The sequence below is a fragment of the Desmodus rotundus genome, chromosome 3, assembly GCF_022682495.2.
Source record: "Desmodus rotundus isolate HL8 chromosome 3, HLdesRot8A.1, whole genome shotgun sequence".
Taxonomy (NCBI): domain Eukaryota; kingdom Metazoa; phylum Chordata; class Mammalia; order Chiroptera; family Phyllostomidae; genus Desmodus; species Desmodus rotundus.
In genome coordinates this window covers 174,162,685-174,306,863 of record NC_071389.1, presented here as the reverse complement: position 1 = coordinate 174,306,863, position 144,179 = coordinate 174,162,685, and the positions used below count along the sequence as shown (strand labels likewise).

General features: G+C 37.6%; 1 protein-coding gene across 1 annotated transcript; it reads right to left on the bottom strand.

Moving 5' to 3' along the window:
* Positions 1–32,881: 32,881 nt before the first annotated feature.
* Positions 32,882–113,704, bottom strand: SLC15A5 (solute carrier family 15 member 5). Its single transcript, XM_024575480.2, is given in 11 exon segments — positions 32,882–33,029; positions 37,664–37,772; positions 62,205–62,336; positions 69,722–69,910; positions 78,159–78,345; positions 84,474–84,562; positions 84,565–84,687; positions 95,914–96,083; positions 107,152–107,374; positions 113,345–113,632; positions 113,635–113,704. Coding segments are annotated over 11 exon segments (1,728 nt in total).
* Between the last annotated feature and the right edge of the window lie 30,475 nt (positions 113,705–144,179).

The window sequence follows — 144,179 nt, the reverse complement described above, 5'->3', positions numbered from 1 at the left end:
GGAAGCCAGAGACCCCGGGGGAGACCACACCAGTGATCCCAATCGGAGGTGAAGACAGAGGTCTCTCTGGAGATGGGCAGACTAGAGAGGATGGAAAGTGTTGTGACTTGTGACTAGCACAGACCCAAGCAGTTGTACAGAAGGGACAGGGTTCTAGGTCTGACTAACAACAAGGTAAGCTTGCTCCAAGGCCATGAATGGTCCCAGCAGGTGCCACTCAGGCGCCTGAATCTTGGTGATGGTATTCTGACAATATTTGGAGCTCCACTGAATAGGAGGTAAGGAACTGGATGAGTTTATTGATGAAGGGCTAGCATGTTGTAAAAATATGTACAAACAGAAGCAATTGAACTGAGGTGGGCATATAGGCGCGGGCTGGATGACAGATGCTAATCATGATGCTATTACTGTTACTGCTGCCGCCACCAGCGCCAGTAACTTTACGATGACAATTTACCAAGCATTCTCCATCATCCCTGTTAATACTGATTGAACATTTATAAAGCACGTGTTTTTGTTTTATTCTTTAGGTAGAAGCACACATCCAGAGACATCAAGTGTCCAGGCCATATTGATTCAGCTCCCATACACCCAAGTCCCCTGCTCTTCCACACAAGAGGCCTGCCTCTTTACATGAGGGTGCCCGGGGGTAGGCTGCCGTGCAGGATTGACTTGGGCAACAGAAACTGCCACAAGATGCCCTGAATTGTATTTTACACAGGTGTGTTTTCTTCCTTATGAACCTTGAGAGAAGTAAATATACAGAAAGAAAAAGAAAAAGAAAAAAACAAAAGAAAGAAGTAAACATGATCTTTCCCCCCCTTTTTATTCCATGTGGCTCCAGGGGCAGTTTTCGTACCTAGATAGATGGGATAAATAAATTTTAGCAATTATTAATATCATAATAATACCTATTAAAAGTTTGCTTTTCAGTCGCATAACTTATTTGGGAATGGTTGGCCAATCCTTCCCTCTGTGACAGATACGCAGGTGTCACTAGTGAGCCATTTCTTTTCAGTGGTGTATCCCCCAGCCAGCACATCATGGCAAGTCCGGGGCAGGCAGGGAAATCCCTGAGCGTGGCTCTGTGCTGACTTATTGCCCATGACTCCGATCCTCTTTTCTATAAACATAGCACATGGCACACTTACTCTGAAATACCTTACTCCATTGTTTTCCTTGCTTGCTTCTCTATTCTTCAAACTTAGTATTTCAAAACTAAATGTTCAACATATTAAAGAAAGGAGAGACAGAAGAGAAAACGTAATAGGTAGAATGAAGTAGAATAGGTAAAGAAAAACAAATTAAATAAATGTTGGACTTTACATTACTTGCACCCAAAATTAATTTGTGTGTCTCATCTTTAATGTCTAGACTATACATTTATTCATAGAATGGAAGCTTAGGTGTGAACAGAATGTGTTAGCAACATCCATTTTTGTTGTTTATAAATCTGATAATATAGGATCTGTTTGGCTGTTGTTGTCATGCCAGGCTCTTTCTTTCCTGGCCTGATCTTTTTAGAAACCAGGCAGCAAGGGCTTTGAATGAAGGCCAGATAAAACTGACCATGCTGAGACTGATGACCGCAAAAAAGCCTTACTCAGTAGTTCTCCACCAGCAGGCTATAACAGAAATACTTTGGGAGCTTTTCAAGCTACCCAGGTCTACTAATCCTCTCTCCAGTGAGATACCAGAATGTCTGGTAGGGTGACATGTGTGATTTGAAAGAGCATTCTCTTTGGTTCAAGTCCCTCTGTCTATTTTTGCTCTGTCAGTTGCTGGCCAAGTGGTGAAGAACATGGTCTTTGGATTCAGCCACTTCCAGATTCAAATCTTGGTTTAGCCACTTGCTATCTCTGTGACCTTGGATGAACTACATAATCTTTCTGATCACCTTTCTTTCATTTTAAAAGTGTAGTTAATAATTCCAGAAATACTTAGAGGAAATTTGCTGAAATATGTGCAAGACCTATACAGTGGGAATCAAAAGAACAAATAGAGAAATTAAAGAAGAACTACATAAAGGGAAGGATATATTGTATCCATAGACTGGAAAATTTAATACAGTTAAGAATAATTCTTTACAAATTGATATACAAAGTCAACCTAATGTCAATAAAAAATATTAGTGTGAGTATGATGTTTATAGAAAATGATGACTTGATTCTAAACTTATAAGGAGGGGCAAAGGATCTGGAAGAGACAAAACAATTTTGAAAAAGAGAAAGAAGATGAAGAATTTATGCCACCTGATTTCAAGACTTAATATAAAACTATCATAATCAGCACAGTGTGAAATTGGCATAATGACAGGCATATAGATTAATGGAACAGAATAGATGGACACATTGTCAATCGATTCACAGAAAAGGTGCTAGGGTAATTTAGTGGGGGAAGGATAGTCCTTTTAATGAACTTAAAAAACACTGAATTACTGTAAGGGAGGAAAATGAGTGTCTATCCTTACTTCACAAAATATACTAAAATCAACTGGATCTGGATCATAGATATAAAGATGTGATAAAACTCTAGAACACCTAGAAGAAAATATAGAAAAAAGATTTTTTAACATTGGAATAGACAGATTTTGTAAACTATAAAAATAAACAAGAAAAAAGTTGATAAATTGGGTTACATCAAAGTTAAAAGCTTCTGTTCTTCAAAATACACCATTGAGTAAATGAAAAGGAAAGCAACAAATTGAGGAAAAGTATTTGCAATGTCTAACAAAGAAGCAGAATTCAGAATAGATCAAATGTTTTCACAACTTTCTAAGAGACAGAACACCCTCCAAAATAAGCAAAAGATTTGAACAGAAGATGTGCCATGGTTAGTAAATACACGAGATGTTGAGCATCATTAGTTATTAGGGAAATTAAAAGAGAAAACAAAATGAATACTACTTCACATGCACTTGAATGGTTACAAATAAAAGACTGATCATACCTAGTGTTGGTGAGGACATGGAACAAGGAAAGAAAGGGAAATTTTTTATTATGCTTATGAGAATGTAAAATAGTACAATCACTTTGGAAAACAGTTTGACAGTTTCTTATAAAGTTAAATATATACTTACCATATGCTCAACAGTTCTTCTTCTAGACATAGCCAAGAAAAATACAACCTATGTCCCATAAAAGATATGTACAAAAATGCTCATAACAATCTTTTTTTTGGTAATGGCCCTAAACTGGAAACAACTCAAATATCTGTCCACAGGTGATGAATAAACAAATTGTGTTATAGCCAAACACTGGGATAGTACTCAGCAATAAGAAGGAATGAACTACTGACACAGTAATATTGATTAATCTCCAAATAGATTACTGAGGAAAAAACAGACAAAAAAGAGTATGTACTATATACTTTTACTTAAGTGAAATTCTGGTATAGGAAAAGTAATTATGTGGCAGAAATTAAATCAGTGGTTGCCTGGATGGGAAAAAGGTGTAGGGTTACTTAAAAGTGGTTCAAGGGAATATTTTTAAATGTCTTGCATCTTTATTTAGATGGTGGTTACCTGATGTATTCATTTACCAAAACTCGTCAAACTTGACATGAATGCATATTATTGCTTAAAATTACACTTCAATATAGTTGACTTTAGAAATTCTGCCTCCTGAGGCTTCTGGTCAAGATAGAGGCTTAGGTAGCCACACTTCACCTCATTGCAAAACTGTAAGAAGGAACACAATTAACTTAAAAACAAAAACACCCAGACCTGTCAGAAAATCACCCAGAAAAACACCCAGAACTGTGCAGTATTCCGAAAACTGAGGATTTGAAGAAGAAGCTATATTCATCCAGATGGGTAGGAGGGGCTGGGATGGAGAGTCAGGGCAGGGAGGATGTAGTGTGGCTGTGGCAAGTTGGAGGGAGGAAGGCGGCAGCAGCCAGTGGAACTGGTGGTTCCACATTCACGTGTGGTGGGTAAAAATTAGGGGGACACCTTGTGAGCAAGCAAACACAGCCCCAGGACAGACTGCGCAGCCTAGGGTTCCAGTACTGGGAAAAAAATAAAGCCTCATAACCTCTGGCTATAAACCCAGTGGGAGTTGAGGCAGTGGAAGAAACTATCAGTATCTCAGGGGAGGCCAGAAGATATGAAAACCCACCCACTCTGGGATCCAGAACCAGGACAGCAGCTGGTGGGGCACCAGTTGCATATGGGAAGTGGTAAAATGACTGGAAAAAGGGTGAGTACCAGGCAGGCCCCCAGAAATTAGCCAGCAGTGGCATGTCCCCTCTTCAACCCCTCCCCCCCCCACAGAGCCACAAAATGGTGAAGTCGTTTCCTTACCCTGGTGAATACCTAAGTCTCTGCCACATACAATGTAATAGGTTCTCTATGAGTAGAAATCAAAGTGGCTCTACCTAGTACACAGACACAGGGAGGCTTCCAAAATGAGGAGCCAAAAAAATATGGCCCAAATGAAGGAGCAAACAGAACCCCAGGAAAAGAACTAAGAGATATGGGGGAAGCTAACCTATCAGATACAGAGTACAAAACACTGGTGGTCAGAATGTTCAAAGGTATCATTGAATACAGCAAAAACATAAGGGAAGAAATGCAGGCTCTATTAAGGGAAATAAAGAAAAATCCAAAGGAAACCAACAGTGAAGGGAAGGAAACCAGGATTCAAACCAATAATTTGTAACATGAGGAAGAAATAAACATTCAACCAGAACAAAATGAAGAAACAAGAATTCAAAAAAATGAAGAGAGTTTAAGAAAACTCTGGGACATCTCCAAAAGGGCCAACATCCAAATCATAAGGGTGCCAGAAAGAGAAGAGGAAGAGCAAGAAATTGAAAACTTTTTTGAAAAAATAATGAAGGAAAACTTCCTCAATCTGGCAAAGGAACTAGACATGCAAGTCCAGGAAGCTCAGAGACTCCCAAAGAAGTTGGACCCAGAGGGCCACACCAAGACACATCATAATTAAAATGCCAAAGGTTAAAGATAAAGAGAGAATCTTAAAAGCAGCAATAGGAAAGGAGACAGTTACCTGCAAAGGAGCTCCCATAAGACTATCAGCTGATTTCTCAAAAGAAACTTTGCAGGCAAAAAAGGACTGGAAAGAAATATACAAAGTGATAAAAAGCAAGAACCTACAACTAAGATTACTCTACCCAGCAAAGTTATCATTTAGAATGGAAGGGCAGATAAAGTGCTTCCCAGACAAGGTAAAGCTAAGGGAGTTCAGCATCACCAAACCCTTATTATATGAAATGTTAAAGGGTCTTATCTAAGAAAAAGAAGGTTGAAACTGTAAACATTAAAATGATAACAAATTCACAACTATCCACAACTAAATCTAAAACACAAAAACAAACTAAGCAAACAACTAGAACAAGAACAGAATCATAGAACTGGAGATCACATGGAGGATTGTCAGCTGAGAAAGAGAAGGGGGAGAATGGGGGAAAAGTTACAGGGAATAAGAAGCATAATTGGTAGGTACAAAATAGACAGGGGAATGTTACGAATAGTGTAGGAAATGGAGAAGCCGAAGAACTTATATGCATGACCCATGGACATGCACTAAGGGGGTGCTAATCTCTAGAGGGAAGGAGAGTACTGGGCAGAGGGGGGCAAAGTGGGAAAAATTGGGACAATTGTAATAGCATAATCAATAAAATGTACTTAAACAAATCCTGCCTTCTGTAATTGTTATGAGAAAAAAATTACACACATATATGTGATATTATGTATTACATATAGTTAGCTACTAATTATATATATATATATAATATTTCACAGTACTTGACAAATGTCTTACATAGAGTAACAAAATAAAAATAAATAAATAAAATGTATATAGTTGACCCTGGAACAACTCAGATGTTAGGGGCATTGAACTCATGCTGTTGAAAACGTGCATAAACCTTTTGACTCCCCCCCAAATTAAGTATAGTTGCCCCTCAGTACCCTTGAGGGATTGGCTCCAGGACCTCCACAGACACAAAGACCTACTGCATGCAGTAGACTTGTCACATCCACAGACCCGCAACCATCAATGTACAATGCACTTTTCCATCCACACTTAGTTGAATTTGCAGTTGTGAAACTCGGGCATACTGAGAATTAACTGTGTATTTATTGAGAAACTCTGCATATAGTTGGATCAACGCAGATCAAACCCATGTTGTTCAAGAATCAAGTACATGTAATCTACTCTTACTGTTGTTATCAAGAGACTTAAATGCAATCAGACACGTAAGCTATGATCTTTATAAAGGTCCAGCAGCTTATTGACAAAAACTTTGAAAGTTACCCCACACAAACAAACAAAACCCCATGCAAATTGAAGAAGCAGATTTTTTTTAGTGAAACAATTAAGTTTTTCAATGAGAGTTGGACGATATTAGCAAGAGGATAGTGTATTGGTGTTTCAGATGCTTTGAAGCATCTGGAAGACATCCTTTACTGTGTGTGGGTACCTTGTCCAGACCAGAGAAGAGGTATCACGACTTCAGGTACAGACGTATCACCAACGTGGAGGTAGAAACTTGGGAGAGGGCCAGCTGTGAGGTGATGTTGGACACTTCTCTGAGGCAGACTCTGGATGAATTGGAAAGGAATTCATTGAGAAAAATAATGAATTTACATCATCTTCTGTGTTCTCTATGTTTATGATAAGCTAACAATGAAATTTTCTTGACTCATATGCCCTTCCAAGCACTAACTGGGACCTTACACGTAGGTAAAGAACAAAAGTTTATGACATGTTTATAGAATAGCTTGAAAAATATTTGTAGTTTTATTAATTCAATGTGTAAGTTTTTGGAGTCAATTTTTCTACTTAAAATTATCTAACCAATTAGCCATACACCAACCAACCACAATGTAAAAATCAGTTGCCATCTTAGAAACTAGGCATCGTTGAAGCCTAGTCTCTGAATTGAAATAGTGAGGTAGGCAATGGGAAGGCTGTAAAGATTTCTGGGGGAGGGGAAGAGCGCACCTCACCACAAGGTAGCTCAATCTTCAATGAATGGCTCTAGTTGTTAACAGTGTAGAACCATTTCTTAGCTAAAAGAGTAGGCTCTAGAGTTTGAATTCCATCTCTGCCACATACTAGGCACATGACTTTGGACACTATAATTGTGAAGAACTAATACATAGCTGATACTCAGAACAGGATCTAACTTAGTAAGTGTACATGAATTACAATTACAATTATTACCTTTTGGGGAAATTGAGGTGGAGGTTTCTGTATGAGCCAGGAGGCTGGGCAAGGTAATCTCTAAAATTTATTCCAATTCTATGTTTCAGTAGGTTCAGCATTTTGGGAAACATCCTTCTTTTGAAAGGTTTTCAGATCACTGGAAAATGATATCCATACTTGAATGTGGAATTAATCTTCCATAAAGATTTTTAAATGTCATCAAGGTATGATACACATGAATTTTCAGGCCAGGTAAACCACTTGCAGAAGAGTCTGGCTTTTCTATCCAACAAATCCTTTATCCATGTTTCTGGGTCACTTTTTACAGGCAATAACCTCAGTGAGAAAGAGTGAGACACTATGCTTTCTTCGATCCCCTCCCAACCCAAGAATCTTACAAAGGTATGAAGGGCATAGTTACGTGTTATAAGCTTTTATTACAACATGGTGACCAACAGTCTAAAATAGATAAATATCCACTCAACTATCAATTAATAAGTGTTTATGGAACACACACTGTGATGTAAGTATTGTGGTAAACATCAAAAATCATACTCATCATTTAAAGTCCAAATTAAATGTTACCTAAAAAATGTGATCCAGCCATGTATCATTATCACCCATTGCTGTGTAATCAAGCACCTTCCAAATCAATGAATTTTTCTCTTGAACTCAGCCAGGCAGAGTCTGTCTGGGTCAGCTGCATTTTGGCTAGGCAGCTCTGCACCTGGGGGTAGATTAGATGTTGGCAGTACTTACGGAGTGACGGGGCCACACATCTCTTATTTTCCCTCAGGCGAGCCTGGGTTTGTTCTCCTGGCAGGGTCAGGGTTTCAAGAGAAAGAGCTGAATTTGCAAGGCCTCCAGAGCCCAGGCTTAGAACTGGCATATCGTTTTTTTCCCCCACCAAACCCTATTAACAAAAGCAAAGCACAAGCCTAGCTCAGATTCAAGAGGTGGGGAAATAGATTCCACCTCTTCGTGGAGGGATGTGCAAATTTACATTGCAATGAGCACAGATACAGGGAGGCCAATAATTGGGGCCATCAGTGCAATGCGTCTACCATAAGATGCAATCATTAAATAGATGAGAAATGTTAATATAACCCTGTTATAGAGTAAGACCCTCTGCAAGACATTGTAAGTGATTAACTATATTGACTACAAAATTCCTTGGAAGTAATGGAAAGGTGAGGCACACGCAGCCTCTGTCAATCTATTTTTACTTCGTGCTCCCAACAGACGTCCAACAAGCTGATAGGTACATAAGAATTGTGAAACAGCCCATGATATCAATTATAAAATTATAGCATGCAGAATAGTTTAGCCAAAGGTATCAGAGTAAATAGCCAGCAATATGAGTATTCTAGAGGAATGAAGATTAATTACATGGTGTTGAGAACCGGGGACTTCTGTTTACAGACAAGGAGTTAAACTCTCACAGCAGCTCAGACAAGACTTTCGAATTAATGGCTAATTTCAAACAAAGCATTTAATGTCACCACTTGAAATGTTTCAGCAATAATTCAAATGGTTTAATTCTAAACCACTTATGATTAAATTTCGAATATGCTAAGGTATTATTAGACATTTATGAGAAAAGTCACTTTCCCCCCCTGCAAATTAAATGTTCTTTGACAATGATTCCAATTGTGATGGGGGGTTCTTGTTTCCTTTTAATTATAGCCCAAACACTTATATGGATAAAGCGGCTATATGATCAGTATTTCATTTTGGAGCCATTATTACCGAAATGCAAAATATCTCAATCTCTAGCCCGCTCCCCCTCCCCCTAGGTTTTCTTTTTAATCCCATAAAAGCATCTGTCTTTGATTTCAAGTGGAGTACCTGCTGTGCGGGATGCAATGCAAATCCAATTTGTGTGTAACAAAACCAAATGGGCTGAAATGAACTCTGCATTTTAAAGATGTTTTTGTTTAATCATCGCCATCACTCGTCTTTAATGAATGCATAATCAAGTTAAACTTCGGGCAAGAAATAGAATGGCTCTTCTTAAGACAGAGAAAGCAAATTTCTGTGACGTCCCTCACTGCTGATCTGCCTCCTATTCCTGTGTTGGCAGGGGAGAAATACGAAAGGTCTTCCAATGCATTTTGTGGCAAACTGTTGAGAAGCATGGCGGGAGCAGCCGCACTGCTCATTTTTCTTCTGCTTTTCTCAGAACTCATGATGATTATTGTTTAGAGCAGAGAGTGAGAGTGCAGGATTCCTGGGTTCTCACTTCAGCTTCCTCTTTTCTGCACGTCACAAAAGGTAGGAGGTATAATAAAGTACTTGGGAGTGTAGAGGAGGATACACTACAAGGCATTTCTGTGCCATGTATCATCTAGCCTAAACACTGTTAAATAATTTCCTAAGTACAGAGGTTCTTCTGCTAATGAAACTTCTGTGGCTCTTTCTTTTAGAAGGAGAGGAGCTTTACAAAGACCTCGAGGTGTCAGATGACTTTTGTACAGTCATAATACTAGATAAACAGATAAATTACAGATAAGGAAATGGGGTGAGGGCATGTTTTATAATGACAGACCCAGAGAGGTTATCTGATTTACTCATTTTACAGATGAAAAAGCTGAGTTTGAATGTGTGCTGACTCATGTGGGGTTAGATGGTTCACAAGTGGGAAAGTCAGAGCTGGAACACTGGCCCCTTGATCCTCAGTCTTTCCGAAGCAATCCTAAAACATGATGTTGCATTACTACAAAACAGAGATGGCCGATCTCAGAAGGAAAGTATGTTCTAGAAGGATCGTTAGAGGAACTGTCGGCATGAGCTTTGTATTCAAGGTGAATGTGGTCTTTCCTCACTGAAAGATTTTAATTCCCAAACTGTACTAGCTGGTCAATGAGACCTCTTGACCCCTCAAAGGTTTTCATTTTTCTGGGTATTGTCAAAAGGATGACTCTTTTCAATATTGGTGTACTATGCACACCCTGGGGCCGGAACGTTATCCATATGAATGGACGGAGCCAAAGTGTTTATTATGTTCAGTCTTTTTTGAAGAAGTGAATGGCATCATGTACTTAGGTTTAATGTGGTAGATCATTCTGAGCAATGGAATAAGACCCAGTTACCAAAAAACATGATTTTGAGGGGGGATGTACTTGCCAATTGAACTCTAAACACAAGTATGCTAGCTGCCAGAGGGTCCCACTTACAATAATTAAAAAATTAACAGAATCAAAAATGTTTTAAGACCCTTTGCAGCATAAGAGTTTGTATCAAATCATAACATATCATTGAAGTGATATTTCAGTTGTTATCAACCTTTGTGACCACTGGATGTCCCCACTCTGCCTCAAATGCAGCGGAGGCATCACTTAACTGGCAGTTATAAAAACAATGCAATTTGCAGGGAACCTTTAGAAAGATTCTGCACAAGTTCTGGTTTGCTTAACAGCATCGCCTGACCCCGGCAACTGCAGAGTGCTGGACATGGGTGACTTAGAGCCTGAGTGCAGTGGGAGGACTTCTTTGGGTCATATCGCTCTGTGCCATTGAGTATTTAGCTCAATAATCCCCTCCAAGTACTAGTTTTCTGAAAAGCTCTAGAAAGGAAGCAAGTCTGTGGATATGGCTATTATAACTTCTGCAGGTGAAACAAATGTGAATCGGGAAGAATGAAAAGATGGGAGCATGCCAACCTTGCGAGATACATGCAAAACTGCTACACAGAGTGAAGGATATAAAGTGTCTGAGATTCTCCAGCATGGCAGAAGCTCTGAATTTTGATCATTTATTTATTCTCAGCAGTTGTACATATCTAAGTAATAACTACAGGACAATTGACTAAATATTGAACTTAGAGTTAGGAGCCCAGGATTTGAATTTGATTTCTATTACTTACTTGCTTTGTGACATTAGACAACCCTGCGTTGTCTTCCAGAACCTCAGGCCCTTGTTTGTAAAATAGGGATAATAATACTGTCCTCAGATTTGTCAAAAAGCTTAAGTGATATTCTATATATATGAAAGAGCCTAAGATATAGTTGTTACAGAAAAAATGTCAAATATATTAGGAATTTGGGAGGCAACTAAAAGTTTAAAAAGTATTTTAAATCTTCAAAAATCTTTGGCCTAGTTAAAATGGAAAATAGAAAGATTTAGTTTTACTTTCAATATATCCTATAATCTACTCAGAGTTAACGAAAACTTATTTAACTCTCTCAGCTCTTTCTTTTGTTGGGAAGGAGGGAAGTTTTCCAGGAGAGAGAATTATGCTTAATGACCAAATGCTTCACCCCAAAACAAAACAAAACAAAACAAAACAAAACAAAAACAAACCTTGGAAAATGGAACCCTCCTAAAAGTAAAGGGCTACACTTAGTTAATTATCAGGATTTTGTAAAGAGGGAAGGAGAGTGCAAATGAAAGGAGTTTCTTTACTGATGAGAAGCTGAAGCACAGAATGCCGCTCAAAGTGGAGGAAAACTGACTTGCACCCTGGGTCACCTGCCAGGTAGAAGTCAGACTGAGAGGACAAAGGGCAATGGAATTCATGTCATTTTTCCTGGATCCATGGTCTGAAAGAGAAAATATGGAAAACTGAGAAATATCCTCTCTTAAGAGTTTCAGTCAAGCTCCCAAATGAAGTCTCATTTCTCTAATTCCATTCTACCACGAGGCTATTTTATTTTCATTTAGGGAAAAACAATAAAACTTGCTCATAACTAAGGAGCAGTCCAGGCTCACAGTTCCTGCTGAGAAAACGGTATTGGAGCCTGTCCACTGGGCGGGGGCAGGAGCAGGGGGTGGTCCTGGTGCTCACTTCCAAGCACTGACTACCAGGCTACTAATTAGTATTTCTCAGAGAAGGAAGCTGACTCCTTTTTGGGGGTTATGTTTTTTCTATCAATGTTTCTATATAGCACCAATGTTTCTATATAGTTTAGCAAAAAAAAAAGTCAGATAAGACTTCTGGCATTGACAGATTAAATAAAAGTTAATTCAGATTCAGAGATACTGTTGAGTGAAAGTAAGATTCAAATGCTTTTATTAGCTTTGGCTTGGTTGAGAATGAATCAAAACTGCTAAGAGGTTTGGAAGTTCAGGAATTGGGTGGATGAAGAAATCATACTAATCAGTGTCCATGGCTGAAGTACAACTTTTATAAATTGGCTTTGGTTAGCCCATTGAGAGCGTTTAGTGACCATATTTTGTAAAAAGACTCCACCCACAGTGCAACATGCAAGACACTGCGTGCAGTAAATCACGGGCTCTGCTGTCTTCAAGATCTTTGGACCTGAGTCAGGCATGAGTTAATGAAGAACTGGGGTGTGTATCATTGTGGGCTTCCCTTTTTGGAAACTAATACTATGTCTTGATTATAAGTTAAGCATGTTTACTCATTCAAGAAATGCCAATGGAACACATATTGCCCATTGTGAATAAAAATGACCCACTCAAAATTAGTTTTCCGATTTGGGTAATAAGCCAGACTTCATCTATACAGAATGTTTCTCCACAGTCCCATGTTGTCTAGCTGTTCATAGTTTGAGACCAATGAATAAGTAAGGAAAGGGCAGAAGTAGAACTGCCAGGTAAAGTTGATTTTACTCCAACTAGCTATGCTAACCAGTCACGAAGTCTAAATCAAGCTCAAAATTTTGAGGGCATCATAACCATTAGGGGGCTTGTTTAGAACAACAGTCTCAGATCATCCTCGGAGATTTTAATTCTGTAGATCTATAGTGGAACCCATGAACCTGCCTTTTTAATAAGTATCAATACTACTTGTGATACATTTTGAGATGGTTCTTGGGCCAAACTTTGAGCAACAATGGTAAAATAATGCCTGAATTGTTTGAGTTCACTGGAGGCTAATCAGCATGCTATGAGAAAACAAAGCTCTACCTTCCTCCTGAAGGAACAGAAGGAACAGGGGCAGGGAGATTGAGGGAGACAAGGGGACAGGGAGGAAATAAAGTTGATCCAGTGTCTGTAGTATTGATGGCTATTATCATGCATCCTGCAAAATGTATGAGAACTTTCTCTCACTGGTAGAAAACTGTCTATTGTCTACTTAGGACTGTGGACTTCACATGGTCTGGAGGCCAGAGCACACTGGGACCAGACTGTCTAGGTTTGACTCTTGGTTCTGACACTTATGAGCTATGTGATTTGGGGAAAGTTATTTACTCTCTTAGTGCCTCTGTTTCCTATCTATAAAATGGGAATGATAATGGTAGTTATCCCAGAGTTCTTGTGTGAATAACATGAGCAAATATAAGTAAAAGTGCTTAGAACAGTGAGTGCCTGGCTGGTAGTAAGTGCTAGATAAAAGTTAGCTATTACTGTGTTTCCAATTCAGTGCTTTTCTGGGAAAGAAAGGTTGCAGGTGGAGCCAGAAAATGAAGCAATGGAATGAGGTTATTCAGAAAAACACCAAAGAAGTAGAGCTTGTGAGCTGTTAAGCTGTGCCAGGCCATTTAGTGACTAGAGTTCAGTTATTTCCAAATGTCTCTATCTTCTAAACTTGTCTGTATTTGAACATCTACATTTTCAGTATTTGTTTTTTATCTTGATTTTGCTTGCTTCTTGGGCAAGTCCTATAGGAAAAATTTCACCCTGACTGCTGTGGCTCAGTGGGTTGGGTGCTGTCCTGCAAACCAAAAAGTCACTGGTTCAATTGCCAGTCAGGGCACGTACCTGGGTTGTGGGCCGGGTCACTGGTCGCAGGTGTGCGAGAGTCAGCTGACTGATGTTTCTGTTTCTCTCACTCATGGCTGTTTCTCTTCCTCTCTCCCTCCCTTCTCCTCTCTCTAAAAATATATAAATGAAATCTTTAAAAAATTTCATGTTGACATAAAGGAACAAATGCTCTAGAACATAAATTAATTCTTGGGCTTGAGGGGGTATCTGAAGTAAAATTTGTCCTATATGTACTTCAGTGCATTTGTGTATACCAGGTAAAAAAAATCTCCAGACTCTGTGAGAGTATTGAACCACCACAAAGGTTAACAGTCACCCTCTGAGAGTCAGCTCACCTGTGACCTCTTTCTGATCCCACTTTCTATGATCTAGATGAGTGGTTCTCAACCAAGAGCAGTTTTGCTCTTTCTCTGGGGGCATTTGGTAATATCTTGAATGATTTGTTGTAACAACTAATGGGTGCTATTGGAATTTAGTGGGTAGAGGCTGGGGCTGCTGCAAAAACAACCCTACAATGCACAGGACACCCACTTAAAACAAAGAATTATCCAGTCTAAGGTATCAATGGTGTTGAGGTTGAGAAGCCCTGTTCTAGAGGAGATGTCAGTAGAAGCCCCGTTGGAGACTAGGGGCAGATCAGTGAAGTTGGCACTTAGTGAGAAGTGGCAGACTGAGGACCAAGGAGACACCACTCCTTTCCTTCTGGGCTGCTCCTGTAACAATAGCATGGACTCCCTGTATGGTAGTGCTATACCGGTGTTATGCTGTGGCAACTACTCTTCTTTTACGTGTGGAGATACTCCTGCCAGCACTCGCTTTGACTCTTCATGACTTGGCACTATGGGTGTACACTTCCCTTATGTTGAGTCTTAACATTTACCTTACTATAGGTCCAATATTAGGCTCACTTAAAATTTGGATGTTTGCTTTGTAAGTGGGCAAATTTAAATTTCTTTTTCTATAGCACAGACTTTATCAGGGGAGGCATTTCCTCACTTGGGTAATGGAATCCCTATAATAATTAGATAATAATTAACACTAATTGAGATCCAAATAGACTGTTTTAGTAGAAAGGCTGACAACTAAATCACTCATGGTGGTCACCTAGGAGACCAGTCTTGCAGGTCCTAGTTTTGTCACGTGGATGGAGAAGAGGGAGGCAGAACCGAGTCAGATTATTGAGTTAGTTTTCAGGAAGCATCAGATTTGTTTGAAATAGCAAGCTATTTATCTGGGCTGAATCCTGTGAACCAAACACATGCATGCGCACACACATCCATCAGGACAATCTGATCTCTGCCTAATTATAGATGGAGAGCAAAGGGTCAGCAAGATTATTCTTTAAATAATACATAGGTTCTGTTTAGTAGCCTGCGGACAAGATCACATGTGTCTCTCAGTCATGTTCCTACAGTGTTTTTGTGTGACTCCTACTTAACTTTTCTGCAGTTTTTCCATTATTAAAATGACCTAACCCTTTATTGTTTTCTGTTCTGTGAAACCTCTTCCATATCTCTGGGGAACTACATTTGGAGGTGAGGTCAACATCAGAGAGAGTTGTAAAACAAAGAGATGTGAGTTCATCAGGTTTCTGTAGCTATATCTGAGTTTTCAGGAAATAGAGTAAGTGTGAGGGAGGAAGTTATTTAGATTAGAACATTCCTTGTAGATGGATCACAGATGAGAAAAATTCAGTGAAAAAAAAAGTGGAGGGAGCCAGAGTACTTGCTATGGAAAATAAGATGTAAGACTTTGGCTTTCTTATATCGACCTAGGGAGTAGATGCCAATCAAAATGTGCAGGATTTTGACAGGTTCTTTCTAATATTTCTCATGAGACTGCAGAATAAGAAGTGATCTTGATTGTATGAGGGTACCTTTTCCATGCTCCAGGACAAGTGTGGTTAATGCCAAAGCTCTGAGAGTCTTGGTAATCTCTGCCTCATTCTTGTGGTTTTTCCATTAGGAGAAAAAAGAAAGAATTATCAGGATTCTAGTTCTAGGTTTGCCACTCACTAGCTGAAAAAAAAGTTTCTTCACATGCCAAGAAGAAGGCATTGTACTAGATGACATCTAAGTTCCTATTCAGAGCTAAATTTCTATAAAACTTGAGTCCAAAACTTTTTATGACAAAAGTTTCTGTGAGAAATAGAGCAACCCTTCTATAATTTATATCCCTGTAACTTCTAGTTCTGAACTAAATCTCAAGCTCAGACCTTTTTCTGCCCAAATTCATCATTAGAATTAAATTACTGCTAGTGAGTTCCAATCTTGAGTCTAAGATGCTGTCACTGGAGACAGCTGGACACATCTCCTTTTGGCAAAACCAAGCCAATGAGATCACTCATCAGGAGCTTATTTGCACAATAGACCTGTCAACTCTATGTATTCTCTGTCCAGGGAAGTAATTCTTGGAGAAGTGAGTTCTAGCCACCCAGGCTTGCTCTAACTACTAACACTGGTGGTTGAAAGGGTTTTGAATACATATGTTGTCTATGATTTCTATTTGTCTATTTCCACTGATATCACCGAAAAACCTAAAAGTGCCTGGCTACTCTGCTTTGGTATGTGTGTGGCAGAGCAGAGCACAAAATGGGCAAACTCTTTGGTAAAGCATAAAAATGTGGCTTCAGCAAATTGAAAGCCTTCAGAATACAGACTCTAAAAGGTTCTAACAGAGTGATGATAATGTCAGGAGCTGTCAAGATACCTACAGGCTCCAAAAAGGTTGTCTGGTAGTGGTGGTACCTGAGTGGGGTGGTCTTGGGCATGCGGGAAGCAGGACCCTGACAGTTGGGGGCCTCACTGTGGGTACCTGCTGCAGCTGTGCCAGTGAGAGCCTCTTGAGTGGCTTCTTAGGGAGTATGAGTATGGGGGGGCACAGTAATCGGTACTCCATGTGGGGTGGAGAAGGCTTTTCCATGAGAACTTGTGGGACCCCTCAGGATAAGACTATGAGTAGAACAGATGATCCAACAATCGCACGTCCAGCGGTGAGTTGGACAAGCATGGTATATAACTGGAAACGTGACCTCGTTTTCATACTCCCTCCTCTACCTGTAACACCTCAACCTCCTCCTCTGACCACCTCTCATCCCAGAGCTGAACAACCACTTGGTCAGAAGTAAAATCTCATGAGAAGTCTGCACAGACCAGAGCTGAAACAGTTGGAGTGCTGTGTACTGCAATATTTGAAAGCAGTTCTTTCATAAGAGTTAGAAATAGAAATGGCATGTTGGGTTCCAGGTTAATCTGATGGTAAATGTATGATGATAATGGTAAAAATTATCATCAGGGAAAATGCTAAAAGAAGCATTGAAATGGAACATGGAAGTAAGTAAGGACAGAGTAAGGAGAAAGAGACATTGAGTTCTGATGCAATCAAGAGCTTTCCATACATCATATCAAGAGACCAGGACTGCTTTCATGGGCGTGAGTCCTATGCAGATGCCCAAGGCCCTGTGCTCAGAGGACCCTGTACTTAGTTTAATGCTCAGCTGTTGCAATCTTGAAAATCTTTTATTTATTTATTTACTTTTAAAATTTCTTAGAAAAGATTTTATTTATTCATTTTTAGAGAGGGGAAGGGAGGGAGAAAGAGAGGGAGAGAAACATCAATGTGTGGTTGCCTCTCACACACCCCTTACTGGGGACCTGGCCCACAACCCAGCCATGGGCCCTGACTGGGAATCGAGCTGACGACCCTTTGGTTCACAGGCTGGCACTCAATCCGCTGAACCACACCAGCCAGGGCATAATCTTGACGTGATTAATACATTTTATTTTTGAACTTGTGGTTTGTAAGTGAAGCTCAATGAGGACGTGTGTGAACAGAGGAGTGTATGTAGTATGTGTCTGCCATTCCTTGCCACCTCTTCTGCACACAGCTTTCACGATGACCCAAAAGCACAGAATTCTAGTGAGCCTCACAATGTGTAGAGGTTCAGTGAGACTGAAAGCAAGAACAAGGTAAGCCTGTCGTGTTTATGACTGAGTAAGCAGGGGTGCGGACAGTCCTGAGAGGCCAGGCTTTCCCTTTGAATAGGAATTTACTTTGAGTGCCGAAGGAAGGCAGTGGCATTCTGAGAAACACAAACGACCAAAGCACCCTGTCAGATCATCTCTTACTTGTGTGTAACTTCCCTGTATTAGTCAACCACTTACACTGAAAGTTATGACAGAAGAAAAGAGAAAGAGAGGGGAACCTTTACTTCCTTTTCCTTTCAGTCTTTCCATGCCCATCAATAAATCCAGGCTAGCGAGTGCTGGTAGAATGTGTATCAAGAAATGAAATAAACTCAGTTAAGTTAGTTTCTGCAGCGTTTCCATTGTCCTGGTGAGGATGATGGATGTACATATGCACGCACAGGCTACAAAATCCTAATTGTGCAACATTGGTGATCCTGTATGCGAGTTAAATGTCCCTACATTTACATTTAAAATTGGCATTGTACAGTGTAGAGATGAAAGGTAATCTTCAGGCTAATAACTTAACATTTTAATTTTCTTTTCTTGGAATCACTTAAATGGCAAAAAATAAAACAATAACATTCAAAACACCCAAACAACAAAACCACCATGATAAGTTAGAGGAAGGCTAGAGAAGAAGGGGGAAAAAGCCTAATGTTTCAATGCCTTTAGTGGCAATTTTTCTTCCTGCATTTTGAAGCAGAGGCACAACAGTTTCATCTCTCCCTGGGTTTTGCACATAATATATTCAGCCCTGCAAGGGACTTGTATTATTTGCTAGGGCTGCTATACCAAAACACCTACCAGACTGTGTTATGTTAGCAACAGAAATTTATTTTCTGGAGGCAAAAGACCAAGATCAAGGTACTTTCAGTTGGTTTCCTCTAAGGCCTCTGTCCTTGGCTTGTGGATGGCCGCCCGTGGCCATCTTCACATGGACATCTCTCTGTGTGTGTGCACCTCTGGTGTCACTTTGTGTGTTCAAATTTCCTCTTCTTACAGGGTCACAAGTGAGACTGCCCATATGACCTGATTTAACCTTAATCATCTCTTTAAAGTCCCCATCTCCACATCCAGTCACATTCTGAGATACTGGGGGTGAAGGCTTGAACATATGAATTTAGAGGTGATATAATTCAGTCCACAGCTAAACTTTTCAATGGCATGAGCCAATACATTACTCTCCCCCTTTTTTTCAAAAGATTTTATTTATTTATTTCTAGAGAGCGGGGAAAGGAAGGAGAAAGAGAGGGAGAGAAACATCAATGTGTAGTTGACTCTTACGTGCCCCCCACTGGAGACCTGGCTGCAACCCAGGCACGTGCCCTGGCTGAGAACTGAATCGGCGACCCTCTGGTTTGCAGCCTGTGCTCAAACCACTGAGCTGCACCAGCCAGGGCATATTACTCCCCTTTTATAATGTCAAGTTTATTGGAAGGCCTGTAGCTGGTGTATTAAATTGAGAGTGTGCAGGTAATGATGTGCTTGAATGAGGAGTCAGAAGCTACCCAAATGGGGTTGGCAGGTAGCTCCTTTAGCATCTGAGCTTCCATTTGGGAGAAGTGAAAACCCTTGGATCATTTTGATTGAAGATGCAGTTTCAATACACTGACTCAAAGAAAGTAAAACCACAAGATTTATTAGAGACCCCAGAAATGAGGTGGTCTGGGGCAGAGTTGGTGGGTGCAATGAGCCCAGGGAAGGGCAGTCTTTTGTCCCAAGCAATGAATGAGCAGGAGATAGAGAGCAGGATAGCAAGAACCCGTTATTTCTAAAGTGGTAAGGGCAGAGGTCACTAACTTTTATTGGGGCCCAACACTACGAGGTTATTTTAAAAGGATAAAAAGGCTGTGGTATATTTGTGTATACACAATGGAATACTACCAGGCCGTGAAAAAGAATAAAGTCTTATCGTTTGTGACAACGCTGATGGACCTAAATGGTTTTATGCTAAATGAAATAAGTCAGAGAAAAACAAATGCCACATGATTTCACTTAAATGTGGAATCTAAGAAAACAAAACAAACAAACAAAATAGAAACAGATTCATAGATAACGTGAACAGACTTACAGAGGGGAAGGAAGGTTAGGGCATTGGGTGCAAAAGGTGAAGAGATTAGGAGGTATAAATTGGTACTTACAAAATAGTTGCAGAGATGGGGAATGTAGTCAATAGTCATGGTGGCTACATGTGGGGCCAGATGGGTGCTTGAGGTATTGGGGCGGGGTTGGGGGGACCACTTGGTGGAGTGTGTGGTTTTCTGGCCACTTGGCTGTGCATCTGAAGCCGATGTAGAATGGTATTGAACATTAACTGGAATCGAAAATTTAAAAGATAAATATAAAAATGGAACAACAATAGAAGAAAGGTGCCTTGGGAAAACCAAAGCAGGAACCTGTAGGGGGAATCCTACACTCAGGTCCATATCCCAGTGTTCAGACTTGGTGTGAGCAGTGTTGTTGTCCTGTGAAATGCCTAGGCAGCAATTCAGAAACGCCGTTTTCTCATCACGTCAAGTCAGGTTGTTTGTTTGCTTTGATACTGCATCCCAAGTGCAGACTCTCAGCTCCACTCCTCGGTATTCTGCTCTCCATGACAAAATATTTTTAATGCTCTTAAGAGAATTGGAAATGAGGGATGAGGGACTGATAAAGTAGCCACAAAGTGCAGCCAGATGCTTATGAAAATATACCTTCACACTTTGAGCATAAAGCTCCAAAAATATCAGTGGTAGTGGCGATCAGGTGTCCACCCCTTCATTTTCACAGATAATAGAAGGAGAGGCTGGGGAAGTCAAATTACATCCAGACAGCTTGGGAAGCAAACACTGGAGCCCACATCTTCTGATGTCTAGGATTCTTTCTATACTACTCAATGGTATTTACCTTAATTGTTCAAATACAGAAATGAAGAGTATAATTTTGATGCCTGAATTAACTCTCCTGTTTGTGACATTTGTCACTGCCCTCTCTGTAGAAACCAAAGAACTTATACGACCCATGGACATGAACTGAAGGTGGGGAATGAGTGTGGGTGTGGTGGTGTGCAGGGCGGAGGGGAATAAAGGGGGGGAAATGGGACAACTGTAATAGCATAATCAATGAAATATATTTTTTAAAAACTCACCTCTCAGGTGGTGTTTGTTAATTTCTTCAAGCAAAGATCATTTGAATGAAATATGCACGAAGACTCCTGACTGAATTCATACTAGCAAAATATGTGCGATAGGACAGTGTTTTCTCATTCATAAACAACTTTTTAAAAGTATAGAAGTGATGCAAATAAATGCATTTCTCATTCAGGAAAAAAATCACAAATGCTACAATTTAAACAGATCTTTGTAGATGTGACTTCAATTACAGTATGTGAGGGGTAATCAATAATTATAGAAGGCAGCTTCTCTAAGGCAGTATTGGACTTCAGAACCAGGACTGAGATTTGAAATTTAGAACGCCCTCTACCCATCCCTGGAGTCAATTCCACATGCGCGTCATAGCCTTTGGTCTCGAGAATGAACAAGAAGCAGAAAAACACTATTTTACTTGCATAATTTTCTAAAGAGGAATCACGTACAGGGTGGATGGATATTTTTTATTTATTGAATGTTCTCAGCATATCATATTGGTGTCTCTAAGCAGCAGAACTAAGATCAATAGGAAGGCATAAAGTTGCAAGATGGGAATGAAAAATGAGATTAGGAGCAACGCTCATAAAAATGCAAAGATGCCTGTATGAGAGACAGTGCAGACGGTAGGCCCCAGCCTCTCTCAGGCTCTCCTCTCTTCGTGCATGACAGCACTTATGCTACGGCTTTCTTGAAAAAGCTCCTTCCAAAGTGTGGAGAATTATGAGATTCTCCAGAGACTCAGACACTTTTCTCCAGAGACTGAGACAGTGACAGAGAGCATGTGATTTCAAAGGAAATGACCACTCAGTCAAAGTTGAGAAATTTGTCACTGCCCTAAATATCCATGACTGTAAAATAATGTGGCCTTTTTTTTGGATTGGTTCTTGTTTTTCACAAGTATACTAATTCATCCAAATTAATGTTTTCATTCAAAATAGTCATCTTGACAATATATGTACTACAAAACAGCAGTCATTGCTTAAAACAACTTTGGGATTGCTTTTATTCTGTGAGTATTATACAGAGTTAATAAACATGATGTGTTTATTGAATTTTGGAAATGGCTTGTGCCAGGCTTTGGTGAATAAATCCATGATGTAAGCAAATCATTCACTCTCTCTTTTTTTACTTGCTTTCTTTTATAATTGGTAATCAAACATGGAGAATCAATATAAACTAATGGAATTGATTTCCCTGTATGGCTTATAAAATGATGCTGAAGGCTTAAGAAAGAGTTTGAACAATGACAACATCATAAATAGAACCTCCCAAGGTGGCAGTTCTGAAGGGTCCAATATTCAAGTCCATTTGGTTATGTTTGTAAACATGTACACATGCAGAGCTTGTATATAGATTGTTGCATTTTCTAGTGTCTTCATTGTATTAAAAAGAACTTAGTTTTATATATTCAACTAAATATACATCCAAAGACACCACTACTCCCTGCTTATAGGTAATGCAATATAAGTCAATTCTGCGTTTTCTTTATTTCTGGTTTAAATTCCATCAGGTCATGACTTCTCTTTTTCCCTAGGACTAATCGAAGCTGTAATGTTTTCACAGTCCCAGAGCAATGGTGAAGAGACAGTACTACTCCTTGGTCTTTGCTTGTCCTGCACTGTTTTCTCCCAAGATACACAATTCACCCATTTGGTCCTTCACACTACACCCTGCTGCAGTACCCTTCCACATGACTGTAGGGTCCGCTGGGGCTCTTGTTCTCTCTCTCTCTCTTATTCTCACTTTCCTTTCAGAAATAACTTCTGCAACCTGAAAAGAAGGGAATAAGGGAAAGGTCAGTGTGTCTCCCACACTGTCTGGAGTGCTGGAGACTTGGAGAAATCTTGAGAACTCTGCCCCCCAAATCCCATGAAGACATCTGGCTCCACTGCTGCCTTGCTTTAGTAGCTAGAAGGAAAAGTCCTATCCGGATATGCCTGGCACCCAAGGGTTCCTATGAATAGTGTTGATTACTGACTGAATGGATGCACATAACGTTTCTTGGGGTTCCAGAAGGGATGCAGGGAGCCTGTTATTTCTTTTGGAATCCCCAAATTATCCAAGGATCCTATTTTTTTCTCCACTCTTTTTGAAAATAACCCTGGAATGGGAGTGGAGAGAAGAGGATGAACTCCCTTCCAAGAGACTTTGCAAAAATAATTCTAGATCTCCAAGGACTTCCTATATCAATATATTTACTTGTGGAGGCCACCAAATATCCCATCTTGTTTGGTTAAATTATAGCTATCTTTTAGGGTTTAGATGAGACCTAGCTCTTGATTTTTCTCTGGACTGTGTGCCCCATGAATAGTCTTTCCTGTCTTCATCACCTTAGTGTTATTAGGTATTGAGCTTGGTACATAAGCAGTCAGTATTATTTCTTTGAAATAATATGAACATGAATAAGTGAATTATTTGAATCAAGCCATTTTGACATTTCAGAGGGTTACTGGTGCTTTCCAGGTTTTGCTAGTTCGGTTTTCTCAGAAGACAAAAAGTATTGTTTTGGTCCTGACTACATCTTTTCACATCTGGAGATGGCGTCTTAGGAGAGTATTCCCAAGTAAACATCCCTGATCCAGGCCAAACATGGGGAGATGATCTAGTTTTAGGATGTTATTTATTTAACTTTCCAGATAGTGGGTCAAAAATTATTTTTGCACACATTTAAGGTCCAATTAGAGTGTTTTGGGACAACTTGAGAACTGACAAAGTATGTAATTGTATGTAAATTTCTGGTTATATAACCAACAATCCATTTCTTAGAGTTCAGATTCCTCAGTGACCATAAATGACTTTGAAAGGAAAAGTAATCCTTACCAACTACTACAGGGAAATCTCCAATGGGCACTTTGCACAGTGAAAATTAGGAATGGCTGGTAAATCTTTAATGGGCAATTGGCTTCACTCTTCCTGGGTTTATGAGAACATCTGCACCAAACTTGCTAAATTGAAATATTCTGCATTCTTCTTCTGAGAAGGATCAACTTTTCTGTCTTTCTTCCCTTCCTCCTTTCTTCTTGTCCTTCCTCCCTTCCTTCCTTCTTTACTTTCTTTATTTTCTTTTTCCCTATTACATTTCCAGCTCCCATGTCTTTAACCTACTTAACTAGATTTGCACATTTAAAGTGATTTTACATATGATTGGTATGTGGGGGTAAGAAAAATACTTGTTAACCTCATCCATGTGCAATCCAGCTATACATAAGAGCTATATATGTTTAGGAGTGAAGAGTAAAAGCCAAGGAAGGTATCAGTAGACTGGGACTTCCTCTGAACATTCCCTATATCAGGTACCAAAGACAGAGAGTTATTATATATCTTCAGAGTCAAGACAAAAGTTCATCATATGCTTGTAATATATGCTCTTTATTAACTTGGGTTCATCACAATGAGGCAGCACAGCCAACGGGAAGGATGGGAATTAGAAAATGTTCATCTTCTATTTTAGATCAGCACGGATTCTTTAACTGTAGTTTTGAAATCTGGAGCTTCTTTCACTGGGGGAAATATATATATTTAATATTTTTCCCTACTTTCCCTTATTTTTGACAGTGGATCTTCCAAACATTGGACGAAAAACACTGGGTTATCAAGAATCATCTACTAAGTACCTACATGTCATTGGCGTACTGATAGCCTTATAACCAAGCACACTTTAAACAATTGTTTTTTGTAGGGAATATTTCAAACACACACAGAAATAGTGAGGGTGGATTATAACTCTTATGCACCCGATCCCAACTTCAACATTTATCAGCTCATAGCCAAATTTGATTGATCTCAACTCTCACCACTTTCCCTCACCCTAAATTATTTTGAAGCAAATACTAGACGTCATGGCATCACATCCATCAGTATTTCTATGTGGATATCCAATGATAAGAAGTCTTTTAAGAAAACACAACCACTGTGCCTTTATTACATCTAAAATTTAACAATAATTTCTTAATATTATCAAATATAGTCAGTGTTCAAATTCACTCCCACGTTTTGCAGTTTTCAGTATATAAGTCTTTCATCTTATTTTATTTAATTTTGTTGCTATTGTGTATGGGATTCTTTATCTAATTTTATTTTTAGAAAGTTTTTTTTAGTATATAGAAATGCAACTAATTTTTACTTGTCAATTTTGTAACCTGCAAATTTATTGAATTTGTTTATTAGTTATAATAGCTTTTTATGGAGGCTTTGGGATTTTCCACATATAAAATCTTGTCATCTGCAAACAAGGACAATCTTACCTCTTCCTTTCTTGGTTGGCTACTTTTATTTCTTTATATTGCCTACTAGCTGTGGGTAGGATTTCCAATACTATGTTGAACAGAAGTGGAGAGGGTAGCATCCTTGCCTTGTTCTTGTCTTAGAGGGAAAATCTTTCAAGTTTTCACCATTGAGTTGTTAGCTGTGGGCCTTTAATATATGGCCTGTATTGTGTTGAGGCTATTTCTTTCTATTCCTAGTTTGTTGAGAAATTTCATCATGAAAATGTGTTAAATTTTGTCAAATGATTTTCTTCATGCATTCTGATAATCAGGTGACTTTTATCCTTTATTCTGTTAATGTGGTGTGTCAAATTAATCCATTTTCATATTTCGAGCTATCCTTGCATCCCAGGGATAAATCCCACTTGGTTTCAGTGATCCTTTTAATGGGCCGTTGGATTCAATTTGCTAATAGTTTCTTGAAAATTTTTGCATCTATGTTTATGTAGCCATACGACTTACCAGCATTTCCAATGAACAACAGAGAAGGCCAGTGCTTAGAAATGTTCTCTGAGTAAAGAATTGTATGTCCACAGGGATTTAGAAAACTCTGAATAGCAAATGCATTTTTTTAGTGATTCTCAATTTACATAATAAAGTTTCTGTGAAGTCCTGAAGAAATCATATGAAATTGATAGTTAAATCCAGCATTTGACTATGGACACCTTTCTTTTTCGCTAATAATTCTTTGGAGAATCCGTACTCTACTAAGCTAGACTATGAGTAGGAAGTCCTGGAAGCTTTTCCAGTTAAATAGGTGTTTATCTATGGACAAGTTGCCTCACCTCTGTTGGCCTAGGTATCTTCATTTATAAAATAAAAATGTGGCTAGATATTCCTTAAGGTCTGTTTTAAGTATAAATACTTGATGATTCTGAAGATAATAGTAATTCCAGGATCACAGAGTTAGTGAAAATTATATGGGATGATTAAATACACAATGGAAATTCAATGAACGGTTTCTTCTTATTACCCTGCCTCTGAATCTCTTAGGTTCTTCCCCTGTCCCCCATCTGCAGTCCTGCCACCCTAACCTCAGATCTCATGATCGCTTACCAGTATCACTTCCAGATCATCACCAACCTGGGCTAACTCTTAGTTAGTTCTGACCAACTTATCCTCTCCTTTTTTGAGGGAGTGATCTGTTTGAAACACAAATTTGTCATATTGTTCTGTCCTTGAATTTTGTGCTCCAGTCAAACAACTCTTTGAGTCAGAGGGCCAAATGACTTGCAGCTGTTGGAATGAGCCGTGCTCTTTCACACTTTGGTATTTTGCTTATGTTACTTCCTGATGGTAGTTAAAGAGCTCCTGCCACTGCCCTTCGTCTGTCAGATATCTGTTCCTTTTGGAACTTACAATGCCACAGCAACATTTCTGGTCCCAGCTGAATTTCTAGAATCTTGCTTCTTCTCATCCTGTCATGGAGCCTATTTTCCCTTTCCTTAATTCTAGTCCGGACTTCTTGATTACCTCGAAAAATAGAATGCAGAAGTGATGCCGTATATCCCACAAGTCTGGGTCATAAAAGGCAGTAGCGTTTCTGCCTGGATTTCCTTTGGGGGGATGAAGCTTGTCCTGGGATAGCGGCCACCAAGCTTGAAAGAAGCCCCAAGTAGCTCACATAGACAGTCAATATGAGAAAGTCCACATGGAGAGGCACAGAGGCTCTTAGCCGATAGCCAGCATCAACTACAGGCTGGAATTCTCTCTCTCACTGTATACATATATGTATATGTATATATGTGTAGACATATAGATCCACAAAAATGCCCACATTCATGGACCACAAATCCTCTCTAACCTTATGGCCATGTGTAGGAAATAAGGATGCTGGAGAAAAAGAGATGTCCTCAGTGAGGCAAGAAGAGAGGAAAGTATCATCTTAAATTGACTTATTCATTAATGTGAAAAATCATTTACAATTTGGCATAAATTAGAAGAGAAAGCTGGAAGGAGAGAAGCCCTTGGATTTCTTCCACCTGCTCATCTAACCAGTGAACTTCGTGGACAGTGATGCATTCAAGCTTCTTTGTAATGTAAGCCCTCTGTGTGCTGCATATGTCGATCTGAGTTAACCGTCTGGGATGTGACTCCTGCTTCAAGAGAAACGATAAAGTTTCTAGCACTCGCTGTGGTTGTGGGAAGCAGACTGTTCTTGAAATGTTATTATTAATGAGAATTACTGCTGGACAGCTTGAACTACAGGATAATTTATTCTCCGTGAACTTCTAATTGCAGTAAAATGGTTCATTCACTGCCACACTTGTCCGTCTTGTTCGTTCCTGTTGTTCAGGCATGGTTGGCTGCAATGAATAAGGCAGAATTGCATACGGTGCACGAGAAACAAAAGTCTGTATTTCTGGAGACGCCGTGGAACCTGGTCAGAAAGGTTTAACTCATGTAAGAGAGGCTTGGGAAAATGGCCAAAAGCATTCTGGCATGCTCAAGAGGGCATAGTCAATGCATATGAATTGAGGCACCTACTGTGTGCAATGCATTATGTCAAAATGGGATGTCAGTGTTTCCAGATGGCCTCTCACTGCTCTCGCTTTTGAAGCTCATGCTTTCTCTCTAGCATTTCTGATAGAGAGCTCTTTCTCTTATTTTTAAAATATAGCATATCCTCTCCACTGTCTTTATCATTTTGCTTCAAGAGATTGCTTTGGGGAAATAAAAATTGTCTGTTGTAACATGTGCACTTTCTTAGCAGTGTCTTTGATGTTATGGTGTCTTCCCCCTGATTTTTGCCAAATTTCTGCCTCATCTTGATTCAATTTTCCTCTGTCTTTCATGTCCAATAGAACTGTTCCCTGCATAAATGTCATGAAATGTGCTCCTGACTAGCTGCTACCATGGTAATAGGCACTTGTCAGAAGTTATTGACTCATTACTATATTTATATGAGATTTGGTCACTTGTGGTTTAGCAGGCTTAAGAAGCAACCTGATTCTCAGCCAGTAAATGGATTCAAACCTGTCGAAGATGGATGATCGATTGGGGCTTGGATACTATCATTGTTTAGTAGTTAGTATGGTCTCTGAGTAGACGAGGGACAGTGTAGCACCTTGGGATGTGATCTTGGCTGTCAAATAGCATCCATGCTAGACAACCTCAGTGGGACACACAGCCAGAGAGAGAGATGGAGGAAGGGAGGGAGAGAGATAGAGATAGAGGTAGAGATAGAGATGAGAGAGAGAGAGAGAGAGAGAGAGAGAGAGAGAGAGAGAGAGAGACTGAGTCTTGTCATCACTATCCTTGATTATCTTTGACAATTTTACACTCACTGGAAAACAGGCCTGGAGGAATTCCGGGGAATGCCTGTGTAGATGCTAAGGAAGCAAAGAGCCAATTGACCTAAGGTTCCCATCTTGACTCAATATGGCTTTTATTTGAGGAAACATTGGCTTGCACTCTGATTTAAAGAACACTGTAAAAGTACGCATACAACAATTCTCAGATGCACTCATCCTACAGAACCTGAAATTCTGTCTTTAGAGTCATACCATTAACTTTAAGCAGAAGACAGTAATTATTCATGAAATGGGAGGGAGGGGGCACAACCAAGGGTATTAAGAATGGAAAAGTGGGGACAACTGTAATTGAACAACAATAAAAAAAAGAATATTGTTTCAATCGAGCAAATACTGGAGGATGGAAGGAATCATATTTTTGTGTGTTGGGACAGAAAAAGACTGGAAACTATTGGACTAAGGCACGGTATTCCCTGAAATCCCCCTGAGGAAATATAAAAACCTATTGTAGCTGACAGCTGAACTAGAGGCAGCTATGAAGAAAGGGCTAGCCCCCGGATTTTGCAGCCAGACTCTCTGGGTCCAAATTTTCACTTTGTCCGTAATGCCTGTATAGACTTTGAAAACTTATTAACTTCTCTATGCTTTATGTTTCTTATCTGCAAAATGGGGTTAACAGTTGTTCTTAGCTCAGACAGTTATTGTGATAATTAAATGAGCTAATATACTAAAAACACTTAGAACAGTGTCTTGCTCTTAGCAAGCACTTCAGGAGTCATCACAATTATTAATAATATTTTTGGGTAGATTTGTTTTTCTCAAGTTGTCCATTTTAAAGTCACTTTGGAATTGATTGTCGCATCTCCAGGATGTTTTGAGGAAAAGGATGTTTCTGAGCCTGAGATGTCTTCCCCACCCCCTCAGAGCGTGGTCAGGCTGAGGGTTCTCTTCAGTGGGGTGTTTCTGACAGGCTGTGGTCCACACGAGGGCAGTGCATAGCCTCCCAGGGAGACTGAGTGAGGGGAAGAGATGTTAGGAAGGCACTTGTTTTTGTTCATCATTCCGTCAAGGTCTCCAACTCCCAGTGGTCTTTCCTTGTGGATGATGTAGACAGTGTTTTGCCTAAGTGCTTGGGGATGATCCAGGGTTGCTGACATTTTGAGTGCTGTTTGTGGAAGGAGCTGGTACTTCAGAGACAGACCAACATCCAGGCCCCTCTGCAGCTTCTACTACCCCTGTAACTCTTGATAAATCATTTAACGACTCGGAGCTGCAGTTTCTCACTTACAAAATGGGCATGCCAAAATGTACCTACCTCCCAGAGGGTGGTGCTAATCAAAAGTGATATGTGTGACAGCACCTGGTAAACTGTAAGGGGACATTCGAGCAGACCTGAGTCTCAGCAGCACCTGTGTGCTGTCATCACCTGGCTGTTGATTCTGTTTGAAGGCTTTACTCATCAGCCCGTGACTGGTCGTTGTACTCTGGCTTCTTGCGCAGTGGAGACGGTACTTGCTCGTTGCTGGACTGGTTCAGGGCATGGACACTGAAGCTCTGTCTCACAAAACAAGGACACTTGATAGTATTCAGGAGGGGTGATTCTCCCTCCTTCAAATTGTAAATCACACAATATTACAGGAAACTTTGAGCTGTGTTTTGGTGATACCATTAATCTGGTAGTCAATAACACACTTCCAGAAACCAAGAGAATTAGAGGCTGGCTAGGGAGGAATGAATGGTATAAATCAAGATTACCTGGAGGGGCTGTGAGAGAGAAGGGATTAAGCCAAGTAAAGGGATAACAAGGAGAAATATCCAAGAGCTTGGACAAACTTCGAGGAGCAGATTTCTGAGTGTGATTTAAGAAATCACTCTGACGGAAACATTTTCATATAATAAGAATAGGGTTTTCTGGATTTTGTACACAGGCTCAATGTAGCGACTTTTGGCTGCATTGGATCACAGCATTACAGGAAAAAAAGAGGAAGAGACGTCTCTGTCAGTCTGTCAGTTGTCTCTGTCAGAATCACATGGGGTCAGGCCTGTGCTCTGTGGGTCGCACAAGACGTTCTCAAATACCTTGCCTTTCAGGTCTCCATCATGGGCAGAGAGAGCACAGAAGGTGCTTTTAGGGAAGGCTTCATTTTCCCAATCTCTCACATCTGAAAAATAGAGCAAATGAGTGGCTGGCTACAGACCCTTGGCACCGAGTGGCTGGGAGTAAATAGAACACTGCAGGGACACAGAACTTTGCCTGCCACTGAGCATATTACCGGAGAAATACAGTACAGCCCCAGCAGGCTTCTGCAAACAACGCATCCCTTTAAGTTAATTGGTGTTATATAGAGGCTGAAATGCTCCGCTTATTTACAAAGCTACAGATTTATGTAAAGCAAAACCAATTACACTTAATGCCTAAACTATTCCAGGTGCTCAATGATAATGTTGCTAGGCACTGGAGAAGAAACTGCTGTGTGAATGCATCCCGTTCCGAATGGAAGCATGTGTAGTTACTGCAATTTAGCTAATCACGAGTGTCAACTCCAATGTGAGAATTCTAAGCTCTTTTGGTGTTTGCTTTGGGTCAGCTTTATGATTCTGTAGCTCTCTTTTCATCTCTAAGGGTGAGTGAAAGCATAACGAGAGCCTTTTTCTATTATGATGGAGAAATTAGGAGAGGAAGGCACATTTGGCGGGTGGGAAACATCAACATAAGACGGACCCTTTTTCTAAGGGTGAGAGAGACTGGTAGAGCTTCTCACTCATACTGATGTGAAGTATTTAAAGTTTTCTTGATCATTTGGGTGTTCCTTCAACTCAAATTGTAAACTTTGCATTTAACCTTTTGTAGCAAAGAAAGAGTCTAAGGCATATCAGGGGTTGGCTTCACTGTTTTGTCAGAGAAAAAATGCTAAAAAAAGAAAAGAGAGAGAAGGATTCTAGAAAGTTACAGAGCAAGACTTTCCGTCTGTAAGACCCAGGTTCTTCACTTGTCCTCAAACAAGCCAGCAAACAAATTGTGGTTTGAGTAAGAGAAACACCTGGCACTTTACAGCTGCTCTTCTGCAATTAAAAATGCATATCATACCTAATCAAGACGAATAAATCTTTTATTCTACAGATCTCAAATAATTCAGGCATACACAACGGAGGCACTTACTGGCAGGATCATCTGCAATCAGTCAGTCGATAGACCCCTCTATCCTACCCAACGGGAACCGTCCTGGAAGGCGGTGGCGCTCAAACTGTAGGGAGCTTAGGAGTCATTCGGGTGTGTCTGCTCACACCACCAGTTGCTGGAAAGAGATTTGGGTAAAGGTAGTCTGTCGTAGGGGCCAGAAAGTGCACCTGAAGCAGGTGGTCTTCAACCAAACTTTGCTATAAAGGCACTGCCACAAAGATATGGGACGTTAGTTTCATTTACTTTTTTTAGAAAATGAGTTTCCGCATTATTTTGATTAAACAGGAAAAATCTGTTTTGGGAGGTGATTTTCTGAATGAGTTTGAATTGGTCGCAGTAGGGACCCAAAGATCTCATTTGGGCTGGCGGATCCTTTAAGCGTCTCTATTTGACTTGCCACTTGCTCTCCTCTCAGCATTCATTTAACCTTCCCTAATTTTCTTCTTTCTTTTAACCTCAGTAATTCCACAATTTAAATTTACTTTACAACTTCCTTAGCATGTGGGTATTTGCTCTTTCTTAAGGTCCTACATTTTAGTATATTGCTTTTCAATTTTGAGAATATCAATATCAAATCATATGTAGATTTATTATTCGCTCATAGTATATGATCAAAATTGCATATAATAAGTGTTTGATTAATATATTAAAAGGAAGAATATAACATACTGTTGTTTTGATTCTAATGGCACATTAAAACTCAAAAAAAAAAAAACCCCATATACAGGGTCCAGCACAAATAACACCCCCATTTTTTTTTACAAAATCTTTTATCACAAAATCATAAGCATGTAATTCTGTAACATAACAATATCATACTCAAGCATATCATATGACACTTTAGGGGAAATGTTCAAATTAAGACTACAAATTATCACACCCATATTATTACCCTACCAACCACACTCAAGCAGGTATTACTTCTGCTGGACCCTGTATGTTGCTTTTACTGGCCAAACCATTGTAACAAGTTGTACAATATTGTGCCGTATAGGAAACTGTCATTTTGTTTTTGCATTCACCTAGACTCTGAAATTACTTTATAATTTTAATACATAGCATATTAATGCAAAAGCATAATAGTTTATTAGAGTCATAATTAGTCTTTGTAAATATAGTACACAAAAAGTGTTCAGAAAGCCACTCCTCTATATATCAGCTCAAACTAAAATGCATAAAGTGTTCAGCTGAAGACAACAATGAATATTTTGCTCATAAGACAGGTGGAGTCAAATACAGTTTCATAGGGCTGTCTCCCAAAGATCGATACTTGAAGAAAATTTCTGTGTACTGCCATAAAATTTCAGAGACTTTTCGTGGAAGAGAAGTGTTTCTTCCAGATTACTCTCACTGATGTTCTGAGCATTAAAATGATTTAGAATACAATATCTAAAAAAGAAAGAAAGAAAACTTTTTTTAGGGCCAGATGTAGATGACTTGATAAATCATTTGCTTTCCTCCTGAGAATGTCTGCCTTTTATTATGGGCCCATATATACAGGCCCAACAGTGACGATTATTTAAGAGCACTGCTCACTACGGCAGTCTTTAGGAGCCAACAAAAGGAGTTTTAGAGCGTATTAAGGTGTCTCATAAGGACCTTTAGATGGCGCTCTCTTACAACACACAGTGAGTCTGTTAGTGAGAAGGTGAAGTCTGAAACTCTCCCAACGTTATTGATTTCAGGGCAGCCAGGGCTCCCAAAAGACTTATAAGACATCATGGGGATTTGTAAATTTGGTGCTGAGACTATACGGGGAAACATCATCTTTGAAGAAGAAATCCACGAGTATATTTCTACAATAGAATGTGCATCCCTGACCCAAGAAAAACCTGCTTTTCCTGAGTGTCCTCTAAGTGCCAAGTACCATGCTAGGGTACAATACTATACTCACCCTCACTTACTGAGTTCTCACTACAGCCCCGGAAAGGTGGAGTCGTCCCATTTCACAGGTAGGGAAACAAGTTCTAGGAGGTGAGATAACTTGCTTAGGTTTCATACGAATAGTAGCTGGCAAAGTCTGGGTTTGGAATCATAACTCACTCACTGCTTGGACTCCTGGCCTTTTCCCTCTATGACATGCTGCCTCTAAAGACAAACTGTTTTGTTGGACAGTTCTAAGTAAGCTCCAGGAGAGGAGTTTCAGGCTGCCTGATTCACTGCTGTATTCCTAGTGCCTTGACCAGTGCCTGGTACGTAGCAGATGTCCAATATATATTTGTTGGATGAACAAGTGAATATGGGTTATACATTCAATTCTACCAAGTACAATACAGTCTTTGGGATCAGGCATCTATTTTTGACTTGTGAAGGTTTCCAAAGATGATTTTACCTTCTTTTCCTTCTCAATAGATGGCTAAAAATAACTGTAAGAGAAGAATATGCATAAATAACTGGTCATTTCTATCTGACTTATGTTGCTTTCAATGATTGTTTTGGGTTATGCACAAAAGGTTACTGTATCATTGACAAAATAAGTGCAATAATACATATCAACTTGGTAAGATGTGTTTTGAAGTGCTGGAGGGATGGGGGGTTGTGATGAAACACCTCCCCCCAGAAACATCTATAATACTTGCTAATATTAGCATTCAGTAAGGACTATACATTTGTATTAAGTACTATGGGGATGCTTATCTAATACTTTTCAGCAAGAAAAAGACTTTTCCTTCATACTTTCTTTACCCACAACCTGGAGATTCTCAGGTATGATGACATGTCACCATTGCCCTATTCAGATTTGATTGGGAGGAGGACTCCGTGCAAAGATTTTTTTTTTTTTGTACAAACGAAAGGTAAGCCTGGCCTGACATTCACAGGTAATTCCTAATTGTACTCAGGTGATAATCAGTGACTCAGACAAGACTTGGATGGTTTAAGACTTACACCAGGATTGCACCACGCGAATATAAACTTGGCGGTGGGGGTGGCCTCTGGTGCTAATACAGACCCAGTGGCACCTATGCATTGATGACTATGCTTTTTCATGATTAATCCATCATCCTCAAAGTCTTGGGGACAAGAATAGCTTGGGACTGTGCTGTTCTTACATGTGTCACTGTTATCTGGCTCTGAACACCTTCAGGGTTGGTAAAAATTGGATTGTGATTAGAGGTGTATTGCAGTGTATTGCAATCAAACACTATCTGACTCATAAATAATATGTTTCAATAATACTGTCCCTGAGACACCTGTGTTTTCTCCCATCTCTTTGCATTCTTACTGTTTGCTAGTGTTTGACAATAGCAATCAGTACAGAAAGAAATCAGAATCATGTACTCCTCGCTGAAGTCACTGATTTTTCCACCTTAAATTCCATACAGTTTCTTGCCTAACTCTTCTGAGTTGGCCCATTTCATCCCAATGGGTAACAGATACTCAAGGCAAAGGGTACCTTTGCTCTAATAGTTGGTTCTAGCTACTCAATCTCTGTAGGCAAAATTTTCAGACTCTTCTTTCTTCTGTTCTGTGACCCATTCTTTTCCTATGGAGTGGCTGATTAACAGATGGTGGTGGTTTCAGTTATTTTAACTGAAGGGACTGGTTTCCTCCCTCCCTACCAGAGTTAAGGGGCAGTGTGTATGTGTGTGTGTGTGTGAAAGAGGTGGCGGGAGCAGGGTGGGTGGGTAGAGAGAGCAGGTAGAGGGCACTTCTATGGAACTTAGAAGCGGTGGAGTATAGGAGAGGGTGTATGGGCTTTAGACACAAACTTGAGTCTGAATCTCAGTTGTGTGAACTTACTCAATTTACTTATCTAGTTTCTCACTTTAGTTTTTTAAAGTGCAGTGTAAGAGGGAGATGGTAGAGATTAAATGAGGTTACTTATGTGTATCTAGCCATGCACATGAAAAATTAAATTTTTTCCTTCTTGCATGTTTCATCCTCTCTTTTTCCCCCTTCCCTCAAAAAGCCTGCAGAATAAAGAGAAAAGAACAGTGTATAAAAGATGAGGAAGATTTGGTAAGAATCAGATTCATTTCTAAATAAACCCTTTATTATCATTTAGTCCCTCTCATCTCTGGTTTCACCAGTGTCTGGTGCTTTGTATATTGTTATTCTTGCCTCTTCTGCATCCCACGCCACCATCTCTTACTTCTTCATAGTAACTCATTTACTTGACAACCACAGAGAAAGAATCACACTTACATATTTTAATGTGAGAACTAAATGTTAGCTTCATGTAGACTGGGGCTTTGCTTTTTTCAACTCTACTTTTCTAGTTCCTGGAACAATGCAAAGTATGTTGGTTGACTGAGTGGATGAATGAATAAATGAATGAGTAAATCCCTTAGCTGATAGTTTCTGGTTTCAGTGCTAGTTCTACCTGAACGCAGCTCATAATAGTAGTCATCCTGGCCACACCTCAGCGTGAGTCTAGAAGAAGAACACCAAGGAGGAAGAAGGGAGCTTCAGGCCAAGTATGAGGCTATTGTTAACCATGTTGTTAACTTTCTGGGCACTTCTCCTCACAACTTTATGGCACAATTTCTATTCGTATTGTTTCCATTTTACAAAGGAAGAATCTGAGATTTAGCAAGGTTAAACAGCTTGCTGAGGTTAGTACAGCTAAATTGTGCGACTGAATTCAATGGGGCTGACTTCAGGGGCTGGCTTTTAAACTACTTCAAGAAAGACAGGGGTCAAATCTCACAGCGGGGGAAAAAGTAAAAATTGAGAAATACTACAAGTTTGTGAGAATTGGCAGATGGGCACCAGCGATGTGTTTGCAGGCAGTTGATGGAGGGAAAAGACCTTGCTTCAGCTTCAGTTTTTGTTGCTGACTCTATTTTTACTACAAAGCTGGGGACATTCTTGCTGGATCCTTCTGCAAGACTTTGATTTTCTAATTTTATTTTCAGTCTAAGAATGAAATAGAAATTTTAGGGAAATTATACATTGTGGAGGGTCAATTTGACAACTTACACATTTTGGCAGGTATAAATTATAAAATTCATGTAGCTATTAAGACTTTTTCATTTGGTTTTTGGCTCTTTATTTTAAATGCATTTATTGGGGTGACATTCATTAACAAAATTATATAGATTTCAAGTGCACAATTCTATGATCCATCATCTGTTTGATTTTGTCATTAATCCTGCCTCTCTCTCCTACTGGTCCTTAGGCTCTGTGTTAGCAGGATCACATGGGGCACTACGCATTATTGACTTACTGGCTTCGTATCCTTCTAATTGACTACAGTGCCTATCCCATGACTAATGTTCTAAAAGAAATTTATTAGATGAATAGAAGAATGCAATAGGCAGGGAAGAAGTGGCAATGGATGGGATAAACATGAATAAATAGACAAATGAATGGAGGGATGTGAGAAAAATGGGCATCTCTTTTGTTCCCACTCTATGATAGATGTTATGCTTGGCCCTTTATCAAAATTCATCTTCCTAAAGCCCATAAGAGGTTGGTATTATTGTTTTTATTTTAACTGTGAAAACAGAGGCTCAGAGATGTTAAGACAGTTTGTTCAAAAGCACACAGCCATCCAAGAATGTGTCGGAGAGAGCGGTGCACTGGCAATGGATGAATGGTAGATGAAACATATGAAGTCACCGAATGGTCTCGGGTGACTCGCTAAATGATTTTACCCAGTTTATTATTGACCTTGAAATGGTCACTGCTGAATTAAAGGCCCGAGTAGAATCGAAATCTTAAGCATCATTAGATTTCTAGCTATTTATTTAATGATATTTTCTTTTAATGAAAATGATTCATTCATTTTTATTTCCAACATGGTTATTTCTAATTCTAAAGTGGTACTACATAATGGAGAAAATAAGCTTTCTTTAGAACATGTTTTAGAATCAGGTAAAGCACTGTTTTTATTATAAGGATTGATTGAAAAAGTGAAGTCTAAATAGGAATTTCTTGCTCTAGATAATCTGTTGAATTTGTCTAATAAGCTAATTTGTCCAGTCATGGCATACAAGATTCCTGTTGGCTCGGTGGTGGTTCCCAGGTCAATATTTCATGAACTCAGAAAGTGTTCCCCTTACCACACACATACTTACCTTTGTGAAATACTCCAGAATCCCAGGACGTTCAACAACGTTAATGATGCCAAGAAGAAGAAGAAGCTTTCTAAATTGCCTTTGTTTAATGTGTTTGGAAACCAATTGCCTGTTTGGAACAAATGTAATTGTTATTCAACTGCAGAGTTGTACGTTTCTGAGAATATTTTATCATTCCACGATTCATAGAGCTTTATTCACTTCAATAATATTCACAAAGCAAAAAGGCTCATCTGAAACTAATCGTCAAAATTTATTTAATTCTGTAAATAATAGTAAAATGACAAGCAAATCACCCCAAGGTCAGAAGAACTTAATTCTCATAACACAATTTAGGTGTCAGAAGAACTGGACTGTAAAAGTAACCCTGATTATCCTATTAGTTTGCAGGAACCATCTTTGTCTTACTCATTTCTAGTATGTAGAACAACGGCTGGCACATAAGAATTATTTAGTAAATATACATTAAATGAATGAAAAATATTTTCCATGACCAGGTAGTCTGTCTCATATGCTAATTTTAAGGTTAGTCAGATAATATGTGTAGATGCTAGATGTTACATTATTTTGACAACTTACATAAACTTAGTGTTATCTTATCGTATTGGTCAAATTACTTGCAATCTCTGGTTGACAGGAAGATATTTTTTGAACTGATGGTCAATTCCTTTGATTTAATACTTCAAAATACTTCCTTCTGATATTGAACTATTATATAAGAAACTATTAAATAAGGGTATATGAAACTATTTAGGATTCAAGGTAATTGTTTTTAGTTTGCTCCTAAATTTTGACTTTTGCTATAATTCTCTGTCTTTCTCATCCCATATCCAAATCTCTATGTGTATCTGTATCTCTACCTCTATACCTCTTTCTCTCTGTCTCTGTGATCTCTATCTCTATCTAGAGCATCTAATTTTATCTATATCAATATCTGCATCTATATATCCATCTCTATCTCAACACACTCAATTTTCCTTTGGTGGGTTTTGAGATTTAATACATTATATGAAATATGTATTATATATACAACACTTATTTTTATGTAATACTTTCAAAACAGCAATGGTATCTTAGTATCAACAAATATATTACAGATTATATATATATATAAAATCTGTTATATATATTATATAATATACACATATATTATATATATAGTATTTCAGAATGTTTAAAAGGGTGTTTAAAATCAAAATCTCTTTTCATAGAGAGAACTTTAATTCAATTGGAGTTCTGCATGTGCATAATATTTCCAAATAACGTTATGCATTATGAGAAGAGGAATCGATCATCTTTGAAAAGTCAGACGTCAAGGTACTTGGCATTTTATTTTTTGCATAGGAGCTGCTCCTGCAGTGGGTTGTGAAGAGGGCTGCAGGATCAGAGCAATCAGTCTGTATGCCAATAGCCCTGATTTCCAGTGCCATCTTCGGTGCATGGGTTGTGCGTTGCTTCTTGAACTAGAAAATGGTTCTTGGCCTCTCCCTTGACAGTGCATACTTTTAAATGGGATTTGAATTAAATGCTCTGTTCAAGGTTGATAGTCAGCAAGTGCATAAGTATGACAGTTGTGATTAATTGTGCCACTTCCCATTTAAAGCTGTTTCTCCTCTGTCATTTAGCTTCTCAATGACCATTATTATGGATCAACCATGAAAATAAGCTTTTGTCCATTATAGTCTTGGACCTATAAATGAAACGTGGTATTGAGTTTAAAGCTATCTTGTAAGTTCTACTTTCCCATTTTATTAATTTGTGTTTCATTACAATGGAAATTTATGGTTTTATTGCTATATTGACATGATGCTTCCATCAGATATTTAGGAGCAGTTTTACTGAATGTTTCCCTCTGTTTCTGGCTGTTGAATATTTTGTAACCCTCTTAATGTGTGTGTGTGTGCGCGTGTGTGTAGAAACTAAACATTTAATTGTGCTTAAATGGGAGGGAGTTGGGGGTGGAAGCCAAAGTAAATTGAGATAATATCACACATTTTCAGAAAGAGTTAAACTATCTGGCTAAGCCCATTCAAATAGTCCTATTTTCTTATTACTCTTGAATTAATATCCCAATCATATTTCTGCCCTTTTCATGTCACATCAGCACTTTGCATGTCATACAATTATGTCATTTGATCACTGTGTTTCTCTGACTAGAGTAAGAGGAGTTTGCACAGAACATGCGAAGCCTCAGAAGCAACATGACATTAATTCTTCTTGGAGCATGAATTTTGGTCCATAATAGGTAATTGAAAAGACCGTCTTTATATTATAACAAAATCAGATGAGAGAAAAGAATATAAAATCTGTAAGCTCTTTAAAGGTAAAACATACTATTTCTAAGAAAGTGTGCAATTACAGCAAATACTAGCCTATCAGGAGACAGCACCAGGTCCTCCACCACGTGCCTGTGTGCGCGCGTCTATCACTGGGAACACGGGACGGGCACAGACGAGAAGCACTGTGATTGGGTATTGTGGGCATGTGGGGTGACAGAAGAATGTCTTAGTAGAAAGGCTAGAGGAAGGCAGTAGAAATTTGTAAGTAACACAAAACATTTTGTGAGTGGAGTTATTTAAAATTAAAATGAAAGATTGCCATTCACCTCTTCAAACTCTTGTAACACTCGTATTCCTTCTTAAATATCATTTTTAGAGTTTGGCTTTCTTTCTAATGCTGATCTCCACTTTAGCTCTATATTTTTCCTTACTTAGCAATAATTTAACATTCTTTGTGCAGCTGATTTGCATGGAAAGCTACATGGTAAAGAGAGCCATCACCTGAATTGACAGTGTGGAATAAACACTAGCAGCAAGTTGGAAAGACAGATTCTTTAGAAAACCTAAAATTTTCTTCATTTATACAGAGTTTATCTATGTATGCAAAGCGATTGCATTGGGTACAAGAAACTATAGAAAGAGCATGGGCTGTGGAATCAGAGAGACTTCTGATGTCAAACATTGTCTCTATTATTTAGCAGCTTTGTTGGGTGTTAGCCTAACTTGACCACGTTAGCTTTGATTTCCCCTCTCTAAAATGAAACAAACCTCTCTCACTGAGCTGCTACGGGAAGTAAAAGAAATAATAAAGTCAACAGCTGGGCATGGACACAGACATTACATCACCCCCTCCCCATCCTCACTTTTAAGTTAGCTCACCCAAACTCATGTAGCCTGAGCTCGATCTTGGGCCCACCAAGGTCAAGCTCAGATCTTTCCTGTCAGGTATTTCTTCATGTTCTCTGTGCTACTTTATTTTTTCTTCTATCATTATCCCAGGACTGGTTGTAAAATGTTCCATTTAACATTGTCAGTTGACTCAGCTCTTAGGTACTGTAATTTTATTTTAGGAGCTTATAAACTTTTATTGTCATAATTCACATTTGTGCCATTTTTCATCTGACACTTCTAACAGCTGATTGAAATCAGGAGTATCCTTGCAAAAGGAGATAAAGAGAACACTTTAGATCTAGAGTGGGACTGACCAGTTAAACTCCAAATTGTGGGTGGGGTGGACAGGAAGGTTGACAGTGTGAGAGGAAAATGCGCCACGTAAAGAGTCCGGGGATTGGTAGGTGACGTTCATTAATGTTCACAGTGAAATGTAGTTAATTAAATACTTTAATGGTATAACCGGCTGGTAAATAATGAGTTTAGGTCACTGAGATAATACAGCCCACGAAATATTTGGACTTGTTTAGAGGTCCCCCAGATATTTCTTGTTCAGCTGTAGTTGTTGGTTTTCAAATCACTGAAGGAATGTTCATGTACCAGGAAATGGGCTTTCCAAGTTGCTGAAGAAAAGGAACTCACAGGATAATAGGGCAGGTATACAAACAGGGGATTACTCTGGAGTGTTAGACTTTACAGTTACTAAATAAAATATTCCTGCTTAAACTATCACGATCATTTTAGAAACAAAAGGACTGTAGATTATCTAGACTAGTTCTGGTATTTTACAGATTAAAGGGTGAAGGTGCAGAGCGGGAAAGTGAAGCATCTTTCAACAGAACGCTCAACTTCTTAACTGTTACAACTGTACCACTTTTATGACTTTTCTTAGCATCTTCTCAACAGTTTAGGAATGTTTGGACAGCACACTTTGAAATAGCTTATCCCAAATATCCTCTAAAATACTTAAGACAACATTTCCACCTAAATCCCGGGATTGACATTCAACCTATTGTGAGAATCATTTACACTAAGTTTAAGGTTTTTGAAATTGGATTGAGAAACATATGGTGACTTACACATGCTGTGGTACTATTATCTAAACAGCAGAGTTGCTAATATGAAAGAGGAATAGACTTTATTCCTGTCCCACATTATGCCCTATATTGTAAGGCCCAAAATTTCACACCCTACCTTTATGTCTTTGAACTTCACAGGGCCTCAAAGGCCTAACCACATTATGTCCCTGCTCTCATCAGATTTGCTTCCCATCCAGAGGGAAATTCTGCCCCCTGGCTAGTTCCTTTATTAGCCGGACCAGCTGCTCACTAGCCAGTCAGTCCTCAACCTAACAGCTTTCATTTCCCTACCAGACCTGTTATTCAAACAACAATCACCTCCTGCTGCAGGAAACAGGGGGTCATCTCATTGCTTTGTTACCACAAAGCTTGCCTTCTACAGACCCTGCTTGTTCAATCTATTCTCAAGTACACCCCCCATATCAGTTCTAGACAGAATGTTAGTAGCTGCTGTTGCTCTACTGCAACATGCTTCTTGCCTCACCTTGGGTATTGATGGGGGCTTTCACAGACGACTTTAGCAAAAACATGGGAAGTGACCATGGGCTAAGGGAACCCACACACATTCCCAGTTGGTAAATACTGCCTCTCAGCAAGTCTCTTCTTTTGAGGAGGAATAAATAGAAAAAAGGCCAATATGAGGAAGAAAAAGTGACCATAATACCTACTATATTGGGTTGGCCAAAAAGTCCGTATTGTTTTTTTCACAAAATAAAAGACACATTTTTCATTTTCACCTATAACTTTATTGATTTGGATATTTTGAGTATATCGGCTTCTCCCATGTGGTAGAATGTTGATTGTTCTCAATTAATTTCTCGATTTGATCACTACGCATTTCAACTGGTCTACAGACCAGGAGCATCGTCCAACAAGAAATCTCCAGCAGGAAACTTCACAAACCACTTTTGACACATCTGATCAGTCAGAGTGCCTCCTCCATACAATGCACAAATCTTTTTTTTTTTTGCATTTCAGTTGTGTTTTTACCTTTCTTGAAATAATTAAGCATAATATTTTGGAGATCAAACCCTTGTCCAAGGTATCATTTGCAAATATATTTTCCCATTTGGATGGAACTGGAGAGCATTATGCTAAGTGAAATTAGCCAGGAAGTAAAAGACAAATACCATATGATTTCACCTATAAGTGGAAACCAATCAACAAAACAAACAAACAAGCAAATTATAGCCAGAGACATGGAAATAAAGAGCAAACTGACAGTAACCAGAGGGGAGGGAGGAGAGGGATAATGGGGAAAAATAGGGAAGGGTCATCAAAGAACATGTATAAAGGACAGGTGGACAAAGCCAAAGGTGGTAGGTCTGAGGGTGGGAGGTGGCGATGGGTGAGGCTGGGGGATGTGGTGGGAGCAAAATGGAGACAATTGTACTTGAATGACAATAAAAAATACATAAAAAAGAAAGCATAATATACTGAACATGTTGTTATGTTCTTCCATCTTCAATATTAAAATGGCTACAGAAAAATTCACCAATTTGATGTTTTTTTAAAAACACTCACTGATATGACAACCATCACAATACAATCTAAGAAAATTGTTTTGAGTGAAGTTAAAGACACCTAAGTACTACTAGCGCCATCGTATGGAAAAAAACAAAAGAACTTTTTGGCCAACCCAATAATGGTTGCTTACCCAAAACACATCTAAACCAAAATGATGAAGATAAAAAAAAATAAATAGAATGAGGAACAGATAAGGAAATGACAAAAATAAAATAGAAAATATTTATTTTAGGCAAAGGTGAATTCATAGGGAAAACTATGTCAAAGGGGCACTGAGGATCTTTTTATATTGATGAAAAGTAGAATTTAAAGAGAAGAAAAGTCAAAAACCATCTCTTAAGTAGAGAAAACATAAAATCTGTTGGAAACACAAGAACAAAAACATGGTAAACAATTCTGGTGAATATATCACGCTTTGATCAGTTTTTGATAAAACCATTAAAAATAAAATGTAGGGAATTAGAATAATATGATTGATAATAGTTTAATAAAGATTACATTGTTTAGTACAAAAAGAGAATATACTCTTTTATAGAGCTTTAAATGTTGGGTTGGCCAAAAACTTAAAATGGTTTTTTCATAAGATGACTCTGGTAGTGCTTAGTTGTCTGACTTCATTTGGAATAATTTTGTGAGACTATATTGTGACAGCTGTCATATCAGTGTGCATTTAAAAAACATCAAAATTGCTGAATTTTTGTGTAGCCATTTTAATATTGAAGATAGAAGAAAATACACCACATTTTTGGCACATTATGCTTTATTATTTCAAGAAAGGTAAAAACACAACTGAAATGCAAAAAAAAAAAAAAGATTTGTGCATTGTATGGAGAAGGCACTCTGACTGATCAGATGTGTCAAAAGTGGTTTGTGAAGTTTCCTGCTGGAGATTTCTTGTTGGACGATGCTCTTGGTCTGTAGACTAGTTGAAGTGTGTAGTGATCAAATCGAGAAATTAACTGAGAACAATCAACATTCTACCACATGGGAGAAGCCGATATACTCAAAATATCCAAATCAATAAAGTTATGGGTGAAAATGAAAAATGTATGTTTTATTTTATGGAAAAAACCATACAGACTTTTTGGCCAACCCAATAACATTAATAACAAACCAAATCTAGAAATTAAAGATGCTGCCTCTAATACAGTTGGTCCCTGAACAATGTGGGCATTAGAGGTGCTGACTCTTTCTTCAGCCAAAATTCCACATATAATTTTTTGGACCCCCCTAAAATTTAACTACGGTTGGCTCTAGGTATCCATGGTGATTATTTCCTTGACCCCCATGGATACCAAAGTCCATGGATACTCAAACCCCTTATATAAAATGGCACAGAATAGCACACACACTAGGCTCTCTGTGTCCTTAGATTCCCATTTGCAGGTGGAAAATATTGTTTTGTATCCACAGTTGCTTGAATCTGCAGATGCAAAACCAACAAATAGGAAGGGCCAACTGTGTTTATTAAAAAAAAAAATCACGTATAAGTGGACCAGTGCAGTTCATACCTGTGGTGTTCAAGGATCAATTATAGTTGGTCAAAGAGGAAATAAGACCAATTGCAAAGTATTTAGAAAATAAAGAAAGTGAGGAAATTGCATTTACAAGTTTAGGGGTACAGATGTAAATTCTACTCAGAGGCACATATAAAACACATATGTTTGTAATTTTAAAGTAAGGATTGTTAAACACACGCGCGCGCGTGCGCACACACACACACACACACACACACAACCCCAGGAGACCCCAGATGGAGTCACTTGCCCCAGAGCAGCAAACCAAAACTTAATTTGGTTCTCTTAGGAATTTGACCTTTAACCAGTCAATCAGCAATTTCCTGACCAGCATGAGGTAATCTGCATGATAGACTCCTATCCTTCCTACAAAAGGAGGTGACTTTGACTGAACCGATCTTTTCTTTTGTTAATAAATTTCTTGTCCCACCCCTTTCTAAGAAAGTCTTCTATTTGGAACAGCTCCTTAGAGCTTCTTTCTATGTACTAGATGGGATGCTGCCTGATTCATGAATAATTGAATAAAGCAAATTAGATTTTTAAATTTACTCATCGAGTCATTTTTTTAACCGATTGAAAATAAATGGACTCAACATTAAACACAAAAAATTAGAAAACAAATAAAACAAGTCTAAGGGAAATAAAATGAAAGGAAATAAAGATGACAGGGGAAAGTCAATATATTAAAGTATATTTGGTTTAATAGTTCTAAAAGCTGATTTATTACAGAAAAAAATGTAACAACAAAAACCCTTGACAAGTCTGTTTAGAATACATAACAAAAGTGTTTAGCTGTGAGCATTCTATATTAGTGTCAAAAATCTTATAGAAATGGGATAATTACCTAGAAAAACATTAATTGCCAAAACTGAATGAAGAAGAAATAAAAAATCTTAGTGGCAAGAAGTAATGGGGAAAAGTTACACAGAATTATCTTCAAAACAGACATTAGGTCGTGAATGTACCTTTTAATTTTCATGAAAGCAGTGAATCTTTCCTAGACCTTTCCAGAGTGTAGCAAAAAGATTATCAAGTATTGATGCTATCAAGTATTATTTATTCCTTGTAGGTAAAGATGATTTAATATTGAAACATCTATTAATTAAATATACTATAATGTCAGGAGCAGTAAGAAAATCAAACAGCTCTTGAGCAGCTGTTCAAGAAGCATTCAATAAAATTTAAACTGATTTGTTTAAATCTCAGAAAACAAGAAATAGAAATTTTCTTATGCTAAAGTATATCCTTTAAAATTATCTTTACAAATCTACAAATATGCTTCATAGAAAAGTAAGAGAGCTCTTAACCATGAGCAAGATAAAATGTGATTGTCTTCTGGTATTAAAATTGCCCTAGAAGTTCTGTGTTCTGATAAAGACACAAAACATAAGACATATGGATAATAAATTATATTTAAGATTAAATAATTTTGCCCTCAGTTTAAAAGATTAACTAAAATACTCTCATAAATTTGCTAAGGAAGTTTAAAAAGTTCAGTGCAAGATGAAGACAAACATTAATAATCTTCTTATATGAGTGATTATCTCATGCGTTGTAATGAAGGGAAATGACTGAGTTCACAACAGCAAAAAAGAAAATGTTCCTACAATAACGCTGACAAGGAGTGTTCAAGATGCACACAAAGAGAAGAAAATCTTGTTGAACTGAATTTTTAAACATTGAATAAATAAAAAGTTATGTCATAGATGTAGATGGTATACTAAATATTGTAAAAGTTTTATTTTCTATAATTAACCAACAAGTTTTACTTTTTAGAAATAAGATTGGGGAAAACTAATAAAATCATTCTAAAATTCACCTGGAAATATAAACTATAGGAACTATTATCTTTATTTCTGGAGAATAAACCATAAGGAGAAATATGATTGGTAATATCTGATATGTAATTTAAATCACCAAAGTGTAATAATTAAAAAGAGGGTGATACTAAGTGAAAATGAAGAGGGAGCTGAAAGGATAAGCTAAAGGCAGCTCCGCAGCAGCCCTAAGGTCACCCGAGAACTAAGAAGATGTCAAGAGTACACAGCATTAACCCACTGGCTTCATTCCATACATTTTGTGTTTGTGCAATATTTCTGGTTTAACTAACTTTTCACAACCTATATCAAATTATGTTGTAAAACTTGGTTACATGAAACAAAGAAATGCCTTCCTTGCTTTACACAAAAATAAAGTACACATGGATGAGAAAATTATATTCAAAATATTAAGCTACTAAAATTTCAGAACCACAGATAAATGTAATAAAATTAATCACGATGAAAATGTTTCACAGATTTGATTACACAGATCAGCAAAATTCTGTAAGACAAACTCAGCTCTAAAATTATAAGGGGAGTTAAAAGTTGGAAAATATTAGCAACAAATAGGACTAAATGATAATATCTTTAATGTGTAAATAATATGTACATAAATAAGAAAAAACACATGGTGAAGATGTGGAGAAAAGGGAATGTGAACCATTGGTAGGAATTACAAATTGTTGCAGCCACTCTGGAAAACAGTATGGTCCTCAAAAAATTAAAAATAGAACTACCATATGACCCAGCAATTTTATTTTTAGGTATTTATCCAAAGAAATCCAAAACAGCAATTCAAAAAGATATATGCACTCCTATGTTCATTACAGCATTATTTACAATAGCCAAGACAGGGAAAAAACCTAAGTTTGCCCACTGATGACAAATGGATAAAGTAGAAGTGGTACATACATACAAGGAAATATTACTCAGCCATAAAAAATAATGAAATCTTGCCATTTGTGGTAATATGGCTGGACCTAGAGGGTATTATGCTAAGTGAAATAAGTCAGACAGAGAAAGACACATTCTTTATGCTTTCATTTACCTGTGGAACTTAAAAAATAAAGTAAGTGAATAAACAAAACTGAAATAAGCTTATAGAGAACGAATGGACGGTTGCCAGATAGGAGGGAGTTTATAGGTATGAGTGAAAAAGGTGCAGGATAAGAAGGACAAATTAGTAGCCATAAAAATAGTCATGGGGATGTAAAGTATAGCATGGGGAATGGAGTCAATAATATTCTAATAACTATGTGTGGTGTCAGGTGGGTATCAGGCTTATCACGGTGATCCCTTTGTAAGTTATATAAATGTCTAATCACTATGTTGTAAACTTGAAACTAATATAATATTGTATGTCAACTGTTATTAAAATAATAAAATTATTAAAAAGTAAACAACTACCACCAAAAATAAAACAAAGCAAAAAAAGCTCCCAAAAAACAAGGACAAGTCTACCAAGGGAAAAATGGGCAAAGAATGTGCTTAAGCATTCCATTAATGGAAAAAAAATGTTTATAACATCACAAATTTCAATTTCCTGTTCTAAAAAATACAAGTTAGCTCTGGCTGGTGTGGCTCCCGTGAGCTGTGCAGGTGGTCAGTTAGTTCTTGGGATTTTATATGTTCCTGGGAGTGAGGGGTTGTCTCCAAGCTTTGTAGTGCCAAATGTGGACTCTGCCTTCTGGTTGGGAGAGGGTCTTATTCAGAATATGGTCCTTTCAGAAGTGTCATGGTTTTTGTCCCCCTCAATCCCCCTTCTATTTGGGGTGTCAATTTTCATTATAATGATGGCATAATGAGCTTTATACCATCTTTCCTCATCTTGGATTAGTCTGGACTAATTGTTTTTTGTTATCTATCCCTCTATGATGATTTAAACCATCTGCTCTTATGCATCTTCAGTGAGGGAGGATAGGGTCTTGTGATTTATTAGTTGCTAAACCCTCTGGCCATTATTCAATCATTTGTCTCAGTTTCCTCATTGCACTTGCCAGGGAATTTTCCTAGTTTCTAACTAACATGCCTCAGAAAGAACAACTCCACTTCCAGGATTTATTTCAAGGAGACAATAAGGGATGTATTTAAAGATTATACAAAAGAATGATAGTAATTAGTAATATTTATAGCATTGAAAAATTGGAAACACCCTAAACATTTCTTAAGAAGGAAAAGGCAAATTATTATTATTTTTTAAAAGATTTTACTTTATTTACTTTTAGAGATAGGGGAAGGGAGGGAGAAAGAAGGAGAGAAACATCAGTGTGTGGTTGCCTCTCATGTGCCCCAACTGGGGACCTGGCTCGAAACCCAATGATGTGCCCTGAACTGGGAATCGAACCAGTGACCTATTAGTTCTCAGGCTGGCACTCAACCCACTTAGCCACACCAGCCAGAACAGGAGAGTCAAATTTAATTAAAACATGTATCCATGCAATGAAATAAACCATATAATTGTTAAAAGTGAGCTTCTTTTTCTTTGAGAAGAATTTCAAATGGCATGGAAATATGCTTACAATATTATTTAAAGGAAGAAATAAGGTGGATGCTTGATACAAATTTGTTTATTAAACATTCAGTAGGGTTTGTTCAGATCCTAAAATCCATAACTATATAAATTTAATTCCTACACACATGCACACAAATGGAAAAACATTGTAAAATATTAACTCAAATAATAATTGTCATCACCTTTTTGAAGTCTTTCCCCTCCCCTTTATAGTTTGAATTTATTTCATCATTTACAGCAAAAAAAGGAAAATAACATTTTAAGATCACTTCACCAGACATACTTTTGAAAAAATTTGATTTCTAAAAATCATTTCTGATTTCTTATAAAACTACAGAAAGGGGTGGTTTTCCATCACAATCAATTCTTCCACAGCAATTGAAGTTGAATTACCTGAACACTAACTTGGAAGTTTTGTGCTGTTTATGAAACTGTCTTAAGATGTTCTTTTGGAAATCATGATACCACAAAGTAACAATAACAGTTGATTCTGCACCCTAAGATTCACTCACTTCAGTATACTGTGTGCTCGCCTCAAGCATACATGTCATTATTTCCAGTACAATGAAAATATTGCTTTTTTATAATGCTTTTGATTCAAGACAGATTTCTGCCACCTCTTTTTAGAGGAAAAATAATATTTCCTCTTTTTTACTAATTACCGTTTTATTTTTAATGTAATGGAAGTTTGAAAATCTTAAAATGTGCCTCTTGGAATCTTTCAAATAATAGTTGGGCACAGTAAGCAATTCTTTTCCTCAGACTTCATTAGCATTCTTTATTTAAAGTTATTTTTCACGGTGCTGGTATTTATCAATAATCCAAAATTGTGGAGACAAAATTGAAATGGACTTTATACTTGCTTTATTTAGACATACAATAAAAGCATAGACACGGCTATGCTTTTTGGATGGGAGTGAAGAAGTAGACAATTAGAAAGATGTAACAGTCATTCCCCTGGGTGGCTGTGCTCGTGTGTCTCGGGAAATCAACACTGGGCAGTGAGAAGAGCTTTGGTCTTGGGAATCCGCCATGGCTACATGATTTAGGCAACTTATATAACTTTCTGAGCTCACTTTCCTCTTATATATATGATGGGGCTACAAATATCTACCACCAAAGAACCGTTGTAAAGATTTAATGAAATAATATCTTTGTGAAATGCATATAGCAAGGTCTGCATATAACTGACACTTAATAAATGTTAATTCCTTTCCTTCCTCCTTTCAGTAACCTGATTTAAATGCTTCATTTGAGATTCATAGCTCTCCTACCTGAGTTAATTTTTAAAACACATTAATTTTCATGATACCTGAAGGAAATAATACTTAACAACTATTTCTACTTTGACTTTTCTATCATCTTTCATATTTATCTAATAAGTACTCAAATTATTACCTTCAATTTACAGAGGAGGAAACAGAGGCACAGAAAGCCTGGGCTGTATTCTGAAAGACCTGTAAAGGAGACAGAATAAATATGTATTGAATAAAATGGGCGAACTGAGATTGGGTCCCAAATTTGCAGGAGCTCAATACTCTCCTCTCATAACAATGTCTGTGTGGAGACTGTAATTTGCATTTCCACTTCTTGGGAATTGTGGATTAAAATAAAGTCAAGTTGCTGTTTCTGGGAAGGGACACTGTGCCTTTCAAAACTGTGGAGAAATTGCTATGCATTGTTCACTGGCACTGTACAGAGAGAGGGCATCGGTAATATTTGGGATAATAAGCTTTCTTACACTGTGAGTTCCTTCTCTGGAAGAGCACTGGGAGGTAAAAACCCATCAAGATAGTGTGTTCTCGTGATGATTTCAATGAATTATCATGGAAATGAGTTTTAGAAGAGAGGTAATGCTTTGTGATAATAGCCTGATAATGTCATTAGCTATGAACTGTAATTGTAATAGCATTAGTCAAATGAATATATCTGATATTAATTTGAGTGTCGACTATTTCTATAAGGTTCTCCTTGTTAATTAAACATCAGGCATGGTATTAATTCAGTACTTGCACATAGTAGGGACCCAGTATGTACTTGTGAACCGAATTAATAAGTCAATCTCTAAGTGGAGCTACTTAAAATAGTAAAATATTCCATTTAAATCACATAATGGATATAGCAGGAACTGATTTTGCCCAATATCTGCTTGTTTGTACAGTCTGTTCTCTTATTTGCAGCTCCAGTTAGATAATGGTGTAGACTTACTTGTTTTAGAATTTGAGAAGCAAGCTTTTCTCATTTTTTTGCATATTGGAAAGAAATGACCTATAAGATTTACCTGAAATTACTGTAATTTAAGAGTAAAGTTAGTACCTTTCTTCCTGTGTCTTATAGTCTTTAAAAATCTACCAGGCAGCCTCATACCTGCCTTGAGCACCTGAATATCCCTCGGCAAAATCACACTTCGGGTAGTTCGGTGTTACTCTTCATGATCACCTGCATTAACTGGACCTTCAACTCTGCCGGCAGTCTCAACGCTTCTCCCTAAATCAGCTTTGCTCACGTTTACAGTGTCAGTTCATATACCCCTCTTCTTCCTTCTCCTTTGTATCTTAATCCCCTTTTGCTCTCAAAGAAAATTGGGAGCTTTGAAAGGAAAGGTCCAACATCTTTCCAAAACGAGAACAACGCATCTACTCGCACCGGCACCGTCCTCTCCTTCCTGTTTCAGTGCAGAAAAGAAGTATCCATTCTTCGATAAGTCAATTTTCCTGCTTTAACTTGCATTTTTAACTTCTCCGGATATTTTCATCACTTACATATGCCCAAGATCTCTCAAAATAAGAAAGTATCTTGAACCCACATCTTAGCTTCCCTGATAAAATACATGATTCACACTTACATTTGAATTTCAGAACAATAAATTATTTTTTAAGATAAGCATGCCCTGAATATTGCACAAATAATTCCTTGTTTATAGTTATGTCCACAATATTTCATGGAACATACACAAAAAATTGTTCATTGTCTACCTGAAATTCAGTGTAACTGGGCATCCTGTGTTTTTATTGGCTAACTCTGGCACATGCTTTTACATCCCTAGCCAGGCACCATTTTATCTCTTAAATCTTCAGTGCCAAGTTCTTCAAAGGAGGTGTTTAAATGCAATACCTTTATTTCCTCACTTAATAGATGTTTTTTGCCCTATTCCAATTTGGTTTTCAGTCCCCTCTTGCCACTGAAGTGACTCTTACTAAAGTTATTAGTGATCATAAGGTTGCTAAATCTATGAATGCTTTTCATTCTTTATTCTATTTGATCTCACAGTGGTATTTAACACAATTTATCACTTCTTACTTGAAATAACCTTCTCTTAATCGTCAGTGAAACATGTATCTGCATACGCACATACATATGTACATGAATACACACACGTGTGTGTGATGTAAATTTTTCTCCCACATAGGCTACTAATTATCATTCTTTGACAGACCATTTCTTCTCTATCTAACCTCTAATATTGAGACTTCTCAGGTCTAGGTCATGGGCTCCTTTTTCTCCTCATTCTTAATATTCACACTAGGAAATTTCATTCATTTCTATGGGTTCAAGTGCTATTTTTGTGTCAAAGATACATATTTATATATCTGACCCAGATCTTTTTCCTGAGCTCCAGATATTTCTATTTGGATGTCAAACAAGTATGTCAAATTTAATGTGCTAAAAATGAATGGGTAAAATGCATGATGGCAGCAGAGTAAGTGGAAACTACAGTCACCTCCTCCCAGGACCAAACTGGAATTACAGCTAAATTATAGATCAATTATCCTGAAGAGCCAACTGGAGAGCAGATGAAGAGGAGTCCGATAACCAAAGATTTACTGAATGGATAAGAAAACAAGACCCATAGTTATGCTGTCTACAAGAGACCTACCTCCTAATGAAAGATACACATAGACTAAAAGTAAAGGAATGAAAAATTACCTCATGCAAATAGAAAGGAAAAAAATCTGGGGTAGCAACACTTATATCTGAAAAATAGACTTTAAAACAAAGGCTATAGTAAGAGTCAAAGAAGGACACTGTGTAATGGTAAAGAGCGCAGTCCAACAAGAAGACCTAACCTTTGTAAATATTTATGCACCCAACATAGGAGCACCTAAATATGTAAAGCCCATCTTGATGGGCATAAAGGGAAGGACTGAGGGCAATACAGTTATAGTAGTGGTTTTAAGACCCCATTGACATCAATGAATAGATCTTCCAGGCATAAAATCAATAAGAAAATGATGACCTTAAATGACACATTAGATCAGATGGATTTAATAGATATCTTCAGAGCATTTCAACCCAAAGCAACAGAATATACATTCTTTTCAAGTGCACATGAAATATTTTCTAGGAGAAACTACTAGTTCTAGTTCTAAATATTCCAGAAATTTATATGGAACCACAAAAGGCCCTGAATAGCCACAACAATATTGAAAAAAAAAACAAAACTAAGTTTGAGGAATCACACTACTTGATTTCAAAGTATAGTACAAGGCTGTAGTAATCAAAACAGCACAGTACTGGCATAAAAACAGACATATAGATCAGTAGAACAGAATAGAAACCCCGGAAATAAACCCACATCCTTATAGTCAATTAATATTTGACAAAGAAACCAAAAACATACAATGTGGTAAATATAGTCTATGCAATAAATGTTGTTGGGAAAATTGGACAGATATGTGCAAAAAAATCCCCCAAACTAGCCCACCTTCTTACACAACACACAAAAATAAAGTTAAAGTGGATTAAAGACTTGAATGTTAGACTTGAAACCATAAAAAAACTAGAAGAAAACATAGGCAATAAAATTCCAGACATTCCTTATAGCAATACTTTATCTGATATATTTCCTTAGGCAAGGGAAACAAAATAAAAAATAAACAAATGGGACTATATGAAAATGTCAATAAAATGGAAAGATAGCCCACTGAATGGGGGAACATATTTGCAAATGACAGATTTGATAAGGGGTTAATATCCAAAATTCACAAAATTCAATATCAAAAAACTAAATCGTCCAATTAAAAAATGGGCAAAGGACCTAGGCACTTCTTCAAAGAGGACATACAGATGGAGACAGACATATGAAGGAATGTTCAATGTTACTTATCATCAGAGAAATATATAATAAAACCACAATGAAATATCCCTTCTATTGTATTCTCACACCTGTCAGAATGGCTATCACCAACAAATCAACAAACGATAAGGGCTGACAAGGCTGAGGAGGAAAGGGAATCCTTGTGCACTGTTGGTGGGAATGCAGATTGGGGCAGCCACTGTGGAAAGCAGTACAGAGTTATCTAAAAAATTAAAAGTGGAACTGCCTTCTGACCCAGCCATTTCACTTTTGAGAATATATCTGAAGAAATCCAAAACACGAATTCAAGAACATATATGCACCCTATGTTCATTGCACCATTATTTACCATAGCAGGATTTGGAAGCAGCTCAAGTGCCCATTAGTAGATGAGTGGATAAAAAGCTGTGGTACGTTTACAAAATGGAGATGAACCTGGAGAGTACTGTGCTAAGTGAAATAAGTCAGATAGAAAAAACAAATACCATAGGATTTCACTCATATGTGGAATCTAATGAACAAAATAAACTAAGAAAAAATAGAAAGAGACTCATAGATAGAGAACAGATTGACAACTGTCAGAGGGGAGGGGCACTGCAGGGTTGGGGGGAGAGATGAAGGGATTAAGCAAAGACTAATAATAACCCTCATTGACAGACAACAGGTTGGTGATTACCAGAGGGAAAGTGGGAGGTAAAAGAGGGCATAGGGGGCATATGTGGCGATGGAAGAGACTTGTCCAAGGGTGCTGAACACACAATACAACATACAGGCAGTGTAGTACAGAATTGTACACCTGAAACTTACATAATGTTATTGACCAGTGTCACTCTGATAAATTCAATAAAAACATGAATGGGTGACAGGTTTTTAAATCTAGTCATCTTCTAGTGTTCTTTGCTTAGCAAATGGAAGCTTTGCCTGCCCAGTTGCTCTTGGCAGAATCTGGGATGCCTTCTTGATACCTGTCTTTTCCTTGTACCCTATTGCCCCCTCACTCTATCAAAACAATCACTAAAGACCTGAATCTACCCTTAAAATCAAGATTACATCCCTTTATTTCTCTCTATCTGCTTCCTTCTTCTTTAGCTCGTCACTATCTAGATTTGCCTGGGTGACTTCCATCGTATTCTTCTTGCTTCTCTCAAAGCATTTGTTTTGCATTCCAAATGACATTGCATCCACAGTGACCTTAAAGCCAAATAGATCACGTCACTAGCCTGATGCCTGTGTGATTGCTTATTACCTTCAAATTAAATAAATCCCTGTAAGCCAAGCTGACTTCATGTGATTCTCTCCTCATATTCTCTCTTCAGAAAATATCTGGTGAGTATTTTCAGGTCTCTGTGTTTTTCTGATGTACCTCATGGTTCTCTACTTTCAAGCGTTGATATATGAGCTCCCTACCAGAAATACTTCGCTCCTGTGCTCACCAGGCCAAATACCTCCCATCCTTCCATCACGTTTCCAGGCACTCTTAGTGTGCACATGGATGTGATTCTAACTCTACCTAGATTTCTAAGTTTGTCATGCAAAGGAAGCTGCACTAATGACATGGGTCCATGAGGCCAAGAAGAATCTCAGAGCACTGATTTATTTCATCTCATCCCCATCTAGACCTGCCATTGAAGTTCAATAGGACAACTGAGCTTTGCATTTAAGGAACACACTCTTTTCTGCAGAATTATTAAAGTGTCTTCCTGAATGGCATATCCATGGTAAACCTTGCATACTCAGAAATCATTGCGATCTCCCTCAAATTACAATGACAACAACAAAAATCCTTTTTTTGTGCTTTTATTTATCTGGTGCTTTCTATTTATTTCTGTTTGTCCTCATAGAATTCTTGGAAGCTATTAGTGACACCATTCTAGAAGAGGAGAAACTGACACTCAGAAAAGTTATATAATGTGCTCAAGATCTCACAATATTTGCAGAGTTGAGTTGAGTCTACATTCAGATTTGTCTGACTCAGAGTTGTGCCCTTTGTATCTCTTGTGAGCCAAGAGAAATGAACAATTGTTTTCCGTAGCCTACAGGGTAATTTGGCCTCTGTCCTGATACTGTTATGAACCCTAAGGCCCCTGAGTGGCATCAAGGGTTTTTTGTGGAGCCAAAGGTTGAGGGTGTAGAGTAAATTGTTTCTGAGATACATAACCCCATTGTACAAGGAGGACTCAGTAGCTAAGTCTGACCAAGGGCCATAAACAGCGTTTGCCTGTGGGAGCTGCTGGGGGCATGCCTAGTTAGCCACAGGAACTCTGGCACTGAAGTAGTTTGGACAGTAGAGTATTGACTGACTCAAGGTTTTCAGGAACATCTATAAAGGACACCTGGACAAAACCAAAGAGGGGTGGGATCAAGGGTGGGAAGTGCGGATGGCTGGGGTGGATGGGGGAGTGGTGAGGGGAAAATGGAGACAAATGTACTTGAACAATAAAAAAGTTAAAAAAATAAACATTGCATGTATATTTGAAAAATAAAGATAGATTATGGGGTAGTGGGCCACTTGTTTTTCCCTCAGGGTTTAAAAATCTGTCATCTCAAAACCCATGTGAAGTTGGACCCGAGGCTTTGATCTGAATTTGAAGAAACATATCTCTTGAAAAATAAGCACAGGCCTGTGAAATCCAGACGAACACCTTTCCAGATGCATGAATATTTTCTTTCATGTTTACTGCAACTGCAAACTCCTATTTCAAGAGCAACTAGGTGATTCGTGCTGACGTGGCTGTCAGTGGCCTCAGTTACCATAGATATTTAAGTGAGAATTTTAAAAGATCACATTTTTTAATCTAAAACGATCTTGTTCCTTTGCAGAATTCTGTGGAGGGAGGACTAGCAGGGACACAAAGACTTGCACTCTGACCTCGTCATTCTGTCCAACTAAACTTCTTCCCCTGGACATTTTGCTTTGGATCTTTCAATCACCTGCACCTCCATAACAAAGATGTCATTCTTCACTGAATGCTATTTTGTTATTTTTGTCAAAAAGTAAGCTCAAACTCAGGAGTGTGAGAAAATTGATCTGGTTGCTAATGGGGTATAGTTGAAATAAGCAGTTTGACTGACTTCTTCACTCCTTTATATTAGCATTGCTACTTTTAGATAAACTATTCCTGAAATGATTAGTGTAGGAGGATGGGTTTAGTCTTGTATCTTCTCCTTTAAAGTAGTCGGAGTTAGAGATCCCAGAAGGATCAGTTTTCTCACTTGTACTGAAAATGTCACTCTAACAGTTATCTGTCTGCACAGTCAAGTTTTGAGAAATCTTTTGAATTTGCCGCATTCACACCATTCTCCATCATGGTGCTAAAAATGACTAATGCAACTTGGAGGCTGGGAGACTGTGATAGCTGATTATCTTTTCCAATCATGCACTAACACTTACACACACACACTCATATACACACATGCTCAGCTGACATGAATCCTTAAAGGTTTAAAATATCCTATGTGCTAAATGGAATGTGGAGGCGTGTGGGATGGTTAAGTACATAGTAGTAGTTAATGGTGTTGGTTTCATTATGGTCGGCTCAGTTACAAAATTGGTCAGGTTGTTTGACTAAATAGAGTGATCTTTTTTAACCAAATGGACCATTATAATATATGACTTAATTGTGTATTTAAGATAATCTCTGACATTAAACTTTTCAAAAGCCCTATTTAATTTTATCTTTGTATCATCTCTGAGCAAAGTGAAGTGCAGCATTTCCTTTTATAAATAAGAGGAAACAGTCTTAGAGAGATGATGAGTTACCCAAAACCAGGCATAAGATCAAAGGACCCCTCTCTTCTAAGGGCCCTAATTAGTCACTATAATTCAGTATAGGGTCACTAGAACCAAATCATGTAAACGGAGTTCATTTCCTTTCTTGGTGACTGCTACTCTGATGACTAAAAGGACTGTCATCAACACAGCCATATCCTGTTCAGACAAAAACATATGACAACGTGTCCTGTGTTCATCAGGGAATGATGGAGAAGTATGTGGGCCGAATATAGTGATTAAATGCAGTGGAACCTGATTAAATCCGAAAGGGAAAGTTTAGTTGATTGTCATTAACTTGCAGTGAGGTCTTTAAGAATTTTCCGTAGGCTCTATTTTTGGTTGTATCCAATTCAACAATTTATCCATTGCCTGGAAGATGTATAGGTACTTGCTTACTAAATTTACAGATGACACAGAGTTAATAAAGAAGTGAAGATTAGTAATTCAATGGGTGACAGAATCAAGTTTTAAAAAGGTGTTATTTAGGATGATAGGCTGACATTTATTAGGGATAATGATAAATTCCTGCATTTAATTAGAAAAAAATTGTGATGAGTGGAGCTGAATGGAAAGAAGCTGCTAAAAAGAGGAAGAAACTTCAAGTTTTAATTGACCATAAGCATGATGCTACTACTTAAAAAGTCAACAGAATCCCTATTGGCATTCAGAGAGAGGGACCGGGAGATGGGGGGAAACAGAGAGAGAGAAAGGCTAATCAAAGTGACACATCTGTCCACCTTGAGTATTGTGTTTGATTCTGGACACCATATTTTAAGAAAGATACTGACAAATTGTCCCTTGTTTAATAAATGGAGGGGCTTCTGTAGTAAAAAATCCATAATCATGCAATGTGAGAAAACTGGGGTGGTTTGTCTATAACATCATAGTATTTATCTTTATTGCACACTTACCATGTATATTAATTACTTGATCCTTAGAACAACATGCTGAATTATTTATTGTCATTATTGGCATGGAAACTGAGGACACATAGCTAAACTATCGGGATTAAACTCCAGAATCCATTTCTTAACTCTAGGCCACATTATCTTTCTGAATATTTATCAAATGTTTCAAGAGTTGCTATGTGGATAGAAAATTAGACTTATTCTGTGGCACATAGTTTTCAACTAATGGGCAGACTCAGGTTGTATCTCAAAGTTAGGACTTTCTCTCGGTACTAGAGGATGCGAGTACATCTAGTTTTTGATACAGTGTTAGACTGGATGACTTCTAAGATAGCATCCAATTGTAGGATTCTTACTTACTGGGATATGATTTGATATAATGAGATTATTATGAACAGGAAAAGTCTTCAGATAAGAAGTAAGTGAGATTAATTAGTGGTAATTTATACGGTGGTCTCCTGAACACAAGCCGAGAGTGCCCACCGCACATCTCATTTTGCTAAGATGTCCTCACCATATGTCCTTAGTAAACCTCCCTCCGGACTCTGCCAGAATTATATAACTTTTATTCATTATCATTTCCTTTATCTAGAACTTTATCAATAACACATTATATGCAGACCGCCATCCGAGGTGGTTGTAAAAGGGCGACTCCTAACAGCTGCTCGGTGTGTTGCAGTCAATGCTGGCGTTGGTTTCAGACAGATTCTAATTCTGATAACTAAAGCATTTCACTTTCTTTTTTTCTGCCCTAATTGTTACACCTTCAAACAAGGGCCACAATAACACCTTTATGAGATTGTTGTAATTAATGCAGTAATGTGTGTAACAGGTCCTCCCATCTTTTTTGAATTCTTAATAGATATTTAGGTTTTGAGTGAAATCATTATATGTAGTGAAGAATTTGCTTGGCCTTGTCCCTGGTCCCTAGGATGTGAATTCTAAACCCCTTGCATTTCCTGAGTGATTAGAGTGTCTTTAATTATTATTCATGGTGAGCCTCCCAAACCTCACCTGATGCTAAAGAGAGGACTCAGCTTGGAGGCTGCCCAGCCAGGAAGACCAATCATGTGATTAGAGGGTTGTGGCTTTCAGCCACACGATATTGGCCCAACCTTTGGGGTGGGAAAAGATGCTGGAAATTAAATTTAACCATATAGCCAGTGATTCAATCAACTCTGCTTATATAATAAAGGCTCAGCAAGAACTCTGAAGCTCAGATGAGTTCCGCTGGTTGGCAGTACTCTGCATGCTGTCACTCAGTGACGTGCCAGTTAGGTACTGTGTCCCTGCGGGGGAAGGAAGTTCTACTTTTGGAACCTTTTCAGGCCTTGTTCTAGGTGTCTCTCTGTTTGGCTCATTTTGATTTCTATTCTTTCCTATCACAAAAATGTAATGGAAGTATTGTGCTTTCCTGAGATCTGTGAGTCATTCTAGCAAATTAGGAAACCTGAGGGAGTCTGTGGGGACCTCCAAATTTATAGCCAGCTTATCAGAGGTGGTGGCGGTCCTGGGATATCTGGACTTGTGACTGATGTCTAAAGTGAGGGCAGGCTTGTGGAGAACTTAACCAGGGAGGTCTGGATTAACTCTGGGTGAGTTGCTTAAGCATGCGAATGGAAAATTTAGATTTATATAAAAGATAAACTGGTATTAATATTTCACTTTATAGTTCTTGTAGAATATATCAAATATGGTTTGATAATAGAAATTTACATTTTTAGCAAGAAACATCTTCATTATGTAATGCAAAGAAAACCCCCCACATTCTTTCTATCTAATATGTTCAGGTAGAAATATAGGTAAGAACTTTTCCAGTCTATCATGAAATTCTAATAACAATGCTTTATTCCTTATTTACATATAAAGAATCTAATCACCAGAGAAGCCAACAACTTGCCATAGTTCACACAGTTAGTTATGACAGTTTGGATTTGAGCCCTTTGAGGATTGGAGCTGCATCTCACATAATTCAATGCAGTACAGGACCTGGCACATAGTAAGTATTCAATACCCATTTTTGCTTAACTTGCTCAGTTAACTCAGACCAGGGCAGTGTGTGATCTTGTTAACCCGTCATGGATTGTACATTTGTTTCCTAAAACTCTACTTATTGCGTTTATCACTCTTAATTTTATTGTTTCCTTCCAATGCTAGAGATTTTATGAGGGTTTGCAAGTATTCATTTTGCTTGCTGTGGTATCATCAGTGCCCATTATGGTGCCTGGAACAAAGAGGCACCTTGATAAATATTTTTTGAATAGAGACCTAGTGTTAAAAGGAGTTTCTCGTTCATAGCAGTTATTTTTTTCCGTATTTCAAAAGTAAGGAAATTAGATTTGTTGGTTACAAGATTACACAAACCCATATTTTCTTTGTATTATTTTAAGTGCACAACCTAAGTATTTTTGAAGGCAGAAAAGAATAAAGCTTGTGGTATTTTCCATAAAATAAGCAAAAGTAAATTAAAAAATTAAATGATATTAACACTTAGAACAAATAAAGGAAAAAGTTTGTGGATTTAAAATATAGCCAAAGATATTTCACTGTGACAGCTAATCATTATTTTCATCATGTTTGATTTTTCTACCAGAACATGGAAGAAGAGTACTTTTTATGTTTGCATGTGATTTTTTTGTTTGTTTTTTTTTCTTCTGACCAAAGTTTGCATGGGAAAAAATTTCCAAGATCATTTGTTATTCATGCACAATTTCTCTTTTGTTGCATATGCCAGGTTTCTGGCAAATTACCAAAAACAACAACAACAAAAAGAGATCATCCAGATCCCCCTATTTACACGGAACTTACCTCTTCTGAGGGTTATCTATGCCAGCTCTGAGGCATTATTGAATAAGACCTAATAAGATTATAATGACTAGTTTGTTTTAAAACACACCAGAGAAAGACAGCAGGTGGGGTCTCATGAGAAGTGACATTCTGTAATTACCTCTTCCTATCAAAAGAAAAACAATTCTTAGAAATTAGTGATATAGCAAGAGTCTATTTCCTACCTTAATTGCAAAAGTGGATCAATTGAAAAAGAAAGATTACACTGGCAAAAACCCTCCTTAAGGTTTTGTCTCCCAATTCTCTAGTCATCAAATCTATATATACACACACACACACACATACACACACATAACATAAACCTATTTTTACCTTCTAAGATGAGATATACCAACTCCACCAGCAGTGCCCCCATGAAGCAACCAAATCCATTGAACAGGGTCAAAAAATTCGTAAAGTTTCCTCTGATGGTACTTGGAACAAATCTTCATGATACTATAGAAACTGAGAGGAAAAGAGGTCAGAATTCAGAACACTCTCTAACATACTTTCACAGATACTGTTCAAATTAGTGTTGATTATATCTCAAAGACAATGTACTGATATAGTTAAAATTTTGGTTAAAGTTTGTTAATATTACTATAGTAAGATGTATTATGATCCGAAAATTCATGTATGTCCAAAAATTAAAATATGGGAAAATATATCCTGTACAGCTACAAGAAAAATTTGATCGATTAGTGGTTGGCTGTCCCAATATACTGCTCAGCCATAAAAAGAATGAAAAATTGCCACTTGTTACAACCTGCATGGACCTTGAGGGTATTATGTTAAGTAAAATAAGAGAGATGGAGAAAGACAAATGTATATGACTTTACCCATATGTGGAATCAGAAAAACAAAACAATTAATACATACAGAGAACAGAGTGGTGGTTTCCAGAAGGGGAAAGGTGGCAGTGGGTAGGTGGAATTGGTGCAGGGTATTGAGAGGTACAAACTTCCAGTCATAAAATAAGTAATAGGGATGCAACGCACAGCACGATGACGGTGGCCAGTAATTTTAGCGCATGTTTGAAAGTTGCCAAGAGAGTATGTCTTAAAGTTCTCATCATACACACACAAAAACCCCACCAAAATTTGTAATTTTGTAAGGTGACTTATGGTAACTAGACTTACTGTGGTTACACTAGATTATTCTGCAGTGTAACAAATATTTAATCATCAGGTCACATACCTGAAACTAATATAATGTTACATGTCAATTGTCAATTATACCTTAATGAAAAAAATTCAATTAAAGATAATTTTTTGATATCAGAAATTGATGAAAATAAGTATATATGATTTTGTCCATACCATATTAATGTAACTATTAAAATATGCATGGCAATCTTAGGCACATATGCTAAAATATTTACAATATTTATTATAATATATCGGGGATGTGCTTCAACATTGTACAACAAGAAGGAAGTGGGTATGCAAATAAGGGTAGAGATAAAACAAGTTTGGACATGAGTCAAAAATTGTTGAAGCTGGAACATGGGTACACCAGAGTGACAAAAAATTAAAAGAAAATACATTCAATAACAGGAACAGTTTTAGCCTAGAGTACTTGAATTATTGGATCTATACTTTTTCTTCTCCTTGCTCTTTTGTACTTAGCAAATTTTTCTACAACGAGCAATCATAAATAAACATTAAAGCTCATTTAAAAAGTGGTGATAGAAAACTGATATACTGTGACCACTAAACCTTTAGTTTCCTTGTCTATAAGAAGGAAGAGATCTTATATCCTCCCTGTTTTACCCCAGGAAATATATTTGTCTGGCTCTTTTAAACCAACTTACTAACACATTATGTAAATGCACTCATGTTCTTTCCTGCATTCATTTAACATTTCTGTTTTGCTTTCTGCATGTCCTCCACATGTTTTTACTTATCATCCAATACATTTTGAAAGGTGCCTCTATCTGTGCCCTAGGAAACATGCTGAGTGCTGGGGTGGAGGGTGGGAAAAGGCATGGGTACCTCCTTCCTGGGTTTTAAACTCTGAGAGGGCAGAGGACAAAGATCTGCACAATATACTAAGGACAGTGCTAACCAGGCACTTAATACCACAAATACTTATTGGAGATAAAGGTAATGATGGTGATAAATACAATACTGTGGAGAAGGGCTTCGCGTATCAGCGGCCAGGGGCTGGGGGTGCCCCAGGTTTCTTGGGCAGTGCAAATCACCAGCAGGAGCCTGAGGCCAAGCTGCAAGTATTTTCAGGAAGATTCAAAGAGGGGCATGAGGGAAACGTTAGAGAGGCATTGGAAGAAAGGATTCACAGCTATAAAAAGGATTTGGCTTATGAACTTTCCTCTCTATAAATATGAGGAGACAAACAATGGGCAGGAAGACTAAGTTGGCTGATTTCTTTCACAGAGAAAAAGCAGAACGTAGGAGCCTATTATTACTCTGCTAGTTAATTATTAATCCTACGCTTTTCTCTTGCTGGAGCTTCTGGTGCTGTATATAATTCATGAACACACTTTGCCAGCCTCTGCCTGCTGGTTAATCTCTCTTTGGTGTCATTTTAGTTGTTTTGGAAGCCTCCTGTTCCCTTTTATAGGACTTTGCTTTTCAAGTCCTTGGCTCTTCATATTCAGGCACCTTCTTGCATGCTCTGATCTTTTTTGACTTTAGTGATCATCAACTTGATGTTTTGCACTCCACAATACTTTTAGCACATCACGCTGTACACATAATCAACAAGTCTTCCACTACTCTAAAATTCTCATTTTACTATGAAGACACAGTAAAAATTACTCAAAGTGCGTGTAAAAGCTGGTTTTCTTGCCAATGAGCTGAAATGTGCCTCCAGGTGGAGGCGGATGAGTGCTTGCAAAGATGTCCCATCACAGCACATGCAGAATCTACGAACTGTGGGGCCATCACCACCTTCCTGAGGCACCTGGTCCTGGGGACTCATTGCTAGAAATCACTTTTACTCCAATTGTTCTTAAACAGTTAAAGTGGGTTTTATTGTGTTTGGTGAGAAGTTATTTTGGCCATGTGGAGAAATGCCACAGTCCAGAAAATGGAACTCTATCCAATGACCACTTTCAGATCTTTATTACTTTCTCATGCCTAAAAAGCTTCAGATTTGAACCTCATATTATCCAATTATATGACCTTTTGTGTTATCATCTACCAATTTTTAAACCATTTTCCTCCATTATCCACTCATCAGCTCATTCCTCACCATCACACCCTCCAGTACTACTCCTGCCTTAATTCTTGGCAGTTTTAACATATATAGAGGTCATCCTTTCAACCTTCCATTCTGCCAAACCTTGGTTTCTCATTCCCTGACCTGCTGTCCAATCTCCTGTCCTCCACTCTACTTTGGCCATTGGTCACACTCTGAACCTTGTACCCCAGACCAGGAGCTGGTGAACTATGGTCAGGCAAGATCCAGCTTGACTCATTTATAAGTACAGTTTTATCAGAACACAGCCACATCCATTCATTATGTCCACAACTGCTTGTGTATGACAGAGTTGGGTAGTTGTAACAGACTGGGGTGCAAAACATAACTCTTTATTAGCTTCTCAGGAAAAGTTTGCCAATCTGTGCCTTAGACGAGTGACTATAAACACTCCATAATCTCCACTTCGTGCACTCCCCTTTGACTACCCCCTCCTGTCTCCCCAGCTTCCTCTACACTACATCCATACAAACGGGTGTACTCCTCCATCGCTCCTTTTATTACTTTCACCTCTTTCATGCCCTCACGCCCGCACTACTCTGTTTACCCAAGTTAAGTTTCGTGGTCAGTTGTTATCACCACAGTCATTGACAATACTTTCATTCCTGTGTCTATCTCATGCTTTCTAGAACTCCATTGGCAAAACAATTCACGGTCTGCCATCTCTGCTCCTAAACCCATACAGCCTGATTTGGCTGAGGACAAATCCATACCCGTGTCGTCCAACTCACTTTGCATTCCTGCCGGTAAACCTCACATGGCCTCCTAATGCTTCCAGAAAACATTTCATGCCTCCCTAATTGGTTCAGTCTCCCATTGTCCTAGACAACAATTTCATACCTCTGCATCCTACTTCACTGAAAAAATTGGATCAGCCAGAAGAGAATTTCCACAGACTCTTCACACTGTATTTATGCACACATGAGTTTCTGAACCTACATACTCTGCCTTCCAAACTGTTGTTGTTGATAGAGTATCCTTGCTACTATTTAAATCCAAATTCTCAGCTTGTAAATTAATCTCAGCCTTTCTCTACAGTATTTCCCCTCTCCCTGACACCATTAATATCCCCTCCCTGTAGAATTATTCTCACCAACACACTGTATGGTTTCATTATTTTTCCTTCCTTAAAAACAAACAAAAATTAAAAAAAAACCTTTGCTAACCTTATTCCTTTGTCAGCGACTTTTCCATTTCTTAGTTCCTCCTTGAAGCAAAATCCTTTGAATGATTTGTCTCCTATTCTTCTCTTCCCACAATCTCTTAAATTTATTCTAATTAGGTTTTTGTGCATCCCTATATTCCACATGAAAAAGCTCTTGTCAAAATCACAAATAACCCACAAATTGCTTAATCCGATGGTCAATTCTCAGTCTTCATCTTGATTGATCCAACAGCTGCATTTGATCGCTCCCTCCTCCTTATGCCTTTTCTACATTTGACCTCTAAGATAGTGCTCTTGGTTTTCTTCTTTTATCACCAGTCACTTCTTTCCCCCCCCACCCGATGACATTCTTTATTGTTCTCACAGAAAAACACACCTCAAATATTATTTATGATGAAGTTGTGACATGCAAAAGTGTTTCATAGGTATGTTTCACGGGAAAATTGCTCAGCCTCTCTGAAATGAAGACTCTGTAAATGTTTTTAATTGAATTTATTGAGGTAACATTGGTTAATAAAATTATATAGATTTCAAGCATACATTTCTGTGATACATCATCTGTGTATTGCATTGTGTGTTTACCATCCAAAGTCAAATCTCCTTTCGTCACTGTATATCTGACCTCCTTTACCCTTCATTACCTCCTTCCCACCCTCCTTTCCTTCTGGTAAGTATGGCAAGACCATACCATTGTCTGTGTCCCTAAGTTTTTGTTTATTTGTTTGTCAATTTATTATGTGTTGCTTTCAGTTTTATATCTCACATATGAGTGAAATCATATGGTTCTTGGCTTTTTCCATCTGACTTATTTCACTTAGCGTGATACTCTCAGGATCAGCCTATGTTGTTGCAAATGGCAGTAGTTCACCTTTTCTTATGGCTGAGCATTGTATATTTGTACCTTATCTTCTTTAAGTCACTTCTTTTTTACCTCCTTTGCAAATTTCTCATCTTCTCTGGAGTATCTTAATGATGGAGTGCCTTAGGGCTCAGGTTTTTAATTTACTTCTCTGTCTGCTCAGACTTCCTGTGTGCTCTGACTCCCTTGGTGATCTCAACCAGCTTTAAATACTACCGGTATGCTTATGACTCTTGAATTTACATCCATCCCTTATTTCAATACCAAATTATAGACTTGGATATCCAATCCCTATTTGATATCTCTATTTGACATTTTATTCTCAAAATGTCTAAAACTAAACTTACGATCTTCTTCCCAAAACTTGCTCTATCTGTAGCCTGTTACTGCTCTGTAGATGGCAACTTCCAGTCACTCAGGTCATAAACTTTGATGTTGTTATTAACTCCACTTTGTCTCATACCCTATTGGTTCTGTCTTCAAAATGAAAATAAACTTTTACTATATCTCACCAAGCACCCTGCTGTTTCCCTCATCTGAAACCCTTGTTTGTCTTCCCTGGATTACTGTCTCAACTCATTTAGCCTTTTCCTCATTCTTGCGTATTCTCCACACACAAAGAGGTATTCATTTAAAGTGTAAGCTACATCATGTCATTTCTTTTTATCATTTCATCCAGAGCCCAGCTCAAAGTCTTTATAATGGCCTTCTACCTCTTCTTTTACTATTTTTCCCTTCCTCACTTGCCTCCAACTGCACATGCACTTTCTTGCCAAACACACTTCCTCTCTGTATACACTGACTCCTCTGCTGGCAATGATTTTCTTTACAGATTCCTTGTGGCTGACTTCCTCAACTTTCTCCAGTCTCAGCTCAAAAATTACCTTTCACTGAGGTTTATCCTGACCAATCTCTTAATCTTGCAACTTTCTACCTTCTATGCATGGCATTCCTAATTCTGTCTCTGGCCCTACCTTTTCTTTCTCTATAGTACTCATCACCTTCTAACATGTCGAAATTCCACAATGACGGATCTTCTGTAAACTGATGTGTCTTAAGCATCCAGAGCAGGGTCAGGCATATTGTAGATACCCACACAGTATTTTTAGAATAAGTAAACAAACACAAGTTATGTAATAGTTGGGCTATATACTGCTATAATTAAGACTTAATTTGAAAGTTTTCTGTTTGTTTTTCTTGTAGATCATATCCAATATGTTTGATATCACATGATCTGCTTCTTGTTTATTGACCCAGTGTTGCTAAGTTGTCAGGGAATTTCCTGACTGTATTCACCCATCCCCTTTATTCACTACCTTTCTTCCTATACAGACTACAGAGTTTTGGCTGACTACTTCCAACAATTTTCTGGAAACGACATCAGGAAAGTCACAAACATTTGTGTAGTGGCATTTTTTATACTTTTTTTTATTCCTTGTAGTGTCAAATGATATCCACATCGTAGACTCTCATAAAATAATTTATTTACTCAAATATAGGCAATGAGATGATTTAAAATTATAAAAAAGTCTCACACATATGGCTATAATTATACAAACTTAATTTTATTTTGACATTTCTCAATGAATTGCTTTGGTATATATATGGATGTATGTGCATATATTTATATACATATATCTTTATTAAATATATCTAGTTAAGAATTTGAAAATAACTCCAAAGATAATAGAGTCATTAAAGTTTTAGACATAATTGAGATGATTAGAATTATCATTTAGTAGGATTACTCTAAAGGTTGTGTACTGAGTGGATAGAATGTGAGAGATATTGAAAGTAGGAAGATAAGAAGTTATAAAAATAATCTTGGTAAAGTATAATTGGGCTTGAGTTACAATCAGAGCTCCCACTTCAGGGAAATATAAAGAAGGTAGAAATATAAGATAATATATTACACATAAATATACTCACACATACACACACATTACTGTATTTCAAGAAGTCACTGAAATATTTTGATGAATTTTAAAGTGACTATTTTAGTTAATAACAGCAATCTAGACAATCCAGACAACTCTTGATATTTAATAAAGTTATTTTGAACCTGTCTCATGAAACACTAGTGATCATACTTAATTTAGTGTAATTTAATTTAAAGACTCTGAGTTGTCTGGAAAATTACCTCACATTTTCATTTCATTTGCATGTTCATAGACTCCCAAAGTACATTATAAATGTCATTTTTAGAGAGAGTATATATGTGAATTTAGCTATGAGTGAGAGGGAGGGAGGTGAGAGGAGAGAAGGTAGAAGAGAAGAGTTTTCATCTGAGTGTGCTGGAGTTTTCTTCTAGGTTTTAGCAAGGGTTCTTTTTCCTCCTCTCATGTATCTGACCAAATGGTTACTGCTTTTAATGAGGTTAGTAAATCTTTCATTTCGTTTACCTTTTGGTAGAATTAATAATTGTCCTGTGTGTGATAGAGGGCTGAAGAACAATTAAACATTAAAAAAGAGGGTGATAAATATGCTGGTTTTGAAATATGGGAAATTTTCAGGCAGTGAGTAGGTTGCCAACCATTTGAGGTGGTGTGTTCTGTGTAGAGAGACTCAATGTGTTCTAACATGAGGTAATAAAATTGTACTCACAGGCTGGGTTGACCAGTGTTGCAGCCACTCCCAGCAACGCGTGCTGAAGACCCAGGTGGAAACAGGGCATGGAGGAAACAGTGAGGACTTTGCCTGAAAGAGGCTGCTTCCCTGGAGGGAAGTGCTTTCTGTGTATTTCAAGGAAGCCAGCTACCATCACAGACAAGGCGGGGGAAAGATTTCTGGAGACTGAAGGAAAAGAATGCAAAAGGGAAAAAAAGAAAGAGAGAGCCCTAAATCAGTGTAAGTGGCCATAGGATTTCTTACACATTGACTCTAGGGAATGTTTGTTTTCTCAACATTTTTTTTTTTTTTTTGCCCTGAAGATATTCAGGTGCCAGCTAATTGTGTTGTATGACCATCCTTTGCTTAGGCCCTGATAGACTGTGTGGCTGCATTGCCTCCCTATTTCCCTACACACTGGTTATGTGACCTCAGGCAAGTTTTTTAATCTCATTATCACTTTCGTCAGCTCTAAGGTAGGATTAATGATGCTTACTTTGTAGGGTGGCTATGAGATTTAAATGAGATAATGTACTGGTATTATTATAACCAGTCCTCTTAGTAACTGGTAGCAATTATTATTAAAGATAAAGCAATAGTTTTTAACTTTTATCCTGAAACATGTCATTTTTGATCACTTTTTTAAAGCTATATAGGAATCAAAAATGATTTGGGGGGCATTTAAAATAAAATGATCTCTTTATAAGATTTTAAGAGTTATTTTTAAAATGGTTTTGAAATAACCTGTAGGCATTATCAGTCTTCAGTTGTCTTACATTTCTCTAATCTTTACAGAAAAAGTAAAGCAGCTATTAGAGAATTAAAGACTAGAAACCTCTCTATAGGAAAAAATATTAAAGGTGAATTAATTAGGTAAAGTGTATAAATGGCAGCAATTGTTCAAATGGTGGTCCAGGTCTCTGTGTTACTGTTAAGGAATTATCTAGGGAATTTTGGTTGGAAATGAGTAGGGCTTTTGTTACAGTTTTGTTATAGTTTATATCTACTGCAAATGATTCAATTTCTCCTTCATATTACTGGACTTAATCCCATTGTTAAAGCACAAGCAAAATTTAGCCTGATGAAACTTAGTTGAAATTTAGAGATAGTCACATTTTGCTAACTTGCGTGATATTTTAAATAAGACAAAGTTTTTAATTCAGAAAAACCAACTTAATTATTAAACAATTTAGTGTTTGTTTTGGTTAATAGAGAAATTGGTAGTTAAATTTTTTTTATTATATCTCAGTATTAAAATGTATGCATAAATTCTGTTCTTTAATGAGTTCCCAAGAAATAGAAGGTATAAAAATAAGGAGGAAATCTGAATAACAGTTAGAAAATTGGGGGGATTATTTATTATTATTTTATATGAAGTTTCATAAAGCCCCATTTAGAGTAAAGTAGAGATTTTGGTTTTGTAAATAGCTCGTATAAAAAACATGAATTTTAATATTACTTACCTTTAAGCTCAAATTTCATTACATAATTGCATTTATCTAGATTGTTTGGCACATTATACACTCATCAAAAAGAGAACCAATAGGTCAATTCAATTTAATACTTACTCTCTTTTTGCTATAGGCAAGGTGTTACACTAGGTGCGGTTGGGGAATATACGGTAAGATGAAAAATACCTGTCTTCTGTCAGTGCAGACTTATCGTCTATTGGGGAATATAAGAAGATGAACTTATTTTAGGTTGGAGAGGTGAGAAGAACCATTTTGTGCTTTAAAGGAGGAAGGCTTCTATGAAGAGGTAAAGGCAGCCCAAATAGCATGAGCAAAAGCACAATCGTGAACATCAGACAAATTTTCAGGATGGTGAGAAACTCAAGTTATTGGGAATCTTGGGAGAAGATAGATTGGGATCAGATTATGAGGCATTTAGTATATTTTAAAGGAATTTTGAAATTAATCTGAAGATAATGGAATCATTGAAAATATTAGATACAGGTAAAATGATTAGAATTGTCATTTAAAATTATTACCCTAAAGGCCATGTGCTGGTTGATAGAATGGGAGATTTTGGAGGATGGAAGATAATGAGTTAAAAAGTAACCTGGTAAAGTATAATTGGGGGCTCGAATTACAATCAGGGCACCTGCTCCCAGGAAATATAGAGGGTATAAACACAAGATACAATAGATTCCACTGATAAAACCACAGCATCTGAAGCAAGCAACAAGGAGGCTCCAGATGTCAATGTTGACTGTGAGTTCGGGTGATTGGGAAGGTGGTAGTGGCAACTATATAAATGAGACCCACCGTAGACATGAAGAAAATGGATTTGCTTTTGAGCTGAGTTAGAGGTATAAAAAGTAAGATGAAAAGTTAGTCTATTACACTCTTCTATGATATTCTTCATTCTAACTAATTTAGGGTAATCTAGATAAAAAAAATCATGGTCACTCACCCCCCCACCCCCTGTTTTTTGTTTATCACATGCCCTGTGTAAAAAGGCTTATATTTTATTCAGGAAATAGCATTAGAGGCAATAGTTTAGACAAGAGATTAGCAAAAAATTTTTTTTTTCTGTAAAAGGCCAATAATAAACATTTTAGTTCTATGGAACAAAGTCAAATTTTGAAGGTATGTAGGCATTTATGTAACAAGAGATAGAATAAAGTTCTATAATTTTTTTATGGAATTTAATCATTTAATTGGTGTTCAAAGTTATTGTTTCTTATTATCAAATTGCCAACATTCATTTCTTAAAAAATTCTTAGCTTGTAGACAGCACCAAAGCCAATGGCTGGCCAGACTTGGCCCATGTGTACAGTGGCTCAGTCATCAGCTTTTACTGCCTACGCTTGGATCTTAGCTCCGACCTGATGAGAAGTTGTGGTATGTTTATGTAGGTCATGGCTGCCTGCACATAGGTATGAAACATGAGAGAACAATCTTTTCCTCTTCCTCTGTCCTTGATACAAAGTGTAGTCCCTGAGCAGTAGCGTTAAGCATCACCTGGGAGATCGTTGGCCAGGCAGATTCTCAACCTCCACTGCGGGAGGAAGGAGCCAGACTTGCATTTAAACGAGATCCCTGGAGGATTCCTCTACACATTAGACCCTGAGAAGTACTGCTGGAGCGTAGAGCACCCAGAGAACTGATCCGGCAAAATCCAGTGAAAGACAGTTCTCCAGACAATTTCAAGCAAAGCACAAATATTTAACTTATTTACCCAGACGTTTTAAGGCAAAGCATATTTTACCTGAAGGGTCTTGATAACCACATTTGTGTTTTATTTGCTACTGCACTCTGATGCCAGTGAAAAATGACTTTTTTGAAATTCAAAACAAAGTGTGATTCCAACCTAAATTTAATCTACTCCATTTTTATTCTTAACTTCTATGAGATCATAACTCATCCAAAGCAGAGTGCATTTTATCAGAATGTACACATTTTAAACCTCTAGCGGACCTGTATTTACAAGATAAAGCACATGGTTCCAAAGGAGATATTATACTCAGATAAATAATGTATGTTTTAATATTGGCTGTGTAGTTGTAGACAAGTCCATGAGAGTATTGAAGCTCTTACAGTTTATTCTATTATTCTAGTACGTAATTATTTCCTAAATTAGACCACGATGAAAGAAAAGAAAGTCAGAATTTATTCAAACATTAAGGTTGTACTTGCTATTTCATGCTGAAGCAAAATCTCATACTAAAAAATAAAATGTTAAGATTCTTCAGTTATTGGTTAAATTTACTCACTGAGAAAAGTATGGGTTTTTTATGGGTAGTCTGATATATGAGTCTCTGATATGTAACACCACCATAATATGAAAATTCTATTGAGTTTTTGAGAAATGGTCCTTGGATCCCTGATTTTGGCAAATTTCCAGAATTGGAAATGTGCTCATGTGCGAACATCTATAAGCCGCTCTCGTAGAGACAGCGATAATGTTATTATTGGTTTATGTATCCGCTGCCTCTGTGGAAGTGTTTCTCGCCAACTGTTAGAATGCCTTCTGTTTTTTACTTTTATTGTTTCTACGATTAGTGATGTATTTCTCTGTCTGAACTGAGCTATCCATATTCTGTCTTTTGTTTCTCTTTAGACTACTGGAACTCATCTCAGGAGATTCCACTTGTGTTTTAATTTCTGAAAAATGGAACAGGTAACTCATTTACATGAGATCAGATACATGAATGTACCTATCAGCCGTCAATTATTGTTTCAGATGGTGTACTAGTCTACTGCACCTCAACAAATTGTAATTGTAATTACAATTGTAATTATAAATTGTATAAATTATAAATTGTAATTGCAATTTTGATGTCAACTTTAAGAATAAGAACCTACCTTGTCTGGTGTGGCTCAGTGGGTTGGGGCATTGTGCCATAAACCAAAAGGCCACATGCCTAGGTTGCTGGCTGGCTCCCCATTCAGGGCACATACAAGGCAACCAATCAATGTTTCTTTCTCACATTGATGTTTCTCCCCCTCTGGCTCTCCTTCCCTTCCTCTCTTTCTCTCTAAAATCAATAAGCATGTCCTTGGGTGAGGATTTTTTTAAAAAAAGAACCTGAGAATATTAACATGTTTTTATTAAACAAATGAACAATTGAGCAAATGAATTATCCAGACTAGATATTCACACATTCTTTCTTTTAGTGTTCACGCAGTTCCTCCCATCCAGGATATACTTGCAATGGGTATATACTGTGGTAGTTCCTGGAAAAAGTCTATCAGTTTGGAAACTATAGCAGAGAAAAAGTAGTTTTGCCAAAGTAATCCTATTTTCAGTGAAGATGATTGGATCCCTGACTCGATTTTTAGTTTAGCAAGCACCTTGGATCCTACCCAAACACAAAGTTTGTTTTACTGCCAACTATTAGAACTAGTAGAAGTTACTGGTTATGTAAAAACCAACCAACACCTTGGTTGTATCTACATCATAAAGGACTTAGAGTAAGAATTTGAATTTTCAAGTTTTTATTTTAAAGAGGAAGGTCTGGCAGATATTCGAATGCACTTCGTCCACATTTCAATTTAAATGTCATTTAAAAGCCAGGATAATTGCTACCTACTGTGTTGTACACTTCTGCTTTGTGTAAGGCTTAACAACAATCTTAATTAGGCTAATTTTAGTCAGATTAATACTTGTGTGCGTCAGCACTAACTACTAAATGCCACATACGGCAGGATCTTAATTAAAGCTAAAGAAAGGAAATACTCATGATGTAAACATTTTTAACTGAAAATGGCTAAAATGAAGTATATCCAACTATGACATACAGATTAATCAAAATGGTCTCATTGATTCTAAATATTTGGTGGATTAAGGTTGATTTTTAAATAGATGGATCTCCTCATATGTAATGTTAGAAAAATACCGTCTTGATAAAACACTGTGCGCACATCAAGCCTTTGTCTTTCACAGTTCTGGAAGTTTTGGAGATTTTTGAAAAATAGTTGGTCCTGTTATATACTTCTTGATTTCTTTAGGTGATTCAACTTATGAATGGCATACCTGGAATCAGAAACCCTTCTTTTGTTACATTGTTTATAAGATAGATAAAAATAAGTAAGTTTATTTTCTCCTTTATTAAATTTTTACTTTGACCAACTGAATGAGATTTCCCCATTCCTCACTCATGCGTGGCCTGGGCTGTGATTGTGACGTCCAATGTGAGGCATTGACTCTGTCTGCACCATCTGGCTCCTTAAATGTCACAGTCCCTGGAGGGAGAATGACTGACCTTGGAAGGGGTGGCGGTCTAAGGAGTAATACCTATTGTGGTGGCAAAATAATTTTTTCATTCCCTTCAGGGTCTTGTTTAGAAATCACAGTAAGGATACCAAATTAACTCTGATAATTTAACTTACATAACCTAACAAGTATGTATAGGTGGTAATTGCAATAATAATAATGACAATAATACAATGAGCCCTGGCCGGGTAGCTCAGTTGGTGAGAGCATCATCTTGTACACCAAAAAAAGTTGCGGGTTTGACACTTGGTCAATTCTTAGGGAGGATTTCTTCTTATTCTCAGGAAGGATGTCTAAAGTAATTCATTCAGCCATGTTGTATAGCCTATTTTCATAAAGTAGCCAATTTAAGAATTTTTTCTGTAATCAAGCACAGTCGGAAGCCCAGACTGGATTTTCGTGGTACTGTACAAGACTGCAAAAGTTTTGGCATTTTGCAATAGATTGGCCTCCACTTAGTCCTGCATTCATTCTGTTTTAGTAGTGTACTTGCTGGTGGCATGTACGTCTTCAAATAATTCTGGACATTCACTAACTACTGGTTTTGGGACACTGATTTCTACATTGGCACATACAAACGCTTTTTAAGATTTGAGGATTGTCAAAACCTATTAATATTTATAATTCACCTAAACCTATTACAATGAATAATATCAGGGTTTGGCTTAGAAAACAAATCAGAAAATTTTATGTACTGAAGTCCTCTATAATCGAAGACAAGAAGATCAGATAAACCAAGTTGAGTTTAGTCACTTTGAGTTCTTTCCCAAAAGAAGTCTCCCTTGTGATGTGATCTGTCATAATCTTGTTGGCCTTCTTTAGCAGCAGGAAGCATACACACTGCCGTGTAGTTTCTATAAACAGAGAGACAACAAAAAATATAATCATGGTTACTGGAAGACTCCATGGTCTTCACAGATCTCTAAAAAAGGAGGAATTAAGACCTAGAACAGGTTAACAAAGAGAAGAGAACCTTTGAAATGCCTGGCCCTGACTATTTCGATGGAATTATTTCTCAAGCAGACAATAAGATATCAGGTTATCATCACCCTGGCTGGTGTGCTCAGTGGATTGAGTTCCAACCTGTGAACCAAAAGGTTGCTGGTTCAATTCCCAATCAGGGCCTGCGCCTGGGTTGTGAGCTGGGTTCCCTGTTGGGGGCATGTGAGAGGCAATCACACATTGATGTTTCTCTCCTTCTCTTTCCCCTCTCTCTAAAAATAAATTTAAAATTTTTTTAAAAAGAGCATCTTTAAAAAAAAAGACATTATGTTACCATTATATGATATTTCTTAAGAGTTTCCAACTCCCTTTGTTTTCTGTTTATGCTCACCAAACAACTGCAAATGATGACTCAATACCAGCCAACGTTTACAGCACTTTCATCATGTTTCAGGACCTGGTGTCATCCTAAGTGATTTCAAAAGTCTTACAGAGCAGAAGGACCCACAGTTTATCTAGGGAATGTCCCTCAATGAAGACAATGGGAGAACTAGAAGACAAGAAAGGTGGCTTTTCAAAGTCACCCAATAGCCCCTCAGTGGCAGAATAGGGGCTGAGACACAGCACTTGGATCCCTTTAGACTGAACCTGGTTTTACTGGACCAGCACCTGTCCTCTTGCTCCATGTCAGGACCAGGGGTCCACAGCGAAGGAGAGGAGAGGAGAATGTGATCAGAATAGACTTCAGCTCTTCCTGTCCCATTTTAATCAGAGAAAAGTTATTTTATGGTCCATTAATTGTGTTCTAAGTAAGACATGCTATTTTTTTTTTTACTAAAACAATTAGATTAGAGCTTTAAAAGATTTTATTTATTTTCAGAGAGAGGAGCAAGAAAGAAGAGAGAGAGGGAGAAATAGAGGCAGAGAAATATTGATGTGCAAGAGAAACATCAATAAGTTGCCTCTCGCACTGGCCAGGGGACCTGGCCCATAACTCAGGCATGTGCCCTGACAGGGAATTGTACCTGTGACCTTTCAGTTTGGAGGCTGGTGCCCAGTCCACCGAGCCACACAAACCAGGGCGTGAGTAGAGCTTTAATGCTCCCAATCACTACCACCACCACCACACCACCACCACTACCACAACAACAAAGTGGTCATTATGTGAGGTACAGTATGTGTTAATTAACCTTTCCCTGGTAGACATTTTGCAAAATGTGTACCAAATTACCACATTGTACGCCTTAAACTTACACACCATTGTATGTCCATTATAGCTCAATAAAGCTAGAAAAATATTTGAAAATTATTGCTATATAACTTATTACTACACTGAAGCTGCTAATCAAAGTACTAATTTTTAATAAATGTTGCTGCTGGTTCAGAATTTAATGCCTCCCAAGTATAGCCTCATATTATTTTTTCAGGTTCATTACTTGTGTTAATTTTTAAGGGCATACTCAACATTGACTTAGGAGTGAGGACCACCTTACTTGAAGAAGGATAGGTCATTTGGTGCTGAAAGTTTTCACCATGTCTTTCTAACAGGTGTGTCTACTAAGGAAACATAAAAGAATGGGAAGAAAATGGGACACTGATGTCTGCATGGAGACTTGGGAGGCTGGATATTATGTCTCAAAATTCACCTTCTTCCCAATTGGTCAAAATCGAACTTTGCTGTAGAGCATATCACTAGCTTAGATCTTAGCAGAGTGTATTTTTACTCTAAAAGGTTGCAAATCATTCACTTGTGATGGTAAATTGTATTTACTAATGCATGCCAATAGAAATGACCCATCTCTCTCAGTGGGAAATAGGCAGGTACGGAGATATTCCATATGAGGAGCCAGAATTAATAGTGGTAGGGTGTTAAGGACATTCATTACTGCAATTGGCAGTAGAAATCCATCCAAGCTGAGGTTGGAGTTCATGGTCTGCAGGTAATATCCTGAAGGAACCTATATTTCAGGGGCAAGGGAGTCACACAGTAGGACAGTGGTTTAACTTGGGAGAGAGTCCTGCAGCAGATATCTCGCGTCTTGCACGGAGTCTCTGACATGTGATGTGGGTGTTTCCCAGGTCTTCAAGGCCCCAATTATGAGCTGTCAAAGGTCAGTAGGAGCTTTACCTACTAATTCTTTAGAGAGGCATCTTTTGTCATCTAGTCTAGCTTTTAAATTTTCCTATGAAAAGTAAAAGTGGCCCTAATTTTGTGCTTAGGATGAAACATAAGAAACCAAATAATTTAAATTTTGCATATAGCTTGTTTTTGAACAACAAAGCAAAAGCCAGTAGAAAGCATTAAGGATGTTTGTTTGCACTTTGATTAAAAAAAAAAAGGTCGGGGCCAGAATAGATCCTTGAAATAGCACCTAGTTTGGTGGTGTGTTTTTTTCCTAAGAAGAGTGGCCCAGGGTGGAAACACGTCACTCTTTGGAGGCTTGTTTGTGGGCTCCCTGGATTGGCCCCATTTCTAACATGAGCCAAGCAACATGGGAAAAAAGAAGACATACTTGTGTCTATACTCTCTTATGGGAAAAAGGAAGACATACTTGTGTCTATACTCTCTTTTTAAATCAACCATGTAGTACTACATGACCAAAAAGGGAACTACATGAAAAAGGTTTGCAAAATAAAGTAGCAGATAGGAAATGAAACAAACAAACAAACAAAAATCTCCTGTCCCACTCCGAGCCCTTGAAGTCATGTTAGAATTTCATTTTTAAAATAACCTGAATACTAACTAAAACTCCAACCCTAACTTGGAGCCTCTTCATATATTTCAAACTTGTTTTTAGGTTATAACTTCAGAAATGGGGCCTCTCTTCACTCTTCTAGTTTATGAGCTTTGTTGGAATAATCACATCTTTATCATTGTTAGCAGCACAGAGCATTTCATTAATCCCCAGTGGCACACAAAGCTGCTGTCTAGGCGAAAAAGTCAACCTGAGCCTTGCCCTTGAGGAATGTATTCTCCAATTTTTCTTAACAGCATGTGAACTACCTTAAGATTCTTGCCTTCCCACCATCCTGAGAGAGCAGCCTTGCTTAAACATCTGGAGGATAACTTCTTGTTTGAAACCGTCACTAACCGCTTCTCTATTAACAATTATACAATTTGAGATGGTATAGGAGAATCAAAGTCATCAGTCAGTATGGCTGTTAATGAGCCCACTGGTTGTAAAATGAGCTGATTGCTCTGTTAACTGCTTAAACCCAGGAATGGACTACATTCTCCATGACTTTTTTTTTCTATCTATATGAAATATGTCCTGATGATAATTTACCTTCCAATCTTTGATTTGAGCCATGGGGTTATAAACAAGGGTTGTGTTGGCTGGGTACAGATGGCAAGAGTGAAGGGAGCATTAGCTAGTTCTGCCCTAGTTCAAAAACAAATTATTAGGCACATATTGCCCAGTCAGAGGAAAAGGAGTGATGTTTTTTTTAAAAAAAAAGTACTGGCAGCAGACCCACAGCAAGACTGAAAGTCTTCGAGCATAACCTGGAAGTTTCTCTTACTGATTTCAAATGAGAATTATTGTTAATAGAAATAAAGTTATTATCGGCATGAATCACAGACATAGAAACCTGTTAACTTAATAATGTGGCAAATGTACTATTAATCTTTAGTGAAGCAATATTAATATATTGCCTAATCTAAAAAAGGCTCCAGTGTCTTGAAAGCTTGAAATCATTTCTGCTTCTGCCTCAAGTTCTAAAATCATCCACTTTTAAAATTTTAAATACTTTTATTTCAGACAAGCCTCCGAGTATTTAGAAATAATTGCTGTCAATAGAGATTCATTTTCACCTTTGAATGCCCAGTAATGTCAAACGGCAACATCATCTGCCTTAATGTCAACATATTTTAAATGTATGTCTTGGAAGTGAAGGTCAATAATGGCCACTAAATTTAAAATATGGAATTCTATGATGCTTTATTCTTGGTTCTTTGATTACTTTTATACTGGTGATTATTTCTTCTGGAGGCAAAAATCTAATTCCAGCCTGTCTCAGTGGAAGTTCCCTTTGCTTCTCTTGAGAAGTACATTCTGTGAAGTCATTTTCTTTGAAGTTTCTGGCAAACATGACTGTATGTACTTTGGAAACTATAGAGTCTGTATCAGGGATGTTTAACCCAGCTGCAAGAGAGGCATTGTGGGTAACAGCAGAGTGTTGTTGATACCAGCCCTGAGTGGGGATGGCCTCTCTGCCATATACTGGTAGGGTGACCTCGAGCTATGTAGTCTTGCTGTGGGGATTAAATTAGATACTGCGAAGTCATCTTTCAGAAGCTATGACATATATAGGTTATCAATAAGTATTAGTTTTTTTCTTTGCAATAAAATGGGGCATCTAGATTTGATGAGATGCTTACAAATTAATTTATTAGAATTTATTGTAATGTATGTCAAATTAAAAAAATATATGACATTTTTCAGAGACGGCTCAGTTAAAAGAAATATCAGGTGTCACTACGTATGAAGATAAAGAATCAGTAATTTGTGTTATTCACACAGAAAATTCAAGGCTAGCTATGAATCACTTAATGATTTTATACTCATTAATTTCTTCATTCTAAAACATTTTTATGAGATGAATTATCATATGCATGGGTAATATTATGGGGTAATATTTTTGGGTTTTTGACCCAGCTACTATTGTGGAATAAGGAGGGAGTATGAATCTGCTAAATCATCCTAGCTTTCACACATTGTTTAGAGTAAGGGTCACCAAACTTTCTTTAAAGGATCAGATAAAAAATATTTCAACATATGGATTCTACTGCAAATGCTCAATTCTGCAGTAGAATGCTCACAAGTAGAACATAATATGACAGACAAGCAAGAATGGCTATGTTCTAATAAAACTTTATTTATGGACATTGAATTTTGAATTTCATATAATTTTCATGTGCCACAAAATCTTCTTCTTTTGATTTTTTCAACTGTGTAAAACTGTAAAAACCTTCTTACTGTACAGAACATGTAAAAAAAACAGTGGGCTGGATATGGACTGCAAGCTGTAATTTGCTGACCCTGGGTTTAGAGAAACAAGCATTATACTAAGAGTCAGAAGGTATATTCTGCTGTTCCTTTTGCTATTGTTAATTGTGTGAACTACTCATCCCCTTCAAAATCACTTAATTTTTCCGAGCCTTAGTTTCCTCTTCAACAAATGAAGTCATTGAGTAAGTTAATTTCTAAGTTTTTGTTCAGCTCTGTTGGTCTATGATATATAAATAAAGTCACTCATTAACCATCCAAATTCCAAGTTGGGGTTGCAACAAAGTCCCAATGTCATTTCACGCTTTGCCTCCTTGCATGACCATAAGAAGGATCACAACTAACTTCAAAACAAAAAACATGCAGAGCTGCGAGAAGATTGAACTGTAGGGAGTCTGAAAAGCAAGGATTTAAAGAAGCCATATTCATCCATACAGGTAGGAAGGACAGAGTCTGGGGGCCAGGGCAGAGAGGATGAGGTGTGGTGGTGGCAAGGTGTCAGTGGCAGCAGCTGGCAGAATGGGTGGTCCCATATTCACGTGTCAGGGATAAAAATCAGGACAGACACCTTGGGAGCAAGCAATCCCAGCCCTAGGCCAGACCATATAGCCCAGGGTTCCAGTGCCAGGAAGATAAATCGCCATAACTTCTAACTGTAAAAAACAGTGGGGGTTGGGGCTGTGGAAGAAACTGCTGGATTTTCAGGAAACTTCGCTTACAGGGCCCACATAGTCTTAAAATGTATGCAAACTCACCCTCTCTGGGATTCAACACCAGGGCTACAGCTGGGACGACTCCAGTTGCATACAGGGAGTGGGTGAAGTGACTGGAAAAGGGGTGAGTGGCAGGTAAACCCTCAGAGCCCCCTTTCTAAGCCCTCTCCCCCCACAAAGCCACAAAGTTGGTGAAGCGAGTTGCCCCACCCTGGTGATTACCTAAGGCTCCTACCCACAGGTGACCTTTATAGAGATTCAGAGCAGCTCTCCCTAATACAGAGAAACAAACACAGGGAGGCTGCCAAATCAAGGAGATAAAGAAATATGGCCCAAATGAGAGAACAGAACAAAACCCCAGAAAAAGAATTAAAGGAAATGGAGATAACCAACCTATCAGATACAGAGTTCAAAACACTGATGATAAGGGATACTTAGAGAACTCACTGAGTATGCCAGAAGTATAAGGGAAGGAATGAAGGCTACACTAAGTAAAATAAAGAGAAATCCACAGGGAACCAACAGTGAAAGGAAGGAAGCTGAGGTTCAAATCAATGATTTGGAACAGAAGGAAAAAATCAACAATCAACCAGAAGAGAATGAAGAAAAAATAATTTTTTTAAAAATGAGGAGAGAATAAGAAGACTGGGACACCTCTGAAAGTGCCAACATCTGAATCATAGGGGTGCCAGAAGGAGAAGAGGAAGAGCAAAAAATTGAAAACTTATTTGAAAAATAATGAAGGAAAACTTCCTTAATTTGATGAAGCAAATAGACATACAAGTCCAGGAAGCACAGAGTGTCCCAAACAAGCTGGACCCAAAGAGGACCACACTAAGACCCATCATAATTAAAATGCCAAAGATTAAATATAAAGAGAAACTTAAAAGCAGCAAGAGAAAAGCAGCAAGTTACCTACAAAGGAGTTCTCCTAAGACTAGCTGCTGATTTCTCAAAATAAACTTTGCAGGCAAGAAGGGACTGGCAACAAGCATTCAAAGTGATGAAAAACAAGGACCTAAAACCAAGATTATTCAGCAAATCTATCATTTATTTATTTATTTTAATTTTTAGTCACAGGGGAAAGGAAGGAGGAAGAGAGGGAGAGAAACATGAATGAGTGATTGCCTCTTACACGTCCCCTACTGCGGACCTGGCCCGCAACCCAGGCATGTGCCCTAGACTAGAAATCGAACTGGTGACCCTTTGATCCACAGGCCAGCACTCAACCACTGAGTCTTGCCAGCCAAGCTATCATTTAGAATGGAAGGGCAGATAAAGTGCTTCCCAGACAAGGTAAAGCTGAAGGAGTTCATCATCACCAAGCCCTTCTTATATGAAATGTTAAATGGACTTTAACATTTTAAGAAAAAGAAGATCAAAACTATGAAAATTAAAATGACAACAAACTCACAACTATCAACTGAATCTAAAAAACAAAAACAAAACAAATGAAGGAAACAACTAGGATAAGAACAAAATCATAGATATGGAGATCATACGTAGGGTTATCCGCTGGGAGGAAGCAGGGGGTGATTGGGGGAAAAGGTACAGGGAATAAGAAGCATAATTGGCAGGTACAAAATAGACAGTGGAGGTTAAGAATAGAATAGGAAATGGAGAAGCTAAAGAAATATACATGACCCATGGATATGAACTAAGGGGTGGGATTGTTAGAGGAAAGGGGTACTGGGCAGAGGGGTATAAAGGGGGAAAATTGGGGCAACTGTAATAGCATAATCAATAAAATATACTTAAAAATAAGATTTCTTTATAAGTAATTTAGTCTTTGAGCATTACTACATCAAAAATTGTTTAAATCACATTTATTTATAAAGGACACTTTGGATGTAGTGTTTTTCCTCTGATCTCTCTGCAGCGTAGGGACTGATTCACCAAGGAACTAAGAGTGGGTAGGGAGAGAATCACTTGCTCATTAGTACTTAAGAGTACAGTGGGGGCGGTACTCAAATCAGTCATTTCAACTACTTGTTAGTACCAGTTTTTAAAGGCTTAATGAGGGAGGAAGGCAAAACCTTTAGTGAAATGGAGCTTGGGTAATTGCTCTTAGATCTCATATTTTCATTTACCGCTCTTATGCCTTATAACTATGCACTCTGAAGTGTTGCCCTCACCTACTCAAAGACATTTATAGTTCTACAGGAGAAACAACACACCAAGATGTGCCTCCACCTGACCCCACTTAGCTCTTGAAATTAAAGCCTGTAATGATTAGAAGCATTTATAGTTTAACTGCTTGACAAAATGTATGGGAAGTGCTTATTGGGATGAAAAAAAGTATTTATTTGTTAACAGGCAATTATTTTATTGGTCTTGGGGGTAGTATTAATTACCCTTCCTTACCTGTATAATGCATATTTTATAAAGAAGCTGAAAAATGAAGAGAGGGGGAAGGGTGAAGAAAAATTTTGTGTCTTCCACATGGAGCTCACATAGCGGCCGCCATTTTTCTCCTTGGCATGATCTAACCAGTTTGTCAGATCTCCATGAAGATGTCGCAGACAGCATATTTTCAGTGCGTTAACAAACACCCCAAAGGTTGTCAGGAGGGAGCAACCTGCAAATAATTGGCGATATTATGTATTTGTAAAGGAACTGTTCTTCTGTTTTCCAAGATGTTAGTCAGAAAGATGACAATTGTATGGATGAAGGACAGTCAGGTGATTGAGAAGGCTGTAGCACCCAAGGGATTGAATTCAAAGGAACGAGCTCTGACAAGGGCTCTGGCATCCTGGTGACCAGCCCGAGGTGGTGCCTGACAGCTGATGTAAAACATGAAAAAGTTAAGATCAGTGGGAACATATTAAAAAGGGAAGAAAGGAGACAAAACACCAAAGTAAAAATTTTAGAATCCCTCAGAAGTCTCTAACTTTAACTTGTTAATGAATAAGACAACCTGAACTTTCTTTTACAGGTTTAACACAAAGAACTGGTACAGTTTTTTAAATATAAAATGTTATATAAATAATCCTCACTTTACTTGTCATGGAGAAGGTGGTTTCTTATTTTGACATGGAGATGAAGGGAAATGTGTTCTCTGCTTTGACTTTATCCTTGAATCTCAGACATAAGGTTAAACTCTGAACTCTTCAAATGCTTTTATACATGTTGATAGTGTCACTAAAAGTTCAGATTGGATTAGCTGGTTTTTGACTTTTCCAGTAGTTTCCTCTGGGTTTAGATGGCTGTCTGTTGCTTTCGTATCAGAAGCATTTTATTGCTTTAGATGTTTGCAGTCCTCACTGCTAATGATTTGTAACAGCATTGTTGCTTCTTTTATGACCCAGATTCCACCTTTCTTTGATTCCATTAAAACTTCCTGATACAATGACTGATAAGAGACCCCAGTTTATTTAGCAGTTCAGTTGTGCCATTACGATTGTTAAAAGTTTTTATAGGACCCCTTTGACCAGATAAATCTTTCTACAAATTATATAGACATCAAACCATAGTTTTGGGATAAATGGTAAAGTAAATGTGAAAACATTTGAATTTCTCCAAAGGAGGCTGCTATAGAAACTCCAAATATAGTTTTGTTGTCATTTTGATTATGTTTGAGTTTCCTATGTTAAAATTCTAGATGAAATGCATTCTAACTAAGTTCATTTAAATGCGATAGTTCTGAATTTTATATTTAAATAGAGTATATTAACATTTCTTTTTAAGGTTAAAGAGTGATTATATTGATTTGATCTGGTCTTTTCTTTAAGAGTTGTAATAGACCTATTATGTCAGTCTTTGATTAATTGAGAAAGCTGAGGGCCTGGTAATTGAATATGGAGCCTTTTACCGCTAAGTCACTGAATCAAATCCAGTCAATCGTCAGTGACCAGGAATAATTGTAGCAGTGGCTCTTTGGTGGCCTCTGTGAAGTGTGTTGAGGTCAAGTGGAAGTATGTTGGGTAATTGCTGACAGGAGATGGGCTCTTAGTCACCATTGCCTCTTTTTTGTCAGTATTTCTAGACACAAATAAAAGGCCCTGGGACTGAGAAGGCCAAAGGGACAGAAACACCTATGAGTGGCCAACGTTTATATCTCTTAGGAAAAAAGTAGTAGGAAGAACTTTATTATTGCAGAAAGAACGGCTCTATTATGAGACTTTCCTAGCTACTTCAATTAGTTTACTTAAGGTTTTAGTAAGATGAGAACTAAGAATGTCTTGATGAACAGTCTAGAGACTGAATTTGAACATGTCTGGCCTAGGAGGCTTAACTTCCTGACATTTCCTTATGATCTTGTCTCCATTTCTTATCACCCGTTCTCTGCTCACCTCTTGCAAAACAGTGCTGTGTTGAGAGTAGGGTTACTACTGACACTGACCCAGCTTACTCTGTGCTTTAAAATAGGCTTTATTATTAAATGATAACTGTTTGCAAGATGAAAGACTATTTCCAAATATATTGTCTTCAATTGTCTTCCTATATTTCAAATTCAAGGACTTTACTGAATATATGTTTTAAACTTACTATTTTTTTTGTATAAACAAATCAGTATTTCTTGCATAATAAATTGATACCTTCCACTTTATTAAACAGTTAAATACCACTATCATACTATTTCTAAAGAGAGATAGCTTAGATTAGTGCATCTTAAACTAGCTGTGAAAGATCAATTTTTCAAACAAAAATTCTCAACTATCATGGTCAATACATTTGCAAAATACAATAAAAATGAAACACCAAAAGAATAAAATGAGAAACAAAAACATACAAAATATAAGTCCTTATATTTTTATTATTAGATTCAACAGACACAAAATGCAACTTTTCATAAATACTTCATACTTTCTCTCAGTCTCTGTATTTATTTTGTTGCATATCAATTTATTGATCAGCTCTGCTTCATGGATCAGCCTTTGAGTGGAACTGGCTTCAACTGAATACATACTTTGAGAAATGAATTTACTTAAACAAGTAAAATTGTACCTGATGTGGTGATATAAAGCAACAAAAAACAAAATGGTTAAGAACAAGAAATGACTAAGCATTAACGAGGTCTACAATTTTAGCCAACACTGTGAGTGCTCATAATTGACACCAAACAAATGTGAATGTAATTATTTATTCATTTAACACATATATTAAGTAACTACTGTGTGCCAGGGACTTTTCTAGGACTTAAGAATACAGCAGTGAACAAGACCTACAAATCCCCGAGTTTTCTTTCTGGTGGAGATGACAATAAACAAGCAGGAAAATATTAGGCAAATCCAACAATAAGAATAAGTAGATAAGATAGAGACTCATGGTGGGGTTTTGTGCAGAGACCTTAAACGTTGAAAATTGTGTTGAGGGTTGAACAGACTGGAAGTAGGCAAAAAGCCTTGCAGGAAGCATATGCCAGGCATGTCATGAGCTGGGAGAGGTTCAGGGACAGTACAGGCCACTGAGGCAGTAGCCCAGTTAGTGAGAAAACTGGGAGGAGATAAAATCCAAGAATTGTTCAAGGGTCAGACTTTAGGTCAAAGTGAGAAGCTCTTAGATTTTATCCTCAGTGTTATGGAGACCACTGAGATGTTTTATGCAGAGTAAAGATATCCTATGACATACATTTTTAAAAATTCTATTCTGAAACTCAGTCGCTGTATTGATAATGGATTTTAGTGAACAGAGGGGAAGCTGGGAGATAGGCAAGAAGTAGTGGTGATTTGGACATATAGTAATCACAACAAAGAGAAATGAACAGGATGGGATGTGTTTTTGAACAATCAACAGGATTTTCTGATGTGGAGAAAGTTTGAAGAAATGAGAAAATTGAAGAAGGCTACATAAACAACTGAGTGTTGGTGACTTACGCTGAGATGGAAAAGACAAGAAATAAGTCAGTTTGAAGTTGGAAGAATTGAGAGTTGAGTTTTGGTCAGGTTAAATTTGGGACTATTAGATAACTAAATCAAAATGTTGAATAGGAAGTTGGATATATGAGTTTTAAAGGGATAAGGGAAGTCAATATGACATTGAATGCTTTGTGTACAGTTAGCATTAGAAACTATGGAACTAGAGGTGACTTAAAGGAAGAGGGTGGGAAGAAAAGAGCAGGGTCCCTACAGTAATCCTAGGGCTCTGCAGCGACTGTCAAGGAGATGGAAGAATAATGAACAATGTGCTTAGTAAGTCAGAAGGAAGGAGAAGTAATAACCTCAATTGATCAGCTGGACTGAGAGGGACCCAACAAGCTAGTTAGAGAGGGCAAGCAAAGGAAATGTTCAGTAATATGCCTGCTGTCCCATCAAGCCATAGAGTTATCACCAAATGTTAGAAGTTGAAAACATCTACATCTGCTCATCACACTGCCTCCTTGGATTAATACATTAGACTTAATAGAAAACTCATGCCTCCATACAAATAATTTTGGGTGTCATGTAGACTCAGCCTTTAAAAAAAATCCATTGTCATTATAATTCTCAAATTGCTTTTCTGCACCAGGAGCAGAAACGGGAAGTTGGAAAAAAACTGGAATGAAAATGCAACTGAGACCTCAAGCTCCTATTTAATGTGCAAACACACCAGGTATGCACATTTTAAAATAAAACAGATGAGCTATTTAAAATGTTTTATTGCAAAACTTAAAGATTGTCACCATTACTATTAAAAAAACTTTAGAAAGGAATTTTTCTAGTCTTTGTACCTTTAAGTCCTTGGCTCTGATGTTCTGCTCCTCTGACCTTGATCTAATCTTGAATATCTATGCTACTTAATTATAATAAAAAAGCCTACATTGCACTCTGGATGGTAGATGCACATTTTTTTCTTCTTTGGTCACCTGCCAGTTCTCAAAATTATAGCAGTGGGAGGAAATGCAAATGAAGGCCGTGCTTGACAGCTAAACATAATGGAATGCATGGTCCACATTTGAAAAGTTACCTTAAAATAAAAGGTAGCACATAAAAAATCATTTCTTTAAGGTCACATATGGCTTTGAATTACGGCTTTGAGGAATTTCCAATTTAGTCATCAGAAAGTAAAGAGCCAAAATAAAGATTATGTACTTTGCTAGAAAGAAGACAGAGTTTTACTTCATGAGAGTTGGGTGATCTTATAACTTGGAAACATAACACAAACCAAAACAAAAGAAAAAAACTCCAGAATATTCATTTTATAGAGTATTGTGTAAAGTAAACCACTGATGAACATTTTCTATTAACATTTTACTTGCAGCTAATAAATGTTTTTGTAAATGTCCAAAGAAAGCTTACCTTATCACATGTGAAAAAATGTAACATGTGAACTAGAATGGCCTGGCAGTTAATTTTAAAGATCTGTATAACTTGAAGAATTGTATTTATTTAGATTAACATATTTTCAAATAGGAGGTTAAAAAGCAAGGGGATTGATACTAAATTGTTATTTAGAAAATTTGAATCTGAAAATTGTATATATGTATGTATGTACCTACTGCATTTTGTCATGTATAATGTGCACTTTTTTGTTCAAATCTTTTTGGGAAATATAAGGATATGCATTATACATGGGTAGTACTAATTCCAGATCTATATAAACATTTTTAATTCTTTTATTTATGCTTATCCATTAAAAGGATAACTCTGGAAAGTGATAATAATATCTGTATGCAAAATAATACCCCAGAATTCAATAATTGGTTTCGTTTCTAAATATAAATAAATAAATAATTGAATTAAAAATATAAAAGGAAAGATTTTTTCCTGAAAGTTTGGTCCCAAAACATGGGTGTACATTATACATGGGAGCACAATATATATACATATTCACAAAAATCAGAATTATTTGATAATTACACATCCCAGAAAACATTAGAGTGGTCTTTCAATAAAAGTTTATACTTTAATTTTTGTTTCTATTTGGGCTGAGAAGAAGGATGTTTCAAGAGACCTTTCTGCATGGTGAACTCATTTGAGACTACCAGGAAGTTGTGTGCTGCTTAGCTGTGGTCCACAGACCACAGAGCTCTGAGAAGCAGGGCCAGAGGCTTTGGTGGGAGCTATTTTCTCTGTTTCACTGCCTCTGTATGTGGTGTAACAAAATGAGGTTGCAAAAAATAAGGCCTGGGTTTTGGTTCCACATTAGCCATTTTTGTGAGGTCTTGGGTAAGTCATTTAACTAAATTATGTCTCAGTTCTGTACTCAGTTTAACAATAACAAACACTGAGCATTTACATTATTTCAAGTATGTATATAACACAGGAATTTGTAACTGTATTAAAAACAGATCATTTCAATGTAATGTGGTATATGAAATCATAGAGACATGCTTAGGGTGCTACAGGAGCAGAGGCAAAGTATACGGAGTCTCATGTGTAAAAAGATACATGGTATCCTTCCTACAGCTCACACGTATGTAGTAAAAATGAAGTAACACTGGTGAATGTATTTAATTTTTAAAATACAGCTCACTAATCACTAATTGTGATTAGTGGCAGTTATATAGATAGTAGTAGAGACAGTGATAGTAGTTAAAGTACTACTAAAAGTAAAATATGTTAGAAATTAAGGTCATAGACGAGATAGATAAATAGATCAATCAAAGGAGCAAAATAGAAAATGTAGAAAATGTAAATGGCAGTATACGTGAAGGTGACATCTCAAATTAGTGAGGAAAATACAGATTTTTTAGTAAACAAGCCTGATAACTTTATAATCATATGGAAAAAAAGATAAATGGACTCTTCAAACCTACTCTAATAAAATTTCCAAATATGTTACAGATGTAAAGGTTATAAATAATAATGTGAGTACCCAAAGAAAATATGAATGAATTCCTTTATCATCTGAGATTGAGGAAAACTTTTCACCATGCTTCAAAATCTAGAAGCAATAAAGGAGAAGATTGATAAATTTGATTATAAACATGTCACTCCTCAAAAGGCAAAGCAAACAAACTTAGGAAGCCTTATGTATGGATAATAACACAAGAAGCCAAGGTAAAAGATGTGTGACACATGGGGAATAATATTTGCAACTGTTGTCATACACAATTGTTCAATATCTTCAATATATAAAAACCTTCTAAAAATCGAAGGAAAAATGGACTAGATATATGAATAGGTAGTTCACTGAAAAAAATTCAAATTACAGCAATGAGAAGATATTTTACTTTTCTCATAATAAGAGAAATGTCAATTAATACTTCAGTGAAATACCATTTTCCACGCTCAAATTGGCAAAAGTGAAAGGTGACAGTGTACTATGTGCTAGAGAGGCTGTGGAGAGACAGACAGTGAAAACATACAGCATGGGACAACCACTCTAGAAGGGAGTTTGGCAATATATAGCAAAATTATCTATGGATTTACTTTTTGATTTAGCAATCCTACTTGCAGGAATCTATACTAAAGACATGCAGGGGGGAAATAAAAGGGAGGTATATATCAAGCTATTTAATAGCAAAAGTAGAGAAACAACCCAAATGCGTGTCAATATAGGATTGGTAATCCGGCCCAGATGGAGGTGTAGGTAGTCATGCTTTGCTTCCTCAGACAACCAAAAGAAGGATAACAACCAATTTAAAAATAAAAACCAACCAGAGCTGCCAGAAAGTCGAACTGTATGGAAGTCCAACAACCAAGAAGTTAAAGAAGAAACATTCATCCAGACTGGTAGGAGGGGTGGATACAGGCAGCCAGGGCACAGAGGACTCGCAGCAAGGCTGTGGACTGGGTGAGTGAGGTGGCAACAGGCAGATTGGGCCGTCCCACATTCATGTGCTCATAAACCAGGAGGATCAACTGTGGAATGAGACAGACCGCACAACCTAGAGCTCCAGCTTGGGAAACTAAACCATCAAAATCCCTGGCTGTAAAAACCTGTGGGGGTTGTAGCAGTGGGAGAAAATTCTAGCCTCACAGGAGAGTTCATTGGAGAGACCAACAGGGTCCTAGAATATACACACAAAACAACCCACCCAGGAATCTTCACCAGAAGGGCCTGATTTGTTTGTGGGTAACAAAGGAAGTGACTGAAAGCAGGGTGAGAGCCAAGCAAGCAGCATTTCTCCTTCTCTGAGCCTTTCCCCATAGACAGCACCACAACGCAGTGAAGTAGGTTGCCCCACCCTGGTGAATACCTAAGCCTGCGTTCCTTACAACATGACACATGTGCTGAGACAAAGAAATATGACCCAAATGAAAGAACAGATCAAAACTCCAGAAAAAGAACTAAGTGACAAGGAGATAGACAACTTATCAGATGCAGAGTTCAAAACATTGGTAATCAGGATGCTCACAGAAATGATTGAGTACGGATGCAAAATAAAGGAAGAAGTGAGGAAAAATATACGGGGAACCAACAGTGAAGGGAAGTAATCTGAGACTCAAATCAATGATTTGTAAAAGAAGGAAGAAAAACATTTAATAGCAACAGAGTGAAGAAACAAGAATTCAAAAAACTGAGGAGAGTCTTAGGAACCTCTGGGACAACTTTAAATGTTCCAACATCTGACACATAGGGGAAAAAATTGAAAAGTTGTTTGAAAACATAATGAAGGAAAAGTTCCTCAATCTGGCAAAGGAACTAGACATGCAAGTTCAGGAAGCTCAGAGAGTCCCAAAAAAGTTAGATCCAAGGAGAAACACACCAAGACACATCATAATTAAAATGTCAAAGGTTAGAGATAAGGAGGGAATCTTAAAAGCAGCAAGAGAAAAGCAGAGAGTTACCTACAAAGGAGTATGCATACGACTGTCAGCTTATGCATGAAGGGGCTGGAAAGAAGTATTCAAAATCATGAAAAGCAAGGACCTATAACCTAGATTACTCTGTGAGGCAAAGCTATCCTTTAGAATGGAAGGGCAGATACAGTGCTTCCCTGATAAGGTCAAGTTAAAGGAGTCTATCATCACCAAGCCCTTATTATATGAAATGTTAAAGGGACTTATCTAAGAAAAAGAAGATGATCAAAACTATGAACAGTAAAATGAAAACAAACTCACAACTATCAACAACTGAATCTAAAAAACAAAAACAAACTGAGGAAACAATTAGGACAGGAACAGAATCACAGAAATGGAGATAACATGGAGGGTTATCAGTAGGGAGGGGGAGGGAGAGAATGGGGAAAAAGTTACAGGGAATAAGAAGCATAATTAGTTGGCACAAAATAGACAGGGGGAAGTTAAGAATAGCATAGGAAATGGAGAATCCAAAGAAGATATACGTACCACCTATGGACATGAACTAAGGGGATGGGGAATGTTGGAGAGAGGGGTTGCAGGGTGAAGGTGGATAAAGGGGAGAAAAAAGAGGGACAACTGTAATAGCACAACCAATAAAATATACTTTAAAATATATAAGAGTGGTAAAAATAAACAATGGTTCACCACACACTGGAGTACTATGAAGCTATAAAAAAGAGCAGGGAATATTTTTATATACAGTTACAAGGCAACATCTAAGTTGTATTAAATGAAAAAAGCAGGTGAGAAAAAGTGTGACTAATATATTACTGCTTATATATAAGAAGGGAGAATGCATATACAGAGATACATATACACATATAAAATTAGAGTATTTTCTTTGATTAAAAATGGAATGATAATTATTTAAAAATATGTAAATTGACACCTAAGGGAATATATAGACCTTGTTTTGGACATAAATTTTACATGATTGGAAACAAAATTAAAATTTAAAAATACCTCAAAGTATAAAGAAAAATGGAACAAATGCACTTAATTTTATATAAAGTTAGTGGTTTAGCCAGATAGAGAAGAATTATACCAACTGATTTTAAAATATAATAATTTTAATGAACAATCTCAGAGGTTATAACATAAAGAAAAAACTTTAAGAAAAATATTAAAACTTTTTTCAACAGTCATCTTGCTGGTGGTAGTGTTAGTCTAAGACTACTGAGTGTCTTTTGAGATAAAGCAAATGTGCAAATATATTGCTGTCACTGAGAACTAGGATTTGGGGCATGGGAAGAAACAGAAAAAGATCTGAGTTTGATAAGGTTAGGTAGAAATCCTGTAGCACTAATTTTGACTAGGGTTTTCGTATAATCCAAAATGGTTGTTCTCTTAAAAAAAAAAGAACATTTTGTAGCTTTGTGCTCTGAAAGACCGAGAACCTCTGATAGACTAAACAGTGATGAGCACCCCACATTGCCGAGATTGTAGAATCTAAGTATCATTATGTATGAAAGGAAAATCCAGTTTTTTGGAGAAAGAGTTGATTTAAAGTTCAGGGAAGGAAATGATGAACATAGACTATCTTATATCAGGAAGCAAGGGAGCAGTCAAAGACAAGAAGGACTTGTCTGAAGGACTCAGGCACCAACATGGAGAAGATCTCATGCCCCAAATCCAAAAGGAACAATTTCAACATGAATAATTGTAGTGAACTGAAGCACATTAAAATTTTTATGTCTGTGTATTAAAAATAATTGATTTTTTTAAAAAAACAACTAATATGTCACCTTTGGTATACATTGAAGCTCAACTCAGTAACTTGAAAATCTAAAAACAGGTAAAGAAGTAACTATCTTTTTCTTACATAAACTGTATCCCTGTGTAATTAAATAGTTGTCAAGGAATTATTTCAGCTGATAAAAGCAGGAGAAATATAAAATATCACTACCTTACAACCCCCAGTAGAGTAGTTGATTTGGGCAAAAACCACCAGCAGGTGCTGACGCTAAAAAACAGATAATCAGGAATTCTGCCTCTTGACTGGCGTTCATAACACCATCTATGAACGAACTTTGTCAAACAAAAATCTGAATCTGATTAAGTCAAGCAAGTTATGGAAGAATTATACAGAAGAGAAAAACCTGTTGGATGATACCATGTGGATGTGATCAGGAAAAGACTATGTGAAATACTGTATTAAATGTTCAGGTTTCTTAAAAAAAATCTTTGAAAAGAAAAAGACAGAGACAAAGGGGGAATATACGTGGTTGAAGACATATCATCATTTGGTGATTTAAATTTGAGCCTTATTTAAATTTTATTTGAATAAAGCATAAAACAATACACACCAATTAGAAAAATGGAAACAATTAGAGACATTTTACAGTGACCAGGTATTTGATGATATTAAGAAATTCTCTGTGTGTGTGTGCATATGTGTGAGATAAGTTTTGATTATTTGGAACAGAACGACAGCTTTCAGAGGGAAGGGAGGAAAGCGGAACTGGATGAAAGAAGGGGAAGGGATTGGCCAGGAGCATATGTGCATCGCCCATAGACACAGACAGCATGTGGTGATGGCCAGAGGGAAGGTGGGGTGTGGGGGCTGAGCGGGAGGTGGGCAAAGGCAGGGGAAAATAAGGATATCTGTAAGAGTGTCAACAATAAAAATAAAGTAAAAAAAATCAACCCTGACAACATCTTGATCTTGGACTTCTAGCCTCCAAGACTATGAGAAAATAAATTTCTGTTATTTAAGACAAAAACCAAACTAACAAAAAAGTAACATGATATATATGTTATACACACACATACACAAATTTAATGCTGTAATATTTAATTTTTGCCTCAAAATTGCCGGGAGGGATGGGAAAAAGTGAGTAAAGATAAATTGGTAATTGCTGAAGCTGAGAGCTAGAAAGACAGGGTTCATATATATTTTTTCTACTTTTGTTTGTTTAAAACTTCCATTATTAAAACTATTTTAATAAGGAAAAACTGAAAGAAGATAGAGATTATTGATATTCTTGCAGACTCTGTTGCTCCCAAGTGTAATAACTGGCACAATCTGCAAATTCTGTGAGTAGAAAGAGAAGTTACAGGGAATCAAGGAGGAAGGAGATATGTCAAGAAAACCATAAAACCCCAAAAGTTAATATAAAGTGTGATTTACTTACATTTTTCTGGCTGATAAGTCAGGTTATAATGCACCATATGAAGAGTTATCAGAGCCATAAGTGTAGACATAAAAGGAATAAGTAAAACCAGGGCCCAAGCCCCTGAGTGCTGAATGTAAGATATTCCCAGAAAGACAACAGTTGCATTTAGGTTCATGATCCAATAAAACCTGAGGTCCACAGACAAAAATAAAAATACCATGGAGTTACTTGAGATAACAATTTTGAATTTTAATGCTTTTACATAAATGTGAGCTATAAAATAATGGCATGTTAGCTGAACTACATTTTGCAAATATTGTTTATTAGATTTCTAAATAAGTTTATACTTACCAGCTGTCTTAACAGTTTCCTTATCTTTGTTGCATTCCTATTTAGAAGAGATGTAGAAGCAGTGTGTTCTGTTTTGTCTAAGGCAGAAGCTGACAGATATTTTCTGTAAAGGGCCTGACAGTAAATAGTTTAGGCTTGGCAGTTCCTGAGTTCTGCAGCAGCTACCCAACTCTGTTGAAGAGCCAAAGGAACCATAGCTGAATACACCCAATGAACCTGGACAAGTTACATGGTGAAAGAGTTGAATCTTTCTATTTATTCCTGGGAAAACTCAGGCACACTCAGGTAGTGCAGAGACTATGCATTAAAGGAAAGGAATGTGTGTCATTTTAATAAAACTTTCAGGGTCTCCTCCTTGTGAATATTATTACAAATAAATACCTATCCCAGTCATCTGATTTGCAGGTTGCAGGGAAACCATCTCTATCTCTCAGCCTTTCATTGGGTCTAAGTCAGGCTGTTAGAATCCCATTGCAGAGGAGGGAATCTAAAACATTCCTGAGGTTAAATTAGCTATAATAACATTCACCTATTTAGACACATAGTTAATGAGTTTTGATAAATGTTTTATTTGTGCAAACACTAATAGAACTAAGTTTTAAAACAGATTATCACTAAAATTTCAAAGTCTTTATCCGATTAGATCAGGCCCACCCAGGATACCAGGGTTGTCTTCCCTCTGAGTAACTCCAAAGTCACTGATTAGACCTTAATTACACTGCCAAATCCCTTCACCTTTTGTCATATAATAGACCAGAATCATCGGGTGGTATCTGGTCATCTTTGCCATGCTTTATTGGATGGAGACAGGTTACAGGTTATTCCCACAGTCAGGGGGATGGGGTCTGTCAAAAGTGTGACTCACTGGGAGTCATCCTTTGGGGTTTCCTGTACATCTTCTAATTGATGGAGAGAGAAAATGATGCAGAATTAGGTTGTTAATTACCTAAAGAGCAACCTCCTTACCCTACCTCATTCCACTGGCTGGCTGAGGATGGAGGCTTGGCTCCCTGCTGTGCCCAGCTGGTGCTACCCGGCGGGGTAAATTGGAGCACTGCCTGTTTCTTCTGGGCAGGGGATAGAAGACTAGCTCCTCTTTAGGCCTCACCAGACTGGGGAATCAGTGCCCCTGCCTGCTTCTGCTCAAGTGTGTGTGTTTAAAATATTAGATTACTGTTTTCTGCTGCAACTATGGGGCCGGAGGAGGTGGCAGATGGGGGGACGCAATTTTTCTGTAGTACTCAGCTGAAGTAGGGCAGGTATTATCAACAAGATTTTCTTTATTTAGTAGTCTTATGGTCTGAGATCTTATGTTAGGACAATGATCTACTTTGAGTTAATGTAGGGTATGATGAGTATTTTTTTTCTATATGATATATAGTTACTACAGCACAATTTATTAAAAAGATGATATTTTCCCATTGAATTTTTTTCAGCGTCATTGTTGAAAATCAATTGACCATATAAATGTGATTCTTTTCCATTCTTTTCAGTTCTGTTTCACCAATCTATCCTTATGCCAATATCATATTGTCTTTATTACCATTGTTTTCTTCTTTTTTTTTAAAAACAGCTTTATTGATATAAATGACATACAGTAAACTGCATGTGTTTAAAGCATACAGTTTGATAAGTTCAGAAAATGCATGTGTCCATGACATGATCAAACATATGCTCTTTATCTGGCTTCTCTCACTTAGCATAATTATTTTCAGATTCCTCTATGTTGTTGTCTTTATTAGTAGTTGATTCTTTTCTGTTCCCAAGGAGTGTTCCTTTATATAAATGTACCACATTTTATTTATCCACTTACCTGTCTTGTAGCTAATTACAAACAATGCTGTTTTGGACATTCATGCACAAGTCTGTGTGTAGACAGACTTTCGTTTCTCTTGGGTAAAAGCATGGGAGTGGAATAGCAGGGTGATATGTTAGAGGTATATTTACCATTGAAAAAATTCCCAAGTGGTTTTTAAGTAACTGCAATGTCTTTATATCACTATCTGCTATATATCAGAGTTCTAATACCTCTGTATCTTGGGCAATACTTGGTATGGTCAGTCCTTAATTTTAGCCATTTTAAAAGATGTGCTGTTTTGTTTTACATTCCTTAATGTCCAGCGATACTGAGCATCTTTTCATGTGCTTTTGGCCATCTGTATATCTTCTTTGATAAAGTTTCTGTTCAAATCTTTTGTCCTTTAAAAAAAATAGGTTGTTTTCTTATTATTTAGTTTTAAGAGTTCTTTATATACCCTGGATATATGCTTTATCAAATATGTGATTTAGATTTTTTTCAGCTGGTATTTTGTCTTTTTTGTTCTCTTAATAGCGTCTTTGAAAAGGACAAATTCTTAATTTTAATGAAGTCCGGTGATCATATTTTTCCTGATATGGATCATACTTTAGTGTTGTATCAAGGAAATCTCTGCTCATCTCAAGGTCATAAACATTTTTTGTCTTCTTCTGAGAGATATATCAGAATTAGAAACTGATTTACCCAAAACCTCAGAGCTATATTTTTGCAGACTCAAGAGCAAAAGCCACCCATTCTGGTGCGGCCTCAAAAAGAGGCTACCTGGGCGAGATGTCTTTTCTGTACTTCCTTCCAGGTACTTCCAGTTACAGATTTCATGACACCGCCATTTCCTCATTAATTACCTTTCACTCATGCCTCTTAACATGTTTTATATACCATTAATTATAAATATTGTCCTTTCTCTTTGGAATGGTTGTCAGAAGACTTGAGTTTGAATTACAACTCTGGTAATCAGATGATCTATGATGTTAGGCTTTCTGGAATTCTGGGTCTTTATCTTTGAATAAGGATCCTACCCTCCACACAGAATTTTTGTAAAGGTTGAATGAAGAACACATGTAGTTGCTGTTCATTTTTTTCCAATCTTGACTTCAGGAACAAAAAGAGCAATGCAGCTGGAGCATAGTGAGAAAAGAACATAATGTTAGGGGAGGAGGTGAAGCAGTTAACTGTAGTCTAGATCTTTTAGGTCCTTGAAGTTCAAGGTAAGGAGTTTGGATTTTATTTCTAGTGCATTGGGGAGGCATTTGAAGGGAATTAAGCAGAGGACTAAAATGATTTGGTTTTAAATGGAAATTAAAAAACCCAGATTATTGTGTCAGCTCTGTGAATTACAGATAGGGCTTGAGAAGGAGACTAGTCAAGGAGCTGTTATAATAGACTGGATGAGAGCTGAGTGTGAACTGGACCAGAGTGGTAGCGAAGGAAAGAGAGAGAAGAGGATAGATATGTGGTATCTATTTGGAGAGATGCGCCCAGTTACGCTAGCCTCCTCCCTATAAACACGGCCTCTCATTTTCACCCCTGTGACTTTTCATTTTCATTGGCTTGCCCTGTCTCACTTTCAAAGTCCCATATCAAATGTCTTTTTCTTCATTCATTTTTCTCTTGAATATTCCACTTGTTCTTTTCTCTGAACTTCTAAAGCAAATATTCACTGTCCGATTTTCACTTTTTTAGTTTTGTCTTCTCACTTATACATCATCAAGATCTCTAACAGCAACACCTTATGCTTCCTATCCACATCTCCATGGGACCTAGCAAAGTTCTAGCTCCACAATGAGTGGACAATAAATAGCTAATTGATGAATAACCTGGCATCTCTTCTAGAAATTCAAACAGTGAACCAAACAACAACATTAAAAATCCAAATTTTTAATAATTGACCTAGGAAAGTAATCACATATCAAACACAGCCATGCTGAGGAAACTGACTTAGTACAACCCACTAATAGAAACTTAATGAAATGTAGGTGAGGTACAAAGTGAGCCTTTTCTGAGGCAACTGGACAGAGTCCCTAGGCTCAGCCTCGGGTCATCCTTTCATGCGGTTGCAAGCTGCATATTTGAGTTGTGGCTGTAGCAACTGAGAGAAACTGAAGCTGAAAGCAATGTTATATTTCTTTCAATTTTTAGAAATTATATTTTTAATGTTAAGTATTGCTGAGAAAATCCAAGAGGACACTGTGTGACTCTTCAGTACACCATATGGTGATGCAAATTGAATTCTTTAAAGAGGGTCAAGGAAAGTGACAAACATTCCGAGTCTGAAATCTTGTGAAAGGTAGTTAGAAACCAAAGAATTATAGGCTGAATATCTATGTATAGAAAGAGATTTCACATAAAGTACTAAATGTATTTGAACAAATGCCACACAACCTACTTAATTGTGTAATTTTCTGAAAGAATTACCTAGTACAGACAGGTTTTATGTGTGTCTTTGTTGATCCATGAACAGGACAAGCTATAGATAATTAAGGGTGAAATTGTACATATATCAATTGTAAAAAAAATTAAAAGAAATAAAAATTCACAGTCTTCAAACTCACCATTAAGACTCCTTTCATCTCATAGCTCACTAGCAAATTGAATATATAAAGCACCTTTCACACAGAAAGTCAGGGAGCAAAGCATTAAAGCAAAACAAATACCAGTGATTAAGGAAAATTGAAAGCAGCAGTAAAAATATGTTTCTTTAGTCTACTTTTAAATACAGACTTGGAACTGCAAATAACTCGGAGTATATATAAGAGGTAATTATTTTTTGTTTTCGTGATTTTATGGTGTTGAATACAAATAAGTAAATTCTTGTTGCTGCAAAAGTCAGCAATATTTTTTGAGATTATTTATTTTAAATATTTATCTGAATTTATTTAGCAATGATGTTAAAGCTTATTGAAATATTTTGCCATTTCTTAGACTGAACAATTTTGACATGCTTTAGATTGATTTTAATTGATTTAGTGTAAGAGAAATGGTTTAACATGGTCTTTTCTAACCTGAGAAGTAGCAAACTTTCAGGTCTTTATAGCATTAGTGGACAATTGAAACATTTCAGAGTTAATATTTTATTCTTCATTGAACAATATTCAGATAACTTATCAGGGAATTTGAAGCTCTTCAATGGGACTAAACTGAGCTGTGTAGAAGACTCAGTGAAACACTTGGGTGCTGATTTCGTGGTGAATAGCTGTTGTCAGCCCTTGCTTCTTTCAGCATAACCACGGGCCCATTGAGATGCTTCAGAGAATACTCGGGCAGCCATGAATTGGAGAAAGAAAGAGCAAATGGAAATTTTATTGTTTTTACTTTTTATCTATAATTTTTTCAAGAGTGATGTTAAAGAAATGGAAGTTTAAAAAAAGAAAGATTGTTGATTTTGGAGAATAGATAACAAATTAAAGGAAAAGGCATGTTTTTGTCAGGAAATGTGGGGGCATGTGTTACTCTCTTCCCCTTGCTCTCATTGCCTCTCTTACTCCTTTGACAACTCTCATTCTCCTCTCTTTGTGCCCCTTTCTTTCTGTTTTATTCTTATATTATTATTGTATTATTTTCTTTTCTAGTTGAATTTACTGGGGGCAACAAGGTTCACAAAACCATACAGATTTTAAGAGTACAACTCAACAAACCATCATCTGTACACTGTACTGGGTGCTCATTGCCCCGTGCAAAGTCTCTTTCCATTGTCCGTGTTTTCCCCCTTTGCCCACCTCTGCCTACCCCCCACCCTTTCCTTCTGGGTAACACCTCGCTATTGTCTCTCTATATATCCACTCATCCACTGATGGGCACAGATCTTGGGTATTATAAATAACACTGCAATGAAAATAGCAGTATATATGGTCTTTCAAATAGTGTTTGCCAATATACCGATTTTAACCATTGTTTATGTGTCTTATTTTCTCATTTTCTGAGTTTAAGATCTTTAAACCACCTCATGTTTTCTGATGAACATAAATCCCACCAAACTTAAAGCTACCAAGCAGAGCTTAAGGAAAAGCAGGAGGCATTTGGAGCAACAAAAAATATAAAGAATTAGTCTTTTTCCCCACCTTCTTTGGTTTCTGGAATTATATGTTAGAGAAAAATTCCGAGTGTATTGCCTGAAAGCTTATAATGTTGGCAGTAATAAAGAAGGAGGTGCCTTTTGTTATTAGGGTGAGTGAGCATTTGTTAAACTTGGCTCGAGACCATGCAAATAGAATTTTGGAAGGCATACTGATTTTTTTAAAGCTATTTATAGACTATTTCTTATTATGCAGCTCAGAGGATATTTTGAATATTAATGAGTATAATAAGATTATTCCACGACTTACTTTGATTTTGTTGGCCAAAGTGTACCTTATCAATTATGACTTCACTACTGTAGAATGTATGCAGATTCATATTTTGTTTTTTTTCTCAAGGATTATGTAGAATTTCTCAATGAGGTAGATTTCAAAATGTGAATATTGTTATGAATTAGCAAAAGTCCCAAAGCTGTCTGGCACACGTTAGGTGTGTTTGGTGTGTTTAGTGCCATTTCTTCTCAAAGATATCTCTAGACTACATTTGGAATCCCCATTCCTTATGTCTCACGATATTTTCAAAATCATGAAGCACTTGCTAAAAATGTACATTCCTTAGCAATGCTTCCAGAAAATTCTGATTTAGGAGGTCGGGGGTGAGGATCTCAAACAAAATTTATTAATATTAAAACAACTTATGGAAAAATGCTTTGGGATAGTAAATTTTACCTCTAGTGTCCCCCTATGATAAAAAGATATTATGTTTGAGTAAATAAGTATTAAAATCAGAACATTTTAATATGAGACAGATATCATATAGGGTCAATTTCTGTACTTAGACATTAAAATTTTCTGGAATTAAGTCTCTAGGCTTTTCAAGATCTTTATTCTATTTGGCCCTTTAAATTATATTCAATTCACTCTGGCAACTACTTAGTAACAGACTATGATATGCAGATGTGATGTAAATTAACAGGTGAAGTAAATAAGAAATGTGGAAGCAAGGTTTGAGGTTAATTGTGGTAGAACTTAATATGATGGTCATAAACAGACTTAATTATCTACCTTCTTTTTGTTTCCAGAAAAGATTTTGCCAAATAAAATAGAAACAGACTAGATACAGAGAACAGACTGACAGCTGTCAGATGGGAGGGGATAGGAAGAATGGGTGATAAAAATGAAGAGATTAAGCAAAAAAAATAAAAATAAAAAACAAACCTCATGCACAACAGTATGGTGATTGCCACAGGGAACGGGGGCTGGGGGGAGGTAGGAGAGGATAAAGGGGGGATAAATCGTGATGGAAGGAGATTTGGCTTGAGGTGGTAAACGCACAATACAGATGATGTACAAGGTTTGTGTGGAAAAAGTCTAGCCATTGTTAATATAATGAGAATGGCTTGCCTGACATTGATATAACCTGGCAGCCGAAGAGAGTGCACTGGAATGCACGTGCATGAACAATGACAACTTCACGGTATTAGTCAGTGGGGGTTGTAGAGACAGTTGAGTGAGCATATGTACTGTGTGGCTGTCACATTCAAAATGACTGAGTGAGTAGAGCAATGAATCTGCATCAAATTTTGCATTAAGCTTGAACATTCCTCTGTAGAAACTATTTGGATGATTCAGAAGGCCACAACTATGGGCAACTGGTGATTGGCAGCTTCATCACGACAATGCACCCATGCATCATGTCTCATGCAGAGTTTTTTGGCAAAACATCAAATCACCCAGGGGACTCAGCCCCCTACAGCCCAGATTTGTCACCCCATGACTTCTGGCTTTTACCAAAACTAAAATCACCTTTAAAAAGGAAGAGATTTCAGACTATTGATGAGATTCAGGAAACTATGATGGGGCAGCTGGTGGGAATTGGGAGAACTGTGTGAGGTCCCAAGATGCCTACTTTGAATGGGTCTGAGATGTCAGTGTCCTATGTACAGTGTTTCTTGTATCTTGTATCTTCTTCAATAAATGTCTCACTTTTCATATTACATGGCTGTATACCTTCTAGACAGATCTTTATTATAGAATTGTACTCTCAAAACCTGTATAATTTTTTAACCAATGTTGCCCCAATAATTCAATTAAAAAGAGATTCTGCACAGGTGTGCAATATTTACCTATTCAACTGCAATGTGGTGACTCTTAATTGTATACGTCAGATTTTGGAAAATGCTGAAAGAGCCAGATTCTGATCTGGATAATGGTGCAAGGATGTTGGCAGATTATTATGCTTCTTGATTTTATGGAGGTTAACTTCATTCTTTCTGTGAGGTACACAGTTGAGGAAGATCCAGTACCAGATGGTGATGTTGGCTGGGAGTGGTTTTACTCACTTATATTTGGCATCTCTACTCAGAAGTGGTCCTTTCAATGCCTGAAACTTCCAGTCTACACCATTTAACATAATCATGGGGAAGCTTTAGGTGGTATAGATACAGTGACATATCCCATTAAAGATCCTGTAACTATGAACATCTGACATCTGTGCTGAAAACAGAACTGGATACAGCCTTCAAGTGGTTATAAATTCAAGTGGTATGTTGTTTTTTAAAGACACCACTGAAATTCATTATATTAACCAGGCTTGTAATCTCTAGCAGCATTTTTCACTCAGAGAAATAGATTATGAGTGAATGGGTCGCTTATTTGAAGGATAGCCTCCTCTTAAATGAGTTCCTTCTCTTTCAGAATTTAGACAATGATTTTAGCTGATGACTTATTTGTCATTTAATAATGATAGTAATAGCTATCCTGATTTGAATGCCTGTAATGTGCTAGGATAGTTTCTATATAAGCTGTACAACAGCCCTCCAAGCTGTTTCCATTTGGTGGATGAGAGACCTAGGTCTCTGAGAGGTTATGGAACTTGCTGAAGACCATGAAACTCCTAAGCTACAGAGCCAGGATGCTGCCAGTTGTCTGGCTGCCCAGTGGGGTCTTTGTCAGTCTTGCCACCAACTCCTGCAGTATGTGCAGGAATAATTAACATTCATTTCTACAAACTGCAACAAGCAGCTGTTCATAAAAGTTATCCTGCAGTTTAGTGTTTAGACTGAAAAAATATTCTTTAAAATGGAAACAACCAGATTCAGGCTTTAAGGAGCTTATTATTCAAATAATTCTTTTCAACAATAATGAATAACACCCCCATTCTTTATACACATTTCTAGGTGCTTTAACTTTAGGTTTTAAAAATATTGCATAGGTCTTCTTGTTAGAAATTTTAATGAAATTAGAAAAGAATAGGTAACCAAATTGAAGTATGTTCATCCTAAATTTCATCTGGCTCCTCACAGCTGCAGAAACTCATTTTCACCCCACTCCCCATCCCCCTTTACAAAGTCTTAAAGCACAAAACCATCGAGAGTCCCCTCCATCTCCCAAAGGAAATATTTCATTCATATAATGTCTCCTTTGTAATCAACACTGAGAAGTGTCACTTTGATTAAACACAACTCAATGACTAAGACCACAGTACAATAAATTCTCCAGAGCTATCTTTCAGAACAACTGATTGCTCTCCAGTCTTAATCCTCCAGAGTCTTATTTAATCAAAATGATGTTGCTAATTAAGGATTAAAACTTCCGAATAGAATAAAAAAGAAGGATTTTTCTTTCTCCTTTGGGCAGGTCAAGGAGGCAGAATTTGCTATAAAGAAGTGAAGAGTCCCTTTCACCTTTGGTGAAACTGCATTATTCTCTGACATTTGGACTTAACCCAAATAGGCCTGAGTGCTTTGTAATATTAATATAATTGGAGGGAGGGAGAGAGAGAGAGAAAAAGAGAGAGGGAGAGAGATACTGTCTTGGACAGCTACATGTACCTAGCTAACATTTTTTCATTTAATGATTTTAATATAAAATTTCTTAAAACATTTTGTCTGATATTCTCTGTGTGTTGCTTTATCTGTTGCTAACAGTACCCATTGCTAACATTGGAAATACAGACTATGTTAGAAAAATCTTGGAAACCCATTTCACAGAGAAGTGTGAACAAAAACCTTAATGGCCCTGGCCAGGTAGCTCAGTTGTTTAGAGTGTTATTCTAGTACATCAAGGTTGTGGGTTTGATCCCTGGTCAGGGCACATACAAGAATCAACCAATGAATGCATAAATAAGTAGAATAACAAATCTGATGTTTTCTCTCTTACTTCTTCTCCCTTTATCTAAAGTCAATTAAAAAAAGACAATGTATCTCACATCTGTTTGACATCCACTGATGAATAACAATAAAAGCAACAAAATTATTAAATTGAAATTCTCTGCCTTAAAAATCAAAATTTCATTTTTTGAAAATTTATATTTGATAATAAAAATTGATTCCATAAAACCACATAAGATTGAATAAAAATTCACTGGAAAAGGAAAAAATCCACAGAAATGTGGTTTGGTTTTCAGGGAATACAAATTTTTTAGATGATGGGGTAAAGTAGATGCAAAACAGAGGTACTGGTTGATGTTTTTTAAAATTGTACTTCTGTCCTTTCCATCTTCTCTCTGTATTGCCCTCTGAATGTATAATCCCTGCCAAAATAGTGTAATCCAATATAATAACTAATAACAATAACTACCACTTATTGATCACCTACTGTGTGCTAGATTCTCTGCTGGCAATATACACATTATTACCTCTAAGAAAAGCCAATAAGTGTTATTATAACCCTTTAGAAATGATTACACTGAAGCTTATAAAGAATAAATGACCACCAAGGTCAGGGAGTTTGTGTTAAATAGAGTTGAGACTTCCACCTCGGACTGCTTGGCTCCAAAGCCACATTCTGTTCCCTATGTCAAGCCATTTCACATCTGTTTATTTGGAGGACAGATGTATCAACGTGTTTCTGGAAGGTGCTGGTAAGTTGAGGAGATGTGTGTCTGACCCATATTTTCCTATGGGTAGTGACCGAATCATGGTCACAGGCGTGGTCACATTGTGAATCACTTAGCCCAGTCAACGAAGACTGAACTACTTCCATCAGAACAGCATCAGAGAACAAACAAGGAGAAATCGTAAAACAGAGAGGAATGTCAGAAACCTTGGTTTTCTCCCAACCAGTGCAACCTACCACTTAAAAAAAGACATTTGTTTCTGTGATCCATGCTCCTGATGGCTGTAAGCACCCAGGAGGCAAACTATGGCTCTTATTCCCCCTGTGTTGAGGCAGAGGGCCAGCAGGGCTACATAAAACAGCCTGTTCTTCTCCTTTTTTGGTATGTTGTTGATCATATGGTAACTCCCTATATAGAAATCTCCCAAGGGGAAAGCAACCACAGAGAACAAAGCAGTGCCTGTAAACAGAGGGAGAAAAGGAGATAAATATGGCATAAACCAATGGAATCACCAAATCACATCATAAATAAGGTTTTTCCTCTGAAAATAGCATGATTATGTGATTGTCTTATTAAAATATGTTGACCATTGCCATCGTGGAGATAGCGTGATTTTTCTAAATGTGAAGATTTCCTTCAATATATATTTTATCTGACCCAGAGTCCACATTCTGTACCCCCCCATTAAGCTTGAACTATCTTTTTTTCTCAGAATGTATATATAAATCATGCCCATTTAAACAAAATTAAAATAATTCAGAAATATATCATGTAAGAAACTAAAGGCTCCTGTAATCTCACTCCCAGAAAAACCACTGTTGACAAGGGTTATTTGTTCTGAATCAAGAGAGTGATAAAAACTGTCATGATCTCAGACATCTCAGAAGCCTATTAAGTAAAATGTTTTAAGAATAACATCATTGTAGTTAGAGGAGAACATAGCCTCTCTTTTCCTTTTACACTTGTCTTTCTCCTCTGAATGCTCTTCTTTCTCTTATTTCTCACACAGTGGGTGGCGTCTTCTTTGCAGCACACAGAGGCAAGTAGCCTGGAGAGAGGGGTGTGAGGTGGGTGATGCAGTTCCAGCCAGGAGGAGGGGAGGACAGACAGTGACAATGGAGGGTTGAGCATGCCTCACAGTGGCCACACTTGAAGACTTTCCTTGTCTAATAGAAATTACAATTCACTTCTATACTTTTAATAATCTCTTTGTAGCCTGAGAAAACATTTTTATTTACTATATTATTTCCTCTTGGAAAAAACTTTGTGATGTCAGAGAATGGATTTTCTAATTCCAATTTTGCAAAAAAAAAAAAAAGGAAGAAATAAAGGATGGAAGGGAGAAAGAAAGAAAGAAAAAAAAGAAAGGAAGTTTTAGTGAGGTTAAATGAGTTTCTCAATGCTACCAAGTAATTCAGATGTAGTCTTCCTTTTCTTGGAATTCCTGTCATCATAGTGGTCAAATCATCAATTTTTTAATTAATTTGATGAATGAAAAGTGGCTTTTGCATGTTAGTTTTTGTCTTCCATTTTATTAATTTACCATTCACATATTTGGTATAAATTTTATATGGTTAATTTTCTCAGTTAGACTATAAGCTCCTTAAAGTCACAAAATGGTTCTAACAATTCTATGGCTTTCACAATGTGGGGAATAGTTATTTGGTAACAGACTGATTTATCATGAGGATAGGCCCTTCAAATAATTGACTTTAAAATATGTCCTATCAAGGTTAGCCAGACAGACATGAAACCAATTGCTCTCTCTCTGCCACTCAGTGCTCATCTCTGGAAGGGTGCAATGAAGCCTGGCTAGGCTGAGGTTATCCATAGAGGATGGACAGAGGAATTACTTCTTGCAGCAACCATTTATTTAAAGACAAGTCACTTTTAGTTGTACCATTGTGTGATACGGGCACTTTACTTCCATCTTTTGATAGCATGTCATAATATACGGATTTCATTAGCTCAAAACTTTATTTCTATCTGTTACACAATTGATGTAATAAAAATACAAATCTATGACATCTATGATGTGTGCTACTGTGCACTGCATAATCAACACACTTGAACTTGATAGCTTTGCATAAAGCTCCAGGATGTGTCATATCCCCTGTTTCGAGGCAGGATTGAGGGGGCACTGGCTCTTCTCTTGAAGAGCAAATCCAAGACAAGGCGGACATGCAGGTGGAGAACTATACTGTGAGGTGATGAGTGCACTCATATAGGTAAGATCAGGGTGTGGTGGAGCACAAAGAAATTAGCGATAAACATTACATAAGACTTGAAGGAAGAGCAGGAGTATTCAAGCATTGGATATGGGGTAGAAAGATGAAGGAAAGTTGACTATTTGGGGCATGCGAAAGAGCATGTTTCAGATTAGGAAAATAGGAAACTAGGCAAGGAGAAGTTTAACATGGTTGTGGTTATATATGAAGACAGAAGTCTGGACTTCTAGTCAAGATGGAGGCATAAGTAGACATGCTTTACCTACTTGCATAACCACAAAATGAATTACAACTAAATCTCAAAACAAATAATAGCCAGAACTGTCAGAAAATCAAGCTGTATGGAACTGTCACAATAAAGGATTTAAAGAAGCCACATTCATCCAAATAGGTGGGGGAGTGATGTGGAGATAAGGTAGAGAGGTGAAGAGATGTGGCATGGTGCAGACAGGCAGTGGCAGTGGTGGAATGGGCACAGGCTGCCCCACAGTCACATGTGGTGGATAAAAATCAGGACAGACACCTTGGGAGCAAACAATTCCAGCCCCAGGCTAAACCACGCAGCCCAGGGTTTCAGTGCCAGTAAGATAAATCCCCATAACTTTTGGCTATAAAACCAGTGGGGGTTGGGGCAGTGGAAGAAACTGCCAGATTTTCAGGAAACTCCACTTAAAGGGCCCACACAGTCTTAAAATATATGCAAACCTACTCGCTCTGGGATTCAACACCAGGGACACAGCTGGGATGATGCCAGTTGTATACAGGGAGTGGGTGAAGTGACTGGGAAAGGGGTGAACCCAGGACAAACTTCCAGAAGACAAACAGTGGCACAGTCCCCTCTCTGAACACTCTCCCCACAGAGACCACAAAACAGTGAAGCAGGTTGCCCCAGCCTGGTGATTACTTAAGGCTCCATCCCACACAATTTACAGGTGCCTTTTACAGGAAGTGAAAGCAGCTCTCCCTAATACACAGAAACAAACACATGGAGGCTGCCAAATTGAGGAGACAAAGATATAGGCCCAAATGAAAGAACAGAACAAAACCCAGAAAAAAAGAACTAATGGAAAGGGAGATAGCCAACCTATGAGATGCAGAGTTCAAAACACTGCTGATCAAGATGCTCAAAGAACTCATTGAGTATGGCAACAACATAAGGGAAGAAATGAAGGCTACACTAAGTGAAATAAAGAAGAATCTACAGGGAGCTAACAGTGAGGGGAAGGAAGATGGGGTTCAAATCAATGATTTGAAACATAAGGAAGAAATAAACAATCAACCAGAACAGAATGAAGAAACAAGAATTCAAAAAAAATGAGGAGAGTTTAAGAAGACTCTGGGACATCTCCAAATGTGCCAACATTCAAATCATAGGGTTCCCAGAAGGAAAAAAAAGGAAGAATAAGACAAAAACATTTAAAAAATAATGAAAGAAACCTTCCCTAATTTTGTGAAGGAAGTAAACATAGCAGTCCAGGAAGGACAGAGAGTCCCAAACAAGTTGGACCACACTAAAGTCCATCATAATTAAAATGCCAGAGATTAAATATAAAGATAGAATCGTAAAAGCAGCAAGAGAAAAGCAGAGAGTTACCTACAAAAGAGTATGCATAAGACTGTCAGCTGATTTCTCAAAAGAAACCTTACAGGCAAGAAGAGGCTGGAAAGAAGTATTGAAAGTGATGAAAAGCAAGGACCTACAACCTAGATTACTCTGTCAAGCAGAGCTATCATTTAGAATGGAAGGGCAGATAAAGTGCTTCCAGACAAGGCAAAGCTAAAGGAGTTCATCATCACCAAACCACTATTATATAAAATGTTAAGGGATTGGTTTAAGAAAAAGAAGAAGATCAAAACTATGAACATTAAAATCACAACAAACTCACAAGTATTCAGTTGTTGAACAAGTTCAACAAGTTCAGTTGTTGAACTGAATCTAAAACCAAAAAATAAAATAAAAACTAAACAAACAAATAAAACAGGAAGAGAATGACAGGTATTGAGATTATTTGGAGGGTTATCAGCTGGGATGGGGAAGGGACCAATAGGGAAAATGATGCAGGGATTAAAAAGCATAATTATTAGGTACAAAATAGACAGGGTGATGTTAAGAATAGTATAGGAAATGGAGAAGCCAAAGAATTTATATCTATGACCCATGGAGATGAACTAAGTGAGGTGGGGAGTTCTGGGGGGAAGAGGGGTACTGGGTGGATGGAGGCAAAAGGGGAAAATTGGGATAACTGTAATAACATAATTAATGAGTATACTTAAAAAAACAGAAGTCTGGAGAGATAAATTCAGAACAGATTGTAAAGGTTACGTACAAAGTCATATTTTATTTTTTAGATAATAGAGCCAACATATAGATTTATTCTTTTGGGAAGTCAGTGTTGTTGATGGAAATGTATATGGACTCGAGTCACACTAACAGCCACGCCCAGTAAATGGGCCACTGTGTGGTCAAGGAAAAGGCTGTACTTTTGAGCAATTCAAACAGAAAACACATTTTTGGTAGAACCTGTGATGTTTAGTAACTGATTGGAAAATTGATGGCAGGCATGAGTGAAGGACACAAGGAAATAACTTTTGTTTAAAAAAAAATGAATGGACATGGAGTTTAACTTAGGTGATTTGTCTACCAAATTACAAAGTTTGAAGTTCAGTCTTAGTCTGATGATCTATACAGGAATTTAGAATAAAAGAGTTAACTGTTAACTGTTACCAAGTTAAAGTAAATCAATCAGGTTCTTGCTTAAATGTCTCCTTATCAGAAAACATTCCCTGGTACAGATGAGCAGCCTTGTCACTGTCTAGTCTGTCCTGTCCCCTTACCCAGCATATTCTTCATCATGACTCTCATTGACATCTGACATAGTATCATTCACTATTTTATCTCTCCCTGCACCAGAAAGTCAGTCTGGGGAGAGAAGACACTGCTTTCTTCTCTGTTACACTTCCAGATTCTAGAACAATGCCTGGGACAGAGTTATCAATGAGGAATATTTGTTGAATGAATATTTGCTTTCCGGTGACTTAGTTTTTATTTCCCAGAACTGAAGCCATAAAGAAGCGTACAAGTTTGCATCACACTTTAATCGACTCAGGGAGCATTAATTTACCACCTGTTGGAAATTGTGGGACATGTTGTATATCTGCTACCCATCCCTTCCTCATTCATCTCTCCCACCGTTTCTCCAAACCTGCACTTCTTCATATTGCTGAACGGCATATGCACTACCTTCCGAAGTTCCTCAGCTAAGGAGCTTGGAGCTTATTTTTGTTCCTCCATCATACTTATGTTCCTATTTAGCTGCCTAGTTTTTATGGGGTTTTTTTTTTCCACCTTCTGTCCTGGATTGACACTTCTCCTTTGCCTAGACTGTTAGTCTGAGATTTTTCTGGTCTCTCTATTTAACTGTGATTGCCCATCCTATTTATTGAAGAAAAACATTTCCCAAATGTTTTCATCATATTATCAGTGACCCCTTGTTGGCTAGAAGAACAACCTGAACTTTTTGGCGTATAATTCTAAGCTGTTTATCACCTTGCTCTCTATAACTCAAACAACCTTGATACTTCCCTAACATTCCTGGCAATCAGGTTACTACCAAACTTTAGATATATTTATTTTTCTCTTTGTAAAGAGGCACAATGTAGTATTGGAATTCATTAATTTTTTAGCATACAGCCATATTTCATGATATAAAAAACACATCCTCATATGCGATCTTAATTACTACATGACTAATTAAAAGACAGCCATTTGATGAAAACATCCCTCATTTACTCCACATGAACTTCAAAAACGCTTTGAGTACATTTCATCTTAGTTTTGAAGTAAATGAACTACATGTTTCACATCCCATTTGTCATGAATTTGGAGTTGGGGTAGGAAGGGGGTGGGAAGGAGGCATTCTAAGGAGTACACAAGGCAGAAATATAGAGGTGATTGTTATAAAACAACCAGTGCAACCAGATAATATCAAAGCATCCTCAACACACACACAAGTGCACCCCCCCACTAGCGTTCCTCAAATAATAAATACAGAAGGTGGAATAAACTAAAACAACATTCTTACTTCGTTGATCGAATTTTACCTTAAGAGCAAAGTAGAAATAATATAAACTAAAAATTCTAACAATGATCTACTCGATTAAGTTGCAAAACAAAATAATCAAGCCAGAAGAGGACACTCACCCAGAAAATGTAGAAGTAAGCAAATATATGTGAGTTTTTTTCTTCCTACACAGACATCAGCAAACCACATCACAGACACTGGGGTAAGTATTGAAGTTCTGATAAAACACAAGTTCAAAATGGCTGCTTGGTAATTGTGACAGCCAACGTTGACAGTGCAGGAGGGGATCATATTGCAGACGACTTCAAAGAAAGTGAACCTCTCACACTGCTCCACCAGAAGCAAGCGGATTCCAACCTGCATTTTTTTCATGGAGTACGATGGAGAGTAGTGACCAATATGTCTTATGTTTTCTCCTTCTCGGTGCTGTGACTTAAGGGCATTTTCTCCTCGGCTATTTTAAAGCCTACAGCAGACATGACCACCCTCCTTGAATACAACTTGTGTTAGTAGTTTGAACTTGTTGACATTTTTTACCCCTACCCCTCTAATGAAAAAATAAATAAGATCTTTGCTTTGCATTTCACAATTCTATGCTAAAGTTTCATAAGGTTGTTCACACATTAATGTTGGTCGTTTTAATGATCCAGGAGCACAGGAAAGAAGACATGAGTATTTAGATGTTCATGGTAACCCAGCCCAGTGTAGCCAAATCTGATTGGCTTGCCTAGTTACTCAGAGACTAAATGAGCCTCTTCCTCCAAAATTATATTGAATTACCTGAATCCAGTTGCATATGTGTGGAAACTCATCTGCCACACACTGATAAAGGTTTAAATACTGAGGCAGAAGAAGAGTTTTTCAGGAGAATTTGAGCACTAGATCAAGAAATAATTTGAGTCTAATAATTTCTGATACTTTAATTAAACAAGCGAGAACAGTACCGAGAGATAAAGCGTGAAAGGAAATCTGTTTTGAGGGGGCAGGATGCCTTATCATTATTACATTTCTTGTTATTTTTGGTTGGAAGTCTGATAAGAAAGCTAATTAGGTAACAAAAGTGCCAGTACATTTAGGTAACAAGCAGAGTTTGCAAGAAAGTAATTTAAGTGCACTAATGAAAGGAGAAAATATTAAACAAAAGCCCTCTTCCTTTAAGTTGACCCCATGCTCGTTGAGCAGCCTCTCGGAGGAAATCAGAATCAAAAGGCGCTATTTGACTCATTACTAGTCAGCAGCAGGGGTACAGCAACCATCCAGCACATGCTTTGGGGAATATTGGATGTGGTATCACCCTGACCCTCCAGCTGGGTGAATGGATGTTAGCATTCTATTTTGGAAAGCAGGAGGGCACCAATTAAGCTAAAAAAGCAGCAGTAAAAGAGGACACTTTAACATTCAGGGGTTTAGCTGCAAGGACATACAAAGACAAGGCAATGGAACTATTGGGTCAAAGTCATAATGATTCCACACATAGAGAGTGAGGAGAGGAATGTTATTTTCATGTTGGAGTCAGAAGCAAAAGACTGATAAGGGCTTTTGACTCCGATTCTTATCTTTTGACCCGAACCATTGGAGCAAAACACTTTGTTTTGACCCCTGCTAATAGTCGCATTGTAATGGGAGCTATTTTCATCTGCTCAGCATCACTTCCCCCTCTTTGGTAACAATGCCCTATTTTTCCTTTGTGTAGAGTGATAATGCAATTTATTATCCAAACTTGGACACTTTTGTGAGTAAAAGTGATTCTATTTATAGCTATTCTTGAAAAATAGTTATAAATTGGGACTGTCTAGGGCAAACCCCAACATGTGGTCATCCTACTTTTGGGGAATGAATTCCATCTATTACATGAGATCCTGGTGGGGCAATTAATCAGGGTATCTCTTTCCTTCTGGCCAAGCATATCAGCACATGGTCGAAGGCCGTCCTTCCACTTTTTATCCCCCAGGAATTTGAATCATGAGCGGAGGACTCCAGACTGGTCATGGTGGAGAATTCAGTGCCTCCTGGGTTCTTTTCCTCCAGGAGGCAGATTAGTTTTTCCTTCTGTGAAGGACTTAATCTCTAGTCAACTTTGATCTGATCAAGTTAGCCACCTTTGGTTTCTGTGGCTTACGAAGAACCCCAAGTGATACTTTATGTTTGCCCCAGATGCAGGGGACAGTTTTTCTGCAGCCACAAGCTGATATGTTTATCCAGCACCTGACAAGGAACTCCGGGAATGTTATTTCACATTCAGAATTATGCTGCCCCTCCCAGGGCCTGATGGTGGTTATGTTTCAATTCCTTGGCTCCTCCGTGTATCCTTGCCTAAGAACAGGCCACAGGTGGTGGGAGACTGTGACTTCGGGGTGGTCGAATTAGGGAGAGTAACATTTGCTGAGTAGAGTTGAAGCAATAAGGAAAACACTCCTTTCTTAGTATTTCTCAATGCCAAACTCAGAGTGAACTTAAGGAACAAATACCAAGTCCACTTGAGAACACTTGACAGGGAAAATTGAATGTCATCATCTTTATCAGCAAGCTTGAGACCTTGAGTGGGGACTAACACATACTTCAGTTTTACGCAACTCTCCCCATGCCCAGGCTTATTTTCTGTCCCTCTCCTTCCCACTCCTGACCTCTCTGAATAAGGTGATATTTTTCCTCCACTATAGAAGCGACAGATACAATTTGGAAACTATCTAAAGATACAAATGAGAAAACAGTGAAAGTTTCGGAGCATTTATTTTGATGTTTTTCCCTCCATTACTATTTTTTATTAGTAGGTTTTAAATATTTAAATTATATAATGGTATACAATTACTGTATAATACATTCTTTACTCCTTTTGTAGGTAATGTTATAAGCACTTTACCATGCTATTATGAACTCTTTGTAAATATAAACTTTTATGGTTGCATTAATAGACGCATTATTTACTTAACTATTCCTCCACTTTTGGTAACCTTTGTCTCAGTTGAGTTATAAGCAGTTTTTCTTTAACTTTTAGCCATGAACCCACATTTAAAAGAAAAAACACCTTTATTAAAAATGTTAGAATGAATATATGTGCATAAAGCTTCCCCCATGCCCATATTACATTTTTAGGCTAGTATTTCACAGGCGATTTTACTGGGTTAAAGTGTAGGAAAGTTTTTAGGTGTCTTAATACATACTGTCAAATTACACTACAAATGTCAGACTTTACTTTTTTAATTGAAATGTCTTTTTTAATTGTTTTTGGAATGCAGAGACTATACTTAATAGAGAACATGCTCTTTAAAATACAGAACAAGTTTTTCTTGAAGGACCTAAAGCCGTTGTTTTCACTGGTTCCAGGCAAGAGCAGATTCAGAAGGCCTAGACCAGGGAGCTGCAGGGATGTGGGAAGAAATGAATGATGAAGCTGAAGAGAAAAGAAAAAGCCAGATCACAAATGGCTTCATGAGAGAGAATTTTGATTGGTTCTGAAGTCATTCCTCTTTTATATGCTGGACTGGTCCAAATAAATTGACTCTCTACAATAAAGCATGGAGTAAAGGACTAAAGTCTTTCATAACAAATCATTTTTTTCTATTCAAGATCAGAAGTACGAGCACCAGTTAAAGAGGCATTGACAGGACTTAATAATCCTTAGCTACTTATTTTACTACCACCATCACCTAGAATACTAGTGTAGTAGTCTACAAAAAAATGAATGAGAAAGAAAAAGTGCCAGAATCTGGAAGAAAATTGGAGGCAGGATTTTTAGGACTAATTGGATATGTGGCATGAGGCGGCCATCAAGGATGACGTGCAGGTTTCAGTGTAGGCATCCCAGCGGATAGTGGTGATATTCGGTACAAAGGAACAGATCTGGGGTAAAGTGAGATGATTTTACTGTTTGGCATATTGTGTTTGAGACACCTGTGGCACATCCAATAGGTGATGAAGTCAAATTCCCTTTCTTTCTTTGTGTGTGTGGGAAGTGTTTTTGCTTTGGGTAGAGGTAAAGCATAACCTCCAAAGACTCTTTGTATAACATGTTAAACATTTCAAGGCCAAGGCAGGTTAGAGCATTACTATTTAATCACCTCTACTGAACACCAATTGAATTTCATGAGATTTTATGAAGACACAGTTCTGCTCCTATGCAAAGCAACCAGACAAAGTTGCAGGAGACCAAAACCGATACCAAACATAAACTGTAAAACAACAATGAATTTTTTGGAAAAAAGTTAAGTTTTATTAAAGTGAGAAAATGAATATTTTAGTTGTTTTGGAATGAATTACAAAATACTAATCTGATTCCATTTTAAGTTGAACTTCAAGTCACTTAAAAAATTTCTTACAGTAAACTAAAAAATTTGGCTGTGACTTTAACACTAGATTATATTTTTAAAAAGAAACACATAAGCATTTGGATCATGCTCTATTAATGTGCAGGTAACATTATTTCATTGTCATTCATTTAATATTTGGGATTTGCCTGTACCGATTTTAGGAAAGATATGTAGGAGGGAACAATTAACCTCTATAGTACTGGTCTTAAAAACTTCAAATGTTGATGAATATTGAAGCCTCCACTTTTAAACCAATTATTTGCTTAGAATATGGGCTAGACCAGTTTATAGGCATGTTTTGAAGGAAAGGTGGTTTCCTTAAGAAAGGCATCTTGCCATGGGGGAGGGAGGACTGGAGATGCTGGATTCAAAAGTGGCACCTGATTTAAAAAATTCATAATTTTAGACCAACTGCCCCTTAATTTCAAAATGACACAATCTTAGATCTGAAAGAAGGCATTTTGGACAAACCCCTTGTTTTACAGTGTTTTACAGCTAAAGATCTGAGAGTTAAGGTGACTGGTCTAAGCTAATGTAGCTAACTAATAGCTTGTCTTGCAGTAAAATTTATGCCCCTTTGCTGCCAGACCAATTGTATTTATATAACATTGCAGTTGGGCAAAAATCTGTCTTAGAGCTTTTAAGTTTGAGTATCTTGAAAATTAGAAATTGATGGGGGCCCACAGAACTTAAGCTGAATCAGATGCATACTGTTGTGGAAATGCTTTTTGACTCAGTTCTACTATTTCCACAAATTTGTACAATGAACTTAATACATTAGGGCCTCAAGTGTCTTACACAGTTGACTAAGGACTTTAGTCTAGATGGTATTTAAGGCCCTTTTCTAGTTCTTGATTCTAATTTCCCTTCCTAAAGACCCTGAAAATTTATAAGAAATATATTTACTTAGTAGTAATAGAATTGAATTCCTATAAATTTTGCTTTTCCTATATGTAAACTATGCAGAAGGGGTAAGACTTAACTATTTCAAAAGTTGCAATTACCATGGTTATGGCTCGATTTCTATCTGTGTAGTGCTGTCCCTGCGGATCCAGTATGGGACGTGGGGAAGGTGGAAGGCAGAGAAGGAGATGGGTTATTCTCCCTCTCTGGATCCTAGAGTTAAAAAATTATCCCTGGCCTTTCAAAATTTATACAGGAGGGAAAACACAAAATTTAAAAAATATGGTTATAAATAGCACTGTGCTTCTGATTTCATTGTTTCTTCAAACTCTGCAAATTTTATTCTGGGGACTTTATTTAAACACATGTAATTACCTAAGCTAAGCAGTTTTTCACACTTTTAAAGCTCTTGCATTATTGCACCTGTATGATGGCTTTATAATTCAGTAGTAATTGAACAGCAATTATTTTTCATGATGCATGTACATTTTTATATCAGATTGTTGGCAGATACTCTTTATGATGAAGTCGTTTTCACTAATGAGGAAATTAGAGTGAGTTATCTCAGGGTGAGACGTCTTTTTCTGACTCATTTCCCAGCTCTTGACTTAGATTTCAGAAGTTTTTGTGTTGAGAAACAGCATAATCAAATGGGAACAATACTACCCCTGAATCCGTGGTGGGTAGGGAAACTATTTTATTTATCTAGTAAGATTCTGTCTATCTCATCCATATGATGGACTCTGATATTAAACGTATACATATGCATCTGTATATATATTTAGACTGTAAAGTTCCGAGAGGACACAGTCAGACCTTTGAAGCTTTTCATTGTGCTCTGCCCACTATGAGTCCTCAAATGACAGGCCAACTTACTTGAAGGTTTGGCACAGGACAAGAGAACAGAGGGCTGGCATGATTTTCCAATGAACTGAGGCACCAGATCAACTCGAGCTAGACCATTTAGGACCAATAAAAATGTGACATTTATTAAGCACCTTTGTATGTTAGTCACTCTCGTTCATGCTAGGGATTCAATAGTGACTAAAATCTGATCTTTAACTTTTAATTTCCTCCAATAAATACATTGTGTATTTTAGATATGCAATATATATATATACATATAACTATGATAAGATTACTTTATTCATTCAAGAAATATTTATTTACTGTGTACTAGAAAACTGTAATAAAGAGGAAGGGCCCAGAGAAAAAAACACGGACTTGAATTTCAAGGAATTCATAATCTGCCAGTAGAGATTGAAATAAAAATATGATTAGAAAGTAGTAACAATTGTTCTTACAGAAGCACACACAGGGCACTGTGGAATAACAGATGGAGTGCACTGTGATGAAGCCGTACAGGAAAGACTTTCTGGAGGAGGTAATGCCTCAGTGAAATCTTGATGAGAAGCAGAGGGTTTTCCAGGTCAAGAAGAAAGGGAGGTGCATTCTGGGAAGAGGGAGAAGTGGGCCACAGGCAATGATGTGTAAAACCAAAAAGTGAGCTTGAGAACTGCAGATATTTTCTTAGTACTAAAGCACACTGAAAAGAGGAGTGGAGAGAGAAGAGTTAGATGGGACCAATTTGTGGAGAGTCTTCTGTTATGATAAAGAGTTTAGCTATTATTCTGAACTCAGTAGCAAGTCATTTAAAGTGTTCTACTGTGAATGATGGAGTAAGAACTATATTCTGAGAGCAATGAGAAACATTTTTCTAGAAGCAATGGGGAGAATGGACAGGATACCACAGAAACTGGCTAGTATATAAGTAATCTGTGTGATAAGTGATGAGATATTTACATGTGTTTAATGGGGATAGATAATAGGGTACAGATTAGTGAGTCATTAAAGAGGGAAACTTTACAAAAGTTTTTGGCTGATCTAAATATCTGTGATGGAGTAGGGGAAATCAGTCTTGACACCTAGGTTGCCGGTTGGAGAAATTTTACAGTGATGTTGCCTGAGACACAGGTTAGCAGAGGGGGTTTGTAGTGGGAGACTAGCTGGGGGTGATGGAGATAATGAACTAAGTTTTGATATATTCCTTTGAGAAGCCTGTGGGGCATACAGAAAGAGATGCGCAGAACATTCACATCTGAAGCTGAGGAGACAAACCTGCACCGGAGCTATAGATTGAGTTGTCTGTTTACTGATGTTAGATGAAACTGTAAGAGGGACTGAAGCCATTCAAGGAGCGTGGGGAGAGTAAAACAAAGGCAAAACAAAGCATCTGGGAGGGTTTCAGTATTGAAGACAGCAAAAAAGATTGCTTATGTGGAAACATGGGAAGACAACGGGAGTGGCAGCAAGGGTGGATTTCCCGGGAAACTTAGGAAGAACTGAATAGTCAAGTATCCAGTTAGGTAAGAAATGAAATGTACTTTTGTCATTTAATAATAAACAAGATAGTAATATCTTTGATGAGGGACCAATTTCATTGATACATTGAGTGCTATATACTGAAGAGTTTCCCAAGTACCCACAGCATGTTACTTGATGCCTCTATGAGAAAGATGGATTAATACCCACCCCACCCCCCACTCCCGAGCTGAAGAGACATTCAGATGATAACTGAGATGGGCCTGGAGAAAGTGGGAATTTGCTTTGTGTGAAAAGTGAAAAAGTGAATTCTACTCAGATAAACAGTATGGGTGAAAACTTGAAGCCTGATAAACATGCAGTGTTTGGGTCCCTGTGTGACTGAGAATAACCTGACCCTCCCCCTTCTCCAGGCCTTCAATTTTCCTCATATCTTCACCCCTTCCTCATTGATCAAATTGAAGTAAAAGCTACTTGGTAAGGGAGTTTCTGAAACAGAATCTCCAGAGGTCAACCTTCAGTGATTTAGAGCAAAGCAGGTGGAAGGCCAAGTATGGCCCGAGCAAAAGTGATACTGGAAATGGACAGAAAAAGATAGGTATAGATACCTAAATATGCTGATTGGTTGGAATGGGGCAGGGATACTGGTCATAGGAAGATGTATAAAAGGTGACTTTATTCCCTCTCCCCAGGACCCCATACACATTTGGGTGAATGGTGTTTAACTAGGGTGGAGAATGCAGGAGAAAAAGCATGTTGGGGTCTGATATTTAGCTTGAATGTAAGCATATGGTTGAAGTCACCAGGAAACATTCCAATATTGATAGAAATATGGGCCTGGGACACAGGATATGAGTCATAATGACATTGATTTGGGAATCACCGATGTATAATCTCTAGAGCCAATAGAATAGATGAGATCATCAAAGAAAAGTGTATACAGTAAGACAAGAAGATCATGAAGGACACAGATCTGTAGGGGCCTCAACAATTCTGGATTGGATGTTTATAATATCTACTTTCCACAGACACCCTTCCAGATCTTGAAGTTGTCACCGAGGGGTATCCATGGCAATTAGGTAAGTGAAGTGGAAAATTGAGGTTGTTCTAATATTGCTAAGTATTCTGTTATTTCTTTTTAAAAAGAACTTCTACCGCTGAGAGAAAGTAAAGTGTGGATTGTTAAATTCTTTATTTTCTTGTATTTTTATTCTTTTTAACAAAATAATCGCACTGATCATTTGGGTTCACTCCATCTCATCATCTAATTTCTAAACACCTTCTTTTTTTTTTGGCTTGTGTCCTTATAATCAAATCTGCTTTAAGAAAATCTGCTTTGGGCCTTCCTTTGGCTACCTCTACTGAGAGAAATCAATGATGATTTCTCCAATCTTTTTGTGCTTTGCTGACAGTCTCCATTTAGCACCCAGAGAGCACAGAACATTTAGTTGTTGCATTCCCTTACATTTGCAATTCATTTTCTGTGTCAATTCATGTGGTTGATATTATAAAAATCATTTTAAACCTAGTTTAACTTTTCTTTTTTAACGTTTGGCTTATTCATAATTTTATGAGCTATAAATTTTATTGCATTGTGAATTGCCTTTCCCATCTGCAGATATCTCTGAGGAAGTCCTTGGAGGGATAGCTTAGGAGGTGGTGAAAATGAAAAGAAAGGGACTTCTATTGTGATTTGGTACATGTTAGGCCAAAAATATATCCTTGAGTAGGAAATGACCAGGGAGGAAAGATTTGGAGCTCTGTAAGCCTGGTTTTATTTGAAGTATACACTCCAGCCGAGCGGGTAAAAACTGTTCACAACATGCAACATGAATATGAAATTCAACGCAATTGCATGGTTTGCAGAAACAATAGTTCCAACGAATTCATACAAAGTCCTTTTCAGCTAGATTCTTTTTACTGAATTATCCAGAGAACTCCTCAACAAGAACCAAAGTATTGAGAAAATAGAAGTTTCTGGGTTGTGTGTGTGTATGAAATGTTTACTTAGTTTTGCTGCAGATTAAGGTTGAGGTTATTAGAGCCATACCAAATAGTTATTGAATGCTTTAGGATTCCCACACCTATATTTTGTTGTTAAGGCAAAAGGCAGAAATATGCAGAAGAAAAATTGTATAAATTGGTTTCATGTTGGGTTTATTTATATTGGCAAAGTCTAAATGATTCAAAGGGTATTAAAGCAGAGCTGCAATAGATTTTGGGTCCATATTCTGGTTTGCTGATTCACTATTTAAACTTACTGTTTTTATATTTCTAATAATATGTAATTATCCCCCTAGAGAGTTTCGAGAGGTCCAATATCAGAGTATTAAGACATAGAAGATCCTGGATTTATCCATTCATTATTTAAAGCGACTGTTTTTTATATTTCTAATAATATATAATTATTCCCCTAGAGACTGTGGAGAGGTCCAATATCAGAGTATTAAGAAGTAGAAGATCCTGGGTTTAAATATTGCTCTTCTGACTCAAACCTTAGTCTTTTAATTTTGCTGCCTTGTAAGCATAGTCTGTCTGATATATATTTTCACTGTGTCCATACACACCACACATGTCCCCAGTGTAGAGAGCCTTTTCCTAAGCTGTTTCCGTCTAGAATTCTTTTCCTGAGACAAACTCATGTCCAACTTCTTTACCTTCATCAAGACTTTACTTAGATACCATGTTCTCAATAGGCCTACACTGAGCTTCCTCTTTAAAATTGTTTGTGTGTGTCTCTGCTTCACACTTGTCCTGGTTTTCATGAAACTTTCCTGGTTTTAACATTACAAATCTCACATCCTAGGAAACTTCTGTCCAGTATCCCTAACTCTGACCAAGTTCATTATCTATCTATCTGTCTATCTGTCTATTTATCATCTATCTATCATCCATCTACACATATAAACCCCCCTCCATTCCACACACACCTTTAATTAAATGTTTCCCTGCAGTTGAATTAAATTCCATAATAGCAGGAATTTTTGCTGTTGTTTTCTTTTTACAGAAACATTTAAGGGCCTCAAAATAGTGTCCAATGAATGCTTGTTAAGTGAATAAAAATTTTTATATGTCATGGCAGAATAGTAAAAATCAGAACAGTAAAGCTGTGTTGATGTTCCATCTGTCCAAATAGCTACCAGAATTATGTTTTGATTTTTATCGTTTCCAAACTCATACATACAGGTCAACTTGAATGAGTCAGAGATTCTAAATGGCAGGAAATATAATGCCTTATAACTGGTAGCTTGAGCTGAAAATTGAGATTTTATGTAATGAAAATGCTGATTCATATCAGAATTGTGCTGCAAGATGATTACATTGGATAGAAATTTTCAGTTGTGTCTCAGTCCATTGGAGACACTGGCAGACAAATAAAGAAAAGAGAAGGAAATGATGGGCCTAATTAGGCAAGGGCATTATAAGACCAGCTTGGCATCTGACTTACAGAAGGCATGGCACAGCACATATGAGCTGATTTAGGTTCAAATTCAATCAACCAAAATGTGCTTAGATATTTTTGTATCTAGCATACAGATATATATTATATACTGAAAAAAACAAAAACCCCAAACCCAGAAAACAAATATAATAGACCTGCATATGTTATTAGGTGGCCTCAAGCCAAGTATTCCAAGGAAAATTTGTTCAGGACATGGCGTGATTCAACAGAATTACTCAGATAGTCTCCCTCTTTCTACATGTTTTTCTTTTGGTTTCCTTGAGCTTATTTCCCAGACCCACGACTAGGTGTTGTTACCTTTCGTTATCTCCTTTCCCTTGTTTCTTTTAAACTTCTGAGGTTCCAGATGTTTCTGCTCTTTTACTATCCTCCACATCCTATCACGCATCAGGCTGCACTCATTTTTATCTTCTGATGTTTTCAAATCGTCTTCGCTTTTCTACCCTTAGTGTTCCCTATTCAGGCCTCATTATCCCTTGTCGTAATTATTGTAACAGATTTCCTAGTGATTGCTCTCTCCCCACCTTGGTGACATTACAATCCCTTCTCCAGTCATCTGCCACAGTCCTCTCTTTACTGTGTCACTCTCCAGAATGAAGCCTTGCTCCTTGAGAAGACTTCCTCCCCCCGCCCCCCATAATCTGGCCTCTACCTGTTTTTCATCCTTCAACACTCTGCTTCAGCACTGAGTGACTTGTAGTTCCCAACACAACTCTGGGCTCAGTTTTTTCCTTCGGCCTGTGCAGTCTCCTATTTCATCAATCCTGTCCTCTCTAGGTGGCCAAGTTTTATTCATTTTTCAACATTTATTTCAGGTATCCTGTCCTCTAGGAAGATGTCCCTGTGCTTTAGTCCATGGCAGGTGATATGGTCTTTGCCCATGCTTCTATAACACTGTGCTTCAAGGTTTTACATTGTAATTGTCTATTTATATCTCCAAAATGCTTGGTTGTAGAGCAACTGTTTGTGGGATGATTGAATACATGAATGAATGTTTATATGACTTCACTGTTATCAGCATTATATTGATGGATGCATTCAAGTCATTCATTGGTCAGCAAAGAGCTTCCTTTAACTCTCTTTTCAAAAGTTTCTGTTCTGTTTCTCTTATGGAGAATCCTTTTTTACTCCACGCCTGATAAATGAGTCACACCTCAGTTGTAATGAAATTTTCCTCCTACTGCTAATTCTGTGTTCCTGATGAAAGAATCCATGTTAAAACTTTTTATTTTATTCCCTTCAGACTATTATAATGGCCTTCTGGCTGGTTTCCCAGTACACATAATTAACAGACTTCAGTTGGTATGAAATGTTGCTGCTAAAATCCAATCCAACATTAGATCAAATAAGCACATAACTCTGGTTTTCATGTCATCAGAATCAGAGATGGAAAATTATTATTAGTTCCACATACACCCTGTTCCTCTGGGGAGTTAAGGCAAAGTTATTCCTCTCTGGTGTTTTGTCCACTCAGTGTAAGTGATGCAAGCAAGAGGTCTTCTCCTAGTTCCCTTGGGAAAGTCTTTCACTGTGAAAAAAAAGTGATTTTAAAAAAAGAAAAAAAAGGAAAAGATGAAAAAAACCCTCTTCAACTTATATCAGGTTTTCTTCACTTTTTTCATTTTTTCCCTGTCAATTTTTTCATTATCCCTGTATATCGGCTTTTCTTAACTGGTTTCTTTCTAGCCTCTGCTCAGTTGAATTGTGAAGCATCTACACAGGACAGAGTGAATCCTTTGGCCTTTTGGTTTCTTTTCCTTTGTGATGCTTTTTGAAGGCTTTGCCTTTATAATGACCCATTTAATCCCAGTCACTTGGAAATGAGTTAAATACTACCGCCTTTGCACAATCTAAATTGGTTTAACATCTTTCAATGCAAGTAGTTTGTGTTAATTCTCTGCACACGCTAATGCATACACCTCAATCTGACTACACAGACATCAGGTCCAAACAAATGATTTCAGGGGCCCAGGAGCGAATTACTGTATTGATCTATTAAATAGACCTAAAACACTTGTTTGGATTGGAAGTCACTTGCAATCAGCAGCACTTTAGTGAAAGGCTTAGGCTGTGCCCGACCTAGTAGTAGGAGGCAGATCCATGTTGCTTAACTAGCTAAAGGGATTGGTATTCCAAGAAGATTCCCGAAAGGCTATCATTGCTAGCAGGCTTTGCTATGAGGCTTGATGTCTGTTTTCTCCATTAAAATAATCCTGGAAATTAGATTATGGGCATACAGGAAATTTTCCCCATTCTAACTCTTCACAGTTACATATGATACAGTCATTAGGGAGGATTTTAACGTAGGGGAAAATGAGCTTGCTGGAATTTGAAGGCTGATGGACTTCTATTCAAGTACTGATTCTCCCACCTTCTAAATGTTTCTTCACCTTCTGTGAAACATTTAAAAGTTATTTGCTTTTCTAAATCTCTGATTTCCCACTTATAAATTGGGATGGATAATATAATACTCATGATTGTTGTGGGAATTAAATGAAATAATGTATAAAATGTGCCTTGGAACATGGTAAAAACTCAATAAAATTTTAATTTCTTTCTTCTGTCCCTTTTGCCAGGAAGACTACTCTACTACACATATCAGTGAGGGTGTGTTGGAAAATGTAGATGAACATCTGGAATGAATTTAATATGCATTTTATAGGAATAGGAAATCAAGGTACATTTTATATTTAATTATTAATGTTACCACTACTGACAATAAATATAAGGTTTCATATAATTCAAGATACTGCTGCTACTGCTAATAATTATTATCTACTTAGTGATCTGCCACATCCCCTTAATAGCTCCCACTTGACCTATAAAGTCCTTTAAATTTTTTCCAATATATCTTTTTACCCCTGAATATTATTTGGGGCACCTCAATCATTTTTGTTTGTGTCAATGTCATGTAAATATTTAATTAAAAATTATTTCATACATTCTGGAAGACCCTTTTCTCTCTTGTTTACAATTAATGGGTCAATAACACTAGTTAAGTTCTGAGAGCAAGCAGTGTGTGCATATGTGCTTGCTGGGGGCGGGAAGGAGTGTTGAGCAAAAAGCGCAAAAAGCGTTATGCCATTTGACTTGATCCCATCTCCCAAGCTTCTGTGATCCTCCAGGCTGATTTTTTAGGCCCTCAAAGCTTTCGTATTTGTTTTTTATTACTGTATGTCTAAATACTTTGTTGCCTAAATAATAAAAGTACTGGAACCTTTGGATTTAGGATGTGGGTGTGGTATGTGGATGTGGGGGTCAAGCAGGAGGGCTCCAGCCTCACACCACAGGATGGATTTCTTGCTAGTCCTAGCTAAGCCTGCGGGAAGCCAGCTTGATCAAGGTCCCGTAGGAAACCCAGGAGAGGATGAACTATTTCGTGGATTGCAGTCTTGAGTAGAATAGCTGTAAAAAAAGTTGGTGGTAACAAAATTTCTAAATTGTTTCAAGCTAAGTTATGATTTAGTGAAAAGACTCTAACCTTTTTTTTCTTTGCTCTCTTATTTATCAAGGTTTTTTTTTTTGTTACCTTAGCATTTAAGTTGAATATTTTATTTTAAGAGACTTTCTAATCTTTTAAAAATAATTCTCTGTGAAACAGATCAAAATCAACCCTGGTTGAAGGAAAACAGTTTTTAAAGGTGGATGTTTACTATAACTTGTTTCTATTTGGAACTAGGCTCCAGTTCTACTCAAAAAGTGTCAGAGGAGTATTCATTTGGTTACTTTTACATAAACCTGCCTTAGTATCGAAGAGACCCCACTCCAGATATACAAATAAAATAGAATTAAGTAATTTGTGCTACCTCTGTCAACTATACTGAAGTCCAAGACTGGAAGTGTGAAAAGAGGCTGAAATACACAAAGTATTTAAATCAATCAGTGCTAATTCATGCTTAGAGGAAACATATGAAGGATGTTTTCAGACACATATACACAAAGAAAGATTTAACATATAGACACCCTCATATTTGTAGCTGGAAACAACTCCCTACATCCCCCCAAACCCACCGCAAATAACGACAAGCACACACGGGCTGGAGGGACAGAAGTCCTTTGTCAATAACCTAATCAAATCTCCGTACATAGTTTTGCAAATTTTATTATTATTGTAGTTTTTAGATATGCCCACTCTCAAAAAATAAGGTATAGAATTCAATGTAGGGATAGGGGGCGGAGAGAGCTGAGCTGTTCTCCATCAGTAAGCTGGGAGATGGGAGGTTGAGGGGGATTGACAGAGAAGGGAAGAGACCAATGGGAAGGAGGGGCAGAAAGAAAAGGCTGAGCGATGAAGGCGGGATTGCTGCGGTGGCTGTCTCTATACTTTGACTCATCAGCGCAGATAATGTTAAGCAGATAATTCCCTTGTACCATTTTCACCCATCATCCTATCCCCTCACCTCTGGCAACCATTTGTTTGTTTTCTGTATCTTTGAGTGGCTGTTTTGCTTAGTTTGTACATTTGTTTAGTATTTTTTAGATTCCACTTTTACATAAAAATTATTTTAAAAATTTTGCTTTTTAAAGGGCTCCCTGAGGGCTCTATGCTCATGATCTAATCACTTCCTAATAGTATGGGGGTTAGGTTTCAACATATAAATTTTGAGGGACACACACATTTAAACAATAGCACATGTATTTAGGAATAGAACTGCTGAATCATAGGGTGTGTTCATGTTTAATTTTCCTCAGCATTGTGAGGATAAACTTTTTTCCAAGTGGTTATAACAATTTAAGTCATTACCAGCACCTTGCTTTTGATTGAATTTTAATTTTTTAATCTTTTTAATATACAAAAAAACAATTATTTATTTGTCACTGTGGCTTTAATTTACATTTTTCTGATTACCAGTAAGGATAGTCATCTTTTCACATGCTTAGGGCTACTTGTCTTGCTTTTGCTGGGAAATGCCCATTCACATTTTTGCTCATTTTTCCATTGTGTTATCTTTTTCTCATTGATTCTACATATAAATCTCTATATAAAAATATGTATAGCAAAAACCTGCGACTCTGTGATTTGTCTTTTTAACTCCTCATGTCTTTTGATGAATGCAAATTTTAGTTTTAATGTAGTGATACGCCTACTTGTTACTTTATGGTGTGCAGGTTTTATTATTGTTTAAAAACTTCTCTGCTCTCTGAGGTTGCAAAGATGTTCTATATTTTATTCTATAATTTCTATAGTTTTCACCCTTCATATTTGCCTTAAACGTACATTTAGTAAATGATTTTTGGATATGATATGGTTTAAGAATCAAATTTAATTAATTACCTTATGGATAGTCAATTTTCCCAGACCCACTGACTGAATAATTATTATTTTCTTTCTCCCTTCTTAGCCCACTGATCTCTAATTCCTGCTCCGTATTATTTGTGTGAGATTATTTTAGGACCCTTTTTCTGTTATTCTGTTATTAACCCCATGCAAATGCTAGTGTAGCGTTAATATAAATGTTGGTGTTAGATAGGCTGATGGTCCACTCTTCCGTGTTCTTCTCATGGAAGATTACCTTGGCTAATCTTGTTTCTTTGCAATTCTATCTCACCTTCAGAATGAGATTGTCATATTGCTCGACTCTATTTGTAGATTCCATTGCTTTTATGGATGAATCTAGGGGAAATTTCCAGGTCTAGTTCTTTTGTTTCTTTTTATGTTTCCTTAAACACATTTCTTTTACATAAGTTTCTTATAAGCCTGACTTTTACACTTTTTTTTGTTTTACATGTATTGTAATTTCAGTTCTACATTAAAGAGAAAGTAAAGAGATAACTGGTATATAATTATTTTTAAAAGAAAGAGGGTTTTTCTTGTTGCTTAAACAAGAAATTTATACATTCAGAAAAAAACCCTTAGATGGAAACAATAAAAATACACATCATAAAATATGAGCGTGAGGAGCAAAAGGCACGCCTGCGCTTGAGCACAGTGAGGATGTGAGGGTCTGTTGGCTACCAGCTGGCCCAAGTTGGCTTAGGACTACTAACTGAATTCTGGAGCACTCCCCGAGGGGGCGAGCAGAGCATTCTGAGGTAAATACTGAGGGTGGAATAGAATGAGTTCATTATGTAAATAATAGTTGCAAGCCAGATGTTCATAGCTTGGGTATACCTTACTTGCCTCAGGCACGTGTACAATGCATTTTGCGTGAGTTTTCATATCCTCAGGGGCCCTGCTATCAAATTCCAAAATTACCCCCTCTCCTCAGACAGCTTTTCTTGCAACTGCTGAAAAAAGAAACTGTTAGGAAGGTCTCGCATTGAGGAAATTTGGGTAAAGTGCCTTACATACAAGCAGGAGAATAGAGGGACGTAAGCAATTCAGTTAATTACTGTCATGAATGTTGGACCATGTGAAAAAGAGAAAAGATTTTCTCTTTAATGTTTACACTGAAGTAGATAAAGTGAAAAAAGGATGCCAGAGAGTTAATTTTTTAAAAAACTAAGCAGGCTTTTAGCTGTTCAGATCTCATATAAATCAAAAGGATGAATGTGACTTAAACTTGTTTCACTGAAGCAAATTTTCAGAATCTGGCATTTAGACTGAGCGCTGGGCACTCCAGCAGTCCCACAGGCATGTAAAAGCTGATGCTGTATCTGCATCTAAGCGTTCTGCTGCGGGGTTTGGAATCCCAGTTGGCAACCTGGGAAAACCATATTACTTACACTACTCAAATACTCTCTAATTAGTTCTTCTGACCCTCTTGTATACTAATAAATGGCCCATTACCAAACATTAAAACTGAATTCTTTCCATTAAAAATGATTTTCTTGCTAATGAACGTGATCTAGGTTTAATGTACAATGTTGATTAACATTGGATTGTTCTAATGTACAGAGAATGCTCTCCACTATGAAGTGGTTGTAACACTAATTAGACTCTCTGGTTCAGTCCGTTAGCTGAGAGGGGATGAGTCTTCCAACAGTGGTCTAAATATTGCTTATATTCTTAGTTTGTTTTTGGTCTATTACTTTTTGATCTAAAGAGCTGAAAACTCTAATGTGAAATTGTATAATGAGCCTTGGAAAATTACGACCCTAAAGAGACTTTTAGATCACCTCATCAGGTCAATTTTCAAGTTTTATTTGGCCAGTGGTATGAAAAGGCTGATGCAATTGGAACTTCCTTTGGGATTCTGGCACACCCCGCACACCATCCAAGGCTCCCTTGGTACCTAGCGCAGTGCCACACATAGTATGTGTCCAATGACTGTGTGTTAGCTTAATATTGTAAAATGCTTCTGAGTTACTGTATATTAATATTTCTGAAATGGTTATCTAATAAATCAATAAACACATTTATTGAGCCTCTATATGTGATCAGAGTTGGATGTGGCAAGCCCAAAGGAAAATGTAAAAGATGCATTAAATATGGCTCTATGAAACAGTATCATAGGGACTGGATTTTAAAATTTATTTTACATAAGTCAGGGTTTCCCGGAAAACCTGCGCCATAGGCTCACTAACTACATGTTATTCCAAATGTGGAATAGGAGGTCAGGAAACGCTTTAACATAACAACCAAGGGTTTTTTTTTTCTCCTCCCCCCGCCCCCCCCGGGTCCATATGGTGGGAATTTTACTCACTACACTAATATCTATTAAACACCTGGGGAATGCCAGGTGTCCTGCTAGGCCCGAGGCACACAGACAAGGCATTCTGACTGCCATTCAGAGGAGTATGGTCAGATGGGAAAGGGGGGGATATGCAAACAAATATTACAGTAAAATCGAGTAAGCATCACAAAAGCTGTTATTACAAGTTTAGACAGACCAACCCCATCTCCCTGCTGAGCTGAGCTTTGCCTCTGCAGATGGAGAGGAAAGAATTCTATGACTACACAGGGATACCAGGGGAGGCCACAGGAATTGGTCAAGGACGTCGAAGAAATAGAAGCATACAGGGGGTAGGAAGCATGGCAGAGGAGGTATTTATTGATGGCATGAGATCTGGTGGAGCTTTGGGGACTTGGTTGGTACTCAGTTTTATAAAAGCTCCCTAACAGCTTTCTATTTTCTGCCTAAACTCATTATCAGGTACATTTTCTTCAAAATATAACACATATGTGCCTCCTCCCAAAGGTCTCCCTATTTTTAAAGAAAATGAGCCCTGACTCATTTTATTTTTGCATTATTCTTTTTAAATTTTTTTCGGTTGGAATTGACATTCAGTATTATTTTGTATTAGTTTCAGGTGTACAGCATGCTGGGTAGATAATCACGTACCTAACAAAGTGCTCTCCTCTCATTTCCAGTACCCACCTGGCACCACACATACTTATTATAATATTATTGACCATATTTCCTATGCTGTACTTTATATCCCTATGATTATTTTGTAGCTACCAATTTATACTTCTCAATCCCTTTACTTTTTTCACCCAGTCCAACACCATCCCCTCTGGAAACCGTAAGTCTGTCTTCTGCATCTCTGCAGATTCCTTATTTTGCCACTTGAGATCTTCCACAGTGTGGGCCCAACATACAGTTTTGCCCTGCAAAAACAGCATTTTGTTATGTTTCAACCACATAACGTTGTCTCCCTGATCCACAAATATACTCGTTTGATTCCTTTAATGTTCCTGTGTATTTTTTAAAAATTCTGCTCATTGCTAAAAGCCTTTTCTAATACTGCTTCTCTAGGAAGCTCTTCCTTGTCCTCCTCTACCCCCATCCACAGTAGGGTTTCTTTCTCACCTCAGTACACACTGTAATTTATTTCTCTCTATAGTGTCTTCAGTCTTAAAATTATTTATATACACATGTTTCAACCTTCTTCATTAGAAAAGATTCTTATTGTACTCAATGTCTGGTCTTTTGTCTCACTACTCTTACAGCAACTAGCATAATTTGAGACCAAAAATAACAGTTACCAAGAACAAAAGTAAATGCTTGATAGAGTTGATAGTGAGAAACTTGAAGATTCAGGGCATAAGTGAAGCGTAGGAGATATGTTTAATTTTGATTGGCTGGAGGACTGATTGAAGAGTCTTCCTCTCTCTCACTTTCTCCGATATTTGTGTTTGAAGGTTTTCTAAATATTTAAATTAAGATTAGGAAGTCTCTGCTAAAAGAATTGATAGCTTATCTATGCATATAACCATTATATGCTTCTTTTTTGAATTATATTTTATTGTTTATGCTATCACAGTTGTCACAAATTTCCCCCCTTTGTCCCCCTTCACCCAGCCCCACCCCACTCTCTCATGCCACCTCCACACTGCTGTCCATGTCCATGGGTCCTGCATATATATTCTTTGGCAACTCTATTCCCTATGCTGTACATTACATTCTCATGACTGTTCTGTAACTACTGATTTGTACATCGTAAGCCCTTCACTTTTTTCACCCATCTTCTAACCCCCCTCCCATCTGGCAACCATCAAAACATTCTCTGCATCTATGATTTTGTTTCTGGTCTGCTTGTGTGTTTGTTTTGGTTTTTAGATTAAATTGTGGAATAGATATGTATTTATTGCCATTTTGTTGTGTAAAGTTTTGATCTTCTTTTTTTCCTTCTTAAAGAAAGAAGATCCTTTAACATTTTATGTAATACTGGTTTGATGGCGATGAACTCTAGCTTTTTCTTGTCTGGGAAGCTCTTTATCCATCCTCCAAGTCTCAATGATAGCTTTGCCAGGTAGAGTAATCTTGATAGTAAGTCCTAGCTTTCATCACTTTAATATTTCTTGCCAATCCCTTCTTGCCTGCAAAGTTTCTTGTGAGAAATCAGCTGACATTCTTAGGGAGTTCCCTTGTAGTAACTAATTGTTTTCTCTTGCTGCTTTTAGATTCTGTCTTTATATTTAACCTTTGGCATTTTAATTTGATGTGTCATGGGGTAGACCTGTTTGTGTCCATCTCGTTTAGGACTCTCTGTGCTTCCTGTACTTGCATGTCCCTTTCCTTCACCAAGTTAAGGAAGTTTTCTTCATTATTTTTTAAATAGATTTCCAATTTGTTGTTTCTCTTCTTCTGGAACCCCTATCATGTGAATGTTGGAATGCTTGAAGTTGTCCTAAAGGCTGCTTACACTATCTTTGTTTTTTTTTAGATTCTTTTTTCTTCTTCTTATTTTGATTGGTTGTTTTTTGCTTCCTTATGTTCCAAATCATTGATCTGATTCTCAGTTTTATCCACTGTACTGTTTCCCTATAAATTGTTCTTCATTTCAATTTGTGTGTCCTTCATTTCTGACTGCTTTTTTTTATGCTGTTGAGGTCCTCACTAAGTTCCTCGAGTATCCTTATAACTAGCGTTTTGAATTCTGCATCTGATAGATTGCTTTTCTCCATTTTGGTTAATTCTTCTTCTGGAGATTTGTTCTGCTCTTTCACTTGGCCTATGTTTCTAGTTTCATTTTTGGCAGCCTCCCTGTGTTTGCTTTTATGTATTAGATAGAGCTACTATTTTTCCCAGGCTTGATAGAGTGGCTTAATGTAGTAGGTGTCCTTTAGGGCCCAGTGACATAGTCTCCTCTAGTACCCAAGCTGGGTACTCAAGGTGTACCCTTCATGTGGGCTGTGTACTCCCTCCAATCATAGTTGAGCCTTGATTGCTTTTGGTATGTTGAATCTCAGTTACTGCCTGGGTTCTATTCTGAGTCATATAGCATAAGCTGCAAAGAAATCTGAAAATGGGCTACTTGTGTTGGGCTTCAAGGTGCCCAGGAGAGGACAAACTGTGAGCCAAAGCCTGCTGCTGCTAGTGCTGGGCCTGGGGCCACTTAGCGAGAGGTACAGGGCTCACTGAAGGTAGGTGAATCTCGTTTGAAAGAATTTAAGAAAATCTGAAGTAGATGCCAAGACAAGCCATTTATATGGAAAAGCCACTGGACACAGCTGCGGGGGAGTCTGAAAGTTGGGTGGGGCAGGACCTCAGGGAATCACCAGGGTGGGGCAAACAGTGTGAGCCAGCTGACAGAGTCTGAGATATGTCATTCACCTGCTGGCTCTGTAGGAGGAGGACTCAGAAAAGGAACAATAGCCTCTTCCAGCACTTCTATCAGGGAGAAAGCTGCCCTACAGCTCTTGCCTTAATGCTGAACAATTCAGTTCCTCCCCCTATGTTTCTGATGCCTTTCAAGCTGCTATCCCAGTGGTGGAGCTCAGAAGGAGTGAGTCTGAATGTCTGTGCATGGACCCTTTAAGTTGCACTGCCTGGGTTTCCAGTAGTTTCTGTCTTCCACCACCTCAATTCCCACTGGTTTTTACAGCCAGAAGTTACAGAGACTTATCTTCCTGGCACTGGAACCCTAGGCTGGGGGCCCTAGTGTGGGGCTGGGACCCCTTGCTCCTAAGATATCCCTCTTGATTTTTATCTGCTACACGTGAGTGTGGAACCAATCCATTTCATGTCTCTATACCTCCTACCAGTCTTGATGTGGTTTCTTCTTTAATTCCGTAGTTGTAGGACTTCCATTTAGCTTAATTTCTTATTTAGATTTAATCTTTATTGTTATTTTCTCCATTACCAGGTAGTCCCCGTATACTCCCATTCCCCCAGCAATCACCACACTGTTCTCCATATCCATAATTCCTTCTTCCTTTTTGCTCAATCTCTTTACCCCCTCACCTCCACCCCACCACTAGCTGTCGTCCTGCTCTCCATTTGAGTGTGTCCGCATTTTCCTTGTTAGTTCAATTTGCTCATTAGAGTCCACCTATGAGTGAAATCATATGGTATTTGTCTTTCCCTGACTGCTTTATTTCACTTAGCACAATGTTCTCCAGATCCATCCATACTGTTGCAAAGAGTAAAATTTTCTTCTTTTTTTATGCCAAGTGTATTACGTTGTATAAATGTCCCAGAGCTGTTTTATCCACTCATCTACTGAAAGATACTTGGGCTGCTGCCATATCTTCGCAATTGTAAACTATGCTGCATGAACTAGGGGTGCTTATGTTCTTTTGAATTAGTGTTTTGGGTTCCTTCATATATATTCCTAGAAATGGGATTGCTGGGTCAAAAGGCAGATCCATTCTTAATTTTTAAAGGTATCTGCGTACTGCTTTCCACAGTAGCTGCACCAGTCTTCATTCCCACCAATAGTACAAAAGTATTTTCTTTTCTCCACATCCTCAACAGCACTTGTGGTTTGTTGATTTATTTATTTATTTTTTAGAAAACCAACATCTTTAATGTGAAAACTATGTAGTTGGGCACAAAAATGCAATACACAGCAGAAACCACTATCCCATCAACAGTGACATTATCTCGTCTAAGAACATAGAAACTAAGTTATTAGGGAATATCAAGGGGAAACAACACTTTTTTTTTTTTAAGGAGAGAGAGGATGGGAGGGAGAGAGGGAGAGACCCAATGATGCGAGAGAGAAACACTGATCAGTTGCCTTCCGTACATGCCCCAACCTGGGACCAAATTATTGATGATAGCCATTCTGATAAGTACGCGATGATATCTCATTCTGGTTTTAATTTGCATCTCTCTGATGGCTAGTGATGTTGAGCATCCTTGCATGTGTCTATGGGCTCTCTATATGTCCTCCTTTGAAAAGGGTCTGTTTAGGTCTTTTGCCCATTTTTTAAATTGGATTTTTTGTGTTTTGGTGTTGTGTTTTGTAAATTCTTTATAAATTTTGGATATTGACCCATTATGAGATGTATTGGTGAATAAGTTCTCCCATTCTGTGGGTTGTCTTTTTATTTTCTTGATGATTTCCTTCACTGTGCAAAAACTTTTTAGATCGATGTATTCCCATTTGTGTATTTTTTTCTTTTGTTTCACTTGCCTGGCAGATTTAGCCAATATAATATTGCTATGAGCAATGTCTGAGATTTTGCTGCTTATGTTTTCTTCTATGATTTTTATGGTTTCAGATGTAAAATTTAAATCTTTGACTCACTTGAATTTATTCTTGTGTGTGGTATAAGAAGGTGGTCTAGTTTCATTTTTCTGCACACATCTGTCCAGTTTTCCCAGCACCGTTTATGGAGTAAACTATCTTTAACCCATTGTATGTGCCTGCTTCCTACATCAAACATTGGCTATACAAGTGGGGGTTTATTTCTGGGCTCTCTATTCTGTTCCATTGTCTGTTTTCATGATAGTATCATGCTGTTTTGATTAGTATGGACTTATAGTATAGTTTGATATATGTAATGTGAGTTTTCCAACTGTGTTCTTCTTTCTCAGGATCGCTGGTATTGTGTGGGGCCTTTTGTGGTTCTGTATAAATCTGTTGTATGATTGTTAAACTAATCAATGATATAGCCTCAAGCTATAATTAGCAACCCAGCTTAAGTACCACAGGGTGGGGCAGAGCAATTCCTGTGGGGCAGGGCTATTGCTTCCCCTCAGGCTGATCCCACTTGGAGAGCAGTGCTCTGCCTGACAAAGATGGCTTCTTGCAGTGTGGGGAATGACTCAGCACAGGCATCCAGGTAGCTGTGTCTTCACTTCTCTCCCCAGAGCCACCAACCCCAGACTCTCCTCAAGTGTCTCTAGTCCAGTCTTCCCTCCCACTGCTGGAGCCCAGGGTAAGTGACTGCAAATAAAATTTTGTGGGTTGGCTTTTAAAGAGGTTCTCTGCATCTCCAGCTGACTCTCCCTGGCAGATAGGAACCCTGCTGCTTTTCACAGCTGGATGTTATCTGGGTTCCTTTCTGGCTTTGGTGCTGTAGGCTGCAGAGACCAGCTTGGGGTTTAGACCTCACACTTCTCATGGGGAACTCCACAGATGCTGATGTATCCCTCCAGAGCTTCAGCTGCTGCCTGTGGGAGCTCAGCCAGCCCTCTTACACCTCCTCTACACTCCCTACCAAACTCATGGTAAGTGGTTTCTTCTGTCTGTCCTTGGTTACAAGGCTTCTCTCCAACTAGTGTTAATTGGTTATTCAGGATGATTTCTCTACAATTTAGTTGTAATTCCAGATTGGTCCTGGGAGGAGATTAGTGTAGTTTCCATTTATTCCTCTGCCATCTTGGATCTCAATTTCTGATGGTTCTGAATGATGGTTGTTATATAGTTTAGCTGTAATTTTGATGTGGTTGTGCAAGTAGGTGAGCCATGTTTACCTGTGCTGCCATCTTTTATTCTTATTTATAGTATAACAAGATTGAGAACCTCATTTAAATGTTGAGATTAATGCAAAATGTATGACTTTGTTGGGGATCCCAATGTACAACTTTTTCAACAGTTTCAATGGATGAATACAAAGTATTTTCAATGCCAGCTATTTCTGAGAATGATTTGACCCTACTTGCATAAAATATTTTTTATGAAGAAATATTATATTTTTAAAAAGAAATTTATTCAAGAGTGGTGCAGAATATCTGTGGATATAGATAGATAATTTTAACTCAGTACTTTTATAGCAACATTAAGTATCAAAAAAGTAAAAGGAAACATGTTTGGACTAGAACAGCCCATACATTTCCAATAAATGGTACTAGTCTGCCTTGGCTGACATGGTTCCAGATATAGCTAGTTTACCACTCTGGGCGCTTTTCTTGTACTTACCTCTAGGAGATTAAACAATTTGTCCAATGTGGAAGTGGGGGCTTAGAACGATCATGTAATATGCTCGAATTTTCTTTCCTTTCTTGCTCTAGGTTTTGCTTCTTCTCCTTTCACCATTGAAAGAGAAACTCCTTACTATTAAGGAACTCTTTATTCTGTACACCTTTTATATTTCATACTCTTGCTCTATTCTATGTGCTGGCCAACCTTTTAACCCCAGATTCTTCTCCAAAATAGTGAGTTTTGTTCAAATACAAACTCTCTTTCCTAATAGTTAGACAAAATTCCTTCTGTTTTGATCCCTTGTCTTTCTCTGCTATTTCATCTAGCAGCTTTAAATCATTACTGTTGGTCTTCAGTTAAACTAGATCTTACACCTGTATTATTATTTCTGTTTTTCTGATAAAAAGAATGAGGCCCAGAAAATTTATGATACTTCCCCAAAGTCACTGGGATTCTGGGGTTACCAGTTGAGATGTGTCCTTACCCTCACCCCCAAATTTATAAGCTGCAGTTCTAAGTCACAGCATTTCAGAATGTGACCTTATTTGGAAATATAAGGTCATTGCAGATGTAACTAGTTGAGATAAGTTGATATTGTAGTAGGATAGGTTCCTAATTCAACACCACTGGCGTTCTTATTAAAATAGGGAATTAGAGACAGACACACACAAGGAAAACAGCATGTGAAGATAAAGGCAGAGTTCAGGCTGATGCCTCTACAAACCACTGAAGTCCAAAGATTGTCAGCAAACCCCCAGGAGCAAGGGGAGAGGCATGGCACAGATTCTACTTCACAGTATTCAGAAGGAACCGACTCTGTGGACATCTTGATTTTGGACTTCCAGCTTCCGGAATCATGAGACAATACGTTCCTGTCTTTCAAGCATGCACTGATGGCACTATATCATGGCGGCCTTGGAATGCAGACGCAGACTCCAGCTGAAGCACTGACGTCCTGCGCTCTTTCTAGATGTCGTTTTGACTTGGGTCTTCTAAGGTCTAGGTTTTTGATGCAAGGTTATTGGGAAACACAGAAGAGGAAATGACTTCTTCAGCCTGGGTGTTTTAGCTGAGAAGGTTTTATTGAGAAGTTATCACTTTTTAGGAGCCTTGATCAAAGGGTTGGAATCTATCAGAAGCAGATTCCTACCCTTTGAAACAACATGTCTTTCATTCAAAGATAAGAAAGGGGGAGCACAGTAGATAAGAACAAAAGATTAGGAAAAGTGGATAGATTAGGAAAAAGTGCCAGAATTTCCTTGGCTTTATTTATTTATTTATTTATTTATTTATTTATTTATTTAATCCTCTTCCAAGGACAAGCTTATTGATTTCAGAGAGGGGGAAGAGAGAGAGAGAGAGAATAACATCAATGTCAGAGAAACACCAATTGGTTGGCTCTCATATGTGCCTGGGCTAGGCTGAATCCACAACCTATGTGGGTGCTCTCACTAGGAATCAAACCTGTGACCTTTTGGTTTATGGAACAACACTCCAAACAAGTGAGTCACACTGGCCAGGGCCTTTCTTGGCATTTTGACAAAGTGAGAGAAAGCTCAGGGAGGTGGGACTATTTGAGTGGTTTTATTAGGCAAGATTCATCATTTGACTATGGTCCCAGGGAGGGCCTTGGCAGGGAAGTAAAAGAGAGGATAGTTTTTTACTAAGGCAATAAAGAATTCACTAAGGAGGAGGGCATGAAAATCTGAGAGATACTTTCTGGTTGCTGTTCTCTGAAGGCTGGGGTTGACAGTAAAATATGCCATGGAATTAAATTCTCTGTTTAATCTGTCAGGATATTGAGATTCCAGAATGCCAGGGACCAGGTGGCAGCACTTAACCATCAGAGATAAGATGGATTTAATTACAGAATAGGAAGTAAGTAAATGTAGCAAATCAACTGTGACAATCAGGGTTTGTTTACCTTCCAGAATCTGTGGCAAAGGCCAGTAGGTCATGGTACTCCTGACAGTGAGATATAGAAAGAGCTAAGTAAGGTATTGCTCAATTTATGTAATAAAAACATAAGGTTAAAAACAGAGCTGGCAAGTGGAAGTTAGTTGCAATAATGGAGAACTGAAGCCCCTCACTTGGTTTCCAAATCTAAGTCAGTACAGTGACGTAGATCACGTTGATCCAAGAGGAAGCCGGATCCCTTCCAGGGAAGACCTCACAGCACCGCCTCAAGTATATTCAGTAAATACCCTCTGAACCTTCAGAAAAGGCCGTGTGCCCATTTGCCGGAGAACAGTGAATGGGGAATACAAAACTTTTTTCCAGGATATTAAATTTGTGATCTGATATTTCATTATAGTCCCTTAGTTGGAATGAGGGTTTATAGAGGTGATAATTGGATTGCTGGCTTCACAGTGGATTCTGTGGATCTGTGTTTTCACCCTGTGGTTGTCTTCCCATTTTCCTAAAGTATAATTGGGATAGATAGGCTTAGCTGCTAGTAGAACTCTCTCATTGGTTCTCCGATTGTGCAAGGTCCATTATGATAGAAAGGGTCAAGCGGAAATCCCTAGGAGGGCTTCCATGCCTCAGATAACATGGTGAATCGAAAACAATATAACATTCCTGGAGGGATGACAGAGATGGTGGTTCCCATTATTTTCCTGCTGAATTCATCTGCCTGGCCTCTGCAATAACCTAATAGAGGATGACAGGTTCACCATAAACTTGTAGCCCCAATTTCAGTGTCATACGTGGGTTTTTTATACTGCAGCGATCACCATAACCTCTGGGACATGGTATGCGGCTGCTGATTTGATACCTGGAGGCTCCAACTTCTCCAGTGGCTACCCAGAGAGACCCAGTAACCAAGATGGAAGTGTGGAGGGCGGGGTTAAAGCCCCAAGGGTTGTACTTTGAGCAATGAGACTTGGAAGACAGGACCATCAGGTAATCTGTTTGTCCTTTTCCCCTCATAGATTCTTCCCAGCAGTGCATTCATCCTGCCATGTGGAAGTGAGGAACTGGCTGGATTTCTTTGAAAAGCTGTGTTAATTCATTACGTGATCATCTTGTATTTGCTTTTCTTCTCTACCTCACTTTTTCTTTGCCCTCACTCTGGTCCTCACTCAAATGCTAGCACTTAGGCTTTGCCTTAAACTCTGCGTGTTAGAAAACCTGGGATAAGATATTGCACTTGAGACATATTGAAAACTTGAACTCCATGAGTCATAAGGCAGATGGTAAAAGGAGTAGATGTGTGAGATGATTAGAAGTTTCTGTATTTGCTGTTGCACTGGATTAGCATTGGAGAGCTGAATGAGGGTAAGGAGGCAATTATGAAAACTTGGAAGTTCATAGCATTGGCAAACGGCTGAAATGATGCATTAGCTGAGATTTCATATCTGAAAACTTTAGAGAGAAGGTAATGAGTTGAATTTTGAGTATATTCTGCTTGATGTAGCTGTGGGACATCCAGGTGTTGAAGTCTCCGAGGAAGTTGGAAATGTGTTCTTGGAGCTAAGATGGTGGTGGCTTAGTAAATAAAAGGTTGAGGTCAGCCTGCTACAGTGTAAATTTTTTATATACATAGATGGTTTTATGGCCACATTTCTGGCAGACATGTAGGTGTGTTTCAGCAGTGAATATAACACCTTTTGGAAAATAAATCATCCAATAGCATTTATTTGAATGTCTCTTGCCCTAAAACATTTTTACACTCCTGCCATTTATTTCTTCCAAATCATCCATCATTTATCCTTTCCTGGCTAAGGCCACATTTATCCACAGGGCCGGATCTGATGGATCTGCGGTATCTCTAAGGTAGCTCTGTCTCAGAAAGTATCTCTTCTATTGCCCTACTCAAGCTTGATTTTCACAATTAGTGGTTCTACTATTGAAATGCAGGATGTAATTCATCAAAACGAGGTGGGTCATTAGGGGTTTTGTAGAGGCTGAGAGTAACAGGTTCTCCCTGAAGACAGATTTGTATTGTAAAGAGAGGTGTGTGCATGTATGTGTGTGTCTGTATATGAGACAGAGTGGGGGGGGAGAGAGAGAGAGAGAGAGAGGGAGGGAGGGAGATAGAGGGATAGAGGGAGAGAGAGAGAGATGGGAGGTGCTGTTGATGGTGCGAAATGGTGGTTCTATGTAGTAGTTAAGAGCTCCAGCTCTTGTGTCAGACACCTGTGTTTGATCCTAGCCGTGTGTTCCTTGGCTCTATCACCTTGGGAAACTTACTTCACAGAGATTCATTTTACTACATCTGTAAAAATTAGCATAATCATAGTAAATACAGGTAGGGTTGTTGTTTGAATTAAACGAGAAAATGAATGAAGGGCACTTAGTTTCCGTAAGTGCTCAAAATTATTAATAACATGTCTTAAAGTATGGATTGTGATGCCAAAGACAAATATTACCTACCTCATAATTATGTCTGGAAAAGGCATTTTTGATCATGTATAATTATTTGCAAGTAAATTTAGATTTGAGATCCAATTTTTAATTTAATTTATTTACTTTACAATTTAAATAAATAGATCGGTTCCAAGTGCCCTCCTCCTTCACTCCTACGGAAATCTCATCAACCTGCCTCACCTCTTGGCTCTCTGAGAAAGCAGCTTCTCTGTGTTACCTTACTCACACATTTTCTTGGAAGGTGTACTTTCTGCCTTATCCCTAAAATATACCTTAAATTGTCCATCCCTCGACACCTGTGTGGCTTTGACAATGGCAGTAACTTCCAGATGGGACTCCAACTTTCATCCCACCCCTAAAATGTTCTCCTTTCAACACAGAGACCATATTTAGAAACTTTTATTTGATTCCTGTTTTGATTAAATTCAAACTTTTAACCATGGCCTCCAAGGCCTTCCATTAGTAATACTCCCCCTGAGTACTTAACATGGAGTAAGTGCTCAATAAATACTTGTTTAGTGAATGCACCTAAGACGGTATTATTGCCCATCCACATCTCCATGGTGTCAGAAAAGGAGGTAGGTAACAAAGAAGACCACCTGTATGATGATAATATACAAGGTGTATCTGTGCCTATAGGTAGTTAAAATATGAAGGATTTAACAGTTGAGAAAACAGTGCATGATATAAAAAGCACATTGCTTTTGTTTATTTGTTAGGGATTATACCAAGAAATTTAACCATATTAACTCATTCAACTCTCACTATAACCCCCCAAAATAGTGGTTGTTAATATTCTTGTTTTATAGATAAGGAATTGCGATGCTCAAGACCACACAGTTAGGAAACGTCAGGGCAGGGTGTGGGTCCAAGCTGTCTGGGGCCAAAGCCTACAAACATGACCACCTCACTCTGCGGCTCTAAAGCAGCCTGACTGGCTCATCAACATGACCTTGATCCTAGATGTTGAAATCAAGAACTGTACCTTATCCATGTTTATATACACACAACAATTAATCCATTGCCTTACCTGTGATGGTCATGTATCAAATTGAATCAGACATTGAAGTTCCTGGAAATGCCAGCAGCGTAGGTGAGGAAAGA